The sequence below is a fragment of the Telopea speciosissima genome, chromosome 8, assembly GCF_018873765.1.
Source record: "Telopea speciosissima isolate NSW1024214 ecotype Mountain lineage chromosome 8, Tspe_v1, whole genome shotgun sequence".
NCBI lineage: Eukaryota > Viridiplantae > Streptophyta > Magnoliopsida > Proteales > Proteaceae > Telopea > Telopea speciosissima.
This window is the reverse complement of record NC_057923.1, coordinates 17528109-17665922: the sequence shown is the minus strand read 5'-3', so window position 1 is coordinate 17665922 and position 137814 is coordinate 17528109. Positions and strand designations below refer to the sequence as shown.

Here is a 137814-nt window from a genome sequence, read left to right as displayed (position 1 = left end):
CTTTCAATCACGCTTCTTTCTTTCTTCGCTTGACCGCCGACAACCACCCCTTCCCCCTGTGCCGGTGCTACTAGACCTCTGCTACTCAACCACCTAATCGCAGGCCCTCTCCCCTACATCTGAGCATTGCCTCTCCCCACTACTCAACCATCTAATTGTAGAGCCCCCTCCCCGTATATAACCACCACCCCTCCTTGCTACTCAACCACCTAATTGCAGAGACCCCCTCCCATGTGTTCGAGCATTGTCCCTTCCTCATTGCTCAACCACCTAATCACAGAGACCCCGCCCATGTGCCTGCGCTGTTACCTTCACCATCATGGGATAGCTCCCCTTATGATTATTGCAACTTCCCCTCACCTTCTCCCCACAATCCTTCAACTTGATGGGATTTTGAGACGGGATGGCGTGGAGATGACAGAGAGCCGAAAGGAAAGTCCGACTTTCCTACCCTAGTAGCTTCCAAATGCCTCAATTTCCCAGTAGATTGGAAAAGTTTGACAACTTCCCCCCATTGTAGCATTCCACCACTCCTCTTCTGACAACCAAATGAGGCCTTACTATTTATTCAAGCAAGGGAAAATGGTTTCTTCATATCCAATGTTTGTTTCTATATGAATTTGCTCTATGTTTTTACCATGTGGAAGAATGATGTGGCAATTTTGATAGTTGGTCATGTGTTAAATCTTAGACCAAAATTCAATGTACCCTCTTAGATGCATGCATAACCTCCTATGCATCAGTTCATGTCCATGCACCCTTTTGGTAGTCTCAGATTTTTCAATTTCTGACTTTAGCACTTGGTAAATTTGGATTGGTTTGAAATTTGATGTTTTAGAAAGGGCCTTGGTGTCAACATATCCACAAACTGTTAACCTCATTTGAACTGCCATGTGATAATCTAATAGAGTGTCACCCCTGTCAACTTGGCCCGGTAGAGGGTCAACCTACGTTCTTGACTTAGCAGAGTGTCTATCTTTAAATTTGATCCAATAGAGTGTCAAATCTTGCTAGTTTATCAACAAACATTTATGACCCGATAGACTATCAACATTGAACTTGATCCAATAAAGTGTCACCTAGGGGTGTCAACGGGTCGGGCTTGGCATTAACCCTAGCCTAACCCTGGCAGCCTTTAACCTAAACTCAAGCCCAGCCCGACCCGGCTAGGGCCAAGCGTACCCTCAACCTAGCCCAACCTTGACAAGGTTTTCCCAAACTTGGCCCGGCCTTGATTGGCCTTGAATAGCCCATACATGTATATTATGTATTTGCATAGCCCCAGCCCACTTAACAAAGCCCATATTTATTAAGTGCATTTGCCTTAAAATGCACTAGTGAGTTATTAAGTGCATACAGGGTCGGGCTGGCCTTGCAAGGGCCAAGGCCTCAACCCAGGCCTGGCCCGACCTTGCCTACCAGGGCCAGGAAAATACTAAACCCAGTCTGACCCTGGCAGGAACACAAGCCCGTCCCAGCCATGTCTGGGCTCAGGATAGGTTATGGTCGGGTTTCTTTGACACCCCTATTGTCACCTCTATCGATTTGACCCCGATAGAGTATCATATTTCCTTTCCCTCTATTAATTTGACCCAGTGGAGTGACAACTTTGTGTTTGGGCTGATAGAGTGTCAACCTATTAATTTGACCTAATAGAGAGTCAACCCAAAATTTGACCCTAATAGACTATCACACTTCTCTACGTTAGATTTTGACCTTGCAGAGCGTCAGATTTCTTTCATCAGCAGGTTTGACCCATTAGTGCGTCAACCATATAGATTTGACAACTTGGTGTGCCAACCTTATAGATTTGACCCGTTAGAGAGTTAACCTTGTAGGTTTAACCTATTTTTTCTAAATGATGGTTTTAAGAAAAAAATGGTTAAACCTTAAAACCCTAGGAGCAATTTCCCCCTTTTTTTGGATGATTTTATGTTTTATTTAATTTTCAGTTTCAAACCCTAAATGATTTGGGGAATATGAGGGCAATTTGGTCACTTTACTCTTTAATTTTTGTGGGTTTTTATCATAAGGGCATTTTGATCATTAGATTCTCTTTTTTTTTTTGGTAAGACAGATTCTCTTAAACTAATGTCTAACATCCCAGACTAACGGACTGGACCAAAGTGTTACTAAGTTTGGAAAGTAAGGATACATTTGAAATTAGTAAAAATTCAGGGGTGCATTTGTGCGTATAGATAATTTGAGGGGGACATTTGAAAAAAACTTAACATTTTAATGTAATATGGTGAATAATAACCACATGGGTGTGCCCCATCTCATAGGGCACACGTTCCCTTGTCACAACCCACCATACCCAAAAATATACCCTTGTGAATTTCCCTGATTAAAGTCCGTTTAATTTGATAGGTATGATGGTCCTAGGCCCCACATGGGTTTTCAAAACCCTTTTAAAATTGCATAAACCAATTCATATTCTCTTGTCTAATAGTTTCATAAACCAGTGCACAATCACTAAGCAACAAGGCCCACTTGGGCTTTTGAGACAAAACATTTTAAGCCCAATATGCAAAAACTCCAACAAATAACTTTAGCCCATATGGACTTGAAACTATTCTGGCCTATGTGGGCACAATATAACCGATGCCCATAACTTAAGTTACTGGTAGCAGGGTTTAAAGTATCAGTCTGTATTGTATCGGTCGACATGTATCGGTATCGATCGATGTCATTACGATACTGATCGATACATCTCTTTTTTTTTAATTAGAGTGTATCAGTATGTATCAATCGATACTTGTCTATACGATACGATATGATCGATACATATCGATACACTCAATACATACTTTTATTTACCTATAGGTATCGAAACACTCGATACGTATCGATACATATCGATACATTTAACTTAAACTTCATTTTTTGCCAAAACATGAACTAGAGAGTGCAAGGCGGAAAAAACAGCTTCCAGCCAAGGTGAAAAGCTTGAACTTGCATTTTAACTTCATGTTTCACCCAATTCTTGTTAGGACTTTCATTCAATAGTGAAAAACGAATCAAACAGTGGTGGAACAACAATATTTGCATCATCCAACAACAAAAAATCGAGTGACTCTACATATAATAAATCTCATCTTTTATAACAATTTCAATTTATCGCATTTGTCTGGTTATACATTATTCTCCATTTTAGTGTTTATGCATGATATATGTTGTATATTGTTTTTTTGTGTCTAAAAGTGTATTTTGATCATTTTCATGCGTTTCTGCACCGTTCGATATGTATCTCCGATACGATACGATACGTCTTTTAAAATCGCCCGACCAATATGATACCTAATACCAATACTTTAAACCTTGACTAGTAGGGTTTCACAAACCTATCATCTTCTTCCTTCCCAGTTGCCACCATCAACATGGTGGTTTAATTTAATTTTATTTTATTTTATCATACACATCCCCGACCACGGTGGCTATCTTCGGTAAGAGCCGATACGGCTAGCCAAACCGGAATGTGCAGGGCCAAGGAGCAAAAAAAAATGTGTTGCCTTTGCAGTCATGGGCCAGAAGGCTTGCCTATAGTTGTGGGTTCCAACTGCTAGTTGGCCTTAGGCCTGTAGCTGTAAGGTTCAATGGAATGGGGGGTTTGGAGCATGCATAGGCACAAGGCCTCAGGACTAGGTGCATTGGCTTGATTACCTTCTTCTTAAATGAAATTTTCAGACCAAAATGCAAAGCATGGATAAAGTCATTGAAAGCCCGCCACTGATAGGGGAGGCTCTGATACCGTTGTTGGGAAACTAGACGGAGATCGTCCTACCTATAGAGCCAACCATTCAAAAATTTTAACAACATAGGAGAAAGAGATATAGGTTACCTTCAAGATTACAAATGGAACCTCTTTACACAATCTTAGCCCTCCCACAAACAATTTTTCCCACCACTACAGTTTTACGTTCCTGTCAAGTTGGTTATCTTTAAGAACATTAGGATTTTCACAAAACCTCTTTGTGCAACCTCACAGACTGACACACAAGGTAGAGGGAGAGGGAGAGGGAGAGATCTATTGAGAGGGATGAGAAAATCAAATCTCTAAGGAGAGAAATTAACCATGAAAATTAGCAAGAGACTTTTTTTGTGTTTTTTTTTTATATGTGACGGGTTTCCAATATAAAGCCAATCATTAATCTTCCCCAAATCATACCTTTATGGATTAAATCCAACTATGATATGATTTGGTGCAATTTGAGTTTTCAATTAAAAAAGGTATAGAGAAATGATTCTCTTTCACATCATCTCCTTAATGTTGATGTGAGATCTCATCTTTCATCAAGATCCTGGTTTAGCGGATATAATCCAAAGGACTATGGCCAATAATAAACATGCTACATTAACGAGTTGAATCAATTGAGAAGGGGTAGGATCTCATTGAGATTTCACTCACATTTCAGATCAATGCCACATTCCTAATGTGATATTTACCATTTCGTACACAGCTAAGTAGGTGTAACCTAAATCTCCCAAATTAAGTAGATAATTACGCATCAGTCCCCCACAATACAATACCATATAATAGAATATAGGGCATGTATAAAAATGCTATCATAACCTCAAACTATCAAAATGTCATTTGGGAGATTATGTAATGCCGATTAATTGGACCTTTAAGACATTTCAAAAAATGTTTGCAAAAATAAATATAAATAAATAATATTAATATTCAAAACTTTGCAAACAATTTTACCAAAGTACCATCGGTACCAGATTTGTGTCCAATCAATTACAAACACTCTCTATGAAATTTTCCCAATTAGGGTAGTGGATTCCATGTTGGACATCTTTTTTGAATATGGCCAAACACCGTGAATCTAATACACCGATATATAGTTAATGAGCATCAACCGTTAGTGCACCAAAACTCACAATGTTTAACCACATGGATAAGGACCCCTCAAGTCAAGGTACTGACCATACAATAGAAAATTCCGTTCCAAATCAATTGACAATAACACATATGTGAAATTCTCATATGATTTGGTTCTATATATACATTAAACTCGCACTTGTACCTTAGAATCTCCATCCCTAGGTATACTCAGTGCAATGACCATATGAACGTGATGTCCAATTCTGTCCCTAATCGTAAACAATTTTAAGTTAAAATCTAAGGACTACCAAGGCCTCTTATTAAATAATGCAAATTATTTTATTTAATCCATACAAATATGGATTTGATGGACATATTTCCAACAATTGTGATGCCAAAGAAGTACATACCATTACCAGAAAAGTTGGGAAGTGATGAACTTTGGTGGTGGACATAATCGAAATTTCCTTACATATCCTTTTAATTTGGATTGATTTACCAACTTTGCTTGTCAAACATTCAGAAATTATGATTGATAAGGAAAAATGAATTTTTAAGGTGAAGTTACTTTGTTCACCCATCATTTGAATTCTCTATTGCATTTGACTTAAGGGCATAAAAGACTTATGAGAACAACAAATATTCACTAACAATCATGAATATTCTCAGCAATTTTTTTTAAAGAAAATCAGAAAGAAAAAACTTTGTTAAAGAATAAGACAGTTAAGCGAAAAAAATCTCTACTTGGTGGTGTTTCCTACACCCTCTCACCGTGAAATGATGCCTTTGCGTCTGCCCCTAGGGTAGATACCTAGATGTGCTCATCCATTGACGGGAGAGACCATGCGACTAAGTAGAGGTCTCTTGTCCAAAAATCAGATAATTAAAATTGAAATAAGGCAAGAGAATGATTAATTGCTTGATTGAAACTGCCCCAACACTTAGACCCTCCAGCAGAAGAAAGAAACAGGAACAATTAAGATGAAGGCATTAAGGGTTTTGGCAATTCCTCTATAAAGTTACCTTCCTAACTCCCTATTTAGCATCTCTAGGGTACAGTGCTCTCCATTGACAGAGGTAACCAACCACTTGTAAAAGCAAAAGTAATGAACAGAACAAATGGAAGCAATCAATCCATTGATCTATTGAGAGAGAGAGAGGTAGTCAGGTAAGATTATTAATATATGTCCATACATATACAAGAATTACACATGAAGATATTGATTACAATTGAAGATGGCACAGCTGAAGTGAAATGACTATATTGCCCTCAGAGATAGACTCATGATGACAGCATTGAGTGTGTACTGTGCACACCCCTTCAAACAACTCTCAAAATTAATGGAGCTCATGGGCTTCTCTTGAACTTCCAGGACAAAAAAAAAAAAAAGAAAAAAGAAAATACTGATGCCTTCTTCTTCTCCAGTTTTTCCAGGGATTGAAGATCTTCTCACCTTCCTTACAATGGCAACAACATGCATACCTGATCTTTCACTTTCATGGAAGATTTTTTCAAAAAAACAGAGAGACAAAGAAGGGAAGGAATCAAGAAACTGATAATGGGTAGAGTAGTAGTATCAGAGTCTAATCAATTATGGAGAGGATTGGGTCCGGTGGGTACTAGCCTCTTCTCAACGCCATATCTTGGATCAATTTCGTCAACCCCTAGGGGTGGTGGGGGTGGTAGTGGTGACGGTGGGCATTCTCGGCCTCTTTGGTGGTTGTGGAGAAGGAGATGACGATTGTGATGATGGATTGAAGGGTTTCCTTTCCTTTCCATCCATGCTGCATTACAGAGATGGATCTTTGATGTTTCTGATTGGAGGAGGAAGAGGAAGAGTAAGAGAAACACGACTGCCCTGCAACTTGAAGAGGGAGATCTCTTCATTGACGTTTTCTACTGGGTTTCTTGTCACGCCCCTATTCCAGACAAGGAATATAATATCATATAAAGGGTGACTAGGACGACGCGTGTCATCCTACTAAACCGCCCGGATCACTGACACAGTGTCCCAACGCACAGTCATAACCAATATTAACACAATATAATATTAGAATGCAGAAAAAGAGGAATATTACATTCCAAGGATCAGTAGTATTGCGGAAGCGTATAAATCGAATAGTTACAAGATGTTCAAAGGCTAGATGATAAATACAGTAATTAGTTACATTTCCAATGACCATCTAATAACTATTAAAAATGGTATAACAGTAAGTATTTCAACATAGGCCTTAGCCTCAAAAGTAAATCAAAAAGGGATCGAGTCCCGAATATCCTCACGGCCCGTAGGCACAATCATCGCAAGGACACCCGTCGCCATGTTCCTCAAACACGGCCTCCGGTTCCTCCTCACTAATCTCATCGTACCCCGAGGGCTGCACTCCAAGTCCCGCGAGATATCCGTCACCTGCATCATAATCTAAAAAGTGTGCGCACGAGGGGGTTAGCTCCACTGAGCCAGTGAGGGGATGGGGATGCACAAACACGCAATTCACATAGTCCAATGATGCATGCACATGTTAAGTCCATTTTTCCACCTAACAAACAACTAAGTCAATGGCATATGCTACTGTGACAACTCGGGAGACACTGTGGGTCACTTAACTTATCGCCACAATGAAACCTCAATTGTCACGTGGGACCTACGCCGATCGAAGCCTCCAAGACCACTCGGTGGCAGACCCACGATAACCAATACTACCATGACGGCCTCTCCCACCTCCACGAATCCGGTGTACTGATTACCCAACACCTAAACCCCTGTTGGTAAGGGTCGTAGCATAAGGGTGTGAAATCCTAGCCACAATATACTACATGCAAGTCCTACCGTCCGAGAGGTAATTGGGCGCATCAACTTTTCATCCGGTTTAGTGCCCGGTTACCAAGACGCACGGCGCATCTGATTCAACATGATATTCAACATAATTTCTTCATAAATGTATATAGTGTTCGGGGTTCCGGTACCGGTACCCACCGGCACCGAGACCCATCAAGGTACAACATTACCGATCAACATTATAACAATTGTATATAAGAGTATGCAATATGCGCAAACATGCTTATTAATTATAATGATTACATAATATATAATGCAATAATAATAACAGGCCCAAACGACCAAACCCACTCACTACGTATACGCCAAGCACCACGATTATCAGCTGTCGCCTCGATCAAGCAATAAGCCACAAAAACGAATATATTAACCTATACAAAGAGTGAAATAAGGTTAAACGAGCAAAGGTAAAGGATTCCCAAAAGGTCTCCCATAATCACTTAGTATAAGGTTTCAGAAACAAAGTGGTTGCAGGAGTGGTTTCATGCCCAAATTTCGCAACCACATGTAAATCCTAGGAAACCGGGGTTCGGGACAGTTTTAGTCAAGGTCGGATGCGGATGTGGTTTGAAAACTGAACGAGTGTAAATCCGAGCTTCACAGGGGCTTAGGACAATTTTAGTCAAGGTCGGATGCGGATGTGGTTTCGAAACAAACCGAGTGTAAATCCGAGCTTCACAGGGCTCGGGACAATTTTAGTCAAGGTCGGATGCGGATGTGGTTTGAAAACTGAAACCGAGTGTAAATCCGAGCTTCACGGGGCTCGAGGACAATTTTAGTCAAGGTCGGATGCGATGTGGTTTGAGAAAATTGAAACCGAGTGTAAATCCGAGCTTCACAGGGGCCTTCTCGGGAAGGTAATTTCAGGGTGGTTTCTTGCAGGTCTGAAACCACATGTAAACCCTCACACCTTCAGGTCCAAAATCCGAAGGATTCCCCTCCAAGGACCCCATTTTCAAGTGGTTTTAAAGCACAAGAACTTCTAGGAAACTCCATCCTAAGCTCATTAGGGTCCAACCTTAAATCTCTCAAATGGCAATGAGAACCCTTACATTAGAGCTCATAATGGAGTGAAATAACTCCACCATAGCTTGGGCTTTAATGCTCCATCGACTCCCTAGGTTCCAAGAGAGATCTAGGTCAATCTCTCCCATTACCCAATCCCCTTTAAAATCCAAAATAGAAGAAGGAAGAAGCTTCAATAGCTTACCTACCCCCAAGATGAGAGAGCTCCACGATTTATGGCCCAAGAGATGGGTCTCCACCTTCCTCCAAGCCTCTTCACCTTCCTCTTCCTCTTTCTCTCCTCTTTCTCTCCTCCACGATTTAGGGTAGAAGAGAATGATGAAGGAGAAGTAATGTTCTCTCTCTCCCTTATGGACTCATTTATAATAAATGGGTATTTGGGTACCTCTAGACAAATGGGTCATGAGGCCTAATGGGTCAACCCATTAGTCCTATGTGGGTAAGTGGATGGAATAACCCATCATTGGGTCAATAGGTTAAATGGGCCTGCCCACAACCTTAATTAGGGAAAAGCCCATTCTTAGATGGGTTCATAAGAGATGGGTATAAGTCCCCAATGTACTTCCTAAAGGTACGTGGGACCCGAACTTAAATTATTCCCTTCTCTCACGAAATAGCTCGAGCGGTTCAAGCCCGGACCCGCACTTCGAGGTTACCAAGGGAAGAATAATTAATAAGTCTTGAGGCTAGAACTTACTTTTCCCCTGTCATGGTTTATTACCCATGACCCGAACACCTTCGCCACTGCAATGCTAAGCTCATCACCGAACGAATTATCCAACGAGGTGACGGTCCAGGATGCTCTCTCCGGAACTCCTCGCTTCCCGGGCTGGTACTTGGAGGGTAGTCGACGAAGTCGCCGTCAACGAACTTTCCCCACTGGCGGTTGAGGAATCTTTCCTCCACAGGCAAACCCGTGCTGTGGTCAACGATTTTGTAGCTAGGTTTGACCATCATGGAGAACAGGTCACCAACATACATGGCATGTATCTACACGTCACGAGAAGAAATGATATTTAATTATATCCCGAGTGCAGGTATAACATCCCCCCACCTTATAAGAAATTTTGTCCTCGAAATTTGACGTACCTGTAGATAGGCAAGAAAAGGGTATTTCGCCCGCATCTCTACCTCTGCCTCCCAAGAAGCTTCCTCTTCCGGATGGTTGCACCATTTTATCTTCACATAATAAATGGGCCGGTTGCGAAGATGAACAACCTTGCTATCCAAAATCTTTTCAGGCAGCTCTTTATAGGACATGTCGGCCGCAAGTTCTGGTGGTTCATGCGTCAATACATGGCTTGGATCATGGACATACTTCCTCAACATGGACACGTGGAAGACGTCGTGCACACCTTCTAAAGATGGAGGGAGTGCTAACCGATATGCCACCGGTCCAATCCGTGCAAGGATCTCAAAAGGCCCTATAAATCTCGGACTCAGCTTGCCCTTCTTGCTGAAACGCATCACCCCTTTGGAGGGTGATACCTTAAGGAACACTTTATCGCCGATAGTGAACTCAAGGTCTTTCCGCCTCAAGTCTGCATAACCCTTCTGCCTGGACTGAGCCACCTTGATCCGCTCACGAATCAAGTCCACCTTCTCGCATGTTGCCTGAATCAACTTGGGTCCAAGAATACGCCGTTCACCTACTTCGTCCCAATATAACGGTGTCCGACACTTCTTCCCATACTGAGCCTCAAACGGTGCCATGCCTATAGTAGCCTGGTAACTATTATTGTAAGCAAACTCAATAAGTGAGAGATGCTCGTCCCAGCTGCCCTGCATATCAATGGCACAAGCTCGGAGCATATCTTCCAATGTCTGAATAGTCCTCTCCGACTGTCCGTCGGTTTGAGGGTGGAAGGCTGTACTAAAACTCAACAGTGTACCCATTGCCTTCTGAAAACCCCCCCAGAACTTAGATGTAAATCTGGGATCCCGATCGGAGATGATGCTGACAGGAACTCCGTGTAGACGAACTACATTATCAATGTACAAGCGAGCCAGCTTGTCCATCGAATAGGTAATCTTCATGGGGATGAAGTGAGCCATCTTTGTCAATTTGTCAACGACAACCCATATGGTATCGACACCTCTAGGCGTGCGGGGCAACCCGGTGACAAAATCCATGGTAACATGCTCCCACTTCCACTCTGGAACAGGCAATGACTGTAAGAGGCCATGAGGTCGCTGTCTGTCCGCCTTCACCTGCTGACAAGTAAGACATTTTGCCACATACTCAGCCACATCCCTCTTCATTCCACTCCACCAGTAATATTCCTTCAGATCTCTATACATCTTCGTACTACCTGGATGAATAGAATAGGGAGAGTCATGGGCCTCAGCTAACACTTCCTTCCTCAACTGAGGGTTACTAGGAACACATAGCCGTTGTCTGAACATGAGAACACCACTCTCTGTTAAAGTAAAATCCAGTTCCCACTGCGTGTCCCCCTTGATAGCCTCAATAACCTTTTGAATCTCCTCATCGAAGCCTGGGCTGATTGAATTCGCCCTACCAGGTGTGGATTGTCTTGATAAAGCGATAGAGATAAGGTAACACCATCAACCAGAATTCCAGGTCCATCCTTCTAGCTTCCTCAATGAGTTTCTCACTGACTGCTAGTGATGCCAGTGACAAGGACTGAGATTTTCGGCTCAGCGCATCCGCTACTACATTTGCCTTGCCTGGGTGGTAATGGATGGTACAATCATAATCTTTTAACAACTCCAACCACCGTCGCTGCCTCATATTGAGCTCCTTCTGTGTAAAGAAGTATTTGAGGCTCTTGTGATCACTGTATATTTCGCTCTTCTCACCATATAAATAATGTCTCCAGATCTTCAGAGCGAAAACCACAGCGGCAAGCTCCAAATCATGGGTCGGGTAATTCTTCTCATAGTCCTTCAATTGTCGAGAAGCATAGGCCACTACCTTCCCATCTTGCATTAGAACACAACCCAAGCCCATTTTAGATGCATCACTGTAGACTACCATCCCTCCAGTACCATTAGGAATGGTAAGTACTGGAGCGGAAACCAGCCTCTGCTTGAGCTCTTGGAAGCTCTTTTCACAGCTATCAGACCACTCGAACTTCACTCCCTTTCGGGTCAGCCGTGTCATAGGAGCAGAGAGCCTTGAGAAGTTCTCAATAAATCTCCTGTAATAGCCAGCTAGTCCCAGGAAACTACGAATGTCTGCCACATTCTTGGGTAACGCCCAGTCAACCACTGACTTCACCTTGCCAGGATCAACCTCTATACCCTTACCAGAAACAAGGTGTCCCAGAAATGCCACCTGTTGTAGCCAAAACTCACACTTACTGAATTTGGCGTACAACTGCTTCTCCCTTAGGCGTTGCAATACTAGGCGGAGATGGTCTGCATGCTCCTCCTCGCTCTTGGAATAGACCAAGATGTCATCAATGAAGACAATGACATACTTGTCTAGAACATTGTGGAACACCCGGTTCATCAACTCCATAAAAGCGGCCGGGGCATTGGTCAGCCCGAAGGACATGACCAAGAACTCATAATGACCATAGCGAGATCTGAATGCTGTCTTGCTGATATCACCATTTCTGATCTTCAACTGATGGTACCCTGACCGGAGATCAATTTTCGAGAACACCTTAGCACCCTGTAGTTGATCGAATAGGTCATCGATCCTAGGCAAAGGATACCGGTTCTTGATTGTCAATTTGTTGAGCTCACGGTAGTCAATGCACAGACGCATACTACCGTCCTTCTTTTTCACAAACAACACAGGTGCTCCCCAAGGAGATACACTAGGTCTAATGAAACCCTTCTTCAACAGGTCATTCAACTGCTCTTGTAGCTCCTTTAGCTCAGTTGGGGCCATCCTGTAAGGTGCCTTGGATACTGGGGCTGCACCAGGAATCAGATCTATCATGAACTCTATCTCGCGATCTGGTGGCAACCGCGTTAGATCCTCAGGAAAGACATCTGGAAAGTCTTTCACCACGTACAACTCTTCCAAAGGCCTGCCTTTGGCTTCAGTGTCTATCACAGATGCTAGATAACACTGACATCCCTCTGCCAACAACTTCTGTACTTGGAGGGCAGAGATGATAACCTTCTTGGGTCTCTCCCGCCTAGTACCCATAAACACAAACTCTTCACCTTCAGCTGGTTTGAATAGAACCCTCCTCTCTGAACAGATTAGACTGGCTTTGTGAGTTGATAGCCAATCCATTCCCAAAATCACATCAAAGTCTTTCATATCCAGCAGTACTAAGCTTGCTTCGAGTCCGTGACCACCCACACATACCGGGCAAGGATCATAAACCGAGTCAAGTTCAACCTTGCTACCCGTTGGTGTACTGACTATCAATTTCTGGGCCATTAGCTTTGGTTCAATGGACATCTTCTTAGCAAAACTAGGGGACACAAAAGAGTGTGATGCCCCCGAATCAAATAAAGCATAAGCAGGCTGAGAGCAAACAAGAACGACACCTGACAAGCAACAGACAACCAATCATAGAAACAAAAGCTATTAATATGCACATCTTAAGAGTAGAGTGCATTACCTGTAATAACATGGATCGGCCTGGGCCTCTTCATTTGTCACAGAATACACCCGACCTTGAGATCTATGGGCCGGAGCGAAGAAGAGAACGCACAACCGCCTTGGCTTGGGGTGCCTTTTGTGTAGCTCTGGAGGTCCTATCACCGAGGATGAGGACAGTCTCGAACCATATGCCCGGACTCCTTGCAATTGTAACATATAAGAGTCAGGAACCATAGTGAGGAGTTGATGTAGGCACAGGCACTTGCACTGCATCGACCTCCGGGCTGGACCGAAAGCGATGAGTGTAGGATCCTCTCTTTTGGAATTTTGTGGATCCCCTAGGTTCATGAGAGGTCATGGGCCTTTTACCAGCCTGAATGGCCCTGTAATTCTCTCTCTGCTGGTCCTCAATCACCTTAGCGGCCTGGACCATCTCAGCATAAGTAGGGTACTTGTGTAGCACCACAGAGTACTAATGCTAGGTCTAAGCCCCTTCTCAAACTTCCTAGCCTTCACATTCTCGGCCTTCATGTGTACCGGGGCGAAGTAAAACAGCTCCTCAAAAGCTTGCTGGTACTCAAGGACCGATTTGGATCCTTGAAAGAAGCTCATAAACTCAGACTCCTTCCTATCACGGAAGTTCTGAGGGAAGAAATTTTTGAAGAAGACTTCCTTGAATTGAGCCCAAGTTGCCTCGGGTGAGTTGCCCAAAAATGGTCTTTAGAGGAGAGCCACCACGCATCGAATCACCCGGAGCTGGTAGGTAGCACACCGGATCTTGTCCGTGTCATTGCACTTTATCACTTCAAAGATCCTCTCAAGATCCCTTATAAATGTTGCTGGAAAAAGGAATCATGGGCCATCTTGTAGAAGGTTGGAGGACGATGTTTCTGAAATCTTTCCGATAGCCTAGCAGCATCCACCCAAGCCGGAGCCACCACTTGGACTGGAGGAGCCACTGAAGTGGGAGGTAGAGTAGGTGCTGGCACCTCTTGTGTCAAAGGAATTCCGGCAATAGCTTGAGCCGAGGAACACTAGGTACAGCAGAACCCACGGGGCGGTGGGGAGGATTGACTTGCACAGGAGGAGGCACCGCTCGCCTTTCCCTAACAAAGTCTTGGAACATAGCAGTCATGTTTTGCATAAATTGGCGCTGCTCTTGTTGCGCCTCCCTATGCTCTCGTTCCATGGATTGCAACCTATTGCTCAACAACGCGGCGACATCCGCATTATTACTAACTGGCGGTGCTACCGGTAGAACCGTATTTGAAGCCTCACCGGCTTCTTCCCTAGCAGGGGAACGGTTGGCATTTGACCGTGTATTAACCATGGTTCACACCTGGTTACAGTCAACACCCACAGTTATAGGCACAATAGCAATATTAAGCAAACCAATCAAAAATCGATTTACAAAGGTAAACACAGGTTACACGAGGGGTAAGGGAAGCAATAATGAGGGTAATAAGCATTAGAAATAAGTTGGTTAAGCAAAACAGGGTCAAAAAAACCCTTTCTGGCTGGGTCGGATTTACGTGCGGTTTCACTAGGCTGCATCCGAGTGTAAATCCGAGATTCGCAGGACCAAAGTTTGGTCTCAGGAAACCGCGGATTCACAGTCGGTTTCAAAGTTTTGCACCCGAGTGTAAAACCGCATGGCCCAAAAATAGAATTTCTAACTCGAAACTCTTTTTCAAAACCCAAATTCCTATTTCTAAACACACCCTACGCTCTGGAGAACCCAAAACCGCACTCGTTCTTGCTCCATTTCCCTTCTAGGTGGATTTTTGGCACTCCAACCCACCTCCACAGAATCCGATCGAGTTCAGGTATGACCTCTTCCCTCTCTATCGATCTATCTCTTTCTCCCTTCGACTTCTCTTATGGAGAAACCCCAAAACCCATTTCGGGTTTACTAGGTTTGAGTTTTTTTGTTTTCTCCTAGCTATATAGATGGATTTTTGTCCATCCCTCCTTCGTTTCCCATCATATGCAACCTAGTTGAGGCATTTACCCCAATTTTGCACCATCACCATGGGTTTGGGTTGGATTTTGGAGAAATCCCAAAACCCTAACCGAAAATTCTATTTCCTTTTTTTTTTTTTGCCCAAATCAAGTTCGGTTTTGGTAGGTAGGCTTGGTGTATGTAATTTGGGGTTGTCTCAAGCCATTACCTATTTACTTCTTGCAATTTGAACTCCAAGAACCACATCTGAATTTTTTTTTTTCTTTTAGAGTTTCAAGCATGCCTCATGATCGAATGCACCCCTTGTTTGCTTGCATTTATCATTTCATAAGAGGGCTTAATCCCAAGCATAACATGGCTATGAATAATTGTCCCTATGAGTTAAAATCCATGTACCATATCTGAATTTTCCTTTCCTTGAAGTTCTAAGCATGATTTACCACAAGTTAGCTCCATATATTGCTTGAACTAGGTATTTGGTATAAAACTTCATGTTCTAGGTATAATATGGCCATGTACTTACATTGTGTATTATGCCTTTCAACTTCCAAACACAAATCTGAAAATTTCCTCTTTGGACCTCTTAGTATATTTCTTATCAAATCAGTCCAACTTTATTTGAACTGATTGCTTGCATAATATAATGCTCTCCAAGCATAATGTGGCCATGTACATTTATCCTCTATGATTGCATCTACATGTTGGCCATGCATTCCCCTTTTCCCTAACTCCTTAGACCATTCACAACAAAATTGTCCTAGTACATTTCCTGCTGTAATTTGGTTAATCTGTTGTAGGAATCAAGGTCTAGGTTCTAATTCCTTGTCTCTTTTCATTGTATATCTGCTTAGGCCTTAATATCCAAGCATTGACTTAATATGTTTCTATATCCTTGGCCTTCCTTGGTTGTAGGTTAGGGAAGTAAATGGCTCCTAGAACAAGGCGTGCACGGGCCGAACAAGCTGCCCCAGCTGCCTTGGATGCACTATGGTTTCAAGACCTAGAAAAATAAGAAACGTACCAAGACTACTTCCGCTTTAAGAGTATCTTGGAGGGGAGAGATGTGGTACTGGAAGACCTCAAGGGCTACAAAGTAGGGCCGAGATTTGAAGCACTGGGGTGGTCCAACCTCCTCAACCTTCCAGAGCCATTCTATCCCAAGCTCATTCGTCACTTCTACGCCAACCTGCACACCGAGAACCTAGGCACGCGAGATTACCGGATCATCTCTTATGTCAAGGGAGTCAACATTTCCTTCACAGGGGCACAGTTGGCAGGCATCCTCAATGTAGCTATTTGGGGAGAGAAGACCTACTGCGCACCATGGAAGAATCCCTACTCCTTTCTCAGGAGAGAGGCATACAGGGAATTATACAGGGAGCTTACACGTGGGGCATTCGAGAAGAAAGTGTCTGAGACTTCTTTTGCTAATTCTCCCAGGATATTGAGCCGGATTGTGCAGCACAACATCGTGCCTATAGCAGGTCACCGCACCATGCCTTCCATCTTCGTAGGCTATGTGGCCTATCACCTCTACAAAGGCATTCCCATCTGCCTGCCCTACATTATCATGCGGACCATGGATCATGCGGGGCGAAATCCCAGGAAGAACTTAGATTTACCCTATGGGAGGTTGCTCACCACTATTTTCCAGCATTTTGGAGTTGACTTGAGTGAGGAGGATCAAGACTTAACTGAAGATCCACCTCTAGATCGTAATGCAGTGGCGAGGATGCGAATTGTGATGGATGCATATAGTGATGGGGAGCCATTGGTCCCAGCAGAGGGCCACGGGCCTGAGCCTCGGTGCGAGCCTCCTCCTCGGCCCGGTGTGCATGCTTGCCTCTTCATCCCGCACATGCTCCTAGTGGGTCGGACATCGATAGGATTCTTGCAGCTTTGGGCTAGATGAGCACCAGCATGGCTCAGGGGTTTGAAGGAGTGAACACAAGGCTCGATGCATCAGACAGACGCATGAAGAGCTTCGAGCAGCAGATGGAGGACTTGCACTCCTACCTCCATGATGAGGGCACAGAGGATGAGCCCAGCAGTGATGATGAGATGGAGCAGTAGACCTCCTGTCCATTCCCACCATGCTCTCTATGGACTCCTAGCTATTTGTCTTACCATGTAGTAAATTTTTTTTTTTTTTTCTCTTTCTTGGTTGTAAGAATTTGAAGTTTACAGTTCAGCTGAATTTTTTTGTAATCACTCATTTGGCTTATGGAAAATGTATTCACAATGTAACGAAGGAATATATCTATAAATATATACACATGTCTTTCCTTCCACTTGTTGTGCCTATCATTTGCTATTGTCTTGGCTTTCACCCTAAACTAGTCTTCTCCCTAGTATTCACACACATTCCAATTATGCGGTGTTGGAAGCTTTTAACTTAGCAACCTATTGTGGAGAGTAAATCACAAATCCTAGATCGTGGTGGTGCAGAGCATCCGCTCGATACCACGCGTCACGCCCCTATTCTAGATAAGGAATATAATATCATATAAAGGGTGACTAGGGCGACGCGTGTCATCCTACTAAACCGCCGGATCACGACACGGTGTCCCAACGCATACGATCATAACCAATATTAACACAATATAATATTAGAATGCGAGAAAAGAGAATATTACATTCCAAGGATCGATAGTATTGCGGAGCGTATAAATCGAATAGTTACAAGATGTTCAAAGGCTAGATGATAAATACATAATTAGTTACATTTCCAATGACCATCTAATAACTATTAAAAATGGTATAACAAGAAGTATTTCAACATAGGCCTTAGCCTCAAAAGTAAATCAAAAAGGGATCGAGTCCCGAATATCCTCACGGCCCGTAGGCACAATCATCGCAAGGACACCCGTCGCCATGTTCCTCAAACACGGCCTCCGGTTCCTCCTCACCAATCTCATCGTACCCGAGGGCTGCACTCCAAGTCCCGCGAGATATCCGTCACCGCATCATAATCTAAAAAGTGTGCGCACGAGGGGTTAGCTCCACCGAGCCGTGAGGGGATGGGGATGCACAAACACGCAATTCACATAGTCCAATGATGCATGCACATGTTAAGTCCATTTTTCCACCTAACAAACAACTAAGTCAATGGCATATGCTACTGTGACAACTCGGGAGACACTGTGGGTCACTTAACTTATCGCCACAATGAAACCTCAATTGTCACGTGGGACCTACGCCGATCGAAGCCTCCAAGACCACTCGGTGGCGGACCCACGATAACCAATACTACCATGACTGCTCTCCCACCTCCACGTAATCCGTGCACGATTACCCAACACCTAAACCCTCTTGGTAAGTGGTCGTAGCATAAGGGTGTGAAATCCTAGCCACAATATACTACATGCAAGTCCTATCGTCCCGAGAGGTAATTCGGGCGCATCAACTTTTCATCTGGTTTAGTGCCCGGTTACCAGCACGGCACGGCGCATACAGTTCAACATGATATTCAACATAATTTCTTCATAAATGTATATAGTGTTCGGGGTTCCGGTACCGGTACCCACCGGCACCGAGACCCATCAAGGTACAACATTACCGATCAACATTATAACAATTGTATATAAGAGTATGCAATATGCGCAAACATACTTATTAATTATAATGATTACATAATATATAATGCAATAATAATAACAGGCCCAAACGACCAAACCCACTCACTACGTATACGCCAAGCACCACGATTATCAGTTGTCCCCTCGATCAAGCAATAAGCCACAAAAATGAATATATTAACCTATACAAAGAGTGAAATAAGGTTAAACGAGCGAAGGGAAAGGATTCCCAAAAGGTCTCCCATAATCACTTAGTATAAGGTTTCAGAAACAAAGTGGTTGCAGGAGTGGTTTCATGCCCAAATTCTGCAACCACATGTAAATCCTAGGAAACCGGGGGTTCGGGACAGTTTTAGTCAAGGTCGGATGCAGATGTGGTTTCAAAAAATTGAAACCGAGTGTAAATCCGAGCTTCACAGGGGCTCAGGACAATTTTAGTCAAGGTCGGATGCAGATGTGGTTTCAGAAAACTGAAACCGAGTGTAAATCCGAGCTTCACAGGGGCTCCAGGACAATTTTAGTCAAGGTCGGATGCAGATGTGGTTTCAGAAAACTGAAACCGAGTGTAAATCCGAGCTTCACAGGGGCCTTCTCGGGAAGGTAATTTCAGGGTGGTTTCTTGCAGGTCTGAAACCACATGTAAACCCTCACACCTTCAGGTCCAAAATCCGAAGGATTCCCCTCCAAGGACCCCATTTTCAAGTGGTTTTAAAGCACAAGAACTTCTAGGAAACTCCATCCTAAGCTCATTAGGGTCCAACCTTAAATCTCTCAAATGGCAATGAGAACCCTTACATTAGAGCTCATAATGGAGTGAAATAACTCCACCATAGCTTGGGCTTTAATGCTCCATCGACTCCCTAGGTTCCAAGAGAGATCTAGGTCAATCTCTCCCATTACCCAACCCCCTTTAAAACCCAAAATAGAAGAAGGAAGAAGCTTCAATAGCTTACCTACCCCCAAGATGAGAGAGCTCCACGATTTATGGCCCAAGAGATGGGTCTCCACCTTCCTCCAAGCCTCTTCACCTTCCTCTTCCTCTTTCTCTCCTCTTTCTCTCCTCTTTCTCTCCTCCACGATTTAGGGTAGAAGAGAATGATGAAGGAGAAGTAATGTTCTCTCTCTCCCTCATGGACTCATTTATAATAAATGGGTATTTGGGTACCTCTAGACAAATGGGTCATGAGGCCTAATGGGTCAACCCATTAGTCCTATGTGGGTAAGTGGATGGAATAACCCATCATTGGGTCAATAGGTTAAATGGGCCTGCCCACAACCTTAATTAGGGAAAAGCCCATTCTTAGATGGGTTCATAAGAGATGGGTATAAGTCCCCAATGTACTTCCTAAAGGTACGTGGGACCCGAACTTAAATTATTCCCTTCTCTCATGAAATAGCTCGAGCGGTTCAAGCCCGGACCCGCACTTCGAGGTTACCAAGGAAAGAATAATTAATAAGTCTTGAGGCTAGAACTTACTTTTCCCCTGTCATGGTTTATTACCCATGACCCCGAACAGCTTCGCCACGGCAATGCGAAGCTCATCACCCAACGAATTATCCAACTGAGGTGACGGTCCAGGATGCTCTCTCCGGAACTCCTCGCTTCCCGGGCTGGTACTTGGAGGGTAGTCGACGAAGTCGCCGTCAACGAACTTTCCCCACTGGCGGTTGAGGAATCTTTCCTCCACAGGCAAACCCGTGCTGTGGTCAACGATTTTGTAGCTAGGTTTGACCATCATGGAGAACAGGTCACCAGCATACATGGCAGCGGTATCTACACGTCACGAGAAGAAATGATATTTAATTATATCCCGGGGTACGGGTATAACATTTCTTCTTCTGAGTTACAAGATACACAGAGAAGGACCTCTCGAGCCACAGAGAGTGAGAGAGAAGGGAATTGTTAACACTTTTTTTTTTTTGGTAAGAGGGAATTGTTAACACGGGAAAGAAAGAAGGTGAAGGTGGTGGTGGTGGTGATGTTGAGGATTATTAACGCAATGGCAAGAAACCCATGAATGACGAGCCCTAACCTCTGTCGAGTCAATGTCCACGTACGTTTACACCACTCCACCAATTTTAACTTTTATAGTTTAATTCGCAAGTTGACTTAGCCAGTTGCCCTTTATGCTCGTCAACTTGGATCCTCTGCTGCCGCCTTCCTGTGCGGCCGGTGTGCAGCCTCACAGGGGCAGGAAATGGATCCCACCCAGATAGTATGGTCAGGCAATGGGTAAGGCGGTCATTTCGCCTCTGCTTGTGTGAGGCTGCATGCCGACCGCACATGTAAGCGGCAGTTAAGGGTGTCAATTTGGGATTAGAATCGGGAACCGTCCCACTAAAATCCGGTACCGGACCGTCCCATTTATTGGGATCTGATTTTGGTACCGAATAATAAATGGGATGGGACGATTGTGGAACGGGATTCCCAATGGTACCAGTACCGAAATACCGATTAGGTACCGAAACCATTTGTACTCTTTCAAAGGGTCTATTTCATGTTATTGTATTGAAGGTATATGACAGCAGTTTGTCCTCAGTAATTCTTAGACTTCGTTTTGAGAAACTTACATGTGATCTTAGGGAATTTGAAGAAATAAAACCATGAAATTCATCTTGGATTTGTACTCTAAGTTGCTTTCTAATAATGGAACCATCTCGGAATCATTAAAGTTCTTCTCCCTTTTTTGTCAGATTTAGAACCGTTTAGGAACTGGTACCATCCCGTCCCATTAATAATTGGGACTGGGACTTAGGTTTGGTCCCGTTTACTAAATAGGATGGTACTGGGATTGGCACCTTTGATACCGGTACCCATGTGGACCCGTCCCGAATACTGGGAACCGTCCCAATTGACACCCTTAGCTGCAGTAGAGGATCCGAATGCTCGTCCAGACAAATAGTTACCTTGAAAGTATTTTGACCGTACGCTTGTGATGGCATGAGGTGCATACACTTAGTAAGGGTGTCGATTGGGAATTGAAATGTACCAAAGAAGATGTGATATGGTTTCAATATGGAAAAATAGAATCTTCATCGATTTGGTATGGTATTGGTTTCTAAGACAAAACCGTTCAACACGTACCGAATCAAACTAAATTATGTGATTTTGTACTGAATCGACACAGACACAGAGGGAGAGGGGGCGGCAAAATGACCGGTTCTAAGACAAAATGTGTAATGACTATACATATAGGCCAAGAGATCTTTACTTGGTCGTATGGTCTCTACACAAGTGGGCTAATGGATGAGCACGCCTGGGTATCTATCCAAGGGGGTAGAGGCGTCATCTCACGGTGCCCTGTGAAAGGGCGTAGGAAACACTACCAAGTGGAGATCTTTTTCCCATATATATATATAATATGGAGAAAAAGTTATCTGTGGGGTGAGTGTATCGCCCATGTCTAAACATAGGAGGCGAAATGATCACCCTACACCCTATGAAAGGTGAAAATCACGCCTCCATGATGCCAACGCACGTGCTCTCATTGGTCCCTGCATACACACAGGGACCACGCTCCCCCATAGAGAACGCCAACCCATATAATGCATGTATATAATAATATAAAATTAAGTATAAAGAGTAAAGACAATTAGCAAAAGTCAAAACCCTAAACCTACTAACCATTACAAGTTTCTATTCCTAATTTCTCTATTGTTCGAGATGTGACTTCCTTGGCATCATCTCAAGTCTCAACTCCCAAAAAAATTGGATTCCAAATAAGAAACTGTATATTTTTTTTTTTGGGTGCAGAAGTACTATTAATTAAAACATAAGCGAAGCATTGTCCTCCATACAATCTGAAGAAACCAAATTCACCCTAGCAAATCTAGCAATCCTATCCACAGGTTCAATGTAAGTTCTAGGTTGTTTGAGAAATATTACAGAGCCAAAATTAGTAAGTAGCTGAGAAATATCATATAACCAAGTATAAAACTGAAATGGCCAAGGGTGTTTCTCTGGGTTGGTGATCCAATCCGCGATCTCCTGTGAATCCGTCTACATAGTCAGTTGTTGTCCTGCCAGTGAAAGTGCTTTCTGGAGTCCTTCTTGTATCCCTCGCAATTCTGCTTCTTGCGCGGTTCCGAGGTGGATGGGATATCAGATGACTCACGAGTCTGGTGATGCATTGTCTGGTGTCCAAGAGGAGATGCTTCAGAGATTAAAATAGAGCGCTTCTTTTGGGCAGTAGCATGGAAGTCCTTGTCCTTCTTGAGCTCACACAACCAGCCCTTCAGTTTCTTGGATAGAGCCTTAGGAGAGTCCACCATCTTGAGTATGTCAGAGGAAATTTTTTGAAGGATATCAATTTCAGCCTGATCCTCTGCACCAATAAAATCAAACCCAGATTCCTGCCTCTTTCTTTTACTTCTGCTCAATCTTGCATGTTGCTTCCCTTTGGCCTTGGACCTTTTTCAGCGGCTTTGGGTAGAGCCAGAAGAGGTAGAGGAGCTCGATCCAGTCATAGAGGAAGATATGGTGGGACTAGGAGCAGATGGCCTGAGACCTTGTACAGAAGACCTCTCGGTTGGAGAATTGCCTCCCCCAAGAGTAGCAGATTCCGGAAAAGAAGAGATAGGGGGGGGATATGGCCATAGAAATTTTGGGGATTTTTATCTTTGTGGGGCTGTATCGTTTACAACACCTGTTGCAACACTTATAAATTTTGACAACAACTGGCTTAGGCTGAGAAGGTGTAGGAATTTCAGAAGCAATCTAAGAGATGGGAGGGGATGGTATATTAAATGAAGCAGGTGAGGGGGAGGCAAGTGAAGGGTTGCAGAAGGTGCGAAGGTGGTCGTGGGTGTGAAAAAGTAGGTTAGTGAAGGAGAAGGGGTTGGAGTGTAAAGTAGGGTTGGGTGGGGCATTTGTAAAAGCAAAGGGGGTGTTTGGATAAGTTTGTTGGTGAGGCCAAGGGGAAGGAGCAGGATCAGTCGTGGGTTCAGGAGTGGAGAGGGGGTCACATGGTGGAGAATTGGCCGGGCTAGAAATAAAGAGGTCCAAAATCGCAGGGGGGCAGATCAGCCAAGAGAGAAGAAATGGATGGAATAAAGTGTGTATCCACATGGGTGTCCACCTGGGATGGATCTGGCCAGTCCAGTGGACCAGGGTCGGAAGAGCAGGGGAGATTAGAACTAACAGCAGACGGTGCAGGTGTGAAAATGGGTGAATAGGAAGGGAGTGAACAAGCAATGGGAGGCAAGTCAGAAAAAATGTCCGGAACTGGCTCAAGTTTTGGGTGAATACCAGGAGGGGTAGTAGAAAGAGGTGGACAAGAGGAATAAGAAACCGTATTTGATACCGAATGAACCGTATTGGACATCGAATAAGAAACCATTTTTTATACCGAATAAAAATTCAAGCGTAACTGTATTGAGTTGGTATGGTATTAGTATTGAAAATGTAGTTTGTATTTGTTACAATACAGTTTTTGTGTCTACTTTCTATCTTCTGTATCGAATCAAAACTGTACCAAATTCCCGATACTGTATTAACTGACACCATTACTTAAAGATTCATCAGAAATTCATGGTCTGGCCCATCGTTTACGTTGGGCCAATGTAGTTTGTATTTGTTACGATACAGTTTAGTGTCGACTTTCTATCTTTTGTACCAAATTCCTGATACTGTATTGACTGACACCATTACTTAAAGATTCATCAGGAATTCATGGCTTGGCCCATCCTTTACATTGGGCCTGAATTTGAACTAAACTGGGCTCCACTTTGTTCAAAGTAACAAAATCATGGCCTAGATCTCTGCTTTATGTCCTATGCTGCTATTTTGACTACTATTTAGCTTACCTTTACCATGGTCCAAGTCTACTAAATTATAAATACGGTCTACAAACAAAATCTAGACCGTCAAATTATCCTGACATTTCTGAACGAAGTCATCGAACGGCTATAATGCGTTTGATGTTTTGCTCTGAAAGAAAAGGACAGCTTTCTTTCTGTCCTCTAATCCTCTTATCGTCCTCGTCTTCTTCTTCATCCTCTTCTCCTTCTCCTTCTCCTTCCCCCATTAACGACGTCACTCTGCAACTTCCCAGGTATGTTTTTCTCTCTGTTACGTGTTTATCTTTCACCTTTCTAATCCACGGAATTAAAATACCCAAAATTTCTTAGGGTTCCGTGCACTAAATCGTTTTGGGATTTTTATTTTTCCATTCTCCTCTTGTTTTCTCTGTGATTGGGAAGTTATTTTTCCTCACATTCATTCTGGTTTCGAAGGATTCATGCCAGCGTTCGCCAGTTGCGTCACCTTTAAGCTGCGGGCCGTGCATGCATTGGCATTTTGATTGATACCCTTCTCTTTAGACTGAGTGAAGAACTGAGTTATTAGAAGAAAAAAAATGGATTTGGACTTGAGCTGAAAATACATTTTCTGTTCCTTACCATGCTCTTTTCTCTTACTCTCTTAGAATTATCTGCACCGATGAGCTTAAAGAAGTTATTATGGGACCTGTACAGTAAATACTAGTGAAATTCCTATGAACTATATAAAGTTTTCTTTCTAAATTCGTTTGAGCTATATAAGGTTTTCTTCCTTTCTAATTCCTTATTTTCACTATTCATCATGTGCATGTTGTTGGTTGCTGAAATAAATCATTGTTCTATAATACCCATCAATTCATGTTCTGTAAAACAAGCCCATTTGTTGTTGTTCCATGCACCAAGTAAAAAAGAAGTGGTTAGCTGTCTGTGTTGCCTCAGTTTAAACTATCCCCATATCCACCCGTTTCCCTATCTCTTTCATTCACCGGAAAAAATGTGTGTACTGCTTTATTTTGATTGTTACTATTAGAGTATTAGTTATTTGTCGAATTTATTACACTCATTTGTGTGAAGCTTGTTAAGTGGATGAATTGACTTGTTTCGATGATTCCCATCACGCTTTTATTGAAGGAGCTCCAAGTAAATAAAGATGTTGAGAAATGCACTTTCCTTGTTTTGTTAACACCATCAACCTATCCCATAAGGGGAGAAAGAAATTGATAGGAATGCTCTTATGTTTCAATAAAATAATATAAAAATATGTTGTTATTAGCCAATTCGTCTCGCTTTCATTGACGCATGATGTTGCACATTTGGAATTTTTTCCATTCTATAGTTTGATATTTTTGCAGAAAAGATAAAACAACATGGAGGGAGAGGCCATTAATCAAGGTAAAGAACTGGTAGATGCCTATGTGACTTTGGAGGATGAAGGTGAAGAATGCTGTGTTGTTGAGGATGTTGAAGCTCCTATGGTTGTGGACGGTGGAAAGAATGAAGATTCTATGAACCTTGACTTATCTTCATGTCTGCTTGGTGGAATCATTGAACCGACCACAGATATGGAGTTTGCTTCTGAAGAGGATGCTAGGAATTTCTACAATGCATATGCTAAGCAGATGGGCTTTAGCATCCGTGTAAACTCATATTACCGTTCAAAGAAGGATAACTCTATAATTTCTCGAGAATTTTGTTGCTCGAAAGAAGGTTTTCGTCGAGAGAAACGTGCAAGAAAGATTGATTCAAGTGATGATGCCAAAAAGAGAAGGGCCCGACCAATCACTAGGGAAGGTTGTAAGGCACTGATGACAGTAAGAAGACGAGATTCTGGGACATGGTATGTTGCAAAATTGGAAAAGAACCATAATCATGAATTGGTGACTCCAGAGATGCGGCATTTTCTTCGATCACATCGGCAGGATTATGATCCAAAGAGAAGTTTGATTAATATTCTTGGATCCCCTGGGATGGGTACAAGCAGTACTGTGAATGTCTTAACTGAAGAGTGTGACAGTTATGACAAGATTGGATTTGACTCCCAAGACCAGAGTAATTATATTGGGAAAGGACGGCTAAGCGCCTTTGGTATTGATGCCCAAAATCTCTTGGGATTCTTCAAGATAATGCAAACGAATGATCCTGCATTCTTTTATGCTATCCAGGTTGATGAAGAAGATCGACTGAGCAGTGTTTTTTGGGTTGACACGAGATCAAAAATTGCTTACAACTGCTTTTCTGATGTGGTTGCCTTTGATACAACTTACCAAGTGAATCAGTACAAAATGCCATTTGCTCCATTTACTGGAGTTAATCATCATAAGCAGTCAGTATTGTTTGGTTGTGCATTGCTTGCAGATGAGACTGAATCAACAGTTATTTGGCTTTTCAAAACCTGGCTTGAAGCAATGTCTGGTCGCCAACCTGGCTTAATAATAACTGATCATGATTTGAATATAAAGAATGCAGTGGCAAAGGTTTTCCCGAACTCCTGCCATCGATATTGCAAGTGGCATATCCTGGGCAAAATGCCAAAGGAATTGGGGCATGTGTATAGTACACTTCCAAAAGCATTTCAATTGGAGTTTGATAAGTGCATCAACAAGAGTGAGACGATTGAAGAGTTTGAATTAGCTTGGCAGTCTCTTCTTCATAAGTACAACCTGAGGGAGAATGAATGGCTTCAATCCTTATACTTTGATCGTAAAGAGTGGGTTCCAATATACTTACTGGACACATTCTTTGCAGGGATGTCTGCAACCCATCGTGGTGGATCTGTGACATCACTTTTTGATGGGTATGTGAATGCAAGAACTACTTTACAAGATTTTGCAGAGCAGTATGAGAAGGCTTTGGATGACCGGTTTGAGAAAGAAGCAAGGGCAGAGTTTGACACATTTTACACTAAACCAGTCCTGAAGACACCACTGCCTATAGAAAAACAAGCTGCAGAAATTTATACGAGGAAAATGTTCACCTTATTCCAGGATGAAATTTTTGAATCTCTTGTGCTTGCTGTTAAAAAAATTAGGGAGGATGGTGAAATCAGTACTTATGAGGTAGCAAGATTTGATGAAGAACATAGAGTATACTCTGTTGGGTTTATTTTTTCTGAACAAAGAGCTAGTTGCAGCTGCAGGATGTTCGAGTCTGAAGGCATCCTCTGTAGACATGTGCTTGCTGTGTTCAAAGCAACAAATGTCTTTACGTTGCCACCACATTATATCTTGAAACGATGGACAAGAAATTCGAAAGATGATGCCGTATTGGACTTAATAACTCCTGTTGAGATGCAAGCCAATTCTCAGAAGGCAAAAAGCTTTCAATACAATGTTCTATTACAGGAAGCCATTAAATGTGCAGAGGAAGGGGTTGCATCTGACCATAGTTTTAAGGTGGCATTAAGTGCTTTACGAGAGGCTAGGAATAAAATTTTTGAGGCAAAGAAAAATGCAGCTAATGCCCCCAAACTGGAAACCATGGTCAGTGCAGGTTATCAGGATGTGAACCCAGCTTGGAGTCAGGTTGATAATTCAATCTCCATAATCTCTGTTGATCTCCGTAAAACCAATAGGAGAGAATCTCCAATAAATGGTAGCATTTCCCAAGCCGTTCTGGAGCAGTCAATGAGTAGAATTAAGTCATGCACAAAATGTAAGTGTCCTGGACATGATAGTCGTACTTGCTTGTGGTTGAAAGATTCAGGCCCAAGTGCCACTATGGTAAGATTTTTTGTTCCTCAAATTGGACAAAGTAATTATTACCTTCAACTTCCTCTTTGTCATCTACTTATAGGTTTTCTCACTTTTGTAGGGTCAGCAAAATCAACCCTTAGAGTCTATGGCCTGTCCATGTGGGACCCAAGACAATCTTACTCAAAGTTAAAGGTAAACATTTTGTTATCAGGTGTATGTTTTCATGGTTTATAAGAAGTGGAATAACTGTGTTTTGTTCTGATGGTGAAATGTTTTCGTGATGCTTCCTTTTTCATCCTTGTGGCTTGATAAGTGGGTTTGTTGTTCCCAGGGTTCTAGGGTTGGTTTTCATAGGGGTTGTTTTTAAACGGCCAGTGCTTAGATAGGATTCTTATGGCCTGTAATGAGGTCCTTCTATTTCTCGTTTGTTTTATTTTGCTTGCATTTGTTGGTGGATTCAAAACAACATCATACTAGAGTTCAGTATCCTACCTGTTAAGATATGTACCACAATAGGAGGAGTGTCCCTGACTCCGTATCGTGGTTTCCTTTATTACTTTAAGTCTTTGGTTGTAGTAGGTAGTCCTAGTTTCCTATTGTGTTTTGTCTTAGTTAGGAGAGTTTCCTAATGTAACTTTGACCTAGTTTATATATATATATATATATATATATATACACACACACACACACACGCACGGGCTGGGTCAGTGGTAACTCTCTTCCATCATGAACTACTAGGAGACTTACTAACATATTGACTACAACAACCAGAAACATAATAGAAGAAATTTACTAACTACAACTACTAACATAATTCTAACTAATGATTAACTGTTGACTACCCAAGGGACTAGACAAAAATACCCCTGCAGTATATTACAAACACATAACTTAACACTACCCACAACAGAATTGTAGAACCCACAACAGAATTGTAGAGGTGCACAACCAGAAGAACAAGGTCCGTGATATTCTCCAAACCAGTTCGCAGATCAATCCCAAAGTAACAGTGTAACTAGTTTTCCATAAGTCCTTCAACCTCTCAAAGTATGGCTCCAATCCAATGGTTGGATGTGGAGATATTATAGAGTTACGGTTTCAGAATTAGAAACTAAGCAATATCTATGCATCATCACAGCAGTTCAAGTCCAAATTACCACCAATTCCTCATCACAACATCTGGATCATAATATCTAACATCCCCCCTCCCCAATTTAAACTGATGGTCAGATTTTCAAAACCAGCGACTCACTGAAATACTGAATAGAAACTAACACAGAAAATAGCAACCATAAATATCTCACTGTTGGCAGGAGCTGCAGGACTGATGTAGCAGAGCTTCAGGTTGATGGTGGTGCTAGAACAGCCCTTCAAATGCTCAAAACTCTACTCCAATCTGATGGCTAGATCCTGCACTATCAAACCTTCAAAGTAGCAGTCCAAATAAAAAAAAAACTACACAACAGGTAATCGCAGGCCTTGTTAAAAAAAAAAAAAAAATTTTCTCAGACATAAAAGGAACATGTACCTCAGTGAAAGTTCATCTCAGCAGTCCTCAAACAATGATAAATCAGAAGCAACATTTCTTGAGGTAATGGTATGCGTAAGACTGAACTTCGGAACCAGAAAAAAGAAAATTTGGAAGAAGAAGGGATATGACCAAGGCTTCTCGCCAACCGGTAGGGCCTCTCACCACAGTCTGTCATTGCAAACCAGGCTCAAGCCAAGCTTTTCTTTTACTTCATCAAATAGTGGGGTGTAGTATGCAGCCTCTCTTTTTATTAATAACAATAACTAGGGATCCCCCTTGCATAGAGAAGTAACCACCCTACAAAAAAGTACAATCTCAAAATAGAAACTAAGTTTAATAAAAGACCTAACTTCTACAAACATTACAAAATAAAAACAACCCATAAATTAGCAACTAAGAAATAGAAACTACCTAAGTAGTAGGTGATTTTTATAAGAGAGTCCTATCTACCTAAGTAGTAGGTGATCTTTATAAAAGAGTCCTACCTTATTACAATAGATTGCAATCTAACATAAAATATAAACTAATACATAGTAACAACTTGCAATCTAACATAAAATATAAACTAATACATAGTAACAACTTACTCTAACTTATAGTAATTAAAATAGAAACAAATAGGGAAAAAAATCTTCTAATAATCCCCCACGCATGGACTGGAGTCACTGAACTGGTGTAGTGATGGGCCTAAACCTGGCCTACAATTTTGGACCAAAAGGTGTGCCTAAAGGTCTGGCTGGCTGGACCTTTCTTTCTCTACCTCCTTAGTCGATCTACATCATTGATTTTTTCAACCACTATTTAACTAGGTCTTAGTTCTCAATTCTTATTTCCTGAATTATTTTTCTTAAAATGTCCTCTTTTCTCCTGGTGTCTCTGCTTAAATGTTTTCTTAGTTCTCAATTCTTATTTCCTGAGTTATTTTTCTCAAATGTCCTCTTTTGTCCTGGCGTTTCTTCTTAAATATTTTCTTCACATCTCTGGTTGCTACCTCGTTGTTAGTGTGGTTATGTTATTTTCTTTTTTCCTCCTTTCTGTTTCCTTCTTATTTGGATGAAATCCTACCATTATGTGTCCTCCTGTGTTTCCATTTAGAGAGGGAGTAGATTTTAGGTTTTCTGTTTGTGCTCATTTGAGTGATCAAACTGTTGTGGGATCTCTTCTATTTCCTTGATTTTGTCTTTCTTTACATCACATAAATTGAATATGATATTATTTCTGATTAAAGCTTCTCAATAATTATTTCCCAGTTATCCATAATAATGGCATGGATTTTGATTGGATATATTTTAGTTGATATTCTTTCTTGATGTTCATTGAATCTAGTAGAAAGCCAAATTATTTGCTATTGTTGAACCAACAACACTACCTTACGAATTCAAGTTTTGAGGTGATGGAAGTATGAAACCTCGGCTCATTCAGGTGTTGAAGAGTATACTGCTTGGTGTTGCTTACAGGTTGATCTTATGTAAGGGGGTGAGAAACCTCCTCTTTTCAATGTGAAACATGTGAGAAACCTCCTTGATCAAGAGCTAACCAGATCAGAGGACAACACCCTTTCTTCAACTTCCATAGGAAATTGATTGATCAAATGGTTATGTCATCTAATTAGGTTGGGTATTGATATGCAGGCAAGGTTTTAAGTAGCTTAGCGTATCCGCCGATACTAACCGATACATATCTTATTTTTAGGATACCGATATGATACGACACCGATACGATACATAAAAAAAAAGTATTATCAACTGTATAGGGTCAATATGTGACCAGGTATGGTTGATACTTATCAATTCAATTGATACATCTCTTATACAGTATATTACTCAATCAATGACTCAAAACACTTACCAAGAGCTCCTGTAAGGCATTGTAATCAATTTTGTTTTGGCAAAATCAACTTGATTCAATGTTTGTACTGGCAAAAGCGACCCTAGTAGTGTTGATTTTATCATCATTTGGTAATTAAACAACTTATTATCAAAGATCGAAACCAGATTTGCACAAGAACAATTTTCTATCAAAGCTGTGAATTTTTGCTCAAATATTGATTTTTAGTGTCATTTTTGCAATGGATCACTTGGTTAGTGAAAAACAACCTAAATGATTGCATCAAACTGTTTTTTTTTTTTGGCAATTAGGTGTTATCTAAACCCTATATCTTCCCCTAACTGAAAATTACTTTTTTCAATTGAATGCACTTGTCTCTTACTTTTTTCTTCTCTTTATACATGATATATTGTATATACATGATACATTGCACATATTACTTGTTTATAGTGTTTTATGCTTCAAAACTGTATTTTGCATGTATGCTAAACATTTTCATGTGTATCTTTTGTGTATCTTGAGTCTCTTTGATACGATATGTCTCTTAAAATCACCTAAATCACCTTTCCGATACAATACCCGATACCAATACTTCAAACCTTGTATGCAGGTCCATCTGGATGAAAGTGAGCAAAACATCCAATTGATCATATTTTTCTTCGATCTTCTAATGCAGTTGTGTCTACCCTGACTTCTTGCAGATTTGATTTGGTTACCCACAAATGGTAAACACTATATGAAGTAAGAAGGCTATGTCATTCCACCCTATGTTCTGTATAATGTAGGCATTGCATGGTTTGCATCCTCTTTGAGCCTGATTATTGTCCTTTGGCTCCTTTGTTGATTGTGGGTTGTAATTTTCATTTTAGGGAGATTGTAGATATGGGCTCCAAGTGTCATCTCTTGTACACATGATAACTATGAAGGGGGCCAGAAAAAAACACCATTCATCAAGCTACTTAGTTGTATGTATAGGATGGTTATGATATTCAACCAGGTCAATTATTCATGTGAAATCTAGCCAGTGGAACCCATTAAATTGTGAATCCTGCACTCTTGATGTATATTAATTTATTATGGTCTGTAGTGGAGGTCTGTAAGTTCTGGAGTGCTGATCATCTACTTCAAAAATTTTTTTGGTCAGCTACTATCTATTTGCAGACCTCCTTGTAGTCCCAACTTGTGTGCTGTTTGTGATTTTCATTCATTGATTTCAGAAAGCAGCAGGATACACTTTCCGCCAGACATAATTTTTTATCTCCGGTCATGTACTTCGCCCGGTAGGTGGCTAGGGTAAGAAAGGTAAAAACTTTCTTATTATATGCTATTCTGAAATCCACCATGAATCTATTATAGGGGGAAACTGCAGTATTCATTTTGGGTAAAGGAAAACTGCAGTATTCATGGACTCACCATTTAATGATTCATACTAGAATTTGAAGTAAAAAAGTACATTATTTGATTGAAATCACTGGGTCTGTAAGCTTAGCTTTGAGTTATTTACCATCCCACACTTTCTCTATCTATTTACAAGATTGATAGGCCATAAGGTCATCATGTCTTTTTTAGGATTGATTTTAGACACTATGGGATGAAATGGTGGGTTCTCAAAATATAGCTTTGAGAACATACGGCCTTCTTGAGAAGACCTAGAGTTTGCTCAATAGCAGTTTATAAGTAAAATACACTTTAATCTTTGATTTGAAACGTAATTCAGTATGACTATGAACAGTGCTCTTCGACACCATGGTTGTTTGAGCAGGAAAGAGGAGTGTTATCGCAGCAACCAATGATGATTGACAGTTGCAGTTGGTAAATGGAGGAAGAAGCTTCTGTATTATTGTGTAATTGTGTTCTTTGTGGAACTTTTGGTAGGTGTCTGAGTCACTAGTCAATTAGTTGTTTCTTAGACAATTTGCTAAATATATCATCATTGGAAAACCTCATTGCAGTAGTCTTTCCAATTTTTGGAACTTAAAAGACATTACTTTTCCCTTCATTTTCACTAATAATTCTACATTTGATTTTTCAGAAATGTACAATTTTCCAATGGGAAACACCAGAGAATATTGATAGTGGATACTGGATTTAAGTTTATTGCCTCTTGAAGGGAAATGCTGAAACCACCCTCAGACCTAAACCATGTCTCAATCATGCTGCACTCAGGAGTCAGGACCAGTGTAACTCTAGAAAACTCCTAGTATCACCTAAGAACTGCCATGATACTGGCCTGGATACAGGCTGATCAAAGTGGTTATCACTGTCAGATGGGGATGGATTTTTGCCAGTTGTAAGACCAAACTCATTAATATTGCTCGGCATGGTACTACAGGTGTGTAATTAATTAATTTAGATTTTTGGGAATAATTTGGAAGGAAAATAACTCTGGTTGAATTCATAATCGTCGTCACCAGCATCTCCTCCTACAACCACCCCTCCCTCTCCTGCTCACACTCCCCTCCCCCACTCCTCCCTCACCCTCGCCCTCGCCCTCGTCCTCGCCCTTGCCCTTGCCCCCACCCTTACAACGTGGCGACCCAGCCCCAACCCAAACCACCCACCTTATCCCTTGCCCCACCCCAATGCTTTCTTCCCCGCCCTCCCCGGCAGCCCGGCCCCACCCTACCCTCCTTTTTCTCAATGAAACAGGAAAGCAATCTGATCAAATACTTCCAAACAATAGCTTCATCTTTATCCTTTTCCTTTTCTACACTGATAGTGCAACTGAAACATACCCTCAAAACAACTCCAAGTAATCTAATTCCCACCAGATGGATCTCAAAAGTGTTGAAATCCAAATAAATGCTCAATTTGCTGACACCCAACCTCATTTTTGCCTTGGATAACTCCCAGTAGCACTGACCATGGTGTTATCGACTGTGCCAAATCTCTAGCCTTTGACATTGATGCAGACGCCAGATTTGGTGTATTGAAGTTTGTAGCGGAAGAAGCAGACTCGGAAGCTCTGCCTCCATCACTTTTCTCCTAGCCTAATTTCAATAATCCATCAAAGACACGGTTCTGAGTATCGGTATCGTATTGCCCATATCGGGTGATACATATCGGTTTTACTAGTCACCGATATCAATATTGTTCCAATACCGTATTGGTACCTTGGTACGGACAAGGGGTAAAATGGTCAAAAAATTCATTTTTTAAAGAAGCCCAAAAAAAAGCAAATGGAATGAATCGGGTGATACATATCGGTTTTGCTAATCATCGATATTGATACTGTGCAATATCGTACTGGTACCATAGTACGGATAAGGGGTAAAATGATCAAAAAATTCATTTTTTAAAGAATTTCAGGAGTAATTTTGTCCGATACTACCGATCCAAGCCTCGTATCGATTGTGCGTGTTATCGATACCCGTGCCGATACCGTGCATTAAAACCATGATCAAAAAAGGTATTCCCACACTAGATGCGTAAAGGGTCCAACCAATGGATCCTTCGAAGAAATGAAACTTAGAAAGGGAAGAAAAGCATCAGCATTTCAAGGAGAATATCCCACCCCCACACCCCAACCCCCAACCCCCAACCGTCTTATCCTTGTCAACATGTCATCACTGTCATAATCAGATAATATCATGTGATTAATTAGGCTCTGTTTGGTACCCTCTTATCCTTGTCAACATGTCATCACTGTCATAATCAGATAATATCATGTGATTAATTAGGCTCTGTTTGGTATGCATTTTTGGAATGCATTTTACATAGATTTTGCATTTTTTGGCTAAAAAACATAAGGGAAAATTATACTACCACCCCCTGAGGTTTATACTAAATACAGATTGACCCCCTATATTTTGAAAATATATACCTAATACCTTTGAATTTAGGGTACTTATTACTATCAGCCGGTCAGCCCCCATCCCTTGGAGCATTTCCGTTAGTTGGTGATGTATTGGCCATTGATGCCTTAAAATGACAAATATACCCTTAATGGGGAGTGAGCTTACCATTTTGCCCTTAGGAAAGCCCAAACTTCACACCCCCTTCCCTTCCCTTCCCTTCCCTTTTCTTCCCCTGCTACTCGAACTTACCTGCGGCAGAGAGGCCGCAGCAGGAAGGCACAAGGGTCGCATTTGGGCGCAGCGGCAATAGGAGGCAGTGACCAGGGGGTTGCGTTTGAGTGCAACAGCGGCAGCGCGACAGGGAGTCGTTGCGGTGAGGTAAAACGACTGGTTTCCAGATTTAGCTATGTGTTACTTACATTTAAAGTACATGGACAATGGACACCGGTAGAGAAGAAGACTAAGTTCATTTCACAAGCAAAGTAACCAAAGATTCAAAATTATTTACAGATGACTAAAGAAGACATTCTTTTTTCCCCCACTTCTCTTTTAACAATTCTTCCTACTCAAACCTGTTGGGAAACTCAGAAAAAAAAAAAAAAAGGAAAAATGAAACTATGCCACGAATCACAAGTAATTGTTCAGATCAAGCTCTTTGGCAAGAACAAATCCTTCTCCTAAGAACAGGAATGGCAGATTTTTGTTGAAAGCAGAAACTTTGACACCAGAGGAAAAAAAAAACCCAGGCGGAATCTGCAAACAAGCAATCTATATTAAGGTTAAAACCCATCAGTGCCATGACGAAACTGTAAGAAGGGGAACATCGTTCCAAGCAAGCGAAAGAAACCCAGGTGGGTATTCCATTAAAGCGCACATAGAACTTTAATTCTTTCGGTCTTGGAGTGACGATTGACATTTCATTTTGGCTTGCGGATGCAAATTTGCACATGGAACTGTAATTCTTTCAGTCTCCGATTGGGCGAATTCGACTGCTGGGAACTTCTCCACTCAAGCCCTAACAAACCATGGAAGAGGCCTGGAGCTGCTGGGTTGGCCAGAATGGCGGCTATGAAAGTAACGACGGCAGCGAAGGAGGAGAAGAAGCCAGAGAATAGGGTTTGAATTGAATAGGTTTATGATCTATAATCTTAGGAGAGGGCAAAGTTGATATTTCCCATTGAGTATTATTTAACAGGATATTAAAAGAAGGCAAAGTTGGCATTTTACATTGTATTATTTAATACCGTCCACTCAGGGGGTGCGGCTATATATTTTTCAAACACAGGAAGTCACTATGTATTTAGTATAAACCTCAAGGGGTGGCAGTGTAATTTTCCCTAAAAATAACTATTTTTATCATTTGAAAAAGCAAAATCGACCTAGAACACATACCAAACGCTGCCCTAATATTCAAAAGCCAAACTGATCCAATATCCACCATTAGATTCAAGAATGATTGTACCATATGATACTATCATCCCCACATCTAATGGCTTGGATTCTCTACGGTCCCTTCACACCCAGCCCTGCCATGAGGCAAATAACTTAGGCCTAATTTGGTATGATTTATATTTCAAATTTAGGGGGTGATTTCTATTTTTGAAATTGTTTGGTTTGATTTTTGCACCTTATTTCAGTGAAATAGAAATCAAGTTGAATAGAAATTCTGAAATAGCTGAGGAGCTGTTTCAGAATTTTTATTTCATTTGATTTAGCATTCTTACTCTTGAATAAGCACATGGTTAATTTCATGGGCAAAGTAGTAATTTCATGCTAAAAATAAAACACCACCCTTCTTCTCCTAATGGTCGCACCACCACCACCCCACTCCCACCACTGTCACCGCCACCACCACCACTATCACCACTACTATCCCGTTACCACCACCACGACTACTCCGCTACCACCACCACCACCACTACCCTGCCATCACCACTACCGCCACCACTGCCTCTGCCACCACTACCGCCACCACCACCACCATCCTTCCCAAAGAAATATAAAGAATCTATTCTCAGAATTTGAACTATCAAATGGATTTTTTTTATTCTTGAAATATTTCATATTGATACAACCAAAACAATTTTAATTTTTTGACCAAATATCTATTTGTTGACTATTTCAAGAAATCAATTCAAAATTGAGATAGAAATCATACCAAATCAAGCCTTACCTTCTAATTCGAGGCTGGTAAACTGATGATGATTGGATTAATGAAGACGGGTTACCCAAGGAATGGAAGAGGGATGACCATGGGATGCATTTACTATATTAATGGATGTCGTTATTATGATAAGAAGTTTTGATGTTGTTAATTGCAAACGAAGATCTTAAATCAAAGAAGCAAATAGAAAGGCAGAAAGGGATATGACTTAGGCCTCTCACCTATGTACTTGGTCAGTCTCTCACCAACCAGTACAGCCTCTCTCACCTCTCACAGCAAACCAGGCTCAAGCTAAGCTTTTCTTTAACTTCATCAAATCGCGGGGTGCAGTATGCAAGCCCTCTTTTTTATTAATAACAGTAACTAGGGATCCCCCTACAAAAACAGTACAATCTCAAAATAGAAACTAAGCTTAATCAAAGACCTAACTTCTACATGCATTACAAACAATACAACACACAAGAAATGTGAAAAGCCTCGAGAGGGAGCATCGACAGGACTAAAATGATATCAAAGGGAAAGGCAGAGAAGCTTGAGAGGAAGATTGAAAATTAGTACCCTAAACCAACTCTAAACAAGTCAAAAGGGCGGGGGGGGGGGGGGGCTTAGATCATACAATATGAGAGTTATCAAGAGGCAGTTTTATATGTGAGAGGTCTTATAGTATTTCTGTTTCCAATCCATAGTGCCAACTTTGCCTTGGGGCTCGTCTGGTTGGATATCGTTTGTGTTTTGGGGAGATCAGATTTTTTTTCCCGTAGTAGTCCTTGTAACTAGTTTCTTTTAAGTGCTCATTAGTCACTAACTAATTAATAGTAGTCCTTGTAACTGATAGTCACTTTCTCTGCTTTAGTTTGGTTCTCTTGTTTATTAGAAGAAGAAGAAAAAAGGGTTGATATGAACTATTAATGTTGGTTTCCTTCTAGACTCTAGAGAGGATGAAGATGTTTGTTATTGTGTTTGGTTCTAATATATTTATTTGATAAGAGAAATATCAATCTTGTGAATATTTGTTTCTATACTTACTTCATGAGATATATACACTATCAAGAAAGAAAAGAAGATTAGTAACCCCCCCCCTCCCCCCCCAAAAAAAAAAAAAGATTAGTGATGAAGCTTGAGGAATATCCACCATGGAACCAATGAATCCTATGAAAAACTGAAACTTTGAGAGGGAAGAAAATCATCAGCATTTCAAGGAGAGTATCCCCCCCCCCCTTTCAGGCGTTAGGGAGTGTACAGTGAGGCATCCAATGGCGCTGGGTTGTTGGGCGCATTAGGATGCACTCTAAGCACACATTCCTGAGCGCCTAGCATCATGAGATGCCTCACTAGGCACTTCTTGGGTGCTGGGGTTCCTAGAGAGGACCCTGATGCCTCTCTTTGACAATTGAGCTCGTCTCCAGGGAGCCCAGCATACCCAGGGAGCATCTAGCGGTTGGGCTGTGCCACACACATCCCTAGACGTGCACCGAGATGTGTGCAGCACAACCCCACCCTTGGATGCCCCTGAGTGTGCCCTGGGTGCTGAGCTCCCTAGAGAAGAGCCGGATCCTCCCTTTGATCCTTGTCAACATATCATCACCGTCATAGTCTCATGTGTCATGCGCTTAATTGATAGTCAAAAGCCAAAACTGGTTATCTTCCATCAGATTGAGGAACGATTGTACCATATCATGCTATTATTCCCACATCTAAAGGCTTGATTCTCTATGGTCCCTCACCCCAGCAGCCCCACTCTCCTATGCGTAGTATCCAATTACCCATTCATACTTCCATGTTGGATAGTAGAACCATGAAAATCCTAAATTGTTCGACGATGTAAAAATGGAGTGCGCATATATGCTACATGATTTCCTTATTTGCTATGACAGTTTTAAAATTATGAGTCTTATGACGCATTTTAGAAGTGTGAGGTCTACTTGCCAAAGCATATAGTCAACCAAGAATTCAGATAAACTCCCCACATGGGGATGGGTGGTAACAGATTTGAACTCTCCATGGAGGTGTGGGTCCCACCCCTAGGATATGGGATCCACGTCCCATGGAAGGCTCAGATCTGTCCTTCCCTTCAATAAACAATATATAGTGTCATCGATGGAACCGGATACGTGGCATTACACGTACGCAGCCTTGCCACGTGGCATATATACTTCTTATTTCAGACACTGATAAACTGATGATGATTGGACCAATGAAGAAGAGAACAAAGGAGCGGATGAGGAAGATGCAGAGGGGCGGAGGTCTCTCATTTCTGCTAAATTTAGCTATGCCTCGTCCAATTCCAACAACAACCCTTCTCTTCTTCGCCTTCTTCTTCTTCTTCCTCACCCTTCTCTCACCCATATCTTCTTCTTCGGTCTCCATATCTCTGAGCCCCAAGACCCTCACCAAATCCGGCGACTCAGTCAGAGTCCAATGGACAGGCATAGACTCGCCATCCAATCTCGATTGGCTCGGCATCTATTCACCCTCTAATTCCTCCGACGACAACTTCATCGGTTACGTCTTCTTGTCTTCCTGCAACGAATGGAAGTCGAGTTCGTGCTCTGTCGATCTCCCACTTGTCAATCTCCGCTCTCCTTACCAGTTCCGTATCTTCCGATGGACCGACAACGAGGTGGACCGATCTCGACTCGATCAGGACCACAACCCTTTGCCAGGAACGAAGCATCTGTTGGCGAAATCAGAGTTGCTGGACTTCGAGAGTGGTCACGGGCCCGAACAGATTCATTTGGCGTTCACGGACAAGGATGACGAGATGAGGGTTATGTTTATAACGGCCGATGGGAAGCAGAATCTTGTGAAGTATGGGGAGAGGGAAGATGAGTTGGATGAGGTTGCTGAGACGGAAGTGAGGACGTATGAGCAGTCGGATATGTGTGATTCGCCGGCGAATGCGAGTATTGGATGGAGGGATCCTGGGTTTATTCATGATGGGGTTATGAGGAATTTGAAGTACGGGAGGAGGTACTATTACAAGGTGAGATGAATTTCTCATTCCTTCTCTTATTTTACCTTTTTCGTGCCTTTCATGATTCATACTGTAGGTCTGTAGCTGATTTTGTTTACAATGAGCTGTGATGAATGAATATTTTTTTTTCCTTGTTTCTGTACTCACTTTCATAGCTTGGAATTGATAAATATGTTTCTTTTTAGTTTGTAAGAGATTATTTGTTAAAAAATATCCTTCAGTTTATTCTTACTCCAGCTCTCTGTTGTACTGAGAGTTCAACCTGCTTCTATTCTCCCCAATTTAATTATCTAAAACCATTTACTTGGCTTTGTTGCTTGATAACTCGGTCAAAGAAATATATTTTCAATTTTTAGTGTATCATGTTTTGCATCACTCCTTTCCGTTTCTCAACATTACTGAAGGACTTCCAATTTGATAAGTTATTTTACTCAAAATCCAAATCCTTTGCATATAGATATGTCCATCAATTCAATTACTCTGTTTGCTTGTTCTTATATTTGTCATCAACATCCATAATCTGGTTAATAAGGTGTGCGGTTTTTCTTTTTTCTCTTTTTAGGGGGTGGGTGATGCAGAATTCCAGCAAGAAGAGATGATGGGCCTGTTGATTTGGGTTTGGTTTAGTGTTTTTTAGTCCAACTGAACTGGTGGGTGATGCAGAATTCCATCAAGAAGAGATGATGGGCCTGTTGATTTGGGTTGGGCTTAGTTTTTTTTAGTCCAACTGAACCTATGTTTCAAGTTTGATTTAACGTAGGCTTAATTTGAGTGCCCAATGGGTTACATGGGTCATGGTATGAATACCTTTGAGTTTATTTTTGTAATGGATTCAATCTAACAACATAGTAGGTTTCGGAATCCCACCCATAAGCAGAATCGTAGGAACTCAAACCAGAAGTAGGAGATCTTCGATCACTCCCGAAATAGAACTCAGATCAATGCCAAATTACTACTGAAACTAGGTCTCCCCTAGTACTTTAAACCATTTTAAGTTGTATTCCAATCCAATGGTTGGATATAAAGATATGGGCATTGATCAAAATAGAAATTGCATTCCAGAACTAGAAACAGCTATAACATCACAACCATACAGCAGAACAGCATCGAACAAAGATCACATTCTCCACTCATCATATAGAATACAATATGAAAGAATCAACTTCAACCAATGGCTAGAATTCACAGTTCATCAACACAACGGAATAGAAACTAGATAACAGAGTTTAGTAACCATCATTAATTTGTTATCCACAGCCCAGATCAGGCCCCAACTTGGGTCGAAGCCCGAAGGCAGTATATGAACATCAACTAGGAACCCCAAAATATCTCAGTATTCCAAGGGCCAGATGTGGAGATAACAGTGCTTCAAAGTTGCAGCCAAATAAACACCTGAACAGAGGTGCCGCTGGTGAGTATTGTGTGCATCAGTTCAGCAGTGACCTCCAATGATTAATCCTCAGTTAGAGACACAGATTCCTTGTACTATTTCAAACAGCAGCCCAAAATTAACTGAAACAGAGAACTTACCCACCTGGGTTGCAGGAGAATGAAAGAAGAAGATAGAAAATAGATAGGAAGTGATATGGTTGATCCTCCCACTCGAACCTAGGTTAGATTTCTACTAACTCACCTAGTTTCCCTCTAACAGGCCCATCATCTCTTCTTGCTCGAATTCTACATCAGTGGAATATTGAATATGCATCAGTATATATGATTAGTGAACTGATGCTGTGTATGTGGATATACTCTCACATAGAGTGGAGGATGAGAAGAAGCTCTCCTCAATCATCGATGTGGTTTGGACCAATTCATGGGTTCAGGTTATGGGCTCAAAGCCATCCGGCTATTATCTTATTCAGTGCGTTCAGTTTTGAACAATCAATGAGTAATCCCACCTTCGATATGTGTCAATCAGTCAATCTGTTGGATGCTATTTTTAAATGAGTTTTCCTCTTTTCTTCTCTTATTTCTTCTTGGTGACCAAATATTCCGCAATTTTTGCTTACAAATTCTATCAGGATGTTACTTTATACTCAAATCACTTTAAATTCTCATATTATCTGTATTACAGGTTGGAAGTGATGAACGAGGTTGGAGTTTAACTCACACCTTTATGTCACAAAACAAAGACTCAGATGAGACCACTGCTTTCCTATTTGGAGACCTGGGGACCTCAGCCCCGTACTCAACCTTTCTTCGCACACAAGAGGAAAGCAAGTCAACCATAAAGTGGATTATTCGTGACCTTGAAGCACTCGGCGACAAGCCTGCTTTCATCTCCCACATTGGTGATATCAGCTATGCGAGAGGCTATTCATGGTTGTGGGACACATTTTTCACTCAGATTGAACCTGTTGCTTCTAAGGTCCCATACCATGTGTGCATTGGCAATCATGAATATGATTGGCCTTTGCAGCCTTGGAAACCTGACTGGGCTCAGATGTACGGTACGGATGGTGGGGGTGAATGTGGGGTTCCATATAGCCTCAAATTTAACATGCCTGGAAACTCTTCTGCACCAACTGGGACCCGTGCTCCTGCGACACGAAACCTCTACTACTCATTTGATTTGGGGGTTGTGCATTTTGTTTATATGTCCACTGAGACTAATTTCCTTCCAGGGAGCGATCAGTATAACTTTATCAAGCATGATTTGGAATCTGTTAATCGGAAGAAAACTCCTTTCGTTGTTGTTCAAGGCCATCGTCCCATGTACACTACAAGCTATGAGTCCAAAGATTCCCCTTTGAGAGAAAGATTGGTTGAGCATTATGAACCTTTGTTTGTGAATAACAAGGTGACCCTGGCACTGTGGGGCCATGTACATAGGTATGAGAGGTTCTGTCCACTGAAGAACTTCACCTGTGGGAGCAAGGACCTCAATGGAGAGGATTTGCCGGTGCATGTTGTGATTGGAATGGGGGGCCAAGACTGGCAAACAATCTGGGAGCCTAGGCCAGACCACCTTACGGACCCAGTATTTCCCCAGCCAGATTTTTCTTTGTACCGTGGGGGTGAGTTTGGGTACACTAGGATTCATGCTACAAGGGAGAAGTTCACACTTTCTTACATAGGAAACCATGATGGAAAGCTCCATGACATGGTTGAGATCCCAGCACCAGGCCGCCGAGTTCTTAGTGGTGGTGGTGGTGGTGGTGATGGTGGCTACAGTGGTGTTGAGGTGGTGGAGTCTAAATTTTCAACATATGTGAAAGTAGGGAGTGTCTTGGTGCTTGGGGTATTTATAGGGTATGTTGTTGGTTTTGTATCACATGCCAGGAGAGAAGCTGCTTCAAGGAAGAGCTGGATTCCAGTGAAGAGTGAAGAAGCATGAGAATCTAATTGTCTGGTAATCACTGAATCTTTGGTGTTGAACTTTCTTGTTTTTCAAAATTTCCGAGTAGAAAATTGTATTGAGTTAATTCCTCACTTCTTCAGCTGTGTGGAGAAGCTCTTTTATGTTGGTGGCCAAAGCTGTGATAGAACTTGTTAAGTTGTACTGTTTTGAGAAGAACACTGTAAAATATGTAAAATGTAATATATATACCTTCTTTTGACAAGTTTCTAAAGCTAAATGTGCCTTGCTGTGACTTTTAGGATTGTATTGTAAACCTTGTGAAGGGGTCTGTAGTGTACATCTTGGAACTGGACAAGTTGTACCAAACTCTAGTCTGGTGGGGTCTCAGGCTCTCAATTGTGCATTTGGAGCTAGATGAAAGGGTTCACTCTTTCAAGTTTAATATTGCACACCTTAACATATAATTTATACTCTCTTCTTCTTTTTCAATGTGGATCTTTTTTTTTCAAACTAAAAAAGGGAAGCCTTTTAATACAAGGACTGGACAAAATTGGTTTTAGATGTAATTTGACAAAAGCATGAACGATTATCATTTGCAGAAGACAGACATAGTAGCTCTAAGATATCTAAAGTGGAATAGTAGAAAGTGGAACATAGAACTTTTGGATCCAATTTCTCATTACCCATGGACATTTGAACCCTTTGTTTAGCATGGTGAAGGGTATTTTTGACTCTACACAATAATGGTAGGAAGGAGTTAATGATAATATGAGAGTCAAATCACAGGGTCACATTAACCGTGGAGAGGAGATTCTCTCTTCTCCAGAATTTTTATCGTCTACGATTCCCTGCCCGGTACGGTTCCTATAGTCGTCTAACAAGAGGGGGGTGGATCCCACCCGGGCAGAGTGTTTGGTCAGGGGGTGGAATGGTCATTTTGCCTCCCCTTGTTAGAGAATTGTAGGAACTGTACTGGGCAGGAACCGTAGGCGATAAAGGTCCCTTTTCTCCATGGGTGAAAGGAAACTCAATCCTAAAACTTCATGGACAGGTAGACCCCTTGTCCTTTGTTCATATGTCTATAACTTTGAATACCGAATAAATTTGCCAAGGGGAGTAAAATAAAGCCTTGAAAAGTCCATGAGCAGAGCTTTGAAAGAACTGTGACCAATCAAAATGGTACTGTTTTGGTAAATGGAAATTTAGTTATGAAAATGTGAAGCCCTCATGGAGTCATGGATCGAAACTGTTGGATACAACAAATACAAGACCCTCTTGTATCCTGGCTAAGACATTTGGCACTTTAGGAACAAATTGAAAATTATAAGACATAAGGTAACGTTTTCAAATGCAAGATGTCTTCCAAAGTTGATCGAACGAGCAGTGGTAAGGACTTAGAGCTTTCTTGAAGATAAGAGAACCTTATGGTTATCCGATTTGACAATGATATGTTCCAAACCTTCCGAGATAGCCTCAAGTATTGCCGTACAAATACCCAATATGCTTCACCCACCATCGGAGAGTCAAATGATAGAGAGGCTTAGACACTGCAAAGCAAAGTCTACCTTGTTGACTTCAACCAATATAATCAATACCTCATTTGTTGAATTGGCTATCCAACTTAAGGGTGTCAAAACTAAACCGAATCCGTTTATCGAAACCGAACCAAATCGTTTAAACCGGACCAAATCGTTTAAACCGGAAAGGCAAATCGTTTAGTTAAATGGTCCGATTATGGTTTTAAAAATGACACCGTTTATTTAATCGATTTGGTTCGGTTTAGGTCGATTAATCCAACGGTTTTTAATTGTGTAATCCAATTAAAACTGATTATAACCAAATAGTCTAACCGTTTAAAAACTTAACAAGTGTTTGTTTTTTTTATAAACAAAAAATCAAAACCTAGCAAGTAGCAACTATTAAGCAGTCATGTTTCTTCATTAGTGATTTCTTTTTTTCCAAAAAAAAAAACTAATACCTTAGTAAGCAATATGTAATAACTATTAACTAATAACTAGTATTAATAAATAGAGTAGAAAATGCGTATAGAACCGTCTAATCAAAACCGTGTAAACCGTATAGAACCATTTAACCGAAACTGTTTACCAAACTGTCCAAGTTTTGATTATGAGACCATTTAGTTAAACGGTCTGATTACGGTTTCTACCCTCAAGCAGTCAAAATCGATCTGAACTGAATCATTTAACTGAAACCGGACCGTTTAACACCCTTAATCTAACTCGCATCACAATTAATTTTCAAGACATTTGCCCGTGATGGAGTCCAGTTTGAAGCCATTGGTGTGAGAACTGGATTGGGTCTTGTTGCCGTAATACTCCAAAAACGCTTTTTCTATTGATTGAATTACTTCGATTGGAGTCCAAACCTTATTGGAAATGAAGTTATTTTGAGATATCCATAGAAACCAGCATAGGAACATGCAAAGAGAATAATTTTACGGCTGATTGATAGAAGACATTCCAACCTCGAATTCATTTGATAATGGAAGGTTCAATGTCTATGGGCACAATGTAAGACAAACTAAACCCAAACTACACCGCCTGAGCATAAGGGCAGGCCAACAATATATGAGAGTTATCAAGAGGCAGTTTGATATGTGAGAGGTACTATAGTATTTCTATTTCCAATCCATAGTGCCAACTTTGCCTTGGGGCTTGTCTGGTTGGATATCGTTTGTGTCTTGGGGAGATAAGATTTTTTCCCCACCCTTTATGTGGATGTAGTTGGCCGTGTAACTAGTTTCTTTAAGTGCTCATTAGTCACTAATTAAGTAATTAATGGTGGTCTTTGTAACTAATAGTCACTTTCTCGGCCTTAATTTGGTTCTCTTGTTTATTAGAGGAAGAAAAAAGGGTTGATATGAACTATTAATGTTGGTTTACTTCTAGACTTCAGAGAGGATGAAGATGTTTGTTATTGTGTTTGGTTCTAATATATTTATTTATTAATAGAAATCAATCTTGTGAATTTTATGTTTCCACCCCCCCCCCCCCCAAAAAAAAAAACAAGATTAGTGATGAAGCTTGAGGAATATCTACCATGGAACCAATGAATCCTATGAAAAACTGAAACTTTGAGAGGAAAGAAAATCATCAGTATTTCAAGGAGAGTAACCCCCCGCCCCTTCTCTAGGGAGCCTAGCGCTTAGGGAGTGTACAATGAGGCAACTAATGGCGTTGGGTTGTTGGGCGCGTCAGGATGCGTTCTAGGTACACATCCCTATGTGCCTAGTAGCCCAGCGTCGTTGGATGCCTCACTGGGCATTCCCTGGGTGTTGGGGTCCCTAGAGAGGACCTCGATACCTCTCTTTGATCCTTTTCAACATATCATTATTGTCATAGTCTCATGTAGTCATGTGCTTAACTAGTATTCAAAAGCCAAAACTGATTATCTACCATCAGGATCGATTGTACCATATCATGCTATTATTCCCTCATCTAAAGGCTTGGATTCTCTACGGTCCCTCGGTCCCTCGCCCCCAGCCTCACTCTCCTACGCACAGTATCCAATTACCCATTCATTTGGATTGTAGAACCATGGAAAATCCTAAATTGTTTGACGGTATAAAAATGGAGTGCACATATATGCTACATGATTTCCTTATTTGCTATGAAGGTTTTAAAATTATGACGCATTTTAGAACTCTAAGGCCTACTTGCCAAAGCATATACTCAACCAAGAATTCGGATAAACTCCCCCCCCCCCCCCCAACATGGAGATGGGTGGGAACAGATCTGAACTCTCCATGAAGGTGTGGATTCCACCACTAGGGTATGAGATCCACACTCCATGAAGGGGTCAGATCTGTCCCCACATTCAACAAACAAATATAGTATCATCGATGGAACCGGATAAGTACCACTACACGTACATAGCCTTGCCACGTGGCATATATTTCTTATTTAAGATTTACTTTTAGCATTTAATGCAAAGACTGATAAACTGATGATGATTGGACCAATGAAGAAGAGAACAAAGGAGCGGATGATGAAGATGCAGAGGGGCGGAGGTCTCTCATTTCTGCTAAATTTAGCTGTGCCTCGTCCAATTCCAACAACAACCCTTCTCTTCTTCTTCCTCACTCTTCTCTCACCCACATCTTCTTCTTCTGTCTCCATATCTGTGAGCTCCAAGACCCTCACCAAATCCGGCGACTCAGTCAGAGTCCAATGGACAGGCATAGACTCGCCATCCGATCTCGATTGGCTCGGCATCTATTCACCCCCTAATTCCTCCGACGACAACTTCATCGGTTACGTCTTCTTGTCCTCCTGCAACCAATGGAAGTCGGGTTCGTGCTCTGTCGATCTCCCACTTGTCAATCTCCGCTCTCCTTACCAGTTCCGTATCTTCCGATGGACCGACAACGAGGTGGACCGATCTCGACTCGATCAGGACCACAACCCTTTGCCAGGAACGAAGCATCTGTTGGCGAAATCGGAGTTGCTGGGCTTCGAGAGTGGTCACGGGCCCGAACAGATTCATTTGGCGTTCACGGACAAGGATGACGAGATGAGGGTTATGTTTATAACGGCCGATGGGAAGCAGAATCTTGTGAAGTATGGGGAGAGGGAAGATGAGTTGGATGAGGTTGCTGAGACGGAAGTGAGGACGTATGAGCAGTCGGATATGTGTGATTCACCGGCGAATGCGAGTATTGGGTGGAGGGATCCTGGGTTTATTCATGATGGGGTTATGAGGAATTTGAAGTACGGGAGGAGGTACTATTACAAGGTGAGATGAATTTCTCATTCCTTCTCTTATTTTACCTTTTTCGTGCCTTTCATGATTCATACTGTAGGTCTGTAGCTGATTTTGTTTACAATGAGCTGTGGTGATTGAATTTTTTTTTTTTTTTTTTTCTTGTTTCTGTACCCACTTTCATAGCTTGGAATTCATAAATATGGTTTTTTTTTCTTTTAAGTTTTTGAGAGATTGTTTGTTAAAAAAATATGCTTCTGTTTATTCTTACTCCACCTCTCTGTTGTACTGGGAGTTGCCTCTCTTTTTTGGTTCATACAGAATACTTGATTGTGGCTTGTGGTAGTCACATATGGTTGTATGGATTTCATTTGTTTTTTAATATGTTGATGTATCTTCTTATGCCAACTGGTCCACTGATTTCTATTCATAACAGTTTAATTAACTGTGGGAACCTCTTAGATTTAACTGCATGGGCATGCACCACCTATGGAACTCTGATAATTGGATTTCTATCTGTTCTTTCATATATTAGGAACCACCTGCCATAGTGAATGGAAAATTAGCTTTATTGCTGTTGGATACTATGATTGTGGTGATCTCTATTCATCAGATTAGAAAATCTTCATCCGAGGATCATTTTAAAGGCCTTCTCAACTTCCCTGTCAGATTGATTCATCCTGCTTCTATTGTCCCCAACTGAATTATCTAAACCCAATTTACTTGGCTTTGTTGCTTGATTACTCGTTCAAAGAAATATATTTTCAATTTGTAGTGTATCATGTTTAGCATCACTCCTTTTTGTTTCTGAACATTACTGAAGGACTTCCAATTTGGTAAATTATATTACTCAAAATCCAAATCCTTTGCATATAGATATGCCCATCAATTCAATTACTCTGTTTGCTTATTCTTATATTTGTCACCAACATCCATAATCTGGTTAATAAGTGGTGTGTGGTTTTTCTTTTTTCTTTTTTTTTTAGGGGGTGGGTGATGCAGAATTCCAGCAAGAAGAAATGACGGGCCTGTTGATTTGGGTTTGGTTTAGTTTCTTTTTAAGTCCAACTGAACCTATGTTTCAAGTTTGATTTTAGGTAGGCTTAATTTGAGTGTCCAATGGGTTACATGGGTCATGGGATGAATATCTTTGAGTTTATTTTTGTAATGGATTCAATCTAACAACATAGTAGATTTCAGAATCCCACCCACGAACAGAATCGTAGGAACTCAAACCAGCAGTGGGAGATCTTCGATCACTCCCGAAATAGAACTCAGATCAATGCCAAATTACTACCGAAACTAGGTCTCCCTTAGTACTTCAAACCATTTGAAGTTGTATTGCAATCCAATTGTTGGATATAAAGATACGGGCATTGATCAAAATAGAAATTGCGTTCCAGAATTAGAAACAAATTCTCCACTCATCAAATAGAATACAATATGAAAGAATCAACTTCAACCAATGGCCAGAATTCACAGTTCATCAACACAATGGAATAGAAACTAGATATCAGAATTTAGTAACCATTTGTAATTTACTATCCACAGCCCAGATCAAGCCCCAACTTGGGTCGAAGCCCGAAGGCAGTATATGAACATCAATTAGGAACCCCCAAAATATCTCAGCATTCCAAGGGCCAGATGTGGAGATAACAGTGCTTCAAAGTTGCAGCCAAATAAACACCTAAACAGAGGTGCCGCCAGTGAGTATTGTGTGCATCAGTTCTGCAGTGACCTCCAGTGATTAATCCTCAGTTAGAGACACAGATTCCTTGTACTATTTCAACCAGCAGCCCAAAATTAACTGAAACAGAGAACTTACCCACCTGGATTGCAGGAGAATGAAAAAAGAAGATAGAAAATAGATAGGAAGTGATATGGTTGATCCTCCCACTTGAACCTAGGTTAGATTCCTACTAACGCACCTAGTTTCCCACTAACAGGCCCATCATCTCTTCTTTCTGGAATTCTACATCAGTGGGATATTGAATATGCATGAGTATATATGATTAGTGAAGTGATGCTGTGTATGTGGATATACTCTCACATAGAGGGAGGATGAGAAGAAGGCTCTCCTCTAATCATCTCCATGGATGTGGTTTGGACCAATCCAGGGGTTCAGGTTATGGGCTCAAAGCTATCCAGCTATTATCTTATTCAGAGCGTTTAGTTTTGAACAATCAATGAGTGATCCCACCTTCAATGCGTCAATCAGTCAATCTGTTAAATGCTACTTTTAAATGAGTTTTCCTCTTTTCTTTTGTCTTTTTCTTCTTGGTGACCAAATATTCTGCAATTCCATTTGCTTACAAATTCTATCAGAATGTTACTTTATACTCAAATCACTTTAAATTCTCAAATTATCTGCATTACAGGTTGGAAGTGATGAACGAGGTTGGAGTTTAACTCACACCTTTGTGTCACAAAACAAAGACTCAGATGAGACAATTGCTTTCCTATTTGGAGACCTGGGGACCTCAGCTCCGTACTCAACCTTTCTTCGCACACAAGAGGAAAGCAAGTCAACCATAAAGTGGATTATTCGTGACCTTGAAGCACTCGGTGACAAGCCTGCTTTCATCTCCCACATTGGTGATATCAGCTACGCGAGAGGCTATTCGTGGTTGTGGGACACATTTTTCACTCAGATTGAACCTGTTGCTTCTAAGGTCCCATACCATGTGTGCATTGGCAATCATGAATATGATTGGCCTTTGCAGCCTTGGAAACCTGACTGGGCTCAGATGTACGGTACGGATGGTGGGGGTGAATGTGGGGTTCCATATAGCCTCAAATTTAACATGCCTGGAAACTCTTCTGCACCAACTGGGACCCGTGCTCCTGCAACACGGAACCTCTACTACTCATTTGATTTGGGGGTTGTGCATTTTGTTTATATGTCCACTGAGACTAATTTCCTTCCAGGGAGCGACCAGTATAACTTTATCAAGCGTGATTTGGAATCTGTTAATCGGAAGAAAACTCCTTTCGTTGTTGTTCAAGGCCACCGTCCCATGTACACTACAAGCTATGAGTTCACAGATTCCCCTTTGAGAGAGAGAATGCTTGAACATTATGAACCTTTGTTTGTGAATAACAAGGTGACCCTAGCACTGTGGGGCCATGTACATAGGTATGAGAGGTTCTGTCCACTGAAGAACTACGCCTGTGGGAGCAAGGACCTCAATGGGGAGGATTTGCCAGTGCATATTGTGATTGGAATGGGGGGACAAGACTGGCAACCAATCTGGGAGCCAAGGCCAGACCACCCTAACGACCCAGTATTTCCCCAGCCAGATTGGTCTTTGTACCGCGGGGGTGAGTTTGGGTACACTAGGATTCATGCTACGAGGGAGAAGCTCACACTTTCTTACATAGGAAACCATGATGGAAAGCTCCATGACATGGTTGAGATCCCAGCGCCAGGCCGCCGAGTTCTTAGTGGTGGTGATTGTGGCAACAGTGGTGTCGAGGTGATGGAGTCTAAATTTTCAACATATGTGAAAGTAGGGAGTGTCTTGGTGCTTGGGGTATTTATAGGATATGTTGTTGGGTTCGTATCACATGCCAGGAGAGAAGCTGCTTCAAGGAAGAGCTGGATTCCAGTGAAGAGTGAAGAAGCATGAGAATCTAATTGTCTGGTAATCACTGAATCTTTGGTGTTGAACTTTCTTGTTTTTCAAAATTTCCGAGTAGAAAATTGTATTGAGTTAATTCCTCACCTCTTCAGCTGTGTGGAGAAGCTCTTTTATGTTGGTGGCCAAAGCTGTGATAGAACTTGTTAAGTTGTACTGTTTTGAGAAGAACACTGTAAAATATGTAAAATGTAATATATATACTTTCTTGACAAGTTTCTAAAGCTAAATGTGCCTTGCTGAGACTGTTAGGATTGTATTGTAAACCTTGTGAAGGGGTCTGTAGTGTACATCTTGGAACTGGACAAGTTGTACCAAACTCTAGTCTGGTGGGGTCTCAGGCTCTCAATTGTGCATTTGGAGCTAGACAAGTTGTACCAAAACCTGTGAAATCACTCTTTCAAGTTTAATATTGCTTTACACCTTAACATATAATTTATACTCTCTTCTTCTTTTTGAATGTGGATCTATTTTTTTAAACTAAAAAAGGGAAGCCTTATAATACAAGGACTGGATAAAATTGGTTTTAGATGTAATTTGACAAAAGCATGAACGATTATCATTTGCAGAAGACAGACATAGTAGCTCTAAGATATCTAAAGTGGAATAGTAGAAAGTGGGACTTAGAACTTTTGGATCCAATTTCTCATTACCCATGGACATCTGAACCCTTTGTTTAGCATGGTGAATGAAAGGTATTTTTGACTCTACACAATGATGGTAGGAAGGAATTAATGATAATATGAGAGTCAAATCACAGGGTCACATTAACCGTGGAGAGGAGATTCTCTCTTCTCCATGGGTGAAAGGAAACTCAACCCTAAAACTTCATGGACAGGTAGACCCCTTGTCCTTTGTTCATATGTCTAAGTTTGAGTACTGACTAAATTTGCCAAGGGGAGTAAAATAAAGCCTTGAAAAGTCCATGAACAAGGCTTTGAAAGAACTGTGACCAATCAAAATGGTACTTTTTTGGTAAATGGAAATTTATATATGAAAATGTGAAGCCTTCATGGATTATAGGCCACCTTGTGCCCAAATCCATGGATCAAAAATGGGTCAAACTGTCGGATACAACAAATACAAAACCCTCCTTGTATCCTGGCTAAGACATTTGGCACCTTCGGAACAAATTGAAAATTATAAGACATAAGATACGCTTTCAAATGCAAGATGTCTTCCAAAATTGATTGAACGAACAGTGGCGAGGACTTGGAGCTTTCTTGAAGATAAGAGAACCTTGTGATTATCCGATTTGGCAATGATATGTTCGAAACCTTCCGAGATAGCCTCGAGTATTGCTGTACAAATACCCAATATGCTTCCGAAAACGCTTTTTCTGCTGATTGAATTACTTCGATTGGAGTCCAAACCTTCTTATTGGAAATGAGGTTTTTTTGAGATATCCATAGAAACCAGCATAGGAACATGCAAAGAGAATAATTTCACGGCTGATTGATAGAGAAGACATTCCAACCTCGAATTCATTTGATAATGGAAGGTTCAATGTCTATAGGCACAATGTAAGACAAACTAAACCCAAACTACACCGCCCGAGCATAAGGGCAGGCCAACAATATATGAGTGATCTGTCTTAGATTCTACCCAAGACAAACTAAGAAGGGCCAAAATAAACCCTTGCTTTCAAAAAAAAAATTCTTGGTGACAAGCAAATCTTAAAACAAAAAATTTGGGTAAAATCTATGTTAATAAAATAAGGTTTTACTACTTTGATAAAATTACAATGAAGAAAGAACGTTATCTGGTCGTGTGTGGTGTGCGATCCCTACGTCCAGACACAAGATTGTATCCCCATGGAAAGACAGAAATCCCTAAAGATGCGGCGGTCATTTCGTACGGCCCTGTGTCTGGGCACAGGAATCGCGTGCCGCACATGATTAGGTAACGTTCTTTTTCCCAATAAAAATAAAAAATATTGTACCAGTAAATTTCCATTTGTTTGATTTTTACCTAGAAACAAATGGGTCATTTTTTTAATTCATTTTTACCTAGAAACAAACAGATCTTTGAAAGAACTGTGACCAATCAGAATGGTACTTAACCGGACAAGCTAAGAAGCCAAAACCTGCACTCGAAGAAAAAGAGTGGTCCAATTGTTCATGTTCTGAAGTCCCCAAAGCAGAAATTAGAGAAATAAAAGTAAACCCTTCATGGCAAAAGGAAAAGCAAGCAACAGAACCATCTTAAACCAATCCACTAACTCAATTTTCCACCATGTCCAAACAGTCAACTGAGTTCAATCTTCAAAATCATATCAGGTCAAGTTGCTAATAACACAACCAAATTTTGGCTCTGGATCTGAATTTATTTGGCTGGGAAATAATCGGACTGAATCCCAACCATGCAAGACCTAGAGCCACCAGAAAACGATGGGTGGCAATGGATTGGGCTCACTGGCAAGGTTTAAAGTATCATATCAATATCGGTATTGGTCGGTATTGATACGATACATTATCGATACTTCTCTCTTTAAAAAAAATGGACTATCTTAGATTGTATCGAAATATATCAGTCAATACGGGTCGATATCATACGATATGATCGATACATATCGATACCATAGATACGTTTGGTAAAGGGTTCTTTGGGTGGTTTAATACGTATCGATATGTATCGGCCGATAAAGCTTGATACATATATTCCACAAAAAAACATTTTTCATTCACAGACTCAATATAATTCCTATTCTAAGTTCTAACGGAAAAATGAAGGAAAACTCTTAACCAAGAACCTAAAATCTTGCATTTAATCTTGGTTTTTACACTTTTAAACTAAAAAATGAATCAATGAGTGTTATAACATCATTGTTTGCAACTTTGCATCATCCAATACTCTTCATGGCTTTAGATGATTACAACATATAAGAAACCTCATCTTTTATAAAAATTTCAATTTAATGCACTTGTTTGGTAATATATTATTCTCCATTTTAATGTTTATGCATGATATTTGTTAAATATTGTTTATTTATATTGTTTTTTGTTCCAAAAATGTATTTCCATATGTATCTTGACCATTTCTATACGTGTCTGTTGTATTCAAAATATATTTTCGACACAATACGACACGTATCTCCGATACGATACGATATGTCTCTTAAAATCACCCAATCGATACGATACCAACCGATACTTTAAATCTTGCTACCAAGTCTCAATTCCAAGTTGTATCCAAATTGGCTTCAACCCTAATGCAACATGTCTCTTAATCGTGTCCAAGTATCTCAACCCTAACAATACCAATTTATTAATGGGACGTATTCTTGTCAACCATTTTGGGTCAATGATTCATATCATATGAGTTGCTTTTGGCAAATTAGAATTAGTAGTTGAGAATAACATGAAAGGCTTAAATTCCAAATCTTATATCACACTATATTATAAATGTAGAAACTCAAAAGTCATGGCAAATCTTTTCATATAAAAAATGTCCTTCGACAATATCAATAAGCCCAAAAAAGTACCCTTCATTAATTACTAATTATTAATTGTTATAATTTTCAGCTAAATTAAATACTTCCTCCATTAATAACCCCCCCTCAATATTACATTAATTATTCTTTTATAAAATAATTTTCAGTTAAATTAAATTCTTCCTCCATTAATAAACCCCCCTCAATGTTACATTAATTATTCTTTTAAAAAATTAATGGACCAATCATTTCCCTACTCAGTTTTCTCACGTTTTTTCAGATAAATTCAATACGAGATAATTATTAATTAGAAATTATAAAGAGAGAGTAAAATAATTCCATTTTTCGTTGAACAATGTATAAAACCCCACTTTCCAATGTATAAAATAATCCCATCTTATCTTACCAAAAAACAATTTACAATATTATCCATTATTCCTTGAACAATCGATAATCCCCCCCCCCCTCAATTAATTGTTATAATTTTGAAAATACCCTTCATTAATTATTAATTATTAATTGTTATAATTTTCAGCCAAATTAAATTCTTCCTCCATTAATAAACCCTCCCTCAATGTTACATTAATTATTCTTTTATAAAAATTAAGTGACCAATCGTTTCCTTACTCAATTTTCTCACGTTTTTTCAGATAAATTCAATAAGAGATAATTATTATTAATTAGAAGTTAGAAACTATAAAGAGAGAGTAAAATAATCCAGTTTTTCGTTGAACAATGTATAAAACCCCACTTTCCAATATATAAAATAATCTCATCTTATCTTACGGGGGAAAAAAATTACAATATTATCCATTATTCCTTGAACAAACGATAACCTCCCCCCTCTCAATTAATTGTTATAATTTTGAAAATACCCTCATTAATTATTAATTATTAATTGTTATAATTTTCAGCTAAATTAAAATTTCCTCCATTAATAACCCCCCTCAATGTTACATTAATTATTCTTTTATAAAAATTAAGGGACCAATCGTTTCCTACTCAATTTTCTCACCTTTTTTCAGATAAATTCAATAAGAAATTATTATTATTAATTAGAAATTAAAAATTAAAAATTAAAAATAAGAGATAATGTTTGTTTATATAATCAATTTTATTATTTAAGTAAAACATCTAAAATGTTAGGTGTTCATTTAGGTGATTCATACATGAAAAAAAGAAAACACGTGCATTTGCACGTGCAACTTTACTAGTATAAAAATACTTAAATCAAAACACCAATCTACACATTTCATCGATGTTTAGGTATTATGAAGGTAAAACATGTTACAAGCCCCAACTAGGGATGTAAACAGATCGGATTCGGCTTGGATAGTGCTATATCCACATCCGCATCCAATTAGCTTTCCGACGGATTCGGATAGTGCTAAACGGATACAAACACAGATTCAAATCGAATATTTTATCTGTTTACATGTAAATATAGTTTTTCGGATAGCTATAGTCTATCTGTATCTGCATCTGTTTAGCTTTCAGACAAATTCAGATAGTGCTAAACGGATACGGAAACGGATTTCGACTATTCAATTACTTCCCTCGCCCCAACCCTAACATGTACATATACTTGTCAAGCCTTCTGTGCCTAGACATCTAGGCTCTTTATTGGGTTCAAGCTAACAACACGACTTGTTGACACCGCATGAATTTACGTAGATTTGTGTTTATTGTTATGTTTCTTGAAATATACGTTTATATTATATCCTATGTTTTGTTTGTTATATGTTTTCTCATATTATGTCACTACTTACATAATTATATCATATTGCATTGATATGATTTCTATATTGCAAACATAATTCTATTTAATTGTAGTGCACGCCTAGACGGTCGCCTTGTCACCTAAGCACCCCTCCAATGCCTCAAGTCGCTTAATCGCCCTAACAACTATGCATATACCGTTCAATAAATATTTAATGTAATATAATATCATGTCAAATTTTTTTGTCAATGTCGAATTTCCCTCAACCCTAACCATATTCATATCGTGTTCATATCAGGTTGGTAAGTTCTGTTGGAAATTGCCAGCCCTAACAACAACCTAGCTTCCACATGAATGACTAAAATCAATAGGATGACTGAGAATGATGTCCATGCATGGTTGAACGGATGTTTAATAATTAAATCGAAGAATCCTTCACTCATCAATCAAAAATGAAAAAAGACCATTTGAAATCTACCAAAATTGCAAATGGAAGACCTTGGCTCAACCATCAGTGTTTCTTTGATTTCTTGAATGATTTCCCATTCTTCGAAGTTAAGAATCTGTCAACTTCTTCATCATCATCTCGTCCTCTCCTCTTTTTGCCACCTCCAGACTCCTTTATTTTCTGCAAGTCAAAAAAATATCAACAATTAAAAGACAATGTTTGAGAGCTCATGCAGAAGAAAAGCTCAAAATATGATCCCTAGAAGTGATAACGGTGTCTTAAAAGGAAAGTAGTCACTGTTTAGACTGCTGTTTACCCCACCCCCACCCCCCCCCCCCCAAAAAAAAACTGTTTAGACTGCCAAACAGAAAATACTCACGATCCATGGTGCTGCTAGAGAATATTCCAAGCCAGACCATCAGGCTGGGTGATTGGGTAATTCGGACCGCAAAACCACTAGGTCTGAATGATCTCAAGAACAATCCAATTTTATAAACATTGGTGGATGATCTCAATCTTTCATGGGAGAAGTTTTTTTAGGTTGGCATATTTAGAGAGTTTCTCTAGTCCAGCACAATATCTATCACATGGAAGAATGGATAGAGCCGAAGTTTTGTGGACAAGTATGCCAAGGGCTCTTGCTCACATGTCAAGTTTCATCCAAACAAAATTGGCCAAGTGGAAAAATGTAACTCTTAAAATCCAGTGGAAAATATAGCTTTTATAAAAAGAGAGAGGGTTGAAAATACAAGGAAATATGCCAATCATGAGGGGGATGTAAGGTTGAATCTGAGTCTGAAATTTGACGTGTGAACAATCTTATGCTTATTCCAAGAACAGCCCCCCAACCCCAACCCCCCCCCCCTCCCCTTTCCTTTGCTTTAACAGTCAAACAATAAAAAGGTGAACCAGACCATTAGGAACATCAGGTCAAGTTGAATTTTCCCTAAGATATATCTTAGATTCCTAGCTCAGATCCATCAATGGTATATATTTCACCCACCGGCAACTTTTCACATTCTGTGCCTTTAGGTTGGCTTCGTCATTTGTCACTCTGGCATATGTATTTATAATGAATTATAATAAATAATATATCAAAAGATGATGATGGTACCATCTGCGAAATTCTTTTGGCTTCTGTCACACGTTCTAGCAGTAACAGAACTTCCTCTTCTTCAGCAGGAAACTCTGGAAGTTTTTTGCCTAACCAAAAGTAAAATGTTAGTCTCTGATCAATGCTCCCATGAATTTGCCAAATGTAAGAAGAAAAAAGCACTGCCTACCAATAAGCTTCTCTATTTGAAGATACCACTCCAACTCATACTGATTTACTAAGGAGATTGCAACCCCAGATCGTCCAGCACGAGCAGTTCTACCCACACGATGAATATAATCCTGCATCCCATTTTTTATATTCAGCAATTGAAGAAAATCCAACAACTAAGACAGATTTGTAGGATGCCAACAACTTTGGTCTGTTTGGATGCAGGAATTCTATATGCTTGGTCAACCCTCACACATTTAAGGGAAAACCAAATTCTCTGAAAGAGTGATTAATGAGGAAAATAAGCAGGTTAACCTCGAACCTGCAACCAAAGATTACTCAAAGATCCTGAGAGGTTGGATCCAACCTCTCAGTCTATTTATGCATCCAAAAGTTCCATTAGAGCAAACCTGTAGTTATTCTCGGTCAGTCCTATCCAGAAGGTAGAAAAAGAGGAAGGTAAAACCTCACCTTGGAATTGGTGGGGATATCAAAATTGATAACCACATCCACAGAAGCAATATCAAGCCCCCTACTTGCCACATCGGTACAGATCAGAATGTTACATTCTCCAGCCTTGAACTTATTTAATGCTCCAAGTCGCTTCGCCTGTCAAATGCATTTTATCAAAGACAAATGCGTCAAAATACTTGAGGAATTTAAGAGGATACAGGAACAAAAAAAACAGACCTTCTCATTGCCTCCGGGCACAAAAGAAAGTAAGCCGAGGCAAATCACATGGTGGAGATACAACTACAACTCAACTCATTCTTATCCCAACTAAATGAGGTGAGCTACATTGATCCTTTTTCTCCAATCAGCTCTATTCAAAGCCATACCCGTTACTAGTCCTAAGCTATGCATATCTTTCCAAACTACTTCTCCTAAAGTCATTTTAGGCCTTCCCCTGACTCTTTTAGCTCCTTCAATCTGAATCAAATCACTCCTCCATACTGGAGCATTCAAATGTCTCTATCACACATGTTCATGCCATGTCAAACAACTTTATCGCAACTTATCGTGTATCGGAGCTACTCATAAACTAGCTCTAATTTGTTCATTCCTTATTTTATCCTTTCTAGTTTTACCACTCATCCATCTCATCATCCTCATTTCAGCCACACTAAGTTTATTTATATGTGGTTTCTTCACTTCCCAACACTCATCTCCATACGCCATTGCTTGTCGTATAACTGTCCTATAAAATTTTTCTTTTTAAAGGAATGCATCGATCACACCATCGTTGTCAAGGTGTCACCTAGGCATCCACATCCTTTGCTGGAAGGTTGCCTTGTTGGTGTTGTCTTGATCTTTTTTTTCCCTCTTCCAACTCCTGGGGTCGCCCAGATGTTGTGACAACTATGGATCACACAACACTTCAGATGCACCCCTCAACTTTCTCCACGCAATCCTTTATGCAACATCATCCTCTATTTCTCCTTCTTTATTTATAATTGACCCTAGGTACCTAAAATCACACAGTGGATATGCATTTCATTAATAAACATGGGATGGAAGGGGAAATAAATACCTGGCTCATTTGACCACTTATAGGGATGGCCCGTAATCCAAGATTTCTAAGAAGCAAAGCCAGAAGCCGAGTTTGCTCACATGTACGAGTAAAAACCATGGATGTACTTCCAGACATCTCTGTAAGAATATAAACAAGATAGCAGTCCTGCAGGTGGTTAACAAAACAAGACGTTAACATCTATACAAATTAAGACAGCATATTATTGTGTAAATCAAAACTAAACATAAAATTTGGTAATCCACTAGATGTTCAGTTTGTAGGGACTAGGGAGTGGGGAGGGACTGCCACGCTGGAATGGTTTATGGCAGTGTTGGGGCCAGTTCCCCCCCCCCCCTTTCACCCTGGGAAAATTTACAACATATATCCAAATACTAAGAAATAATGTAAGAGACATAAACTAATACAATTCGACATATCATTATATAACTTTATATAAACAATGTAATGATAACAAAGAGTACGCTAAATAAGGAGATGGAGACAGTATGATCTCCATATTCATGCTGCTTGCTGTAAGCATTGAGGCAGAGGTTGCTGTCTTTTAGGTCATAATTCAGATAGATTAACGCCTAGAACATGCGAGAAAGATGAGCTAGAAGGCAGTATATGAGGCTTGAGATGTACGATAAACTTTATCATGAGTGGTTTTTTTTTCGGTAATCAACTTTATCACAAGTGGTTTTTTTCCGGTGAGCAACTTTATAATAAGGTAAGATTCTAGGAATAGTGAATTTGAGGGTGTCTGACAAAAAGAATTACGGAACCAAACCTTTATTTCTGTTCTAGCCTTCCACTTTTTTCATTGCATGTCCAAACTGTTCATATAGAGGAAACATACATCAACAATACCAAAATGCCCTTCCCTCCTTTTGTGGAGCAGTAAAGTTGTTTCTTATATATGTGCGGAGCAGGGGGAAAGAAAGTAAAAAATTCAAGCCCAGGAGTTGGGGATGACAGAATCAGGCTTTACCAGTGCCCACGCACAAGTATTGCCCTTTCATAATCTACTGAGTTTATCAAAATAGACTCCAGCAACCAATATCAACTGGTTTTAAAAAATGCCCATTAGTAAGATAAGTAGTTTATCAAGAATCCTCTCACCACCAACCACATCTGTTTACCATAAGACCCTTTAGTTACTGATGTAGTTTTTCCAAAATACTTTTCAGCAACCAATATAAACTCATTTACAAAAATGCCCTTAAGGAACAGCATAGACTACGCAAATAACCTTAAACAACCAAAGAAAGGTGGCCCTTATGGGGCTGATGAATACAACCAGAATATCCTGAATGAAGCATCACTTAAACTCCCTATCGAGTCAATGCAGTTTACCTCTGTTTCAGAAAATGCCATTAGGAAACCAAAAAATATCAAACAGGCATGTTCTTACTAAAACGGTCTTTCCCTTTCTGTACACTTTACTGCCAAAGATCCCATAATGATGATAAATGAAAATATTGGGGGAAAAAAACTACTAATGCTGAAATGCCAATCCTCTGTGGAAGCTGTTTTGGTAGTCTTCGCTCCTTTGAAGGCATGTCGGGCTTGTGTATTAATCATAAAAAGTCCCTCATCTTTTTGGCCGGCATTTCTGAAGTCGAAAAGGATTGGCTTAGGGGCATTACAGGTTTTACTTTGGGTCACTGGCTTGTGTATTAATCATAAAAAGTCCCTCATCTTTTTGGCCGGCATTTCTGAAGTCGAAAAGGATTGGCTTAGGGGCATTACAGGTTTTACTTTGGGTCACTGGTCAAGTACCTGGGCCACACGCTGATTACCTCCAAGCTGCCCACCCCACTTCTCTCCCATCCTCAATTTTCTTCGAAAAAGGCTTCAGTTGTGGAAAGGTAAATTCCTATCATATGCTGACCATATTGAATTGGTTAGATCGGTCATGCAGTCCTAAATTTATTGGTCAGGCATCTTCAGCCTCCTCCACTCCATCATCAATAAACTTGAATGCTTGATGAGTGCCTTTACCTGGAAAGGCTCTGACAATAACAAGCTCCTTAACTCCATCAGCTGGACTTCTGTTTGCCTCCCAAAAGGAGAGCTGAGCCTGAGAAGAATTAAGGCTGTCAACATCTCTGGTATTCTCAGATTGATTTGGAATCCAGTAGGGGAAAAAAAAATGTAGGTTGATTGGGTCTACTCTAGGCATCTGCAAAAGGACTCCAATGTTCCTTCTGTTGCTGATTAATCTTGGGTTTGGAGGAAGATTTTGAGATACAGGCATCTTGCTGCAATTGTCATTAAATCCCTTATAAAGGATGGAGTGAACATTCTGCTCTGGCTGGATTACTGGCACCTCCTAGGTGTCCTCATCAATACCTTTGGCAATAGAATCAGGTACAACTTGGGTATGGACAGATTAGCAAAGGCTTCAGATATTCTCCATGTTCGTGAGTGGCACCATGGGCCGGCTTCCTCCCGTAGCTTGTAGGAGGTCTGGGGTGCCCTTTCAGAAATCAATAGAAGACCCAATGGGAGCGGAGACCTAGTGATATGGACAGCTTCCCACTCTGGACAATTCCACCTCCAAATCAGCTTGGAACCTAATTCGCTCTCAGGCAGTCAGGCCCCAATTGTTCCTTGGTCAAAGCTTGTCTGGTTCAAGGGACACATTCTTCATCACAGCTTTATTGTCTAGAGAGCCCTTACTGTCTCTCTTCCGACACAATCATTCCTTTTCCATAGACACATCTCAGCCTCCTCAAATTTCAGTCTCTGCTGGAACTCCCAGGAAGATATGGAGAACCTCTTTCCCTTGCCCCTTTTCCTCCTCAATTTGGAAAGGGCTCTTAGCCAAATGCTAGCCTCACACAAGAAGACTCCTGCCCTTCAATAGGGAACGGAACTCGATGGATAAGACCTTCAATGGAAGCTCTAGTAGCGACAATGGGAAAGCTAGCCTTTTATGCTGCCATCAACTACATTTAGATGGAACGCATCAACACAACTTAAGAAGATGGACTCAAAATCCAGCACCAACCAGCCAATTGGGAGTCCATCTCCTTCAATATTAGAAGAAAATTAGCCGGAGTTGCTACTTAGTGCTTAGATACTAGAAGAAACAAGCACATTGTCAAATCTTGGGATCTCACAATCTCCTTGTATCTTGGTTCTAGAGCCTCCTAGTTTAGGGGCCGCGTGTTTTTTGTGTTTGTCCTTCCCTCTTCGGCTCCCCCTCCTTTGTTAGGAGCCCCCCAGTGCCCCCCCCCCTTCCGGTGCTCTTCCCTTTTTTTCCTTTTGAAAATATATTTACTTACTCATCCAAGAAAAAAATGCTGAAATACCAAACACAGAAAACATGGACAAATACCCAAAGGGAATATATTATCATGTGAAAATCAAGCACATTAATCCAAACACCCAATCTCTGGATTGTACCACCTGAAGATCCTGGCCCATGTAATAGACCAAAATCTGAAACACAGGCAAATGATAAGTGAACTACATAATTTTCTAAAAAAAAATGTCATGAGACAATCATAAACTTCCACTCGGCTAATTTGCGTACTACTCCGCATCCCCCCCCCCCCCCCATTTCTTTTCTTCTTTTTAGGATCCCTGATATAAAGTTATATAAGTACAGAAAGGAGCCAAAGCTGCTTCCTGCAGTTGCCAATGCAAATGTGATGTAATCAGAATCTTAACTGGAAGTAACATAAAACTGGGTCAAGACAGTCATGGTCATCTGTGAACGTTTACTTCCTACAATCTTATCTTAAAAAATATCATTTAAAAAAAAAAGGTCGAACCCATAAAGATCCATCAATTGCCAGAATTACTATATATGCAAATTAAACATTAAGGGAGCGTGCTCAAAATACAGTAATAACCAATGCAATTGAAGGGGCATACCTTATACTTTGAAGGAATAAAGCGAAATTGCTGCTTTAGTGTATCAACAGTGGAATACTTAGATGCTATTTCTATCTGGAGCAAACAAAAACTGAGATTAATTGCCAAATCCAATCAAATTATAGAAGATTTATGCCTGTAGCACTTCCAGGAGAGAGAATTTATAATAGAAATAGATTTAGATATATAAGAAAAGATACATCAATCAGTCATACCTTCACAGGGTTTCTCAAACATGCTCTTTGGAGCTTCCGCACCTACAATAGAAAGAATTTAATTAAATCACATATTCATCCACTTTTTCTTCTTTGTCATCCTCTTACTCTAATATCTTATGTTATTCTTCCTTTGAAAAGCATCTGGTCAAAAATATCATTGCATATGGCAACTGGAAATTACAATCAAGCTTTAACTAGGATGGTCTTCAAAATGACAATAAAATGGAATCCATTTTCAATTTAAATCTGTAATGGGTTTCTATAAAAATGAAATCCAACTCAAGCAGGTTGAGTGTTAGCAACTGATTGCCCTTAGTCCAGGAAATCTCCACTTCCGGTCTGTGCCTTGTTTGTGTAGAGGTTTTTTTTTTTTGGGTGGGAGGTCTTTAAGTGCTACATTTATATTTATGTCGGTTTTAATTGCTTTTAGTCTAGTAAACTTAAAGAGTGAAGTTGCATCTTGAGTAAGCTAACTCTTAGTTTCTTGATCAATCTAATAATATTTAATACCAGAATGTAAAAAGCTATTCTTTCAGAAGTTATGAATGAAAGAGATGACCAACAGTCAAGTTTTTGTTTTTCTTTGGAACTCCAAGGCCCTTCCAATGATGAACAAAAATCTCTCTCTCATACAACTTTCTTTTCCTCTCTCTTCTCTCTTATCCTTTCTTTCTCTCCCCATCTGGTTCCTGTTTCCTGTTTCCTGTTCCTTTCTTCTTTTCTTCTCTATTACCTTTTCCTCTTCTTCGTTACTACCCTTTCTGTATTCTGCTACTGTTCATCTCTTCCCTGGTGTTGGTGTTAACCCTGGGTTGGGAAGAAGTTGCCACATCTTCCTCGTTACAAGCCCTACCAACCTGAGACTTTGGGTATTAGTTCACACCAAAGCAATTTAAATTTTCTAGCCCTATCCCAAACCTTCCTCTTTGCTGTGAGGTTCATACTTGCGACCAGGTCCAGACCTGCAAGAACCACCATACCTGATCTCAGATCGATTCCTTTCTGGTTGCTGGTTCTTTCCGGCAGCTACTGTCGTGTTGGGAGGCCCAAGGGAGAAAAATACTCCTGAAAATTGAGGTCGATTGGCCTTCAAACAAGGGAGATCGATCACCTTGAAGCTCTGCTGGATTTCCATCTCTCTTCAATTCCTTCCGCAGGTAACAAAGGTTGAAGAAAACCTTTTTCTTGTTATTTAAAACCCTATTATTTTTCTTTCCAAATTAACCCGTCTTTGTGTTTAACTTTGTCCCCATTAGTTCCAAGTTTGTCCTTAGTCTTTAATTTTATTTCCTTTCTAGTCCCTCCACTAAACCACTAAGGAGCTGTATTGCAACATTTCTATTCCAAATTAGTAGTTTCTGAGTCAGAAAATAAAAATTGTACTTCTGTTCATTTGGAATACTTCTGAACAAAAAAATGCTGTATGGTAAAACTAGAAAAAAAAAATGTCACTATAAAGGAACAAAGACATGTATGGAATGCATAATAAGAGGAGTATATCTTCTGTTTTGTGGTGGTGGTGATACCGGCGGTGGAGGTGGTGGCAGTGGTGATGGTGGAGGTGGTGGCAGTGGTGGTGGTGGTGGTAGTCATGGCGGTAAAGAGAGTTGAGATCGAGAGTCAGGTTTAATGGGTTGGCTTTTGTTACAAATTTGTGTTTCTGTTTTTTATAAGCAGCTTCAAATTTGTTTAACAGAAAAGTTTCTTTTGAACGTTTTCATACAACCCCCAACTTACCCTTGATAATTTGGTTATTTACAGCCTTGCCATTCCCATTGCAAACTTGGAGTTATTTACAAAATTGCCATTTTCTTCCTACTTTTGGCTATTGTACAATTGGGTGGGCCCCCAAACAAGGTTTTTCGAACCCGGGATCCCACCATAACCCCTCATCCAAAATACTTTTCCTACTAACCTAACACTCGTAGCACCATTATTTCAACCCCCCTGATACAGATAAATCAGCAAAAGTTGGCTTGTTTTAGTGGAAATATGTCTTAGGTTGGGTTCCATACATGTTGGACCTTTGGTCCAATGGGTTTTCATCGTAATGGACGGAAAATATGGGTAAAAGGTAAGAATACGGGATTTACTTCATAAACTTAGATAAGAGTCCTATTTTGAGTCAGTTTATGTCACCTTATCAGTTTAGGATTGGTTTAGGCCTTTCCATTTTTTGAGTTTGAGTCTGTTTTTTAGTCTTTTTATCTATGCTTGTAAGGGGCTACAGCCTTGTACACAAATTTGAGTAATGAATTTGGTTTGTTGCCTTCTAAATTCTGTGGTGATTCAGAGCATTGGTATTACGGTGATTCAGTTCCAGTCCCTGTTGTGGTGATTCAACAGGTTTGATTGGTGTGCTGAATCCAATCAATACCAAAGCAGTGAGAAAACCCAGGTACTGTTCTTCTATTCTCTTGATCTCTTCTTCCAAATTATCAGCTCAGTTTTCTACTTTTCTGTTTTTCCACAACCTGCAATCGAGTTCAGTCTTGGTTCTGGCAATATTACTGTCCTATCCTCACTAGGACTGCTGGATTCAAGGTGATCTACAGTGCTGATTTGGATTCTGAGTTCAAAAAGCTTACATGGTCAATATTCTGATCACCCTTCTGATATCAGTCTCTGATTCTGCTGCCTAAATACTACATTCCTACTCCAAGTGGGATTTGTTCTTATTGCTATTTGAAGGCTTTTGTATATTTGATATATACTGATATGTCTGAATTCAATATTACAGATTGATTTTCTGTTGGCCATTGGATCTTGCTGGAATTTTCAGCATAGTTTCTACTCTCTAAAAGAGACACTCGACCAGACTTATAGTCTGATCTGTTTTATTGATCTTCTGATTTTATGCAAGTTCAAATTCGGGAAATTTTTCACACAGTGTCGATCCTGTTTTGGTACTGGTTTTAACTTCTAAAACAGAACCACATTATCCCCTCCCTCCTATTTTGAAAGTAGCTAACTGCTGTCCAAAGCTCGAGACTGCACAATATTAAGAAGTATGTCCTTTATTACCTCACTAAAAGCCTTCTCATCTCCTACAGCCCACCTTTATCAACCCATACCACTCACCTAATTTTAATCCCATATATTACTATATAAGTCCACAACCCATAATTTTAATTACTTCTATTGCAGGTCAAACTAGCTACCCTGCATCAAACATTGGTATCAAAGCAGAAACATAGCACAATACAATGGATACAGCTGAGAAGACCCCTGAACAGCAGCAATTTTCTGTTCAAAGCTTGAGATTGTACAATATTAAAAAGTATGCCCCTTATTACCTCTCCAAAGGCCATCTCACCCTTTACGGCCCACCTATATCAACCCATCATTTACTATCTCACCCCTACAGCTCACCTAAATCAACCCCATATTTCAGTCCACAGCTCATTTGCAATTACATCTATTGGGTAAACCAGCTGTCCTATCTTAATCTTCGGTATCAAAGCTGAAACGTAGCACAATATGATGGATACATCCATTAAAGAACAGTAAATGATATGGAAATCACACCAAGAGGCAATCAATACATTCAAAAGCCAACTGGATCGAGTAATGAGTCTTTTATATTGGACATCAGAGTCATAATGAGTCTTTTATATTGGACATCTGAGTCAACCAAGTCTTATATGTTTTCTGTGTGTGTGTGTATTATTATATAAAGCAACTGTAAGACATCTTTTATACAAGATTCGAAAACTCGGGTCTCAGTGCCAACTCGGACCCTTGAAAAACCGAATCGAGTCAAGATCTCGCTGAGTTGGTGCATTTTTTTTTTCTCGACTCGAAGCCTCATCTCGGTGGGTTTTAGACCTAGTTTGGATCTGAAACTTGGTATTCAGTCTATTTTAGGTCATTTCAACACAATGGCACTATCAGATTTTGCATAAACAAAGTCCAAATAGGAGTTTCACTTAGTGGGAAAGCAGGACAGACACTTATGCTAGAAACCAGGACAGACACAGGACAAACACACTTATTTATGCCTAATATCATTTAAGTAAATGTTTTTGTATTTCATTTACTTAAGATATTATTCATAAATAAGCAAATACCCCCCTATTTGAATCCAATAAAAATAGTTAAAAAATAAAATTCCAAAAGAAAAAAAAGTCAACCCCCCAGTTCAAGAACAAAAATTGGATTTTCGGGGTTGGGTGCAATTTTCAACTTTCTAATGCTAGGGTTTTTCTCAAATCAAAAAATTCCATAAATCTTATTATGGTAAAACATTGCTAAAAACCAAAAGTGCGGTAAAATATTCATTTGTTTTGATGTCCAAAAAACTATTTTCATTCAGAGCGATTTTGACAGCATTCGTGCACACTGAATTAAGTTTGACCGGTACATAACTCCTTCAATATAAATCAAATTTAAGCAATCTTGGACTTGTTCAAAGCTTTCCAACAAGTCCAAGATTGCTTAAATCTGATTTATATTGAAGGAGTTATGTACCGGTCAAACTTAATTCGGTATGCGCGAATGTCGTCAAAATCGCTCTGAATGAAAATAGTTTTTTGGACATCAAAACAAATGAATATTTTACCGCACTTTTGGTTTTTAGTAATGTTTTACCATAATAAGATTTATGGTATTTTTAGATTTGAGAAAACCCAGATAAAAAGTTGAAAATTGCACCTACCGTGAAAATCCAGCTTTTGTTCTTGAACTGGGGTTGACTTTTTTCCTTTTGGAATTTTATTTTTAACTATTTTTATTGGATTCAAATAGGGGTATTTGCTTATTTATGAATAATATCTTAAGTAAATGAAATACAAAAATATTTACTTAACTGATATTAGGCATAAATAAGTGTCTATCTTGTCTGTCTTGGTTCCTGGCATAGATAGGTGTCTGTATACCAAGATTTTCCAGCAAGATCTCGAGATCTGGCATTCATATAAAGGACCTAGATGGGCATTTTCCTATGTCAAACCGAGATCCGAGATCTCGGAGAGATATTGTACTTTTATGACTCGACCCCCATCTCGTCTCAGGATTTCGAAAAACCGAGAAACTCAGCGAGATCTCGCGAGTTCTCAAACTATGCTTTTATATATAGAAATCAGCCATAAGATGTACAACATAACCAGAACAGGCAAGTGAATAATTATCCACAAAACCTCAAATCATTTGTGGATGTAGTTGAATTCAATTCAACACAAGAAATAGCAACCGTGGTAGAACTGAAAACTTTTCCTTATGCATTAAAACAATAAAGTGTTTACCCACCTTTTTGGTCATAGTAGCCGAAAATAAAAAGGTATTCCGTTCTCGGGGAATAGCCTTCAAGATCTCATCAATTGTTTTCTCAAAATCCTCATTCAGAAGCCTATCAGCCTCATCCAATACCTGCAAAATATTCAAGTAATACGTCAGATAAGAATTAATGCCTATTGAGTGTCTGTTTGTAAGTTCACTCAATGGAGATGGCAAGCCAAAAATAGTAGAGTATGCAATTGCATCCAAGATACCACTAGATCGACATGGTAATGGCCTAAAAACTAGACACTATGGGCCTGTATGATGATGTTTCTTTTCTGCAGGAGTGTTTCTGAGCCAGGAGTACTTTTTTTGTTTCTGTTCTTGGGGATTACTTCTGCAGGGAAGAAACGCATTTGGTAACTCTGAGTAAGTGTTTTTGAATCATGAAAAGAAACAGAAACATGTTTGGAAGACACAATAACAGAAGTATGTCTGGCACTTCTACAAAATATTATTAAACCAACTATGCTGTCCATGTGGGATATAAGTAGGGTTTTCGCATTGCTTTCTGTGAAGCCAACTATACTGACCATGTGGTAAGAGCATAACATTCAATAATTACAAAAATTCCATCTTTAACAAATATTCATTTTTCTATTAAACCAACTTTGATGTCCACATGGAACCAAAGTAGGATGTTCGAAGTAATCATTGCATCTAATGGGTCATCCTCCTCATCATCCGAATTAGCATGCTCTTTTATGAAATCATCATGTCCATATCGTGTAAACTCCCGGTCCTGTTGTTGCTGATCAAGGATGTAGTTGTGAATTGCACAAGAAGCAAGCACAATATTTAGGGGTTTGAGAATTTATTAAGGAAAGTTCCCAAAATTTAGTCACTTTGATGGTGCAAGGAAGGGAGCCCAGTGGGAAATAAAGTTAAAGAGAAACCATATTTGCCACAAGATGAAGGTCCAAAAGAACGAATGTTTAGAAGTAGAAAGTAGAAATGGTTGTAACAGAAATTGGATAATGGAGTAGTGGGATCAGTAGTTCAGATTAACACACTAGTCATGCCACATAGCTGAGCCACAGAAATCAGAGGTCCTGATTTGCCTTTCCTCGATATCAAAGAGACACTCCAGTTGCTTCTACAGTAGGAATTTTCACAAACATTTAATAGACTAAGGTACTTGAGCCTTCTTCAGTTGAATCCGTTCCACTGTAAGAATAATGGAGGTGGACAAACCATTTTGTGAATAAATTCGCAACCCCTTCAAAAGTTATCCATAAACTGAGATTCTCCAAACACAAGGAAATCAAGGGAACATCTGATATGAATGAAGACCAAAATGGTAGATTGGAACCAACCTGATTCAAAGGACCAGACTTACTGAAGGGGAACTACATGGACGAGAAATTTGAAGATTACCCAAATCAGTTGCATCTAAAAGAGGAACCCATATTGCATCTATCATTATTTAACAACACACAAAAATATTTCAAAAATAAGTTTAGTCGATAGACAGATTATGCAGAGACAAGTAACCCATAATTTCTCTGACCCTGAAAAGCCTACAGATCGATAGATAGATTATGCAGAGACATTGTAACCCATAACTTCTGACCATGAAAAGCCTACAGAACTTCTAATTTATGTTTATAGTCTATTCTCATAAGATAGCTCGATTACAATTTATTTTCTTTTTTGAGTTACTCAATTTTAAGATGACCAAAATTGGAGGATCGGTTACAGTACTCAATAATTTTAAGAGTAAACTACTTGTACACCCCCTGAGGTTTGTCCCATTGACTTGTACACCCCCTACTTTTAAAAACCTTACTTTCAAACCCCCTAGGACTGATGGAATACCTATTCCGTTACGGTGAACCTGTTAAGTGATGATGTCAGCAGGCCATAAATTCATAAAAGGCCAAAATACCCTTATGGCGATAGGAGTTTACCATAATACCCTTTGGATTATGTGGGGGAGTGTGGTACTTGCGCCCAGACATAGAGGCTCATACGAGTTGTGGAGTACAGTGTTTGGCGGAGGACAGTTGCAGATACACCGGAAAAGAGGGCAGCGACGCCTTCAATTTGGATGATCTTGACGCCAACGGCGATGGAGCGCATTCTTGGTGGTGAAGGTGGCGGTGGAACGTCTATGACGCCTAGAGCGGCGGTTGCAGATGCGGCGTTGAAGGCAAAAGTTGGACGGAGAGTCTGAATGGTTGCAGGTTTGCAGACATGGGACTCTCCCTGGAGCTGCATGCGAACCTTGATGAAGTCGAGTGGGTGGGTCGAACCCCCTACAATACTCGATTGAAGCAATCCCTCCTCCTACGAAACCTTTGAGACCCATCTCGCAATCCGAAAGATCTGGGTTTGATTTGATTCAACTAAAAACCTGAGTTTCCAATAACAATGGTGGTGTTTTCTTGTGGTTTCCGAGGGGGGTGGAAATCCTCTACTTGTTTCAGATTTTTCTATTGTTCTCTGTTCATATTTATATTTCTCGATCCCTCACGATCCACGAAAATCCTATGTTACATAGTTCGAATGGCCAACAGAGCTTGAGAGAAGCCGGATTGAAGAAGCTTTAATTTGGCAGCAGCAATGGCGTCGGTTCCATTCTTCAAGTCTTCGAATCAGGTAAGTTTTTCTCCAACCTCTAGTAAAATCCATGATCTTTCCAAAGCTCAAATGTGCTTGAAAAAAATCATAGACACCATTTCGTCTCATGGATTCTCAAGAAGATCGTTGTCGAATCCACGGTTAGACATTTTGAGTATAGTTGTCAAGGCGGCAAGGCAACCTAAGGCGGTGGAGGGGTGCCTACGCGCTTAGGTGACAAGGCGCCTGCCTAGGCGCCCAAATGTTATTTTTTATCTCCCCTCTTTTCTAACAGTATTCAGTATGCTACAATATGTACCTTATATCATCAAAAATCAACATTAAACCACATCAAGTCATAAAAATCAATAATAAGCAACATCAAGTCATTAAAAATCAACATTAAGTCACATTAAGTAATCAAAAATCAATATTAAGCCACATAAAGTCATAAAAAATCAACATAGAACTAGGAGACAGCAGAACTGAAGAAGCAAGATCTTGGAAGTTTGAAACAATCAACACATACATTTAGTTTATATTGTTCTTAGAAAATATGGTCTTATCAATAAGTAATTAAACTGCTCTCGATTTAGAGAAATGTTCTTGTTCTCTAAGAAGTTTGACTGATCAAATGATTTTATTTTTACATGAGACTTTTTATATTAGGTAGAACACAAAACCAGCTTTCCAACAAATCCAAGATTGCTTAAATCTGATTTATATTGAAGGAGTTATGTTCCGGTCAAACCTTATTTGGTGTGCACAAATGCTGTCAAAATCGATCTAAATGAAAATATTTTTTTAAATATCAAACAAATGAAAATTTTACCGCACTTTGGGTTCTTAGCAATGTTTTACCATATTAAGATTTATGGAATTTTTAGATTTGAGAAAAAACTCAGCATTAGAAAGTTGAAATTTTCACCTACCGCTAAAAGTCCAGTTTTTGTTCTTGAACTGGGGGGTTGACTTTTTATCTTTTTGGAATTTGATTTTTTAACTATTTTTATTGGATTTAAATAGGGGGTATTTGCTTATTTATGAATAATATCTTATAAATGATATTTGGCATAAATAAGTACCAGAACCTGGTCCGATACCAATTAAACCAGTGCAAGGCAGTCGCCTAGGCCCCTAAAGATCCACCTGGACGCCTTGGCGACGCCTTGACAACTATGGTTTTGAGACCTGATGAGACCGCTTTGGGAGAGAAATCGCCACTAAGTTGTAGCTATTTCTTTCCAACATTCCTTTATAATTTCGAGCCCTAAATTGTTATTTCAAGGTTGGAGATGGAATAAGGGTAGAATGGTCATTTTAGTTTTGGCTATTTTGGAAGAAGATGCACAAAGGCTATTTTGGTCTTTTACATTGTAAAACTAACACCTAACTAACATCGTAACTCCCAGGGGGTCTGAAAGTAAGGTTTTAAAAAGTAGGGGGTGTACAAGTCAACGGGACAAACCTCAAGGGGTGTACAAGTAGTTTACTCTAATTTTAATTCTAGCTAGTTCAGATGAGTCCCATGACAATAAACTGGAAGAGGCAGTGATCGACAAAACTCTAACCATTGAAGCAACCGCTAAAGAACAACAATAGCTTGTTATCTTCTAGTACAGTTCACGAAGCCACATTGCAGAGATTCAACCGAGAGAGAGCCAAACAAAGAGCTATCAAAAAGCATGAAAGGTTGCCAGCCGGCCTGTGAAGATGATTGATAAAATTGGGTTTCCATCAATGTACACAGAGGAGGTTAGGATTAGAGAATATAATGATAACTGTTCACGAGAGATAAGAAATGACGACAATCGGTGATTGATGATGGCTTTAGAGAAGTCTCGGGTGAGAGAAAGAGATGGGAATGAGGGAGAGGAGAGAATGGAGAGAGGCAGAGAAGGGGAGGAGATACCGGAGCGGGAGAGGGAGAAAAGAGCTGATGCAGTGATTGGCGTCAAAGAAGTCTTAGGGAAGGGAGAGAGGAAATGTACCTTCATTCTGCTGTATCCGTCGCTGAGTGAACAGTGATCTGTTGTGCGAGTGTCGCGATGGCTCTCAGTTTTTATTTCATGTGTTCTTTCAAATGTGTTCCCAGAACAGAAAAACAGTTTCATTTTAGCTTCTATCAGTTCTATGTTTCTCAAATTTTTATGTTCCAGATGTCCGGTTCATTCCGAAAGAATAGAAAAACGAATAATTGTTATCGAACTTGCTTTTGTTCTATTATTGCTCCCGACAAACAAAAGAACAGCAGAAATACTCCGCGGAAGAAGAACCAAACGCAGCCTAGGTCGCCAATTTATTTGTGTTTGTGACTTTGAGCTTGTGTTTTTAAGTGATAGAGAGAAGACATTTGACACATTTATACTCTTGAAAGTAACAATGGTTGGCATTTTTCTAATAATATTGGTACGCATGTAAAATACAAATACACACAAAGTCTATATCAGAGAAAGGGGCAAAACTTACGGCTTATTTGTCTCTCTGCAGTCTGCAGAGCAAAGTCCATAGCAAAGTTGTCAAAGCGCTAGGCAATCCAAGGCGTTCGAGGGCCAACTAAGAACTTGGGTGACAAGGCGCTAGCCTAGGTGTCGCCCATAGTTGTTACGGCGTCTAGGCAACCCAAGGCGTTAGAGAGGGTCCAAAATCAAGGTGACACCAACAAGGCGACCAAGGCGCTTGGACGCCTTGACAACTATGGTGTCGCCCAGGTGCATTAGTATTTTTTTTTTTTAATGTATTCTTATAAGATTTGTCATCATCTCAATCTTAAAATGTCCAGAAAGACTTTGGAAGCCTTACTTATGCATAAGTTTTTACTCCAACTCCTTTTGGTTATAATAAAAAAGAATATTAATATGTTAAAATAAGAGAAAGAAGGGGGGAATTGAGGCAATTCTTGATGGATTCTGCCACAAGTACTAATTAAAGAAGGGGAAGGGGTTGAGGGAATTAATATATTAAAAAAGATAAACAAATATCATAATAAAGAAAGGGGAGTTGAGGGCATTCGCGATGTCGATGGATTTCAGAAGTGGGGACTGGAAGGCCAAGGGGAATAGCGGAGCAAAAACCACTCTTCCACCCGGAAAAGTGCTATATGCACAACGTCGAATGAATCACGACTCTTTGGCTACCTATTCTTGACAAGGCTGCGATAGCATTGAAGGGAGTGGCAACGGCGCTGGAACTCAAACAGGTACGCTTCCTCCTCTTCTTCTTTTTTTTTTTCTTTTATGGCAGTGGTGATGGCATGGTGGTGGCCGCTGCAACTTCTCTTCGTCACAGCAATTGCTGTGGTTGCCACTGCTACTGCTTCTTCAATGTTCTTATTCTTCCTCCTCCCCCTCCTTCCATCTTCATCGTATTCTACTTATTACGTTGTTGCTATGGCACCAACGGTGGCAGCGCCAATGTTTCTATTGTTGTTTCCTTCTTATCAGGGGTGAGGGAGTCAAGTTGCAGGGGTGAGCATGTGCTGCCGACACCAAAGCGCCTTGGACAATAAGGCGACAGCTTGCGTTGGCCCAGATTTTCCTCCAGGACGCCTAAGTGGTGCCGCCTAGGTGACGCTTTGACAACTATGGTCCATAGAACCACTACACCGCAGCTTGGGTTTTTGAGGAAACAGAAAAACCTTCACAAGGCGTTGGAGGGGGCCTGGACACAAGGCGAAACCAACAAGGCAAGCAAGCGCCCGTCAAGGCGCCTGGACGCCTACGCGACACATTGACAACTATGTTTGAGAGAAACTTCCTTTCCAATCATCCCCAACAACTTTGGTTGTAGTATAAATGTCTGATACATGGAATTTGTAGCAAGAGATCAATCTATATTGTTCTATAACCACACAAGTAAAGTATCATTCTTACGCGTCCCATCCTCTTAGTCTTTAGAATCTCCAAGAGGAGGTTCTGAAGTTAAATACTTCAGTTTTCCCTTTGCATTGATGTATACTTCCACCACTTGTACCCGTAGAAGATCATTTATGGCACTACTCAGTTTTGTAGCCAACTAGCAGTGATTTGGACATTCACACATCCATAAAGGGTTTTGAATCACCCATAGTGTCCATGACAGAGTCAATCAAAAGAATAAGCAGAATCCTTCAATCAAAAGAATAGGGAATCACCCAAATCATAGGGATAAACAGATCAGATTCTCTATACAAATTCAGCAGATCGGATCTGCATTAAAAAAAAACTGATCGAAGATTGGATTTAATGAGCAGGAAATCATACTAAAATTCCAGGATGATCCAATGGCTGGATAACACAATACTGCAGTCTCCTACAGAAAGCAGGAAATCTCATAGAGAAGACATATTACAATACAAACCAGAATCAGAAACCAAAAATCCACAGACGATAACCTTGAATCAGATCTAGGTCTGCAACCAACCATAAATAAATCCAAATGTAGACAAAGAGAAAACCAACAATAGGAGAGAGAGCCAAAATTGCACAGAAGAAAACCCAGATTTAGGAGAAAAACAAGATCAGACTAATGGTGAATCTGATCTGGTTGATCTTCTGGTCAAGTATCAGAGCAGATACAAAGAACAACAACAAACTCAGCCTTATCCCAACTTAACGGGGTCGGCTACATGGATCCAAACAAAACAAAGTAGAGAAAACAGAGTGCTCACCAAAAAATGGTAACAAAAAGATGGGGAGAGAGATAAGATATGAAAAATGGAAAATGGCAAATGACAAATGACAAATAAGACACGAGAAATAAATAGAAAAATGCAAGATGAAAGATGAAAGCTGAGATATGAAAGATAGTAGGAGGAAAGAGGTACAGCCCAGCACGTCAGGAGAGTCTTAGCTAAACGGGGTCTGCTACATGGACCCTTGCCCTCCAATAGGCTCTATCCGCAGTCATACTTGGAACAAGACCTAGACTATACATGGCCTTCTTCACAACTTCTCCTATGGCCATTTTAGGCCTGCCATATCACTATTCCTCACTGGGGCATCCCTAGGCCTCCATTGAATATGGCCATACCACCTTAAACGACTCTCTCGGAATTTGTCATTGATCGGGACAACTCCCAAATACGCTCTAATACGTTAATTCCATACTTTATCCTTCCTTGTTTTTCCACACATCCATTCTAACATCCTCATCTCTGCTACACATATCTTATCAATATGACACTTCTTAACTGCCCAACATTCTGCCCCATACATCATAGCTGGGTATATGAAAGTCACAGAAATAGCAGGTTTCCAAAAACTGCAGAAAAAAATATCTGCTGATCTGAACAAGGATCAATATTTAGTCATACCTTGATCAGATCTCATAATCATACCATATCACAGCAATACAAGTTATAATTGTCAAGGCAATGCCTTGGTCACCTAGGCCGGTACCTTATTGGTGTCGCCTTGTGCCTTCACCCTCCCCTCCAACTCCTTGGTCGCCTAGATGCCATGACAACTATGATACAATACAAGCAGCAGTGATTGATGCACAGACGCAACGTCCTCCTTGAAGACTCTCAAAACAGGACTGACTAAATGCGCTCTGATACCATGTGACAAAACCAGATCACAAATAACCAGAAAACAAGCACCCAAAAGATAAAAACACCCCTGCAGGTAACTAAGACAAAACTCTTAACACAGCCCGTGCAATAAAAATAAAGAGTGAGGTTTGTCTTTATTTGGATGTGATGTGAGGACTTTTGGTTTTAATAGCATCAAGGGGGAAGATGGGGACTTGGGAGTATCCAGTCACATAAAAATGTGGAGGTAGCTAAAAATGAGAAGGATGTCATGTGGTCTGCTTACTTGAACTGGAGAAACATGGCAATCTACCCATCAAATATAAAAGAAGAAAAAAATTTTGGTGGGGTGGGGGGGGGGAGGATCATGCAATCAGAGGTAGAGGGAAGGAAAATGCACGGGCTAAAGGCAGGTCATCAGATGTTATGCCAAATAACACTCAAGTTTTCCTCCATTGTAGTATTGTTGAGGGGTTGGGAGGGGTTTTAGTTGCGAGTTTTGTGGTGATATGAAGTCTTATTGGTGCGGATCCGGGGTTCTAAAACCTGAATCAGATCACTTATGGGGCCACTCGAATAATAGACACAAATCTAACGTGCAATGGCACAATTGTAAATAACCAGAATTTTCAAGAGTTAACTAGGTAAGCGGAGAGAACGGGATATGATGGGGATTATTATTTATTATCTAGGGACAAATTTGGAAGCAAATTTCCTGTATGGGACATGGGGGAATAAAAGCTGAAGGAAAGGGGTATTAAAGAAAACTAAAAGCATGAAACAAGGAAACAATAGAATCGTGGGGAGGAAGTGATAGCTATGTGACAAAAGAAGTTAATGATTAATAAAAGACAAACCGAAAGAGACCTAGAATATCGAGTAAAGGGGGGAAAAAAAAGGTATCGTCTTCAACCTTGGTCACACGACACCAGAAGCCAGTGGAAACCTCTGCTGATTTCGAAGGATACAACTCACTCATCTTTGATCTGTTCAATCAGAAACTTTAGGTATTGGTTCATAGCATCTAGGGCTCTTAGAAGCACTCAACAACAGATCCAATATTTGGGTATTGTGCTGGTAATCAAGGACTGAAACAGGCCTGGGCGGTGGATCACAGACCAGGTTTGAATCTGGTTATGAACTCACAGCAAGATGGTTGAATGGGAAGGGGAAACTACTATTTGAATCGCCCAGGGAAAGGGTTCCTTCGACCCTGATCTCAGGGAGGAAAAAAGAGGATGAGAGATGACAACAGCCAAGAAGAGGGCGTACTATTACCACCTGAAACAGAGAAGAAACAGTAAAAAATCTGCAGGTAGGAAGAAGGGAATAGAAGGAAATATCAGGGAAGGGAGAGAGAAATAGGGAGACGAGGTCGCAAAACCTGATTTGTACCAATCTGGTAAAAAAACCCAAAAAATTTCATTCATTTAAATCTCCTCTTTCGTTAATAACAAGCTAGTATTTAAAGAAAATAAAACTCCTAATCGTAATCTAAAACTGAAATAAATTCCTAATGCAATTCTATCACTAATTAACCTATTAAAGTTAAAATAGAAGATTACAAGATAAATCCCAACTAATAAAAACCCTAATAAATAAATAAATTAAATATTCTACTGAACCCAAAGACCAAATTGAACCCGGTTCATCTTGGTTTGGGTTCTCAAACAGTTTCGGCCCGGCCCATGGAACAGCTCCTGCATCACTTATATTCTTATTAGATGAGTTTCTAGGTATTGAGGATGCCCTCCGTTTCTGGTGTGCAGAAATGTATATACTTTTTATCTTTTAAATTGATTATGGTAGATTGAATATTGTTTTCCAAACCACTAATGAAGATTGTTACCACCGAGAAAAGAAAGAAGAATAACACCTACACTTAGAATCCAGGGGTTATAGGTTCTTCGACAAGATAAACTTCTAGGTAAACTGCTACCTTCGCTGGCGAGTTGAGGCAATGCTTATTATTCATGGTTAGGGTGCAGGAAAAGTAAACCAAACAGGGAGTTTCCTCATACTTTCAAGGTAGAATTTCAATGTCAGACCTCGTTGTGGGGTGAAGAGGTGAGCTTGACTCGTTCGAAAAAAGAATGAATTGAGTGGAAACTCTTTAGTGTAGGAATCTAGGCATCCACGGATATCTTTCTGCAACTCTGTCTAAAGTTTATACTCAATAAGAAAGTACAAAGGGAGAAGAGCGAGAGAGAGAGAGAGAGAGAGAGATACCAGGTATTTCAACGTCCGAAGGCTAAAACCCTTTGTATTGGAAAGATGATCCACAAGGCGGCCAGGTGTTCCCACCTATGAAGATAAAATAGCCGACAAAAAAATGAGTATCTGTTTAAAATTTGATCAAGCCACAACATCTGAATATACATGCAGATATTGCAGATACACTATAACTCTATGAATTTAAAACAAAACCACAAGAAAAGGTGTCTCAACCACAAGATGAATAGTGATAAAGAAGATAAGGTATGAAAAATAGATACATTAAGCAAGAACAATGTTGAAAAATATATCAGAACTGCAAGATTAATGAGCCACTCAAAAAGATTTTAGCATATGTTCATTACTTGTTACTGACTTAATTGGAGACCTAAACATAATCTGGAATCACCATAGACTCCCCCCCCCCAACTTTTTTCCAAATAAAAAGCAGGTTTTTCAACTATAGTATAGTTTCCAGAAAACTAATTGAAAAAAGTACGAATTACACTTATTCTCTGTAATGTTATATATTATGCGATTATATACTTAACTATTAGTCATGGTACACAGTTTCACCGAAATTTCGCGAAACTCTGCAAAATATTTTGGTTTCACAAAGGCTCGAAACGAAATGCTATGCGATACCATGGATTGCACGTATCATCTTTTCCCAAAAACTAATTTTTGCAAAAAAAAATAGGATAAATACATGGTGGTTGGCATTCACTTTTTTATATGTTACACGCTATAGCCTGATCTATGAGTTCACGCCTTCACGGAGTCAGAATTCATTTTCTGTTTTTAAAATATTTTTTGGTACTAGGAGTCTAGAACTCTAGGATGGGCATAGGGGTGACTTGTTGCTTGAATTGTTGACTCTGATATATGTGACACTTTGTAACAAACCATGTATGATACATAATTTATGAAATGATTTATAATTTAATGTCTATTTATTCTTAGTGCATATTTAAGTTGTTTTACTTAAACTATATGTGTTCTAGTACTAACCATTGTGTAGGATAGGCCATATTAGAGAATGTATACAGTGTACACTACCAACCTAGTGTCCAATGTCTAAACTACCATTTTAGATGTGATTCTTTAACAGCTAAGGGTTTCACTATGTTTAGAGTGCCTAAAATAGGGTTTCCTACAAGTTTCAGGACCTAATTTGGCCCTCGAAACCCACCATTGAAACTTGCTGGAAAAAGTGTCCATGTTTCGACCGAAATTTCGGTTTCAATCCTGGTTTCAACTGGGCTCAAAACCGAAAACTGGAACCCTGCTATTACTTTCAATCAAAATTAAAGGAAAAAGAAAGAAATTGAAAGAAAAAAAACTCCACTTATGTCATTCATTGTCATATGTAATGCATTTGGGGTAGATCTATTTTATCATGCATCCAACATAATGTTTTGTAAAAAAGGTATTAAGATTTTGAATTCCAGATAATTACTTAGAAAACCGTAAAGGATATAATGGGCGTTGGAATAAATCATGAAATATATAACTTTAGACATAATTTCCATTTGCTACCACTATATTTATATATTTATAAATAAGATAAGAAGAAATAGTAAGCACCAAATGCAATCAAACCAGCAAGAACTTATGTCACTGTTAATTACACGGTACATGTAACACATTACATGAGGAGCACAAATTTAGCCCCCCCCCCCCAACACACACACACACAAAAAAAAAAGGATTGACAAACATTCTGAAGTCAGGGATAGAGATAGTAATAAAAAAAAAAATTTGTGGACCATTCTTCTTAAACCATTAGCTGCGAGAAGGGAGGGAAAAAAGATGTCCATAAACAGAAACTTGAAATAAATATACTTGGCCTATACCCAGGAGGGGTGAGAAAAATCAAGTGAACGATCAAAACAATAAGATTTAAAAAGACGAAAATAATAAAAGGAACACATTTGCTTTCCAAATGAAAAAAGCATCATACTCCTTTGCTTTAGCAAAACAAAGGAAACAGTGAAAGAACTAAAAATTCTAATCATCCGGAGATCCATGTTCATGAGAAATTGACAAACAATATAATATATATATATACACACCATGGCTCACATAAACACTTACAACAACTTGCGGCCTTTTAGCAAGTGCAATTGCCTGTTGCATCATATCTACCCCTCCAACGACCTGCATCAGAAGTTGCTCATAGGCAGGAAAACTTAAGAAGAGGGAAGATATAAAAACTTATATTAATGAATTCTTTTGCTTTCTTGCCTCTACATTGTATTTTTTATTAATAATTTTCTGTAGGTGAATTTATTCCTTCATCTACATTTTACCTTCTCTCAGTAATGATACACAAATATTACCCCTCCCAATGTACTGGACCTGAAAGGTCTTCCAAATGGTTGTCCTTACAGAGAAGTCCGTTGTCTCATTTCACAATCAAATATCTTTGTTGTTTTCAGTTAATCAGTTCAGATTATTCTGTACTTCTAGTTCTGGTTTTCCAAATTCAAGCCTAAGATTATGCATTAGAAGACACTCAGTTTTTTTATAAGAAACACTTCATTAAATGAAAAGAGGGGAATGATATGACCATTTACCAAAAGGATAAAGAACCTGCAGCTAATATGACAACAAAAAAGGAAAACAGTCCCAAAACATAATCTAGGCCAAACGAACTTCTCTTTAGCCAAATCATCAGTCATTCATCAACAGCCCCACAAATTCCGTTGGCAGGAGCAATTCATTCAGGAAGCAAGGTGATGAATTAACCAGACAAGATGCGTAAACCTCCAAAAAATTGTTCATCCATGTGATTACATTTTCAGTCTGGTACAATAACCCTATCATATTAAAGCAGGAGCATCTCAATGAATGATTTGGATATGCTCCAGAGTATTGGATTGGTTTCTTATGATTAGGAACACTGTGTTACAGTAAATTGGATTATTTCCGTCCCCGTTCTTCGAGGGAATTTTGGAGGATATCCAAACCATTTTTATGTTTGTACATAAAATTGTGATATGAGGACTCACCACTGCACACTTTAAGCCAAAGCCAGAACCCAAAGCTTCAAACTGTTCGGCAATCTGAATAGCAAGTTCCCTAGAGTAGAACGATTAAGAAAAATAAGAATAAAAAATTTTGAGGAAGATGAGAAGATAATTGTTTTCCCTGAGTATGGATAACAAGAATAGCAAGTTCTGTAATGAAATTAAAACCATTTACAGCACAAACCTCGTTGGAGAGAGCACGCAAGCAATGAATGCTTGTGATGCTTTTGGAGACTCTAAAATAGACTGGATAATGGGGAGAGCAAAGGCTGCAGTCTTACCAGAACCCGTGGGGGCTAGTCCAATCAAATCTTTCCCTGATGCACACAAGCCAAAGAATAGAACCAGCACATAAATATGAACAGAAACTAAGTGTCGCAATAATAACAATACTAGAAGATTTAAGACAACAGAAATAACGATGATGATGTCGTTCTTATCATAGAAAAATATAATTAAAAAAACTGTAAATATTTTTCTATTAATTACATCATCATCATAATTATTATAATGATTATTACTATTATTACTACTACTGTTTTTTTTTTTTTTGGAATGGTTCACCTACACTACCATGTAACTACCAGCTTTTAAAGCAAAAATATGTAGGCTGTAAATTGAACAGGGCTTGTGAAAACACGAACAAATATGATCTAATACATATGGGTAAGGATAAATTTGAAGCGCAAAGCCAAAAACAAACCTTGAAGTGCATGAGGAATGGCCTCAACCTGGATCTTCGATGGGTTTTCCCAACCCAAGCTATCACATACCTCCACAAGTTCTTCACAAACACCCAAACCCTTGAATGTCTCTGTCACTTCGTTCTCTTCAGCCATTTCACACAATTAGTCCGACACCTAGAAGAAAACATGAAACTACGATTGAGAATTTATATTTTTTTTTCCCCAAACAACGGCCCTTTGCTTGTGTGGAGGGGGGAAAACTCCATGTTACAATTAAATAATCTAAAGCACAGAAAATTCAGAAACCTCAACTTTAAAAAACATCCAAAAGAAAACAAACAGAGGAATATGAGCAGGCAGTAGTAGAAACCAGCAGGATTAGAGCATTACGACAAAGTTAAAACGAATCTATCTCCAAAATTGATGCTTGAATCAAACTTGGCCTTCGAAACTCCTGCCCTGAATTTATCCGTGAAGAGTGAAAACGTTGTTCTTCTGATTCCCAAGTTGAGTTTTTTTTATTACAGAGGACAATAAAAATAACAGCAAAAAAATAGAGCGAAAGCAAGACAGATTGAGGAAGAGAGAGCAGAGGTTTGCAGAGATTTATGAAAACGTAAACAGTGGACAAGAAAAGAGAGACTCCCAGGCACCAATGTTCAGGGTTTTAGCTAAAAGCTACCTTGTTTATATTTAAATTTTTATTTTTTCGTTTTTACCCTTGGTCCGTACCGGTCCATTTGTACAAGATCGAGTGATCGACCAAGAATTAATATTTTATCAAAAAAAAAAAAAAAAACAAGAATTAATATCGGTCAATGCCCATTACCAGACCAATTGATCATCCGATACCAATTCTTCAAACCATGGGTTGTGAGTGTAAATCAGTCAGTTTTGGTTGGTTATGGTTTTGGTTTAGGTTGAGTCAACTTCGATGTGGGAATGGTGAATCCAAAACCAAACTGATAAGGAAAGTTCAGTTTTGGACCAGTTTGGTTTCGGGTTTGTTACCGGTAAGGATGTCAATGGATAATCAAAAAAACCGTATTCAATCCGTGTCTGTATCTGTTTAGGAGAATTCGAAAACAAATCGGATATGAATATGATAATCCCCCTATTTGACCGATTATTATCCAATTCGTTTAGCAATCCGACAGTGATAAAATGGCTGAAATATATTTGTGTCTGTTTATCTGATTAAGTTACCTTATTGGATCTTATTTTTTATTTTTATAATTTTATAAGTTAAGATAATGTAATTATTTTTCTAGATTTTCTATTGGTTTATATATCTTGTTTTATACACTGTGATACATGGAATCACATATCTATTGAAATAAATACAAAATAAAATTAAAAATTAAAAAATGTAAGAAAATCAAATACTACGAAGAGTCGAAGAAAGGGTAGTTATTGAACTCTCAATTCTCAACCCTAATCCTCGTCAACAAAATGGATAGGATATTATCTGAATCCGTCCGAAAACAAATAGAATATTATCTAAATCCGTGAGTTCGATTTAACATATATATTTATACAAACTATGCGGAGAAAAAAAAACTACTTTTTTTAATGGGTTTGGATTGTTATCGATTTCTTATCGAGGTAGATCGGTTTGGTTTCATTTCAATCCGGGTGTTGCGTCAAGAAATCTCCACCAAGAGTCCTTCTGGGCTCAGACTTGCACAAGAGAACAAGATTGACACCAAAGAACCAGTTTTTACTAGCGGGGGACTCTCTGATGCCTAAGTCAGATCTTTTTGAACAACAATTGAGAATAGTGAAGATGCTTTGTAAGGGCTTATACTTGAGAATATATAGCATTTAGCTAAGGAGTAGGTGGTTCTTGCGAGAGTCCTCGTATGGTAGTTTCCATTCTTTGTGAGAATATTTCTGAGAGAGATCTCTTTAGGAACGAGATCCTTTCTTTCCTTTCTTCCAACTTCTTTTTTAGTAATTTCCATATGGAAAGGGATGATTGTGTGGCTCCTGAAACTGTACTTGGTTTTCTATTTATGGATTTTGTCTCGGGTATGATTCATCGGATCTCGGGTCATCATCCCCCGATGACGTGGTACGATCCTATTAGGTGGTTATATTTTGGGTATAACACCGGGTTTTGAATCATATCAGTTGCATTCTCAAGTTCTTTTGGTTTCTGGTGTGGTTCGGTTCAGTTTCAGATCGTAATACCCAATCCAAAACCATTACAGTTCAGTTCCAATGATTTCACCGATGGTACAAGCGGCATAAAAAGTCAAGCTCAAGGAATACATCTCAATCTTTCGGGGCTCGGTCAAAAGTAGGAATGATGAAGTTTTTTGAAACTCCATTGAGGCTAACAAAGAGGAGTGGATGGCAATGGCGAGCACAGGTTTTGGTTGAAACAAACCTGAGCAACTTTTAATTGTATTCTCTCTTCATTCCCTCTTTTTTTGTTTTTTGGTAAAGCTCTTCATTCCAAAAAAAAAAAAAAAGGGTAATGTAGCCCGTGATGACCGCTTCTTATATGTGAGTAGCAGAACTCATGTAGAAGGATATGGTGGCCGAGTTGGGCTCACGTTCACGTACGTGAGCGAGACGGCTCCCAGCTGTTTAGATGGAATCCACTTTGTGGGACCCACATGGATGGATTCCATCTGAACAGCTGGGAGCCATTTTCGTACGCTCATGTATGTGAACGTGAGATGGATGGTGGCCCTGCCACCCTCGCCATAAAAGTTATCCAAAGTTATGTCATTTGATAGGAACAAGTCAAGAGCCCCCATTGTCGTTTACTGTATTTAATTGTTCCTTCTTGTACTATGTCATGTATTATCGTTGCTTCTTTTTCTGTGAGAGGGAGAATGTTGTCAAAACTGCTTTGAACGAAAATATTTTTTGGACATCAAAACAAGTGATTATTTTATCACACTTTTGGTTTTTAGCAATGTTTTACTATATTAAGATTTATGGAATTTTATGATTTGAGAAAAAAACACAGCATTAGAAAGTTGAAAATTGCACCTACCATCGAAAATCCAATTTCTGTTCTTGAACTGGGGGATTGATTTTTTTTCCTTTGAAAATTTTATTTTTTAACTTTTTTTATTGGATTCAAATAGGGGGATATTTGCTTATTTATGAATAATATATTAAATAAATGTTTTTTGTATTTGTATCATTTAATAAATGATACAAATACAAAAAACATTTACTTAAATGATATTAGGTGACTGTCTTGGTTTCTGGCATAAATAAGCGTTTGTATACCAAGGTTTGCATAGATAGGCGTCTATATACCAAGGTTTGCATATATAGGTGTCTGTATACCAATATAAAGGAGTTTGGGTCGAGATCTTGCTCGAGTTGGGATACTTTTTCATATCGCATGAGATCTCGTCTCAAGGTCTTGAAAAACCAAGATCTCGTGTGTTTTAGTTCTATGTTTCACAAATCAAATTAGCTAACCTGTTGAATCTTAAAAAACCTTCAAGATCATTATTTACTTAATTTTTTATTATTAAGTATTCAAATTAATTTTTTCAGACGAATTTTTATCGGAGTATTCAGATTTTTTTTTTTTGGATATTTCTAAAACAAATACAGATGTCCCTAAACAGATACTAATCAAATTCGAATTTTTGGTTATCCATTTACAGCCTTAGTGCACAATAATGTAATGAGTATTGGTACACATGTATAGACACACACATACAAAAAGGGATATTTGTTGCGGTTTCAATGGATAATGGTCTGGTTGAGATGCCACAAGAAGCAGAGATTCGGGGGTCATTGCAAGGGCTTCAACAAGCAAAGGAGCAAGGTTGGACAACATTGTCTGTTTGGATGGACTGTGAACAAGTGATCGACTGGCTTACTCAAGAAACGGAAGATGGGTTGAAAAGTTTTGTTGTTATTAAACTCATTAAAACAACTAGGGACATTATATCTATAGCCCACAAGAGGGCATCTAAGGCTAAGGTGGAGAAATTAGCTACTGTAATATGAGACAATGTTTTTTTTCTTCTTTTTTTTTGATGAAAAAGAAGGAAATATATTAACATGATGGCAAATTAGTACATTGTTCATACATACAAGGGTGAAGTTGTTTTGACACTACATTAGCTTTTAGCCTTAGCCAGGTTAGGATCCTATCATCAGTTATATTTCGAAAACAGATATATTTTCCAATGTCCGAAATCTACAAAAAGAGGTTAAGAGTTTCATAGGGCCAAAGAGATCGGGATGGTGAGTAGTCAGAACACCAAACTTCTTTAAGCTTCACACCTCTCTTTGACGCAAAAATTAATCCATTAATTATCCCAGTCAACTCTACTTCCAAAACATGGCAATTTTTAATGTAACCTGCAGTAACCAAAATGAATTTGCCATCTATCCAAATGCCAAAGGCCCAACCCGGAGGATTTAGGTCTCTGGATTCACCCCCTGCATATAACAAAACAGAAAAATCTAAAATGGGTAAATCCTACAAGGAAGAGAAAAACAAGTCCTCCTTATCATCATCAATTACAAGTGGGGATGAAGCAGGAGTGGGGGAAATATGGAGATCCTACAACCACAAATTATCCTTTCTCAATAGTGTTAGAGGGTTAGGTTTGACATCTTTAAAACAAACATTATTTCTAACTTCCCAAATACAGTAACAAGTAACAATTAAAATTGAAAAAAACCATTGAAGAGAAAATTTGTCAAGCCTTCGCGAGAGGAAGGTAGAAATGCATAATTGTTCCAAAGAAGGAGAGGTGACAAATTTAGTCCTCAATCCCAAAGGACCAGCTACCCAGATATGTTTAACCCATTCACAAGAGAAGAAGATATGCCGGATTGTCTCAGTACTAGTGCCACAGAGAGCACAAAGGGGGTCGATCTGAATCCATTTCAAAACAAAATCCTTAACTAGAATCCCTGCATTTAATACACGCCAAAAAAATATTTTCAATTTTGGATGCAGGTTAAGCTTCCAAAAAAACTTCCACCAATTACAAGAAGAGAAATCATGAATAGTGGTAAGAGAATTAAGATAGTTGGCCGTTCTCTTGGTATTAAACCTACCATCCTTAGCTAGGGCGCACCACCAGGAATCACAACGGTTGAAAGTGGGGATGAGTGAAATTGTCTGAGCAAAAGCAGGGACAGCAAGTCTCAATTTATCACAATCCCACAGGAGGTTATGGGAGAGAAAAAGGCACACCTTCTCCAGATGGGTCCTATGGGAAGAGTCGCCAAGGATACTAAATCCAGGTGCAGTCGGAATCCACGGGTCCGACCAGAAGTAAATGTCCAAACCATTCCCAATTCTCCTTAAGGTAAAGTAAGGGTTCCAATGATTTTAGTGATACTATTCCACCTCCAGGATCCCTTTCTAGTCCTAGTTTTCGGATTGAACAGAGAGGTATTGGGAAAGTAACGTGCCTTTAGGACTCGAGCCCAAAGAGAGTTATCAGAGATCAAAAGTCTCCAACCCAGTTTTAAGAGCAAAGCCTCATTGTGAATTCTAGCTCGCCTGAAACTAATCCCCCCTCATTCAGGGGCCGACAAAGGTTCTTCCAAGAAATCAACGAGGTTTTCTTGTGACCCTCAATGCCACCATTCCAAAAATTAAGGCAAATAGAATCAATTTTCCTACAAATAGATTTTGGAAAGTAGAAACAGTTCATGAGATAGGCAGGCACAGAACTAAGGACAGATTTAATTAACACCCCTCGTCCTGCAAAAGAGAGAAGGTTAGATTTCTAACAAGATAATCTTGAATTCATCCTATTGATCAGAGGGTTAAAGCATTTGGCTCGAGATCTGTGAGGGAATAAGTTTGTTCCCAAATATATAGTCTCCTTAGGCATCTCCGAAATGCCTAAAATAGAGCAAAGGTGGGTTCTTTCCTGCATAGGAACATTTTTACTAAATTGGATACCGTTTTTTGAGAAATTAATCTCCTGCCCTGAATGATCAAAAAATAAATCAAGGATAGCTTTATTGTTAACAGATCCTCAGGCAAAGCTCTGCAAAAGATTAGAATGTCATCAGCAAATAACAGGTGAGAAATTTCAGGGGCGTTCCTAGCAACTTTTATCCCCTTAAACAAGTTCAAATCCCTATAAACAGACCTGAGTCATGAAAGCACTTCCATAGCCGTAATAAAGAGATAAGGACTAAGAGGGCATCCCTGCTGAATTCCTCTGGAGCCATTAAATAGACCAAACGGGCTCCCATTAAGCTTAATCGAGAAAGAAGGGGTGCAAATGAGGGTTTTGATCAACTCACACCATCTATCCCCAAAATCAAGGAATTTGAAAATAGAGAGAATAAACAACCATGCAATCCTGTCATAAGCTTTGGACATGTCAATTTTAATTGCAACATAACCCAACTTACCTTTTTTGTGGTTAAGAAAGTGGATGATCTCTTGCACAATGGTTATATTGTCAGAAATCTGTCTACTTGTCACAAAGGCAGCTTGGCAGGGAGAAATAAACAAAGGTAGGAAGGTCTGTTAGCCACTATTTTTGCAATAATTTTGTAGGACTAAAATCACCAAGCCTTGTAGCAAAGTCGGATTTGGGGATAAGGCAAATTAGAGTGTGGTTAACAACAGGTGGGTGATGGAGAGAGGTAAAGAAATTAACAACAAAGGTAAATAACTCATCTTCAACCATATCCCAACAATTCTGTAAGAAACATACTTGAAAGCCATCAACCCCAGGAGCTTTGAATGAGCCCAGAGAAAAACAACATTTTTAACTTCCTCCAAGAAGGGGGGTGCAAAGAGGAGTCAGATGAGAGGTTGGGACAACATTCGAAAACAGAGACTCCACAAAGTTGGCATCAAGAGGGTTAGAAGTTTTGAAGACCTGTTGCAGGTGGTTGGCAAAGGCATTGGCAATGGTTTGAGGATTGGAAATTTTTTCACCATTATCTAAAACAAGAAAATCAATGTTCCTCTTTCTCAAATTTGACCGAACAATAGAATGATAAAACCTAGTATTTCGGTCACCATCCTTATTGTAATTATGTCTCGATTTCTGCAACCAGAAAGCCTCCTCCGCATAATAAATCCACCTAAGATTAGAAGCCACAAAATTTAAGGAATCACAGGGGGGATTGCCTGATGGAGAATATGAGACAATGTTTCTATCTTTCTTTTTAGTTAATGACATTTTCTTTTTTTTACAATATGGCATTACCATGGTAGAGCGGATGAACCGAGGCCAAGCGGAGGTTTCGAAGTTTCCTGCAACTCCTTGGTTTGATCCTCGTGATCTTTTCATCCCTTGCTCTACCCTGTTTCTTGCTTTCTTCCCTCGACTCTTTCGTTCTTTCTCCTCCTGGGCTGCATCTAGCCGTCTGGTTATTGGATTGGGATGGATCTGATTTCTCACGCGTGCCATCATTAGGCTTTGGGGTCTAAGTTGTTAGGGTTTGGCTCTTTGTCTTCTCTCTTCGTTTTGAGCATTTTGAAACCCTAATTCTTCGATACTCTGGGTCGGTTGATTTTGCTATTGAGAATTTGTTTGGTTTCTCTTGCGGTTCTTGGTTGAGGTTGGATTCTATTGGTTCAAAGGTGTGCGTTTCCTTTTCCCCATTGGCGGTTGGTTCTTGAAGGCTCGTCATCATTTACTTCTCTTCGTTCTATGCGTGCATGCGGAAAGAACTCACAGATAACTTCTTCGGCTAACTTTACATTTAATGCATCGCTGCAATTTGAACGCTCGTGCTGGTTCAAGGCTTTCACTGATTCGTCCACGAATTTCATTTATCTACAAGCTTAAGCCTCGACTAATCACAAATTAGTAAGTTGATCATCTTCCCTCCGCGATTTCGTCTGAAATAGGGTTTCTCTTTAAGCATGCTTGATTTTACAGCGTTTTATCTTGCTCCTGGTGATTCTATTGATCCATTTGAAGTTGTGAGACTATCATTATCTGGGATGAGCATTTATTTCCCTGTGGCAACTGGGGTCTCTTATGATGAACTCTTTGATCACTATCTCCTTCACGATTTTGGTACTGGAAGTATTGCTAGGGTTTTGGCCTTATATATAGAAGGTAAACTTGAGGTGGTGGTAGCGCCTTCCAACTCCCTTCAGTCATCCCCATCGGTGATTACTTCTATGGTGTGGTTGTGTGAAACTCCTTATACCCTCATGGCTTGCCCATCATGTGAATCTGTTATTTCTTCCTTCTCTTTTGGTGAGAGTTCTGGTTCCAAGGTCTCGGAAGAGCAGTTAGCAGCAGAGTTCTCTGCCAAGTTGGAGTTGCCTAAGATCCCAGTTCCTTCGGTGATGGTCTCTGAGCAGGCGCTTCATCAGGCCCGTGCTAAATTTCAATACTCTATTGTTGGTTGGGTTCATGACAACGTCAGAGTAGCTACACTGGAAGTACGCGAGATGTTCCATCGGGCTGGGCAATCTCGTTCGGTCAAAATAGATGAAGTTCACCTTGTTGAGCAAGCAACGGATCGTTTCATAATCAAACTTAAGTCTGCACGTGATATGCACATTATCTTATTCTCACAGCCTTGGATTTATCACGGGCATTTAGTGGTCCTCCAGCAATGGAATCATGATATTCCTGCTGAACAAGTCGTGTTCACGATGGCGATTGTGTGGGTTCAATTGGAGAAGCTTCACTGGAAATTCTTCGGCACTGAGGTTCTACACTCCATTTTCTCTCAGGTGGGACGTTGCCTGGAGTCGGAATGTCCCTCAGGGGCAGTTAGCTCGAGTTATAACCTAGCCGCACAAATTATTATTCCCCTTACGTATCCTTTATTTCCCCATGTTCTGGTTCATTTAGGTCCTGCTGGTTCCATTGAAGTCGATATGTTGTATGAGCATCTTCCTGCTCAGGTGTGCCCAAACTGTGTGAATGTGGGACATTTAGGTGATGACTGTCCTTTCAAACCCAGGAATGCATACTTAGCCGCTTTGGTTAACCCTGATAGGACTGCAATGCTCCAACTTATTCCACGAGCAACGATACCTCCCCGTCGAGCCAGTCTCCTCTCGGAAGTGTGCAAGGTGTATGACGAGTTTTTTGAATCTGATTCTGCTCATCCTAACTCTAGTCCTGACAAAGGGAAAGCACTTGAATCCAATGTTCAAGCCACACAATCTTCCTTCTCTTAGAAATGTAGGACTGAAATTCTACAATCCATCATTAATATTACCCACACTCTGAAAATTGAGCTTCCTCTTACATCGGTGAGTACTAGGAAGGTGATGATGGATCTGTTGCGGAGCTGCAACTCTGTTACTCCTACACCAATGCCACCTCAAGTTCCTACATCTAGTGTAGCATTAATGCCTGTTTCGATGGTAGCAAGGCCTACTTCGGTTCAGCAGATGCATTATGCCTTTCGTGCTTACAAATCTCAATGCCCTCAGGTCAGTTCAATGGTTTCTGTGGATGCAACAGGGGCGCCAAGTCAAGGAAGAGTTTGGGTTGCAAGGTCTGATAGTTCGCTTACACTCCAAGGGCATCCTATTGGACTAGACGGGGCTCTTATTCCTTTTAAGTAGCGCCCATTTGTGCTTGTTGAGGAGGACCCGCTTGCCCTCCAACTGAGCCCTCCAGGCGGTAATGAGGCACTTAAAAAGGGAAAACACGAGCAAGAGAAGGTTACTTTACTTGGAGCTGAGGCTTCGGTGGTTGGCCGTAAATAACCACCCAAGGGGACATGATACTTCTTTCCTTGAACTGTCATGGACTTGGTCGCCCCGCGACAAAATGAGAGATACACCAATTAGTCAACAGACATCAACCATCTGTGTGCTTTCTCTCAGAGACCAAGCAGTCCAATACTAATATGCGTGGTGTTTGTAGATCTTTGGGTTTCTCTTATTTTGAATGTGTACCTGCAGTAGGCGGTTCAGGTGGTCTTCTTTTGATGTGGTCTGATAGTATAGATTGCAATGTTCTGTGGAGAAGTGATTGGTGTCTTCATGTACAACTGTTTTTCAGAGATATGAATCTTTATTGGACTGCTTCTTTTGTTTATTTGAGCTATATTGAAAGTACTCGCAATACACAACTTCAATCCCTTCTTACTCTTTCTCTTTCTGATTCCAATCATTGGCTCCTTGCGGGTGATTGGAATGCTTATTTATGGGAAGGCGATAAAACTGGAGGTCGTCCAATTACTCAGGGTCAATTACAACCATTGAAAGATTTTTGTAATCAAGCTTGTGTAGCAGATATCCCTTTGTCGGATAACAGTTTCACATGGTCCAATAGACAAGTTGGTAATGGTCGTATAGAAGCAAAATTGGATCAGATTTTGGTTAACTCTGAGTGGTCCAACACCTACCCTACCGCGATAGTAACTTCTGAGGTTATGGCTTGCTCAGATCATAAAGCTTTACTTCTCCAACTCACTCCTAGACCTGTCTTCAGACCTAGACCTTTTAGGTTTGAAGCAGTTTGGTTGCATGAGCCTGAATTTCAACATGTTGTGACGGAAGCATGGAGTAATCATTCAGTTTGTGGGTCTCCATCGTTATCAACTGAGTCAAAAGCTGTCGGTCCTACAACAGAAACTGAAATAGTGGAATAAGCACTCTGTTGGGAATATTCTCAATCAGCTGGAAAGGGCAAAACAGGACCTGAAATCTCATTACTCAATTAGATCTGAGTTTAGAAATGAACAATGGTTCTTGGATGAGAAACATCAAATAGCTATCATTCGGAAACTTGCTCATCAAGAGGAAATTCTGTGGCAATAGAAGTTTAGGAGTAATTGGATCATTAATGGGGATAGAAACACCAAATTTTTTCATCTTACTAGAGTCAAGCGGAGAGCCAGAAACTTTGTTCGATTTATCAATTCGGGTGGGGTTACTTTGACTGGTACTCATCAAATTGGATTAGCCTTTCTGGACTATTATAAAAATCTTTTTACTTCCTGCCACCCTGTCATTAATAACAATTATTTTGAGCCGATCCGTGGACGTATCAAGCAGGAGGATAATTTGAGGCTATTGGCACCTGTCACTAAGGAGGAGATATACCATACTGTTAGGAAAATGGCACCGCACAAAGCTCCGGGTCCGGATGGTTTCTCAGGAATGTTTTTTCAGAGTACATGGCCCATTATTGAGAAAGAGATTTCACAGTCCATACTTAAGTTCTTTTCAACGGGGACTTTCAATCTTTCTCTCAATCATACCTTTCTTGCTCTCATCCCGAAGGTGGATCACCCTTCCTCAGTCACTGAATTCAAACCAATCAGTTTATGCAATTTTGTTTACAATGTGATATCTAGAATTATTGTCAAGCGGCTCCGTCCAATTCTGAATCGTATCATCTCCTTTAGTCAAAATGGCTTTATCAAGGGTAGACACATTCAAGACAACGTGCTAATTTGCCATGAGCTCCTTCATAAAATCAAGAAAACCAGGCGCGGTAATAAGGGTGTTTTGGCACTGAAGGTTGATATGAGTAAAGCCTATGATCGCATTGAATGGAGTTTTTTGTGTAGTACTCTCACAAATTTTAGGTTTGATCAAGTTTGGATTGATAGGGTCATGTTCTGTGTGGAAAATACCCAGTTGGGTATTTTACTTAATGGCTCTCCCCTACCTTTTCTGAAACCCAGCAGAGGACTTCACCAAGGCGATCCACTTTCTTCCTATTTGTTCGTACTTTGCGCAGAGGTCCTTTCAACCAAACTGGCTATCGCCCAACAGGAAAGGAAGATTCAAGGAATACAGCTTAAACGAAATGGCGAAAGATTGCCTCATATGGCCTTTGCAGATGATTTGATCATGTTCGGTGAAGCCTCTATGGCGGAAGCTAGAGCCTTCAATACTGTGTTGGATGAGTATTGTAGAATTTCAGGACAAAAACTTAATCTCAACAAATCAACAGCACAATTCAGCCCAAATGTTACCTCGGATATGAAAAGGCAGTTATGGGAATTCTTTCACATTATTCCCACCTCAGCTCTTGACAAGTATTTGGGCATCCCCTTTGTTAGTGGAAAGCTCTCTAAGAATCATTGTGTCACTCTTGTTGATAGGGTATCTAACAAATTGCAACACTGGAAATCCCTTTATCTCAGTCCAACTGGGAAAACGGTGCTGATACAGTCTACATTGTCCGCAATGCCTCTCTACACTATGTCCTGCTTTAAGCTTCCTGCTTCCATTCACAAGTCACTCGACGCTATCAATTGCCACTTCTTTTGGTCTAAAGTTGATTGATCCTCTGTTCCTATAATTTCGTGGTCAATCATTTGTCAACCTAAACGGCATGGAGGTCTCAACATCAAGCTTTCCAACCAGATGAATGTTGCCTTGTTAGCAAAGAAAGGGTGGGAACTTCTTTCACCACCCACCTCCATGTGGGCTCGACTCATGAAGGAAAGGTACTTTCCGACCAGTTCCTTTTTTAATGCTAAATGTCCTAAGAATGCTTCGTGGGGCTGGAAATCTATGTGTTCGTCGCGAGAGCTCCTTCGTTAGGGTACATTTCATCAGGTCGGTAATGGGCATGCCATCAATCCCTGGCTCAATTTTTGGTTCCCGTGTTACCCACCATCTTCTGCCCCTTTTCCTTTGCTTCCACAAGCACCTACAACGGTTGATTGGTTCATTGATTCTTCTACCTGCTCTTGGATTCGGGAAAGAGTTTTTCATTGGTGGCCTCATGACGTAGCGGGATGGATATTAGCGATACCACTTTCCTTACAACCCATTGAAGACCGTATAGTTTGGCTGGGTACTTCATCGGGTCAATTTTCCATTTCTTCAGCGTATAGTCTGGCTATTAGAGGAGCTCTGAACCCTGGAGACACCTCATGGTTACGTTTATGGCATCTACCTACCACCCCGAAGGTTCAATTTATGCTTTGGAAGACTCAGCATAAAAAATTGCAGTTACCGAATTTGTTGAACTTGAGAGGATTTAGTCTCAACCCGGTTTGTCACATTTGTCAGGATCAATTTCAATCCCCATCTCACCTCTTCATTTCCTGCCCACAAGTTTCGATTATATGGAATCAAGTGGGACTTTCTGATTTCATCACGACACCTGATGTTACAAGTGCCATCCTCTAAGTGCTGCGGTTGTCCAATACACGTTACCGCGATTCTTGGCTCCAAGTTTCAATGTTTTGTAGTCTGCTTTGGCACATCTGGACAGCTTATTGGGATTTACTTTTTTGTGGAAGTTTTTTTAATCCCGCAGCAGTTATTCTTAGAGCCATCGTTTCCACTCGAGACCAGGAGCAGACTTTTTCGACAATGCCAACGCGAGCGATCAGATTGGTCAAATGGATACCTCCAAACGTACCAATCCTCAAGTTCAATATCGATGGTGCCAGTTTAGGGAACCCGGGTCTTGCTGGAATAGGGGGTGTGTGTAGATCCTCCACTGCATCTTTCATTTGTGGTTTTTCTCAAGGCATTGGATGGAACTCTGCGTTGGTGGCTGAAGCTCTCGCGGTGCGGACGGCTCTTCAAATGGCTATTTCTTTAAGGATTTTGCATCTCATTGTTGAGAGCGACAACCTGCTCGTGGCCAACAGTCTTACGGCACAAAATCAAAGCATTCCTTGGAGAGTTTCCTTTATTCTGCAAGACTGCAGAGCTCTTGCCTCACAGTTAAGTTATATTTCCTTTGTTCACATTCTCCGTGAAGCTAATGCGGTGGTTGACCGATTGGCATCTTTGGGTGCCTCATCACAAAACAATCTTATGTGGCCCACCCCCGATCCTCCAAATTGTATTAGCCTTCAATTGTACTTGGATAGGTCTGGAACATTGTTCGAGCGTTAATAAAGTTCTTTTATCAAAAAAAAAAAAAAAGACATTTTCTTTTAACAAAAAAAAAAAATGGATATTTACTTAAACGGAGAGATATAGGCGCATCGCTCATGTATGGTAAACTAGGGAGTAGGCACCAATGGGGGTGCATAAATGAAGAAGTATCATTGAGAAGGGGCATGGGTCATTTCAAGAAGGGAGGAGAGACAGATATATGGATGCTAGCTTATAGTTCACCGGCGGTGTGCCAAGCCTTTTTCTTTGATTAAATTAGACTATAATTTGACACATGGAGTATTTTAAATCTAACGGTCGGAATGATTCTTTCAAAATGACGTGTACGCGAGTTGCAGACAAATTTTACTGTACCAAAACGGTCTGTTTTAGTACTTTTGTTTCTCCACCACGCATGCCCTCTGTGTGCACGTGTGACTTTACGGAGAGAGAGATAGAGAGAGAGAGAGAGAGAGAGAGAGAGAGCTCTGTGCGAGGTTTCATTGCTTCGCCGAAGGTCGGTACCGCTGAGGTATACAACGTTCCCGTCAAAATCGGCTGAATCAGCTTCACTGGTTCTATCTATCGGGTTCCTATAGCTCGACCAGTCCTGGTAAGTCAATTTTCCATATTTTTTTTTTGCTTCTGTAAGAAAAATGATCGATTCTTCTCTCCTTTTGATGTGTATGCTTCCGGATGGATTGGTGGAACTTTATCATTGTCCCTTATCAATTATCCTATTGATTTTGTTGTTTCTTTCTTATTTCTTTCGTTATAAATGGGGTTGCAGGATTGAGTTTGTTGGATAGCTTCTTTTGTGTCGTTGGGATGATTATAGTCAGGGGAACTTATTCGATCTGCTTTTGTTGGGTTGTTCAGGAGGAAAAAGAAATGGGATTGTGGGTATTTCGCGTGGTTCAGTTCTCTGAGATTTCTTTCTTGGGTTTCGTATTCTTCTTTATGGGATTTGGAAATTGGGTTCTGTTCAGTATTAGAAGGTTTTCTTTGCGCTGGGCTGACTTTCTCGTATTGGGAAAGTTTTTGGATTATAGTGAGCGTCAGTTCTTAGATTGAGGGTTTAAAAAATTCCGAATTTCGTCTCAATCATCATTTGCCAGGACTCTTCGGAGTAAGTTCCTCGGCTTTACAGGTATTAGAAGGTTTTCTCTATGGATGGGCTGACTTTCTCTTATTGGGAAAGTTTTTGGATTATAGTGAGCATCAGTTCTTAGATTCAATTTTTTGGTGGCTATTTTGATTATACAAAATTAGCATTTATAAATTTTATCAATTTAAGGAGATTGAATGAAGGCGATGATTTTTTTTTTTCACCCTAACTTCTTTTGTTCTAATTTTGAGTTATAGGGTATAAGTTCAATGTTCTTATGACTTGTTCCTGGTTTCATTTTCACATTTTCTTTGATTAATACCAAGTGATTTTATTAGCCCATAGTCGAATGAAAAGTTGAATACAAACAGAGGATTCAGTCAGTGTGCTGTGGGTTTTGGTTTTAGCCCTACATTGGTCTCTCTGAGAAGCAGAAAGCAGAGTCATCTGTCGAATGTATAATATACATATGATGCAGTGAACCTAATGAAGGTAATTGACACCAAATATTATCAACATTTCACTGAAATGTGTAAAAGCATTATGCTTTGACGTACACAATGTACTTGTTTTTCTTCTAAATAACCTAATATAGGAAGGAACTATAAAATTTCTGTTTGAACACATGATATCCCTACATCAAGATGCACCTAATGACACTCCTCAGTTGAGAGATGGTTTTCCATCCTTCCATGGGAGTTAAGAGTGGAAAATTTTCAGTTTGTTAGGATGATGTTGTTGAATATTAATGACAAATAGGGATGATATATAATGGTATCAGGAAAGTAAAAGGACCATATGGTGTATTAAGAAGGTCAGTTTGTGTTGAGATGAATTGTTGGCTTCCTTGCCTTTAATTAGTCTCGATGTGGAAAGTACGAAAGCCTGAAGCCTGAATCTTGTTGGGGCTGTTAATTCACTTGAGTTTGAAGAAGTTGCTGTGAAGGATTTATGGGATCTGAAAGTAGTTGTTTTTGGGGTTTTCATTCACATATATAGTAGCTTGTCTGTGGAGTTTTGTCTCATTTTTTTATGGCCTGCTTTTGAAAAGTGATGCAGATACACTATGTTAGACCGACCCAAGCCCAGTTGGGTATCCAAACGAAGATGAACCGGGTCCAGTTTGAGTTTTTGGATCTCCTAGGATTTTAGGAATTTATGTTATTTGGGGAAATAATGTCTTTTAGTTTATTTTATTCTGTTTATTTTAGAAGTCACCTACGTAGTATATTTAGTTTCTTTATTCAACTTAGATTCCTAGTTAGAGAGTTAGTCTTATTTTTAGGAGTCTTTTATTTCTCTTTATATATGATGTAATTCCCCATTGTTGGAGATAGATTGAAAAATATGAATTGAGTTTGTGTTTGTGAAGAGCCTACGTGGCTGGTTTTGTGCGTTCCTTCCCCCCTTTTTCTTTGCGCTCTTCTCTCCTTTGCAACTCTGATTTCTTCCAGGCTTCCCTCTTCTCCTAACTGGCCCACCACCAATTTGGTATCAGAGCCAAAGGATCCATCTCTTTCTCTCCATCAACCTCTCTCATTCCCTTCCCCTAGTCTTACTTCTACTCCTCAATCAAGAGCTGCAATAAAAAAAATAAAAAAAAGATCACTCCCTGCAGCCTTCCATCCCCCCAACCCCACCCAACTCACAGTAACCCCTTTCCCAGGTTTCCCCCTTCCAATCCCTCCCTTCGTTTCCCCCTATGACTGAAAAAAAAACACACCCTCGACTCCAGCAACCACCCCTCCCATTCGATTCCAATCCCTTAGCAAAAACCTTACCCACCTTCCCTTTCCCTTCTTCCTCACTGTAACAGCGAACAAAAAAGAATACCTCACACCAGTGAAACCCCATCCCATTCCCAGAGAAACCCTCTCCCTCTCCCATCTCTCGTTGAAACCCAAACCCCAACCCACCACCCATTGAAACGCAGCCTCATCTCTCCCGACTCCACTTAGCAGAACCCCCCCATCTTCCCTTCCCCCTGTGAACTGATCGAACCTTCCCAACCTTCAGTTGCACCTATTGACAAAAAAAAGGAGGAAGAAGAGAAGCGAGGGGGAGAGAGAGACGGATAAAAAGAAAAGAAAAGAGACAGACAGAAGAGGCCCCATACCTGATTTCAGAGGACACCATCACTGGTTCGAACCTCCACAGGTAAACATGATTTTTTTTAGCCTGAGTTGAACTGGACGCTGCTCCTGTCAGATTTGCTTGTTTGCAGTTGTTCCTACTCCTCGTCTGCGCCCAAGTCAAAGTCGAACTCAACTTTCATCTGCAGCCATTGGTTCGAACATGACCTCCATCTACTGCCGGTGATTAGAAGTGAATCTCCTGGTTGATATCGAACTCTGTTGGCTATCCACCCTCCTCTATCGCAACTTTTTCGCTGAATTCCTTCTCTGGTTTGACGGAGACTCCGAGACGTTGCAGGTTCCAAAAACTGAAGAACCCATCTTCTGTCGGTAACTCGATATACTCCCCTGATTCCCCTTTCTTTATTTGTTAATTCTTCTTCTTATTTCCTAACCTGCCCTCTCTTTCACCTCGATATTTTGTTTGTCTTATATTTTACTTTTATTCCAAGTTAGCCCTTGGTCTTTAATTTTATTCCTCTTCTTATCCCTTCTTTAGTTTGATTTAGTAACCCCTCCAGATTCCTTTAATTACAATTCTGTCATGTTGTCATAAACATTACCTAATTACAGTATTTTCCATTAACCCCTTAATTTGAGTATTTTCTTATTTGTGGGCCCATAATGATTCTGAATACAAACCTGGCCATAGATTCTTTTGTGTTCAAGTTCAGAGTTCGATTGCCCAATGGAAAGCTTGCTATGATGTTTATTGATGAAGGAGAAAGCAACATTTTTGTCTCGTGATCAGTGGTAGAGATGTTATCAAAGAACGAGCAGATCATTATTCACTCTGAGGATTATGTATTTGTCGAATTCTCCGTTTCTCAGTATTGTGACAGTGCATATTGTGAAGTGTTTGATTATCCTCGACGCATTATTAAATTGGGTCGAGAATGGTTGGAAGAACGAAAAGGTAATTGTTGATCGTGACGGAAACTTGTGCACCCTACACCCTTTTTGCATGCCCCAGCCATTAATTATTCATGGATTAGTTGATGATGTTTGTTCCAAGCCAAAAGAGGCAGCACTAGTGATACAGCCTCAACCAGAACAACAAATGGTGGCAATGGAAGACGAGAAGATTGTGGATCAGGTAATGATGGAATCCAGTGCAGTGAAAGTTATTCCTCATCATGAGTTCGTCCTTCCCCATATTTTCCAGCCATGGATGCACCCCCAAAGCTTCATATTTTGGATTTTCTTCAAGTTGCAGACATAGACCCGATAGTCCCTGCTTGTGAACTTTTAATTTTTCCGTCCTACAAAACTCGTCAACACCGGGGGAATTGATGCAGATACACTACCTTGGACCAACCCAAACCCAGTTGGGTATCTAGACGAAGATGAACCGGGTCCAGTTTGAGTTTTTGGATCTCCTAGGATTTTAGGAATTTATGTTATTTGGGGAAATAATTTCTTTTAGTTTAATTTATTCTGTTTATTTTAGAAGTCAGCTACGTAGTATATTTAGTTTCCTTATTCGACTTTGATTCCTAGTTAGAGAGAGAGTCTTATTTTTAGGAGTCTTTTATTTCTCTTTATATATGATGTAATTCCCATTGTTGGAGATAGATTGAAAAATATGAATTGAGTTTGTGTTTTTGAAAAGCCTGCGTGGCTGGTTTTGTGCATTCCTTCCCCCCTTAGTTCTTATGCGCTCTTCTGTCCTTCGCAACTCTGATTTCTTCCAGGCTTCCCTCTTCTCCTAACCGGCCCTCCACCAAATAGGCAGCCTCTGCTTGTGAGTTGTGAGCATTCTCTAGATATTGATCCTTTGGTTTATTTTTTTTGGGAGAGGCCCCTGGTTTAAGTGACTGCATCATGGGAGTAACTTGTCCACTTAATGTAATGGGATTTATATCTAATTGCCTGTAGTTTCTATTCATTGTTTCTAAAAAATTTCCCATACTTTTTTGAAGTTTATTGACTGAAGAGAATCAAGGGAATGCAATTTTTTTTAATAAAATTCCCCTAGTATTTGTAATGCACATGAGATTTACCCCAAAGACTTTCCTGCCAAATTTCTCCAACATATGAAGGAAGGCTTGTAGAGGACTGGACTTGGTTGGGTTAGTGTGCTTTAGGGTTATTCTCAGTTGAGAATGCAATAGGAGTTTTCTTGTTATTTCTTGACTACCTAATATGAGAGCAAAATAAAGTTAATTGCAATGTGGTTGAATAGTTGAAAGATTCTTTTGAATCACAATTAACAATAGGTTTCTCTAATTTTCTTCATAATTTTTTTATGGATTTTTTTTTCTTTATAAATTTTAGTGCCATTGTTGTTGGAATACGGTGCCAAATGCAGAATGGTGAGATTTGAATATTCTTTAGTCTGAGGCTTGGTTTTCAGAGATATGTTGAATGACACATTTGATACATGTTCCTCTTTTTATCATTCTATTGGTTAGATGAAAAAAATTAGTAGTCTCATCTTTTGCAGATATTTGTGTACGTGTCATTTGATAATGTAATGTGGAATGTAATTTCACGCTTTATATCCCATCTCCCACCCTTTTGGCACTCATGCAAGAGGGAGTCCAATTTGGTCCTGAACCAAAACTTTGTCAATTGATTCTAATCATTAAAAACGGGCTTTATAACAAAATGAAAATTGTTCTTTATTCTTTTTCTTGTACTAACTAGATAGGCACTCTTCTCTTCTCTAATTCATATTTTCTTCTGCCTTGCACAGTGAGATTGAGTTTTTTTAAGGCCAAACCATGATAGCTAATTCAAGCACATCTGGAATGCTGTTGTCTTCGGAATCCATGGAAATCAGTGGAACAAATACCATGAATTTAAGCATGGGCCCACCTCAACTACCCTCAAACCAGCACAGCAGAACTTTCTCACAAGGGCCAGTGGCTATCCTCTGGGACATTGAGAATTGCCCTGTTCCAAGTGATGTCCGTCCTGAAGATGTATCTGGTAACATCAGAATGGCATTGCGTGTTCACCCTATCATAGAAGGAGCTGTTACAATGTTCTCTGCCTATGGAGATTTCAATGCCTTCCCAAGGCGGCTTAGGGAGGGCTGCCAGAGGACTGGTGTGAAACTCGTAGATGTTCCAAATGGAAGAAAGGACGCAGCCGACAAGGCTATTTTGGTTGATATGTTTTTGTTTGCTCTTGACAACCCTCCACCATCGTCCATCATGCTGATCTCAGGGGATGTAGATTTTGCTCCAGCATTGCACATACTGGGACAGCGTGGTTATACTGTGATCCTTGTCATTCCTGCTGGAGTAGGCATTTCATCTGCCTTGAGTAATGCAGGTAGGTTCGTCTGGGACTGGCCCAGTGTGGCTCGTGGAGAAGGGTTTGTGCCTCCTAAAGCACTAATGCCCCGTGGGCCTACCGACTTTGCTGGGTTTCTTATGGGTTGCCATTTCAATGACAACACTGATGGCCAAATTGAAGAGGAAGCAATTGTTTATAGAGGGATCTCACAAAGCGAGTACACTGCTCGGGCTAACATCAACCAGTTTTACTGCTTTAACCCAAGGGATTTCTCAAGGGCTTCACAGTCATTAACTGACTACAACAGCAACTTGATTACCATGCCTTGTTTTCCCACTTCAAGATCCCATAGTCTCCCCTCTGGTCTATACGATGTTTCAGCAGGACCTGTTACTGGAGACCAGAATGAATTAGTGGACCCAACATTATGGGTCCAGCCTGGAGACCTCAATGGTCTGAAGGGACAGCTAGTGAAGCTGCTTGAGCTGTCAGGAGGTAGCCTACCATTGACCCGACTTCCTGCAGACTACCATAAGATTTTTGGACGCCCCCTGTATGTGGCTGAGTATGGTGCTTTTAAGCTCTTGAACCTTCTCAAAAAGATGGCAGACACAATAGCTGTAGAGGGTAAGGGCAAATGGAAGTTTGTGTACCTTCGGAACTCCATTATTCGACCTGACAAGACATACTCAAATACTCCATCAGGTCTGGTAAGGAAGGATAAGAAGGGGAAGGGGCCTCAGGGGGAGAATACTGATGTAAGACTGTACAGTAACACAGGTTGTTCCTCCGATGAGTTCTCAGATGATGACAGGGTCATTGATCAAGAGGAGAGGAGTGCGGATACTGCTTTTGGGACGACTCAAGAAATTGACAACCAGCTTGAGCAGTTCAAGCAGGAATTACAAGAGCTTCTTGTGAGCTGGAATGGAAGGATCTTCCTTGGTACTTTTGAAGCAACATACCAGCAGCGGTACAAGAAAGCACTGGACTACAAGAGATTTGGTGTGGATGAGCTTGAGGAGCTGATTTTAAAGGTGAAGGACATTGTGGTTTTACATGAAGCACCGGAGAGCAAGAGGAAGTTCCTGGTTGCCATTGGTGGGTAGTAATTGGTGCTATGGTTGTACATTTTGACTGACATAGTGTCTAATTGTTGAGGTATGCTTATTCGACCTCTACTTGTTTTACTCTTTTAAGATGGGTAAGAAATGCAGAGAAAAAAAGTGTTCCTCTTGTTGTGTCCAACATGGACTTAAAGCCTTTTTTCTATTGGGCTGCATATAATGAATGCAGAGGACTCTTCATTGATGAAGGTGGGGTATTTTCTGTAACTGACCAAAAAGATCATCTGTAAAGTATCCTTCATTTTTAGTGAATTTTGATGTGATTATGTACATTCCAGATCTAGTGAACTTTTATGCTGTAGAGCTGTATTTTATCTATTATTAAATCTGAAGTAATTAACTAGTTCTACAATGAAGAAGTTAGCTGTTTAATGGTGAAAGGGTGGTGGGGTTCCAAAGTTTGACAGTTCCCTCCTCAGAGGTTGCTAATGCAAAGCCAACTTTCATGTCTGTCACTCTGCTTTAGGATGGGACATAGGGCTATTGGTTACAGTTATCAGACTACATCCTAAGCAAGATGTCAGTTTTAAGACCATATCAGTAACAGGACTAAGATTCACCCCCCCAAAAAAAAGTAGCATGAGTACATGTCCCCTGGTAACTCATGGGGTTCAAAGTGCTTTCTTCCTTTTTTCCTTTTTTCCCTTTCCCATAAAAATGACTCAATGCGCTGGAAAGAGAGATTTTGAAGGACTGTCAAAACTTCAACTAATATCAGAAAGATAAAATTCAAGATTCGGAATCTTTTCCTTCTTTTGTTTTCATTTTCAATTTGATGATAGGATTACTGGTCAGTTGACAGGTCGTTAAGACAAATGGTGGGTTCCACCGCACATTTACCAGCTCAACAGTGAACACCGATATCTATTCCCCCCCCCCCCGCCCTCCCCCAAAATAAAAAAAAATAAAAAAAAAACAGAGAGTGGACATTGATGAGGATTTACTTAAACTAACAAGTTGAAGAGATCAGAGAAGTTGTGCCTGAATTGCTCCAATGCTCCCAATAGTGAGAATTCATTTACAACTCTGCATATTTATTACTCCTTCACAGATCCAAGACAGCAAAAATACTGTTTATTAACAAAGTTTGAAGTTTCTAATTGGCTGTCATGTTCCCCTCCAGTTGAACATTCTTTGAGCATTTACCCAGACTTTGTGGCGTCTGCTTACTTCTTGCTCTGCAGGAATAAAAAATTCAGTATGAGAATGAATTGTTTCAACAACTACAAGGGTAGAAAGGGTGCAAGCATCATCCACAGTTTGACAGAATCGTATGGAGTACTGTCCAATGTTTACTAAAGGGATGAGTGAACTTTTTGTCAAGCACCTCATTTGAAATCATTTAATGAAGGATAGGAACTTATTCCTGTTCTACTTATTTTTGCTGTCATACTTGATGTTGAAGTGTCCTCCTTTGCCACTTAATTCTTTATAATGATTTATATTCAATCCTTGGAACCACCGTGAGGATACCTGATGGATTTCAAGGAGTATTCATTTCATAGATGATTTGAAGTTCAGCTAGAATTTGAAACAGGAAAAATGATTGTGCATCCCTTGAGCAGGAAAAAAAAAATGTTTATTGGCATTTCCTGTGGCTGTAATAATGTTTATCCACCCTGTTTATTATCATAGATGTAGAGATGCTCCATGATGATCTTTCCCCTCATGTGATAGATTTAATTAACCAATAATTTCAATTTGAATCTTTCATACGTTAAAATACAATAAAAATGAAGAAAAATTACAAAAATTTTGAGGAAATTCAAAATATTAAATATATACGAGGGAAATGTGATACAATGTGAGCCATATGATTGATGATTCAATGGTTTGGATTTGCCTAATTGGCGAAGAAATAGGCATATATACATCCATCCTTTATGCTTACAATTTATAGGTTGACAAACTGATTTGATCATCAATTTGCATAAGGGGTTAACCACTATATGCACTTCTACCAAAAAAAAAAAAACCACTATATGCACATTGGCAACCATTAAAATAGTGAATCTGAGCTCAGACAGTAGCCGCCAGCAAGCTTTGAAGATCTGAGCTTTATTCATAGCAAGAGAATTCCTAGAACTCCTCTAGTGGCCCTCTGTTCTCTATCTCTCTCTCTCTCTCTCTCTCTCTCACTATGTTTGGAAGCCAAAAGAAGAAAATGTTTTACAAAATTTGAATTTGAGGAGAAAGATAAATACATAAATTAATCATTGTGTCATCATGTTTTTTGATTTATTATGTTTTTTCTTTATTTTCTTGGCTTACTGGAAAAAAAAACACTCATGATTGGTAGAGCGATTATAAAACGCATGTGAGCAGATGAGTAAACAAAGGTACAAAGAGGAATTGCATTCATGTGGAACCCACACAATATTTTTTTTTGTCAAGAAAAAGCTAATTGGTCTTGTAGCTCCTGCACCATCTTGGTAGCCAATGAAAGTGCAGAGAGTTATTGGTTTAGATGTGATTTTTGATATCACCGGGGGTTGAACGGTCTTTTCATATGCAAAGACATTGGTTTGTGTCTAGGGACAAGAACCATGCGAACCATGTGACCGATTAGCATACTTTTTCCCTTTTCAAGGCCAAATTCATCTACCTCTCTCTCGTCCCAGAAAAAAATGTATTGCCATTTACACTTTATAATCTGTCTTGATGTGAATTCTCTCATGGTCGTTCTAAATTCTGATTTCATTTTGCCATTCGTCAAATTCTGCTTTGGTTAGAGTCATCGTGGTCACAAAATTTGAGCTCCATCCGACATGCCAAGATGCTGATATTTTGAACCAACCAGATTAACCTATATTGGTATCTTTAATTTTTTCTCTCGGATCATAAGGAACTAGCTAGAGAACACAGATCCACTGTTACGTTGACTAAATGGGGGACTAACTTATGATATGAGGCTTTAAAGCAAAAGGAAAAGTGAAAATGGAGGAAAAGAAGGGCATGCTTTGTTTGCATTTTGCAGTAAACATCATAATTTTCCTTGTACACAGACAGAAGCTTTTAAAAAATATGCATCATGCCAATAATTGAACTCAAATTCATCAAAAACAGCTGGTAAACATGAAGTTACAGAGAAGACTGGGAGAGGGGTTCTGCGAACCGAAATAAGGTACAATGAACAGGTCCAAAGCAAGCCAGACAACTTCATCTGGAAATTCGTTTGCTTTACTTCCAAAGCGAATGACGCCTGCGCTGATTGGCACCTTTCATCTGGAGATTCTTTTACTTCGCAATCAAACGACGCCCACGCTGATTGGCACCTTTCATCCGGTGATTCAACTCATCCACATCTTCATTAAGATTATCCAGAGCTTTATTTTGCCTGAAACAATCACAGCGGTTTAAGATTTATAACATAAAAAATTGGATGGGTGAAGACAGAAGAAGAATGCATTATTCATGGACCAGAAGGATAATTTATAAAAATGCTAGGACACCGGGTCAGCTATCAACTCAATGGCAAGAGAATCAAAGCATGTCCAGAAGAAGAGAGGGGGGAGGGGTGGGGGGGGGGCAGGAAGAACCTGGAGTACCCAGCAAATTAGAAGATTATATGTGGTTGCAAAGACCAAAGATATTGTTTTGATCTATTTCCCCCTCCCCACCCCAAAAAAAACAAGCTTTGCTATATAAATAGTTAGGATTAATACTACTGTAGATTATAAGCTATCACGAAAAGCCCAAATCCTAAGGTTGAAAGATCAGGGACTCAGCAACTGATACTGCACATGCTCAACAAAATTGCAAAACAAGATCAACTAAAAATATAGGCAAAAAGGAAATATGTTGATCATAATCTCCATACAAATCTTTCCAAGAAAAACAGCAATAATCGGTTCTGTCCCTAAAAATATGCTATGTAATGTAATTTCTCTCATACATTGATGTCCACCCATTTTCTTTTACAAGCAATGAGGAGTGTAAAATGAGAGGGAAAAGGAAAAAGGATTACTTCCCAAAAGAAACAACAAAATGTAAGATATCATTTTCTAATGGAAAAACTACTGACCTTTCAATCTCAGACCCCATGTCAACGGCCATACCCTTGAGGTCACCCAAAATATTGCTCAAATCTGAAAGGGCATCATCTTGCTTCGCCTTCTCCATCTGTTTTAGAAAATCACCAGATTAACACAAAATATTACTTTAGCAACGGGTTTACTCAATCCAAAGTTATAAAACACAATACAAACCTCAACTTTCTGGATTGCATTTGTGGGTTCAGAAACATTCTGCTGGGCGTTTGACCGTCCCTTGGGTACAGGTGCCAACCCCAACTTCTCCCTCTGCTCCAGATGACTGGTCTTTCTTTTGAATGAGTCATCTGCAAAACAACATGTTTAATCAAGCAGATAAGCACAGATGGAGTAAACAAAGCAGTCCACCCATCAAACTTGGGTGATCTTACCTCTTGAGATCACTGGCCCCGAAATTGTACGGGTCTTTTTTGGCTTCCAAGTCTTAGAGAACATGCCACCAAGACTTCCGAGAAGTTTTTCCCCCTGAAATCAACACCAGCTGAATGTTCACTATAACTGAATGCACAATTAGCTCCAGAATGCAAGTTTTTGAGAATAAATGCTCTCAATATGGACAGTATAAACACGCAAGAGATACATTTATACAAATGGACGTCTCCTGTAAGCAGTACTTCTAGTTTAAAATTTCAACAATCATAACAAAAATTTGAGATCTCTCTTCACCATATGTCCTCTGCTATTCGAAGAGGATTGCAATAGGTTGAATATTCAAGATTGTCTACCAGGATCAGTGATGGATCAAAGTGGTCATTTAGGTGAGTCCAAAACCTTATTGGATATTAGCTAGCAACCTAGATGGGGAATCTGTCTGTACCAGGAAAGTATGAGCCAAACTCCAGCTTGTTCCTGTGAGAGGTTTTGATAGATTTTTGTCTAAAAATGAAAGATGAAGTAAAATTTTGATAGACTTCTTGTGGAAAATAATTCTGAATCATCATATTTTTCTTTTCTATTTATTATGTTCTTTGATGCAGTTACATATTGGTGAAATGCATGCAACCCTCAATAAAATGAATCTTGTGACTTCATGAGTGCTCTTTTACTATATGACAGTTATCCACAAAAGCCCACCCAAGGCAACCAAAATTTTCACAGAATTCTACGATATTATCATGGTTGCTCTCATTTGATCAAGTAGCACGGGTCCTATGCCAACAGTTGGACTTTTGCCACCTATTTGGGGATGAGATGTTCATGTTCTGTTCCCAACATTGCATCATTTAACAATGCAATGGATAAACAAGATTAGGTATTATATGTGAAAAAAAAAAGAGTTTCATGAAGATATAGACCGGATGAAGTATATATTCTAAACATGTTCACCCAATTTATTTCTCCAATTAGAAACTCTGAGGACAGCACTGGGGTGACTACAAGTCTACAACTACAACCTGCATTCTAGTTGCAATAAAGTAAAAACTATTTGGGGATGAGAAACTAAATGAAATGGTGAGGGGGAGGGAGGAGCCATTATGATTTAGTAAAAATGGTCAGAAGACTTGTTGAATCTCCTACTGCTTGCAGATTAGAAACTGTGTGGATCAGAAACTTCTGATACTCTATCAAAACAAAGAGATTTAACAAATGGATAATTACCAAAATCAGTCATGTTTTTCTTGAGAAAAACATACTAACAATAATAGAAAGATTTACAACCACAATATGTTGATTTGAAATTATTCTCATAAATGCAGTCATCTTCAGATTTATTCCTTTTTTTTTTTCACAGGTTCATCTACTCTACTTGTCCAGCTAAATTTAGATTTTCTTAACATCCCCCAAAAACAAAACAAAACAAAAACAAAAAAAAAAAAACCAACTGGGTTTTCTTCTTCTTATTTTTTTTTCTTTTGGTGTGTGGGGGAGCTACGTACCCGAGTGAGATCTTGATCAATATCAGCAGCAGCCATTTGGGTCCTTGTGATTTGCTCACCCTGCTTATGCAAGGTAATCAGAGTGTTAGTAGCATCCTCTCTGATATTCTCAGCAATCTTCAGGCAGCTGTTGACAGTGTTCGTCGTATCCTCGGCCTTGTACACGGCATAGCTTTCCAGTTCTTGCACTGACTGGTTCTCCAATCCTCCTGAATCACGGAAGTCATTCTTGTACTTGTTTCTTTGTGCGGGAGTAACAGAATATGAAGATGAGGAAGAAGAAGAGACTCCTCTTCCCTCGTTTTCATCTAAAAGGTCGGACTTGAAATTGGGTGTAATGAGTGTAGGTTCAGAACTAGTTCTTCTTGCAGGTTTAATGTTTTTCAAATCAGATTCAGTATCTGAATCAAAAGGGCTAGTACCAGATGATGCAGAAAATCCAGGGTCAACCGAGTTTTGCTTAGTAACCTTAGTCAAGGGTGATTTCATAAAACCAAACATTTTTGGAGAACCAAAGAGATGGGATCTGTATAGAGATTCAGAATGGAAACCTGGAAACAGAAAAAGATCAATAAATTAGGAAATGTTAGAGATGAATATGATGCAAATTAAAGTGAATATTCATAATAGGTGCATTAGATTCTGAAAGAAACCGCTATTCCTTTCCTCCACCGAGAAAGGTTAGCAGAAACTAGCCCAAAGATGACGGGGGGATAAATAATGAGAATCAAAATCCAGAAACAAAAATCAATCAAATAAAATATTCCCATTTTCCCAGAAGGAAAGAAAAGCAAAAGGGGGATTCCGGGAGGTGGGGATTCTAAAAGCAATCGGAATACATAAAACCAAATCAACAACTATCCTAAGCAGAGACAGATACCAAATCCATAGAACCCAACTTCGATAATTTTAAAATGCAGAACAAAGAAAGATAATAGAAACAATTAAAATGTATGATGGAGCAGTGCGAACAAGATAAAAGATTTACAGATTAGACAATGCACAAAATATAAACAATAAAAGAGAAAAGGTTAAAAATCAAAAGGATATACAAATCGAAAGAGAGAGAAAGATCACCTAAGATTCAAAGCCAGGCACGATTCTTGGAAGAACCAAGAAGAGGAAAAAGCAGCAGAGAAGAAAGGGAAATGTGAAATAGCGGGAGCCAGACACGGTTAAAGAAAGGGAAGAGCAGACGCGCAAAAATCTCTCGTCGAGAAAGTCTTGGGGTTGGAAGGAAAGAAATCCAACAGGTAAGACAGAGAAAGGAAGGATGAGGGAGGAAGGGATGAATTAAGAAAAAAACAGTTCCTCTCCCTCTTTCTCTTTTCTCTTTCTCTGTTTGAACAAATCAAAGTGATTGTGAGCGCCGCGGAGAAATAGAGAGAGACAGCTTAGGGAAGGGGAGGTCTCTCGTCTGACAAAATTTAGACCGTTTTTCTTGGTCTTTATTGGAGTCAAATTGAGAATCTAACCCATTCATTTTCACTTTCACGCTCCTCTCATACAATTTTATTTTGAAAATATGGGGCCCATATCGCTCTTTTTCTTAATATAATGGAAAAAGAATTTTCTGTGAGGAAACGTGACACCAGCAGTCGGACAATCCCCATAAAAGGGGATCTGGATCGTATGCTGCGCGGCTGCCCCAACTGCCCTGCAGATACAGCAAGGCAAGAAATCATCACCTTACCTCCATTTGGATAAGGCACTTGGACAGGAGCAAAGCGGTTATATCGCGCTTTATTGTGTTTGCGCAGCAGGGTAATTGGGGCTGTCACGCAAAATCGGAGACCCCAATCTCATAAAAGGTGAAAATACCACCCCGTCCCAGGAAAAGCGAAAATACCACTCAAATTAATGCCACGGCGCTGCTAGTCTCCCATTGGCCTGTATTCGGGCAAGAGCCAAACTCTGCCATAGGAAACACTCCCCCTTCTTCTTATTATCTAGATGACCAATTTTGAGTTAAGGAGAATTAAGAGAAATGTTAGAGTAGTACCTCAACAACCCCCACCTCAAAAAAATTAAAAAAGAAAGAAAGAAAAGATCCCCATGACCGTTAGCACACAACCTATGTTATTGCTCCCTGTCCCCTATGGAAATCCTCAACATACCCATTTATTTGATAAGTTTTCTCTAAGGATGTAAACGCATCGAATTCGGTCAGATAGTGGCATAATCATATTTGTATCCGATTATATTCGAATGGATTTTTAATATTCTATTAGTTTTCGGACGGATTTAGGTATTTTTTGGATAGTGATTTTTTGAATACGAATTCTCCTAATTGGATATGAACACAGATCGAATAAAATTTTTGACTATCCGTTGACAGCTTTACCGTTTTGTTGATAAGGGTTAGGGTTGAGACTTAAGAGCTCAGCAACTACCCTTTCTTCTATTCTTCTTAGTTTTTTATTTTCTTATGTTTTTTACTTTTGATTTTATCTTGTATTTATTTTAATAGATATGTGATTCCATGTATCACAATGTATAAGACAATATATATATATATATAGAAAAAGAATCACATTATCTTAACTTATAAAATTGTAAAAATAAGAAAACAAAATCCAATAAGGTAACTTAATCGGATTGACAGACACAAAGATATATTTCACACATTTTATTATCGTCAGATTGCTAAACAAATCAGATAATAATCGGTTGGATAGGGGATTATCATATTCGTATCCGATTAGTTTTCAGGCGGATTCGGATTCTCCTAAATGAATACGAATGTGGAGCGAATATGAATTTTCGAATATCCGTTAACATCCTTAGTTTTCTCGTAATTCTTCACTCATTTGCCCAAAGCTGCACATGGGCATCAATGGAAACCCTTACCCCCAAAACAAAAAAAAAAAACCATGTGCTCGTACATTAGATATATAATAAGGAAAAAAAGGAAAGTTGCCAGTGTGTCTAGTGTACGCTAATGTCTCTCTATGTCTATTTATCTCCTCCCTCCTATGAAAGGGAAAAAGATCCATACCTAATACCACGTTGCATGGAATCTGTGCCCATATACAAGACTACACAAAATTATCGCCTTGCACACCGTGAAATAAAAAATCCGTTTCATGTTTTCTTTTTTGAATCCCCTTTAATGCCCCTGTGCGTGTTCTCGTTGGCCCCCATGCTTGTGTAGTAGTCACGCAGCCTGACAACAATCTTCTACCCAAATAAATATTTAATTAAAATTAAAAAGAAGACCGGCCGACAATGCCATCATAATATCATATACCCTCTCATATGAGATAATAAAATGACCACTCCACCCTCTCCTTGAATGCTTGTGTGTGCGCGCTTCCATTGTTGCAAGGGTCTTGTAACTTGGCAGCACACCCCATCCTTTAAATTAAATTCTAAAATTTGATACATAAATAATCTATATGGGAAAAAGAATGCTACCTGATCGCGTGCAACACGCGGCTCCTACACCTAGATATAGAGCCAAGTAAAATGACTGTTGCACCCCCATGGAAAGGTGGAAATCCTTGGGGACGCAACGATCATTTCGTGTGACCCTATGTCTAGGATCAGGAACCATGCGCCACGCACAACTAGGTAGCGTTCTCTTTCCCTAATCTATATTATAACTTTTCTATCAAACAGTGAACATGATCACATTATTTGTCCCCAATCCAATCACTATAATCACAAGTATCTGGGAGCCGGGAGTCTGGGATGTTAATACTTTGACTTACTTTTCTTCTTTTCTCTTTCCATTTTCAATTTCTTAAATAAATAATTTTTTTGGGAAACGTATCAGGCCTGGGCTTGACAAAGTTTTCCTTCACCTGTCGAAAAGGAGAAGAGAAATCACTTTTTAATATGGTTCTAATGAGAATTGGATCAGTGAATCGACTAATTTGGATCATAATCGATTGTGCCAAGTTATCATAGACTCACTGAATTTTTAGATCTGATGACCCATTCTACGGTTTTTGAGACTTATTTCAATTAATTTCTAATCAAACTCGGTAGGAATCGACTCAACCCCCAATTTTCTATTTTCAAATGCGGCCGGTGGTGTGACCATGTGATTGAACTTTTGTATCATCATTACATTTTCATCCTATTAACGAAGTTGAAATTATCCGTCTCTACCTAATGGCTAATGCAACTTCATGGTACAGATAAAAGTGAATGTAGAGATTCTTCTTTGATGTTGATGAAGAATATTCTTTTTTATCGCTGGTGTAGAGAAACTTGATCCAATGTTGGGATTTTAAAACAGAAATAGGAAGATAGAAAACAGATTTAGGCAAGGATGACATAGAGATGTAATGTGGTTCATACACCAATTTGATGTACCAACATCCTCGTGTGAAGCTGGAGATGATTCAATATGTGATGGAAGAAAAATACAATGGAGATCTCTTAAGAACACCAAAGATCGTATCAAGAACTATCATTAGAAAACCCTAACATGAAAATGCTCAAATCCCCACTACTATCTCTTGCTTACCCAACAAGACAATAAAACAACAAAAAATACTCCTCCTATCGGCCCAAGCCCTCCACTACCATCACAAACCTCACAAAATTTCTCCTTAGGTAGAAAGAACGCTACATGGGTACTTGTGGATATGGTGCACTGCCTCTGTGCCCAGGCACCGCACAGGGGCGATGAAATGACAGCCGCACCCCCATGGAAAGGTGGAATTTCCTAGGGGTGCAATGGTCATATCGCCTGCCCGTGTCTGGGCGCAGGGGCATCGTACCGCACATGTCCAAGTAGAGTTCTCTTTCACTAATAAATAAATAGGAAAAAGAATGTTGCCTAGTCACATGACCTTATGAATCATATGATGAAATGCCTTTTTTTATTTATTTATTCCGAGAAGATAATCTTATCTCCTAGTTTTTGTCTTTTTTTTTTGGGTATGATATCATCCTAGCTTAACCTTTGAATAAGTAGTGATTTCTTAGGTGAGGTCCACCAAAAAAGAAAACCAACTCCATACATACGATGCTTAAACCAAATCCTCCCAACTCGTGAGGGTATCTCACAGTTCATTTCTATCTTTGATATTTGTGCTTTATGCAATGAAGCTAGAGAATCTGATTGACATGCATTTGTTTCGGCAATGTCCCATTCAATGGAGGATTGGATTGTTCTTCTCTTGCGTGCAAAATTTTTCATAACAAAATTAATGGGGAAGAAACAGGTTACCTTTAAATTGCAAGTGTAGCTCATCCTCGTGATCTCATTTCTTTCACATTCGAGCTATACAAGAAATACGTTCACATAATTGTTGTCTTCATCGGAAATACACACATACATTCTCTCACTTTCGGGTTCTGAGATTTAGACAATGAAATAATCAATACATGTGCTTCTACCTCGGTTATTCTTCGTAAGGATACTTATTCAATGAAAGCACGACATTTTCACTCTTGTTCCAGCATGTCCATGATTTGGTATCTCAAATAAACCATTTCTTTTATTTATTTATTTATTTGGTAAAACAAATAAGCCATTTCTTGAGTTTGATCTTTTGCTTCTTCCTTTACCTTCGACTTTTATTCCCTCAGCTCTTCCTAGAGTCACTTAAAGAATATAGTTTTTTTTACCATACAAAAAAAAAGAAAAAGAATATAGTTTATTTTATTTATCTTTTGAATAAGAATATAGTTCAAAGTTGTGCCACTAAGGAATAGTCCCAAGTTAAGGCAGACCTCACCCATGAACTTACAATGCAGTTAATATCAATAAATTTGTCCGAGTTCTTGGAAAACTCAATTCAATTTTCTTCTTCTCAAATAATAAAAAACTACGGAAAGAGAACGCTACCTGGTTGCGTGGCCAGTGTGGCTCTTGTGCCTAGACATAAAATTGCCCTACTCCCATGGAAAGGCAAAAATCCTGCATAAGTTGATGTTTGCGCAAGTACTCCCCTTGACCAGCATGCGCGTACAGGCTCTAGAGGCCTAGCTAGGCAGCATTCTACGTTCAACAAAAATCCTGTGAGGAAACACCCAGTAAAAAAACAATCAAACAAATAGCAAAGATTAAAAATTCGTTCAAGCAACAAAGAATGAAAGAATCAAGGAGATGGATAGGAGTGAAGGGGTAAATAAGGGGGGAAATACACCTTTCGTGGTTCCACACTGTAATTGGACTCTTGGAGTAAGGAGTAAGAAGTAAGAAATTCACATCCGACACTAGTTGATCGCCTATTAGCTAGAGAAGACTTAAGAGAACCATCACACTAGGAATGAAAATTTTGAATAACGAATACCATTTGGAGCTGTTTTCTGTGCCTTGCTGGGGCTCGCATAGTTGATTCAATGAGAATGGTTCATCAAAAAGACACATTTTGTAACTGTCAGATTCAAATCTATTTTATTGGGGTAATCTTGGGATCACGTCCAAGTGCATTCTTGAAGGAGAGTCCTAACTATTTGATACTTTTTTGGTGCCCTTGTGCGTGCTTTCATCAAACAACGAAAACCATTTGGAACTGTTTATATGGGGTGCCACAACGCTAGTGTGTTAAGAGGTATGACTTTGAAGTGTTAAGACTTAAGGACGGAGTTGAGCTCTCAGTCAACATGGTTTCTACAGTGTGTGTTTCTGAAAATGGAGATTCTAGACACAAATGTGAGCACACTTTTGTGGGTGTATCAGACTCGATCATTTGAGAACCTGGTATGGTTTACTGTCGGATATCTTAGTGTAGATGGATTCTCCTGATAGTTGTGTAGTCCCTAGACCCGAGAAGTCTTACTCGTTGCAAATCGACGTGGTATACTTTAGTATATATATGGTTGATGCTTACATTCGATTGGTTTTGCATCATCAAGTTGGGTCCACTGTGTTTGCCTATGAACGAAAGTGACGCTTAATGAGGAATCAACTTCTCATGTGTGGGGAGAATATCTCGAGAGAAGATTCTAAACTTGATTGGACGAAATTCCGAGTTCAATGGTTTAATTGTTAAGTATTTAAAAAAGAGTTTATAAAATCAGGGAAAAAGAACACTAACTGGTCAAGTGGTTCTTGTGTCCAATCATAAGACCACGTGAATTTACCGTTCAACTCCCAATGAAATAAAAAATCTCATTTAGGCAGATCCCCTGCACGAACTCTCCTTGGGCCCTGCGCTAGTGCAAGTGCTACACAACCAGATTGCGATCTCTAGCTCATGAAATTATTACTAATCCCTTGGATTTTTTAATTTCAAAACATGCTTAGTCAAAAACATGAGTGGTTGATAACGAGACAAATTTTCATGGTTTTAGTGTATGGTATCAAATCGGATATCGGTCACCTTCAAAACCGATATGATACCGATTTCATTGAAAATCATGTAAATAATACTCTTTTTTTTTTGTTAGAAGTAAAGAATATTCTTTTTTGATATAGCTATTTGTGTAAGTATTTTACAATTAAGAAGTAACTGTTTTTTATATAGATCGTGCATTAATCTTCTATAACTATAGACTATCCGTTAACATCCTTGATTTTCTCATAATACCTCACTCATTTGCCCAAAACTGCACATGGACATCAATGGCAACCCTTACCACCCCCCTAAAAAAAAAATACATGTGCTCGTATATGAGATATATAATAAGGGAAAAATGAAAGTTGCCAACGTGTCTAGTGTACGCTAATGTCTCATTGTGTCTATTTATCTCCTCCCTCCTATGAAAGGGAAAAAGATCTATACCTGATACCATGTTGCATGAAATCTGTGCCCATATACAAAACTACACAAAATTATTGCCTTATATATCATGAAATAAAAAATCCCTTTCATGTTTTTTTTTAAATCCCTTTTAATGCCTCTGTGCTTGTTCTCATTAGCCTTCATGCTTGTGTAGGAGTCACGCACCTTGACAACAATCTTCTACCCAAATAAATATTTAATTAAAAGAAAAAAGAAAACCGACCGACAATGTCATCATAATATCATATACCCTCTCATATGAGATAATAAAATGACCACTCCGTCCTCCCCTTGGATGCTTGTGTGTGCGCGCTCCCATTGTTTCAAGGGTCTTATAACTTGACAGCACACCCCTTCCTTTAAATTAAACTCTAAAATATGATACATAAATAATCTATATGGGAAAAAGAACGCTACTTGATTGTGTGCAACACGCGGCTCCTACGCCTAGACATAGAGCCAAGCAAAATGACTATAGCACCCCATGGAAAGGTGGAAATCCTTGAGGACGCAACAATCATTTCGTGCGACCCTATGTCTAGGATCAGGAACCATGCGCCACGTGCAACTAGGTAGTGTTCTCTTTCCCTAATCTATATTATGACTTTTCAATCAAACAGTGAAAATGATCACATTATTTGTCCCTCATGCAGTCACTATAATCACAAGTATCTGGGAACTGGGAGCTGGGAGCTGGGAGTCTGGGACGTTAATACTTTGCCTTACTTTTCTTCTTTTCTCATTCCATTTTCATTTTCTTAAATAACTATTTTTTTGGGAAACGTATCAGGCTTGGGGTTGACAAAGTTTTCCTTCACCTATCAAAAAGGAGAAGGGAAATCACTTTCTAATATGTTTCTAATAAGAATTGGATTAGTGAATCAATTGATTTGGATCAGAATTGATTGCGCCAAGTTATCATAGACTCACTGAATTTGTAGATCTGATGACCAATTTTAGGGTTCTTGACACTTATTTCAATTAATTTCGAATCAAACTCGTCAGAAATCGATTCAACCCCCAATTTCCTATTTTTAAATGCGGCTGGTGGTGTGACCATGTGATTGAACTTTTGTATCATCATTACATTTTTCATCTTATTAATGAAGTTCAAATTATCCATCCCTACATAATGGCTAATGCAGTTTCATGGTACAGATAAAAGTGAATGTAGAGATTCTTCTTTGATGTTGATGAAGGAGATTCCTTTTCATTGCTGGTGTAGAGAAACTTGATCCAATGTTGGGATTTTTAAAACAGAAGTTTGAAGATAGAAAACAGATTTATGCAAGGATGACACAGAGATTTAATGTGGTTCATACACCAATTTGATGTACCAACATCCTCGTGTGAAGCTGGAGATGATTCAATATGTGATGGAAGAAAAATACAATGTAGATCTGTAAAGAACACCAAAGATCGCATCAAGAACTATCATCAGAAAACCCTAATACGAAAATGCTCAATCCCCACTACTATCTCTTGCTTACCCAACAAGACAATAAAACAATGAAAAATACTCCTCCTATCGGCCCAAGCCCTCCACTACCATCACAGACCTCACAAAATTTCTCCTTAGGCAGAAAGAACGCTACTTGGGGGCTTATGGTGCACTGCCCCTGTGCACAGACACAGGGGCGACGAAATGACAACCACGCCCCCATGGAAAGGCGGAATTTCCTGGGGGTGCAGTGGTCATATCGCTTGCCTGTGTCTTAACGTAGGGGCATTGTACTACACATGTCCAAGTAGAGTTCTCTTTCCCTAATAATTAAATAGGAAAAAGAAAGTTGCCTAGTCGTATGACCTTATGAATCATATGATGAAATGCTTTTTTTTTTTTTATATTTATTCCGAGAAGATAATCTTATCATCCTAGTTTTTTTTTTTTGGGGGGGGGGGGGGTAAGATATCATCTTAGCTTGACATTGTGAATAAGTAGTGATTTCTTAGGTGAGGTTCACCAAAAAAGAAAACCAACTCCATACATAAGATGCTTAAACCAAATCCTTCCAACTCGTGAGTGTATCTCATAGTTCATTTCTATCTTTGATATTTGTGCTTTTTATAATGAAGCTAGAGAATTTGATTGGCATGCACTTGTTAAGAGGATCTAAGCAGCATGTATATTGGTGTTAGGCAGGCAGCACTCGGAGGGTGTTCGGCAACATCCCATGCAACAGAGGATTGGATTGTTCTTCTCTTGCGTGCAAAATTTACCATAACAAAATTAATGGGGAGGAAACAAGTTACCTTTAAATTGCAAGTGTAGCTTATCCTCGTGATATCAATTCTTCCACATTCGAGCAATACAAGAAACAGGTTCACGCAACTATTGCGTTCATCGGCAATACACACATACATTCTCTCACTTTCTGGTTATGATATTTAGACAATGAAATAATCAATACATGTGCTTCGAACTCAGATATTTTTCGTAAGGATACTTGTTCAATGAAAGCACAACATTTTCACTCTTGTTCCAGCATGTCTATAATTTGGTATCTCAAATAAACCATTTCTTTTTTTATTTTTTTGGTAACCAATAAGCCATTTCTTGAGTTTGGTCTTTTGCTTCTTCCATTGCCTTCGACTTCTATTCCCTCAGCTCTTCCTATAGTCACTTAAAGAGTATAGTTTTTTTCCATACCAAAAACAGAAAAAAAAAAAGAAAAAAAGAATATAGTTCAAAGTTGTGCCACTGAGGAATAGTCCCAAGTTAAGGCTGAGCCTACGCATGAACTTACAATATAGTTAATATCAATAAATTTTTTCGAGTTCTTGAAAAACTCAATTCAATTTTCTTCTTCTCAAATAATAAAAAACTACGGAAAAAGAACGATACCTAGTCGCGTGGCCAATGTGGCTCTTGTGCCTAGACATAAAACCACCCTGCTCCTATGTAAAGGCAGAAATCCTATATAAGTCAATGTTTGCGCAAGTACTCCCATTGGCCAGCACGCGCGTACAGACTCTAGGGGCCCAGCTAGGTAACATTTTGCGTTACAAAAATCTTGTAGGGAAACACTTAGAAAAAAAAATAGAACAAATAACAAAGATTAAAAGTTCGTTTTAACAACAAAGAATGAAAGAATCAAGGAGATGGATAGGAGTGAAGAAAACGAAAAGGTGTAAAGGGGTCAATAAGGGGGGAAATATAAGGGGGAAAATATACCTTTCGTGGTTCTGCACTGTAATTGGACTATTGGAGTAAGAAGTACGAACTTCACATCCGTCACTGGTTGATGGCCTATCAGCTAGAGAAGACTAAAGAGAACCATCACACTTGGAATGAAAATTTTGAATAACGAATCCCATTTGGAGCTGTTTTCTATGCCTTGCTGGAGCTCACATAGTTGATTCAATGAGAATGGTTCATCAAAAAGACATATTTTGTAACTGTCAGATTTGAATCTATTTTGTTGGGGGTAATCTTGGGATCACGTCCATGTGCATTCTTGAAGGAGAGTCCTAACTGTTTGATACTGTGTTGGTGCCCTTGTGCACGCTCTCATCAAACAACGAAACCATTTAGAGTTGTTTATATGGGGTGCCGCAACACTAGTGTGTCAAGAGGTATGATGTTGAAGTGTTAAGAATTAAGGACGGAGTTGGGCCCTCTGTCAGCATGGTTTCTACATTGTGTGTTTTTAAAAATGGACATTCTAGACACAAATGTGAGCAGACTTTTGTGGGTGTATCAGACTCGATCATTTGAGAACTTGGTATGGTTTACTGCCGGATATTTTAGTGTAGATGGATTCTCCTGATAGTTGTGTAGTCCCTAGACCTGAGAAGTCTTTCTCGTTGCAGGCCAACATGGTGTATTTTAATGTATATATGGTTGATGCTTACATTCAATTGGCTATACATCACCAAGTCGGATCCACTGTGTTTGGCTATGAGCAAAAGTGACGCTTAATAAGGAATCAACTTCCCATATGGGGAGAATATCCCGAGAGAAGATTCTAAACTTGATTGGACGGAATTCCAAGTTTGATGGTTTAATTGTTAGGTATTTACCAAAGAATTTATAAAATTAGGGAAAAAGAACACTAACTGGTCACGTGGTTCTTGCGTTCGAACATAAGACCACTTGAATTTATCGTTCAGCTCCCAATGAAATAAAAAATCTCATTCAAGCAGATCCCCTTGCATGCACTCTCCTTGGGCCCTGCACTAGTGCAAGTGCTACACAACCAGACAGCGATCTCTAGCTCATGAAATTATTACTAATCCCTTGGATTTTTTAACTTCAAAACATGCTTAGTCAATAACATGAGTGGATGATAATGGGATAGATATTCATGGTTTTAGTGCATGGTACCAAATCGGATATCGGTTACATTCAAAACCGATACGATATCGGTTTCATTGAAAATCATGTGAAGAATATTCTTATTTTTTTGGTTAGAAGCAAAGAATATTCCAATTTGATATAGCTATTTATGTAAGTATTTTATAATTAAGAAGTAACTGTTTTTTATACAGATCGTGTATTAATCGACTAGAACTATAGAATACCTACCATTTTTTCACGAACTACTGCATTTATCCGAGTGATTCACGCTCCCTTTGCCCGCCTATGGTATCGGCTCGGGTTAGTCCTAAAAGCGATTGCTTTCGCTTCTAATGACATTAGCGATAGCTCATGATTGGTATATGGAGCAATCAAACTATTGCGGCCCAAACAGAGTTAAGGCAATGGTGCTCTAGTTGATCGTAGAGCACCCTCCTTCCTTGCTGCTGCTAGACAGAGAGTAAGCCAATCTACGACTATCCTTGCTTGCATTAGTCAAAGTTATGGTATGGGTACGAATCGGCCGTACCAAACAAATTTATCCTTGATTTTCAATTCCTTTAAAAAAAAACAGATTTTTTTATACTATTTTACCCTTTGTCCATACTGTTTCACTGATATAGCATTAACACGGTATCGCTATCAATCACCTTCAAAACCAGTGCAATATTGACGTATCACACGATCAGATACCAATACCTTGAACTGTGGTTATACATTAGGGATCCACCTACCATACTGTCTTGTCCATTTTGGTTAGAGTTTGGAGTTTGGATCCCTATGGGGATCTTATCCAACCTTGACCTGTCACCATTGATGAAAATGGTGAATATGACAACATTAAGGTCCTGTTTGTTTGCTGGAAAAAATGGGGTGAAAATAAAGAGATGGGAAAATTGTACATTTTTCCATAAAATACCATAAATTGGGGATCTACCTACCATGTCTTGTCAATATTGGTTAGAGTCTGGAGTCTGGACCCCTATGTGGACCTTTTCCAACCTTGACCAGTCACCATCCCTGAAAATTGCCTATTCGGTAACATCAAGGGTTTAATTTGAGGTGCAAATTAGGCTTAGATGGGATTGGGCAGTTGATGAATTTTAAATTGGGCCAAACTTGTGGAGGCCCAGTTCAATTATAGTTCAAATTTAAGAAGATTGTAAATATCGGGATCGAAAATCGGCCAAACTTTCTTGGGATTGAACGACACTAATCCACCCGATACCGGTAGATCTCACCGATATATCAGGGTAAATGATCAGAAAGTATCATGTAAAGAAGAACCAAAATTGGGTAAAGGTTTGGTAGGATTGGGCCTGAATTGGGCCTTGGTTCATTATATACCAATCCATCTCTGATGAAAAATCGATTGTAGGGCTCAGGCTCCAGTATCTAATTAGTGGACCTAAGCCCATCATCATCAATCAGGTTCCATAGCCCATTAATCATTGATTGACCTAAGATATTATTATTATTGAAGTCTATTGGAATAAGCCCACCATCAACAACAAATTTGGATTTTTTATAAAGTCAAGGGTCTGAAAGGTGATATGTGATAAAATGTCTACTGTTGCTGTTCCATCCATCACTCATTACAGATCAAATTTCCAACTGTTGAGTGGTCACCAATGGAGAAAAACCAACACCACCCACCCCACCTGTGTCTCTGCTCTCTTTTTTCATCCTCCTTCATTAAGAAGTAAAGGTTAATGGTCCAACAAGCTAATATTTCATTTTCTTCTTTTCTTTTTTTTTTTTTGGGGGGGGGGGGGGGTGGTGGGTGGGTGTCCCACCCAGGTGGGGTGGGGAAGGAAAATGCTAACTATTTATAGTTCATGTTCAAGATTTATGATTTGATAACAAAAATTTCATAGATATAAATTACTTAGATTTTAATTCATGTAAATTAAGGAAAATGTTCTTATTTTGTCAGGAAGCGTGGCTACTACAGTGCTCCCTTGTGTCTATCCTCTCTTCTCCACCCTAAACTTAGGGAGTGCAAGCATAGGGTTTTCCTCCACCCGTAGATGACGAATAGTAGGGGTATTATTGATTTCATACTATAAGAGAAGGGGAGACATTTTATGACCCTTGATGGGTGTATTGGTGCAGAAAATCTTTGTCCAAATATTTTCTCCAAGTATCAATGTAAAGATTTGATCAATCCTACGACGGTCATTAGACACTGAGCTAAAATAATTACTCTAGTTGAGTTACAATCTCATTAGAATATTTTTTGAAAATTGAAAGCACATAAACGTGACGTTGCTATCATTCTTATCTTCTCAATGTCACATTACGGTGAATATCTCATCTATGCTTCTGTAATAGACTCTAGACCAAATTTCAAAAGAAGATGCAATAAGTTCCCTACCTACCTTTCTCTATTGCTTACTCCACTATTGGATCTTCTCAACGCGCTTGAGTCTATTACTTCACTATAAATGACATTATATACAGGACAAAGTTTTCCTCCACCCGTAGAGGACGGCTGCCCCTCTTATCTTTTTTCTTATTTTTTGTTTTTGCTCTAACACAATATCTGATATGAAATGATTTGGTTAATCTTTATCTCTAGTCATCAAATCTTTTTCTTTTTTTTTTTTTTTGGTTTTTAAAAAAAAAAAAGAAGAAGAATTAGGGTTGAAAAGGGAAGGGGGACCTAGAGACAAACCCTAAAAAGGCTTGATCACTTGAGAAAAGCTTAATCCCTAACTAATTAGCCTGTTTTTGGGTAAAAGCTTAGTCTTTTCGAACAAGTGGGGGGCATCTCTCCTACCAATGAGAACTTATCTCTTTGTGGGCGAAAACCATCCACATTTGACATCTGATGTATTTTAAATTTGCTATAAAGCAAAATTGTCTGATTAATGAGAATCTATTAATAAGGATTCTTTAATCCCAAATCTAATAAAGATAAAGCAAAAGAATCATTTCAGATTTTAGGTTCATTGCATGGTTGTGCATATCTATTAGTGTAGTGAGCAGTCTTTTGAGGTTCTAAAATTTGTACGCTCACCCCTCATGAATGTGTTTTCTAGTGCAAAGGATTCCAAAGGTCACTTTCAAGGGGGGACATAATTCAGATGTTGTTTAAGGATAATGCCAATTACCCATTAACTCTAATAATGATGCTAATAACAGGAACAAATCCTAAATGGTGGAGCTGATGACATTGACATCATTAGGGTATCTTTTTTTTTTCTCTTTCGGTTTATCCTATCTAGTTGCTCAATGGGAGGAGGAGTGCTATTTTTGGCACAAATGTGAACCATGAGAATCGATCTTTTCACCTCCTGGAGACATGCACTCCAATTGGCAAATCGCCGACCAACCATTAAGAGAGAACTGTATTTTGATTTTTGAAAGGTACTATTGAAGTTGGATATAGAAGAAGCCAATCTTGCAACTTAATTTGGAGCTATGCTTCTTCTTTGATTCTTTAGTCATTATCTTATCTTATAAGTTATATTAAAATTTTTGTGGGGATTTTGTGGAAATCCAAATCTTTGGCCTTTTGCTCCTAATTGGGTCCCGGGGGGAGGGGTCAACTCTCATGTCATCCTCCTATTCACCAAAAGCTAAGCAGTTGAGAAATTTCCTTTTTCTTTATCATTCCTCCTTGAAAATGAAAGAACACAATTGGAAGAAAATTTTAATTACAACAAAAAAGAGTTTTCATGTACAACGGCATTAGGCACGGGTTACAATGCATTAAATAGGGGTCAGGGGATCCACATCTTCTACTTCCAAGACCTGCACTTCCATCCTACTTCCAAGGCCTCTCATTGCGCCACTTGGCATTACAGCCATCCAACGGCTGAAAGTTTTAAAAAATTCAAAAGTTTTTGAAAATCATGTCAGACGTTTTGAACCAAACTAAATCCTAAAACAAATATGAACCGACCGGTTCGACTCATCAACCCAAACCCATTTCACTCAAACTAAACCCAAACCTCTCATCTGCCTAGGGTTTCAGAATCCCATGAAGAAGCAGAGATCGCCGGAACAATCATCGACGACGGCGGAACCGAAGAATGAAGATGAAGATCGTTCTGGAAGAGGAACTTATGGGCGGCGGTGATAACGAAGGCGAGAAGAGGGGTGAGTGGGGAGAGGTGCTCGTGGCGGTCGATTTGGGGATTTTTCTTACATCTCTTGGTAGAGGAGGTGGTGGCGCCGCTCAGGAAATGGGGATCGAAGGTTGCCGCCGTAGTCAATTTGGGGATTTTTCTTATATTTCTTATTTCCTACAATCATCTGCTTAGGGTTTCAGATCGTCGTTTAGGAGAAATCCCGACGAGGTTTTATTCCATAAGGAACATGCTCTGTTAACATCAATTTATCTGGGTAGCAGAGATTTGGGTCGTTCCAAGCTCCAAATCGCCTCTTCATTTTCCCATAAAACCATTCAGAGAATTTGAGTTTTCCTGTCAGATTGTTTCCATTGAGAGAGAGAGTACTCAAACAAGGCATAGCGTTAAATTTTGGAGAACAACATAAACTGCATTGCTCTCAGACCCTTTCTTCCCAAATCTGAACACCGGTATTTTTCTGCGAATTGAACGAGGGGAATTGAATGTTAAATGTATGTTGCAGTCAAGTTCATTCAGAGCCGATGTCAAATAACCCTTGCCCCAAATTTTACAGAAAAGCAAGAAAAAATTATGAATCTCGACTTGTGAATGTTAAATGGCATATTCTCCTTTCTTTTTTAAAAAAAAAAAAAAGCACAAAGAGAGAATGAAAATGAACAAAATTGAATATTGTCTCCTTGAATATTTCCTTTCCTTAACATAACTTTCTCGTCGTTTATAGTCTTTTTTTTTTTTCTTTTTTTGGATTTCTTTCTCTGTAATGAGACAAAAACTCAGAAGGGCATGATGTGGGTGGTTTTAGTAATCATAGCTAGAAAGACAAGATTTTGAGTTAACACGAAAGATCTTAAGGCGGTCTGCAAACATTTGGCGAACAGAAGGTGAACAATTGCTCTTTGCATCAACGGCAAGATTTTGGTCAATCTGTTGGACTTGGTCACGGCTTCCTGAGCCTTCTGGTCACTGAACAGATGGCAAACACTCCATAGTATCAACACCGCGTGTTCCGTCGCTTCCTTAGACACCTTGAGCATCTTCTGCGCTATGGCAGGGACGCAGTTCGGTTCCTCGCATGTTGCCATCCGACTCTCGTTGCAGGTGGACGCCATCTCCAACAGCTCCAAAGCCTTGTCTGCAACAGATACCGTAGTACAGTCCCGGCGGGAGAGTAACTTCCCCAACACCTAGGCCGCTCCGAGCCAAACGATCTGCAATCTAATCCGCCTTGTCTTAGAAACCGCAACCAACAAGCAAGACAATGGAAGATAAGAAATCACGGTCTCCCTTCAAGAAGGGAGCGATGGAGAGCATTTGGGAATTTTGGGATTTCTGAAACCCTAGGCAGATAAGAGGTTTGGGTTTAGTTTCACTGAAAAGGGTTTGAGTTGATGAGCCGAACCGGTCGGGTGGTTTTCTTTTTGAGGTTTAAGGTGGTTCAAACTGAATCTCATGAGGTTTGCAAAATATTTTGAACTCTTTCAATATCATCCGTTGGATGCTGATTAAGCCAGGTGGCACAATGAGAAGTGACGGAAGTAGGATGGAAGTACGAACTTTGGAAGTAGAGGATGTGGATCCAGGGTTAGGGGTGGGAGATACGGCCATGCATGATGCACAATCATAAATGGAAATTTTTACCAAAAACGCAAAAGATTTTCCGGTACAAGATAAGGAAAATACATGTATATAGTGAACAACACTTAACGCATTTGATAAAGTGTTCAGCGTAGGAAAACTGTCTCTCAAGTCTGAATATGAAGCGTAGGAAATGCGTAAGAATCCTTCCCCTTAATTGAATAAGGGTATCGGAATCCTTAGTTGAAAGTTGATGAACTGAATAGGGAGGGGGATCGTTGCAACAGCCTGGGGGTCAATGAGAGCATACGTAGAGGCATCCAACATGAGTGGGCTTTTCAATTCACCTGGGCAGGGTGATCATTTCACCCTTTCTATATTTGGGTGGAGGCGCCATGCAGCCCAACAACCTTCTTCTGTACTACTGAATATTTATAAGGGAGATTTGTTGTAACCAATGTTGGTAGAGATGTAAATGGATAATAAAAAATTTTTATTGGGGAATCCGAATTTGAAAAATCAGTTTCTTGAAACTCTCTGGATCTATTCAAAAATTATTTCTCTCTTATGTACGAAATCGTTATGCGGCTTGCCCCATAGGTACTCTTAAAGGAATCATTGTCCCCTCTAATTCGCTGTCCCCTCCAAATCCTCACATGAGGATGAAAATGACTATCTTACCCCTACCCAAAAACACTGCCCAAAATGGGATCCACTCTCCCTATTAAAGGAATTGGAGGTGATAATTTTCTCTTAAAGAGATGGAAAATAAAATTTGCATGAGCCATTGCGCCCATGAATTTTCCTTTTCGTTTCCATATTCACCGAAAGTCGACGCTTTTAATACTCCTGCCGTTCCACAGGGATCCAACATCCAAAATAGCCCTGGCGTGGGGTGTGAACTGGGACCCACGAAGTGTGGGGTCCACATCTATTAGACAAAGATGTTTATACTTTTTTCGGATGATGATCAGAACCAGTAGAGGTCGGTGATTGCGGAATCGCATCTTAACACTTTACGTATCCGTCACGTGTCTTTTAGTATGAAAAGAATTATTGATCAAATTTCTGGATTTCCGTTTTCTAATAGGGGTACAATCGTCATTTCATGTGGTCTTGTGTTTAGATATTGGAGTTGCATGTGGCACACGACCAGATAGTATTTAGAAAAATAAAAAATAAAATTTTTTTTGGGCCGACATGGCCCCTACGCCCAAACATATAGGGGTGAAAAACTTACCATCTCACCCCTATAAAAGGTAAAAATGCTTGGTGCTTCCATATGTGCTTCCTTGGTCCCTATGAATGTAAGGGATCACGCTCCCTCATAGAGAACTCGCCCCTATGAAAGGCAGAAATGCTTGGTGCTTCCATATGTCCTTCCTTGGTCCCTACGCATGTAAGGGGTTACGTTCCCTTACAGAGAACTCTTTTACTAAAACAAAAGTTTGTTGATCTAACTCCAGCCCTAGCCCTAGCCCTAGCCCTAGCCCCAGGCTCATGTAAGGGTGTTCTACGATTCAGTTTCAGTGTAAACAGTTTGATTCGGATCACTGCAAATTTTTTTAGGTAAAATTAAAATCGAACCATTTAATAAACGGTTTCACATGTTGAAACTAAAACCATTTATAAACGGTTTCAGTATAATCGGTTTTAAATGGGTTTTTTGTTTTGGGAAAATTTCACGGACACCTCCTATAAGTATCCAATATATCACGGACATGCCAAACTTTGACAAAATATCAACCTTCCTTGTGATGTTAAGCACAGTTGGCACCCAAAGTTAAAATATCCATTTTACCTCCTTAGTAATTTCAACAAAAAACACTTATAATTCCATCATCTTCCCTATTAATCTTTTTTTTAATCAAATAAGTGGGACCCACCTACTGTTTATTCTTCTTCTTCTCGTTGTCAACTGAGACTCTCATCCATCACCCCCACCACCACTTGTACAACCACCAACCCCCTTTGCGAACCCCAACCTCTGCAATAATCTATCGTTGCAATCGCCGCCCAGACCTACACCCCTTCCAACCCCACTCCATCCATGCCTTTAGTTCTACAACCCTCGCTCGCTGTATCCTCTGTTCCGCAAACGTATCACAGAGGACGTGAGTAGTGATTCATATCTCATAAACACTATATTTCCTCAAATGGAAACAAATCATAGCAATAAAAGAAACCCCTTTGTTAACATTACTATCGTTCTCTTTTTCCCCACCATGCTCCCCTGTCTCACCATGCCGAAAGCCCCCAATTCCTTCTCCTGTAATGCTCCAATAGTGGCTTTACAGGTTTTGAGTGTCATTGATAGCTATAGTTCCATGATAGCTATAGTTCCACCAACACCTTCAGAGGCAATAAAAGAAGGTAACTTCTTAGAGCTCCCATGAACACTGGAACCAGTAACGGGGATTTCAATCAAACGATGCGCCTTTGGAGGACCCAAGGTGATACGTTTGAAGCCTCGAGCTACAACGCCATTAAAGATGAAATCGAAAAGCTTCTGGTAGACCCCAAGTGGCTAGAATTGGTTGTTCTTGCTCTCCATTACTGGTGGTAAAGGAGAACAATGGGGTTAATGGAGGCGTAAGAAAGAATTTAATTCTATAACATACAAAGATTCAATTCTTAGGAAATGGGGTAACGTAAGCAACAATGTAACTGTTAGGTATTCATTATTTTCTTGCTTTTTAACACCCAAAGGTGCTTCTATCCTACTCCTGTAAAAAGCGAAAGGAACCTGCAAGGCTGCAAATGGGGGTTTGCAACGGCGGGGGTAGGTAGGGTTACAACGATAGGGTCTGGGGCAGGGGTTGGTTGCAGAGGGGGTGGGTGTGGGTGTGGGTGTGGGTGTGGGGGTGGTCGTGCGAGAAGAGGAGACGGTGGGGGTGGTGGGGTTGTCAACGTGTAGCAGGAGTGGTCAACCGGGGACGAGGCTGGTGTGAGGTGGGGATTTGCTAACAGAGCACGGTAAGCTGGGCAAGGGTGGGGTTGCAAGGAGGGAGAAGGGAATGGATAGGGGAGAGGTAAATTTGGGTTTACAAAAAATAAGGAATCTCAAAGGTAATATCATTAAACATGAGTATTTGGGTTTTACCTTTGAAGGTATTATGGGAAGTTCACCTTATGGTAAGGATAATTTTATCATTATAAAAGAACTAACAACAACTTAACATGGATAGGGGAGAGGTAAATTTGGGTTTACAAAAAATAAGGAATCTCAAAGATAATATCATTAAACATGAGTATTTGGGTTTTACCCTTGAAGGTATTATGGGAAGTTCATCCAATGGTAAGGGTAATTTTATCATTATAAAAGAACTAACAACAACTTAACTGCACAGACCTAACGGGATGGATTAAATTGAAATAAAAACATAAAGTAAGGGTAGTCTATGATATTTTGCCAAAATTTGGCATGTCCGTGATACATTAGATATTTACAAGGGGTGTTCATAAAATTAACCCTTTTTTTTTTTTTAACTCTCAGTATTCAAACGCCTATTTTTCATTACATGTTTTTTAATTTTTGATTGAAATTAGGGATGTAAATGGATATTCGTAAATCCGTTCGATCCGCGTTAGTATTCGTTTAGGAGAATCGAATCCGTCCGAAACTAATCGGATACGAATATGATAATCCCTCTATCCGATCGATTATTATCCGATTCGTTTAGTCCAACGGTAATAAAATATCGAAATATAACTCTGTGTTTGTCTATCCTTTTAAGTTACCTTATTGGATTTTGTTATCTTATTTTTATAAATTTATAAGTTAAGATAATGTGATTCTTTTCTAGATTTGTTATGGGTTTATATATATTATTTTATGCAATGTGACATGGAATTACATATCTATTAAAAAATCAAAAGTAAAAATCGTAAGAGAATAAAAGACTAAGAAAAGTAGAAGAAAGGGTAATATAACTCTCAAGTTTCAACCCTAACCTTCATCATAAAAATAGTAAATATGTCAACGGATATGAAAAATCGTATTCAATCATTCATATCCATTTAGAGAACATTCAAAAATCATTATCAAAATTATTAATCTCGAATATAAACGGATACGAATATGATAATGCCACTATCGACAATTCAATCGTTTATATCTCTAATTGAAATGGAAGTTCTTCCATGGTTTTTTTTTTTTTTTTTTAAATAATTATTTATTTATACCATTATTGTTACCATTAATGAATGCTAAAGTAGGATTTAAATAGTTCGATTTGATTTGGTTTAAATTGTTGAACTAAATTGTCTCCATTTTAAAATCAAAATCGAATCATTTATGAAACGATCTCAAAAATTTAGGTTGATTTTGACACCGTTACGGTCTCAACCCCCACCTCAAAAATTAAAAATGAAAATGATTAATAAGAGTTTAGAAAAGAATAGACCATAGTAGCTGCTTCGTGTCATGCAGTCTCATTCATGCTTACGCAATCCTGCACGTCAATTTGTAAGCTTTGTTAGGCTCCAGTTCATGAAATTGACCGTGGTCTTTAACTCTCGCTGATTTTGGTTGCTGTAGGAGAATGGAGTTAAAAAACGGAATTAATTTTGTTTGTACGTTTGCATTACCTTCTTCGGTGACGGAGAGCGACTGCAATGCCTTTCCAACGATGAAATAACAAGTGTTCTAAGGCACTTCCAATCTCTCTTAGAAGAAGAGAAGAACGATGGAGCTATTTGGGGATTTTTGTTTGAAATGTTTTGAATCCTAATCATTGGTTAAAGGGTTGATGGGTTAGGGTTGAGTGAGGTTGAATCGATTTGAATGGAGAGTTTAAGTAAGCGTTTAGTTGCGTAAATCTTTTGGATGTGGTTTGATTGTGGATGGTCAGTTACTTGAGTTACCATCAATTGAATCGTAATTTCAGAAAATAAACTATTTGATTATCATGATTTTGTAACGTGATTCTTCTTGAAAAATTATTTGGTTACTTTAAGTCTGTCAGTTGGATTTATCCTGAATCTATCTGAAAAACTGTTTGGTTACCCTGAGTCTGTCAGTTACTAAACCTCACATTTAAAATTAAAAGACACATTAACAAAAAAATAAAAAATAATAATACGATTACCATATTAATGTTCCCAAATAATTAATTAAATCTAATTACCACCCAACCTTATATAACCTAAAATTACTAATATACCATTCCTATGTGTGAGTGTGTGAGTGAGCAAAGGGTGGGGTGAATGTGTGCTTTGGTGTAGGGGCAGCAAAAGATGGGGGTGAGTGTGTGCTCAGGTGTAGGGGCAGCAAGGGGTGAGGGTGACTGTGTGAGTGTTGTGTTGAGGTGTAGGGATAGCAAGGGGTGGGGGTGAATTTGTGCTCAGGTGCTAGCATTGAGAGTATGACTCAATATGTCTTAATAGCTTTCATTTAAGTCAATTGAAGAAATCTCCTATGCATAATTCCTTTCCCTAAACTGTAATAAGTGAAAAATAAGAGATTTGTTAAAAGTTTACATTTTCAATTTTTACTACCCGATGTAGAGCAAACTGATAAGTGAGTTATTAGTGAGGACACAATTATTCTGCCTTTATGTGACATCACATTCATACGTTTGCATAAGTATTTCTGTTATGTTAATGAATCCTCCTCAATTTGTTTTCCACATTTGAAACTTAAAATTCAGAAACAAGAGATTTTCAATTAACCAAAATTTGAAGTTGAAATTAAGCTAAAACACAACACTTCCAATAAAAGGAAAACAAAAGTTCAGATTCCCCCAAATCTCACCCTATTCTGATAAGAAATTAAATAAGAAGCTACTGTTACATGAGAGTCGTGATGGAGTCAAACCATCATCTCCTGGGAACAAACCCAGGTGCTCTTCCTTTTGAGCTAAAGACTCACCTACCTACATAAACCATGTCACAAAAACATATATCAACTGAACAAGAATGAAAAAAATATTTGAAGCCAACCCACAGTGGAACTATTAAAAGCAATCAACTAAAATAAGGGAATTTTCTAGCAACATCACTTGAACTTGCATTAAAAAAGAAGAGAGTTTTTCCAGCTGGGAACACATTCTAATTTAATATGGATTCTAAGCTTAAAGATGGTCCAATTAATCCATGCTGCAAGCTCTGACCTACTACTCACTGGAAACAAGCAAGATTATGACAGAAACAAGACGGCTTAAAAAGAATAGCAGAAAAAAAAAGGCAAGATAAAGAGAAGAGGGGGGAAAAACTGAGTTCAAGAAAATGACTATTCATAAATGGGAGCAGGAATAGTCCAATCTGAAGGATTGACATTGCTGCTGCTATGAGTCAGCCAATTCCTCAGATGGTGAAGCCACCGGTGTAATGGAAAATCTACTGTTAACATCCCATTATTTGGGTTTTGGATGGGATTTCTGGTTTTAAAGAAGTATGAGAACAATCTTCAAAACCCATCTTCAGCTACTAACAAGTAACCAAGAAAGGCCCTTGAGAGTTGAGAATAAAAGGACAAAATATTCAGAATAACTGGTAGGAGTTAAACATATTGAAGTATCATAGGTAAAGGCCGAAAAAAAAAAATATGATCAGAAAGTAAAGATGAAAAGAACATACAGAACTATTGACAATATGACCTTTTAGAGAGTGGTCTTAAATATTGACTAGAGGTTTTGCAAAATAAAACGTATCTGGTGATGAGCTCTGCAGATTTCAAAATCACAACATTCTTAAGTGGAAAAGATGGAGTAGAAGTTGACATTGTTGCATTAATAGAATTAGATACACAAACTTGTGAATTTGAAGTGCCCTTGCTATGCTTGATCTTTAGCCAACAAATCAAGGTAGTCTCCGTATGATTGCAATTATAATGGTAAAGAAATAGAGCAAGCATCAGAACTCAAGTTCTAAATAGGCCTTAAAATACACGTCATATAAATTAAGAACCGGCTCCTAGTATCAATAATAGGAAATGAAGAACAATGGAGCTCTAATTAGTTTGAATTTATAGAACTAAAAGAACAAAAAGTAGAGACTTGAATAAGCAACTAATGCTAGAATTTCGTCTGTGTAGATGTCAACACTTGAAAGAGCATAAGACATCAAAATGGTCTGGTAACAAACTCAAGTGTTGCAAGTACTTTAAGGTTCATTTCATATTGTAGGAAAGAATGGAAAACAGAGAAGGGGAGGGGGGACGGATTAGACAGAATACACAATTTCAAGAATGGGACCTCTGAAAGCTTGGGTTTGGGAAACTGTGTCAAACAAGATATGATATGAGCATTAGATGTTACAACTAAACAAAAAAGAGGTCATATTTGAGGAATTGAGGTTCCACCACATGAACAGAATCGAAGTACATCCTTATTCATCTTGGGTCACTCCCAAATATTGCAACAGGAGGCTTGAAAATTGCAAAATATTTTTCAAAGTTCAAACAACTAATATCTTTCTTCATGGTTAACATCCTATGAGTAGGCACTCTGATCAATCTCCTAAAATAAAATGAAGACAATCAAATAAAAAGAAGAAATATACATAAGGAGAAAATTGAATGATGCAGTTCACATAGGTTTCCAGATCGTTTCCACGGTAGCAGCAAGTCAAGCTGCTGGCCGAGCCTGCTACAGGTCAGTAGCAACCCTTCTTGCTGCTCCTCAAATCCTCTTCCTCCTCCTCCTACTATTTCTCTGATCATTACAGATTTTAAGTTCTGAAAACAAGAATCAAAACTCCAAATAGAGAAACAGACAACACAAACTCAAACCCAAATAGATACAAATCCATAAAACCCCTTCATCTTGGTGCTTTCTATCTCAAACGAACTCCAAAATAAAGCTAAAACAGAGAATACATGATCCAAACGTCATTTGAGAACAAGAACAATACCTCTTGAAGAATCACAACCCTATTTGGTTCGATTTTTCTTCTAATCTCAACCTAGTCCCAGCCTTTCTTGTTGTTCACCGACTTGAATCAGGTGCTACTACCCATATCTTCTTCTTTTCCGTTCCATGATCTCCCAACTTCTCCCTCTTCTCCTTGGTACGATCTCTCTCTCTTTTCCCTCAAGCTCCCACGAAATTTCTTGTAAGGTGGGGTGGATGTTATACCCGCACCCCGGGAGTATAATTAATTATTATTTTCTTTCCGTGACATGTGGTTATCACTGTCATATATGCTGGTGAACTGTTCTCACTGGTGGTCAAACCCAGCTACAAAATTATTGACCACAGTACGGGTATGTCTGTAGAGGAAACTATCGGGGTCATGGGGGACAAACCATGACAATTGGAGAAGTAAGTTCTAGCTTTTAATTTTATTTATTTACCCTTTCTCTTGATACACTTGAAGTGCGGGCCAAGGTTTGAACTGCCCGGACTATTTTAGTTGGGTAGAAAATATTTTATTTGTGGGTCCCATTTATTTAAGGGGGCGTGTGATAGGCCTATAATCCCATGGTGGATGGACCCATCCTTAAGTGGGTTCTTTTCTATTTGAAATCAGTGGGTCAGCCCATTTAGCCCATTTAGCCCATTAGACTCATTTGACTTAATGAACTAAAAATGGGTTTTCTATTCTAGTGTTACTCAACCAAACGGGTCCTAAGGTCATTTTTGCCTATTTAGAACTAAAGACATTTACTTCTCATTACTATTCTCACCTAACCTAAAACGTGGAGGAGAGAAAGAGGAAGGAGAGAAAGGAGAAGAGGTGTGGAGGAGCTTGTTAGGGAGGCTTGAGGATCTTGCTTCTTAGAACCTCAACGTGGGTGCTACTTCCTTGAGGTAGGTAAGCCTTTAAGACACTCCCTTCCTTTTTTATTTTAGATTTTTAGGGTTGGGAGATAGTGGAGAATCGGTCTAGGGTTTGTCTTGAGACCCAAAAATCGATGGAAACTCATGGCCTTAATTTTGTGGAG

At 39.6% G+C, this 137814-nt stretch overlaps 5 protein-coding genes and 1 pseudogene across 12 annotated transcripts; 3 read left to right on the top strand and 3 right to left on the bottom strand.

The window, feature by feature from the left end:
- Positions 1–25832: 25832 nt before the first annotated feature.
- LOC122638328 (protein FAR1-RELATED SEQUENCE 5-like) lies at positions 25833–33551 on the top strand. Of its 4 annotated transcripts, none has more exons than XR_006329402.1 (4): positions 25833–28266; positions 28358–28431; positions 32208–32890; positions 33330–33551. XR_006329402.1 is itself a non-coding variant. In XM_043831237.1 (2 exons), exons 1-2 carry the CDS (start codon positions 25915–25917, stop codon positions 28427–28429), a joined length of 2424 nt encoding a protein of 807 aa, XP_043687172.1. In that variant the 5' UTR covers positions 25834–25914; the 3' UTR covers positions 28430–28580. The 4 variants fall into 4 exon arrangements, 1 of the variants encoding a protein (XP_043687172.1); XR_006329403.1 differs by having other exon boundaries at positions 32299–32890; positions 33330–33550; XR_006329404.1 differs by having other exon boundaries at positions 32815–32890; positions 33330–33545.
- A 6238-nt stretch (positions 33552–39789) lies between these two features.
- LOC122670874 (probable inactive purple acid phosphatase 2) lies at positions 39790–52264 on the top strand. Of its 2 annotated transcripts, XM_043867892.1 has the most exons (3): positions 39808–39914; positions 47953–48588; positions 50934–52264. In XM_043867892.1, exons 1-3 carry the CDS (start codon positions 39828–39830, stop codon positions 52182–52184), a joined length of 1974 nt encoding a protein of 657 aa, XP_043723827.1. In that variant the 5' UTR covers positions 39808–39827; the 3' UTR covers positions 52185–52264. The 2 variants fall into 2 exon arrangements, with proteins under 2 accessions (XP_043723825.1, XP_043723827.1); XM_043867890.1 differs by lacking the exons at positions 47953–48588; positions 50934–52264 and adding an exon at positions 42607–44121 and having other exon boundaries at positions 39790–40541.
- A 5511-nt stretch (positions 52265–57775) lies between these two features.
- On the bottom strand, positions 57776–84574 carry LOC122672734 (DEAD-box ATP-dependent RNA helicase 10). 3 transcript variants are annotated; one of them, XM_043870210.1, is made up of 14 exons: positions 84350–84573; positions 83978–84122; positions 83459–83591; positions 83257–83326; positions 82340–82402; positions 80258–80332; positions 69925–70044; positions 64675–64716; positions 64460–64534; positions 60590–60736; positions 59530–59667; positions 59078–59189; positions 58909–58997; positions 57776–57974 (listed from the first exon to the last, which is right to left on the bottom strand). In XM_043870210.1, the coding sequence occupies exons 2-14, from the start codon at positions 84111–84113 to the stop codon at positions 57858–57860; spliced, it is 1317 nt and encodes a 438-aa protein (XP_043726145.1). In that variant the 5' UTR covers positions 84114–84122; positions 84350–84573; the 3' UTR covers positions 57776–57857. The 3 variants fall into 3 exon arrangements, with proteins under 3 accessions (XP_043726145.1, XP_043726146.1, XP_043726147.1); XM_043870211.1 differs by having other exon boundaries at positions 84403–84573; XM_043870212.1 differs by lacking the exon at positions 82340–82402 and having other exon boundaries at positions 84350–84574.
- A 13742-nt stretch (positions 84575–98316) lies between these two features.
- On the top strand, positions 98317–105641 carry LOC122670393. The gene is made up of 2 exons (XM_043867246.1): positions 98317–98332; positions 103661–105641. Exon 2 carries the CDS (start codon positions 103689–103691, stop codon positions 105315–105317), a length of 1629 nt encoding a protein of 542 aa, XP_043723181.1. The 5' UTR covers positions 98317–98332; positions 103661–103688; the 3' UTR covers positions 105318–105641.
- Positions 105642–108371: 2730 nt separating this feature from the next.
- Positions 108372–111922, bottom strand: LOC122670630 (SNAP25 homologous protein SNAP33-like). Of its 2 annotated transcripts, XM_043867574.1 has the most exons (6): positions 111265–111922; positions 109759–109852; positions 109544–109674; positions 109360–109457; positions 108569–108672; positions 108372–108498 (listed from the first exon to the last, which is right to left on the bottom strand). In XM_043867574.1, exons 1-5 carry the CDS (start codon positions 111763–111765, stop codon positions 108573–108575), a joined length of 924 nt encoding a protein of 307 aa, XP_043723509.1. In that variant the 5' UTR covers positions 111766–111922; the 3' UTR covers positions 108372–108498; positions 108569–108572. The 2 variants fall into 2 exon arrangements, with proteins under 2 accessions (XP_043723509.1, XP_043723508.1); XM_043867573.1 differs by having other exon boundaries at positions 108372–108672; positions 111265–111920.
- A 16203-nt stretch (positions 111923–128125) lies between these two features.
- LOC122672095 overlaps positions 128126–137814 on the bottom strand; it is a 13319-nt pseudogene continuing 3630 nt past the window's right edge.

Excerpts from the sequence above, each read along its gene's own strand:
- LOC122670874 (XM_043867890.1), top strand. The coding sequence starts at position 39,828 with ATGCCTCGTCCAATTCCAACAACAACCCTTCTCTTCTTCGCCTTCTTC. Across the intron at positions 40,542-42,606 it reads GGAGGAGGTACTATTACAAG|GTTGGAAGTGATGAACGAGG; the intron begins GTGAGATGAATT and ends TCTGTATTACAG.
- LOC122672734 (XM_043870210.1), bottom strand. The coding sequence starts at position 84,113 with ATGGCTGAAGAGAACGAAGTGACAGAGACATTCAAGGGTTTGGGTGTT. Across the intron at positions 64,717-69,924 it reads CGGCTACTATGACCAAAAAG|GTGCGGAAGCTCCAAAGAGC; the intron begins GTGGGTAAACAC and ends TTTCTATTGTAG. Across the intron at positions 64,535-64,674 it reads GTTTGAGAAACCCTGTGAAG|ATAGAAATAGCATCTAAGTA; the intron begins GTATGACTGATT and ends TGTTTGCTCCAG.
- LOC122638328 (XM_043831237.1), top strand. The coding sequence starts at position 25,915 with ATGGAGGGAGAGGCCATTAATCAAGGTAAAGAACTGGTAGATGCCTAT. Across the intron at positions 28,267-28,357 it reads CAGGCCCAAGTGCCACTATG|GGTCAGCAAAATCAACCCTT; the intron begins GTAAGATTTTTT and ends TCACTTTTGTAG.
- LOC122670630 (XM_043867574.1), bottom strand. The coding sequence starts at position 111,765 with ATGTTTGGTTTTATGAAATCACCCTTGACTAAGGTTACTAAGCAAAAC. Across the intron at positions 109,853-111,264 it reads TTGATCAAGATCTCACTCGG|GGGGAAAAACTTCTCGGAAG; the intron begins GTACGTAGCTCC and ends TGTTGATTTCAG. Across the intron at positions 109,675-109,758 it reads GGGGCCAGTGATCTCAAGAG|ATGACTCATTCAAAAGAAAG; the intron begins GTAAGATCACCC and ends GTTGTTTTGCAG.
- LOC122670393 (XM_043867246.1), top strand. The coding sequence starts at position 103,689 with ATGATAGCTAATTCAAGCACATCTGGAATGCTGTTGTCTTCGGAATCC.